Source organism: Ambystoma mexicanum, chromosome 7p, assembly GCF_040938575.1.
Source record: "Ambystoma mexicanum isolate Mex_15411 chromosome 7p, UKY_AmexF1_1, whole genome shotgun sequence".
Classification (NCBI taxonomy): domain Eukaryota; kingdom Metazoa; phylum Chordata; class Amphibia; order Caudata; family Ambystomatidae; genus Ambystoma; species Ambystoma mexicanum.
Genome location: NC_090939.1, coordinates 674,569,125 through 674,713,303, shown reverse-complemented (window position 1 = coordinate 674,713,303; position 144,179 = coordinate 674,569,125).

Below are 144,179 nucleotides of genomic sequence, written 5' to 3'. Positions count from 1 at the left end.
GAAGCAGGGATAATAATGGAAGTGCCTCCAAGCCCCATGCGTGGGATTGCTCTGAGATCTGAGCCCAGGGGTCTGAGGCTGGAACAACTGTCACTGAGATGAACAAGGACCCCAATGGGTGATTACAGGGCAGAATCGGGATATGAGGCGGCAGCCCGCCCCCACAATCCACGATCCACTAGTTCAGCCTCGCTGGAAGGCAGGTCGCATCTCCAGCGGGCTAGCAGGCAATGTGCCCAGGCAAAAGGATAGAGCCCTGGGGAACGCCACTGGTAGAGATAGAAGTGGGTGAGGAGAAAGAACCCAGGAGAACCTGAGAGGGACGGTCAGTGAGGAAAGAGGTCAGCCAGTCCAGTGCCCGCTCTAAGATGCCAAGGGTATCATGGAGCCACTTTATGAGGATGGAGTGGTTCAAAAGCAGAAGAGAGGTCGAGTAAAATGAGAACAGCGGGTGAGTTTCAGTCAAAAGATGCAAGCAATTCTTCACAGGTGTTCAAGAGAGCAGTTTCCGTGACTCTGGATGCTCCGAATCCAGATTGATGGTCGTGCAGGCAACCAACAAGCTCAGCATGCTGGGTCAGTTTGGGGGAAGACCAACTTCTCCAGAAGCTTCCCAAGGAAGGGGGTGATAGAGATGGGGTGGTATTTAGCTGGACACGAGCGGTCAGCAGAAGGCTTTTTCTGGAGGGGGCGCACAAGTAAGTGCTTGAGAGAAGAGGGGAAAAGACTGAGTGGCAAGTGTGTGATTACAAAAATCTGCAAGTGCAGGGGCAAGGGAGCCAATATTGTCCTTAATAGTTCTTGAAGAACAGGGGGAGACCTGTTTGGAAGAGACCTTCATAAAGCGGACAACTCTAGTGACCTCATCTGATGTGATAGGAGGGAAGGAGAAAAGAGTGGGAGAGAAAGGGACATAGGGTGGCAGGGGAAAGGGAGGAGGGGGGAAGGGAGAGACCTCAGGATGTCATGAGTTTTAGCAGTGAAGTGGGTGGCCAGTGCAGTGCAGAGGGCCCGGGAGGGCAGAGGCGAGGTAGAGACTGCCGCTGGATTGATTAGTTCCTTGCAGATTTGAAAGAGTTCAGCTGTGTTGTTAGAAGCTCCAGAGAGGCGGGCCTGGAAGTGAGGCCTCTTTTTGGAGCGAACGGAAAGACAATATTGCCTTTGGAGATGGCGACAGGCCAGTTTATCAGAGGATGAGCTTGAGGTCTGCACATCCGTTCAGCAGCTCTGAACTTGCATTTCAGGGCTTCAGGATCAGAATCATACCAAATGTTACTTTGGTGGCAGGTTTCTAATGGATCCTCATGACAGGGGCAAGAATATTGAGAGTGTTAGTGATAGCGAGATGGAGATTGTTGAGAGCAGAGTAAATATTTGAGTTGATAGTGGGAGGAGGGGGAGATGAAGGTGGAAGCGAATGCAACAACTGAAAATTGTTTCATCGGTCGGACTGGGGGAGGTTTGGTAAGAGGGCCCGAGAGGTCCCAGGTGGGAGGAGAGGAGGGAGTGGTCAGACTGCGAGAGAGAATGTTGTAGGGAGGGGTAGAGAGCAAAAGTATGGATGAAGGCATCAAGAGTGTGTCCAGCCGAGTGTGTAGGACCAGAGGGGAGAATAGAGAGGGAGAGAGAGGTGCAGAAGTCACGGAAGAGAGTGGATACTGTCAGTGAAGAATCAAGGTGGATGTTAAAGTTACCCAGAAGGAGGAATTTAGAGGTGGAAGTCAGAAGAGAGGAGGAGAAATTGGCCCATTCTAAAAGGAAAGAGGAGATAGGGCACAGGGGCCTATAGATAGTGGCAATGGTCAGAGAGAAGGTAAGAGAGATGCCAGGCTTTCAAAGGAGGAGAGGGCTGGGTGGGTATGAGGGAAGAAGGGACCCATTGGAAAACAAATGGTACTCCATGGGCATCGGAGGGCAAACAGCAGGGCACACTTCAGACAATATAATTGTCGATTAATTCGTATCCGGATATAAATTGTTCGAATTCCAAAACTGGAAAAACATCATAGACATTTATTTGACCTTTTTGTATGAAAATCAAGTTAAATTCATCAGAAATACAGGTCAAAATCTGTCAAACATCTTATTGTCTGAAGATAGTATCAATTACAGGCATAAGAGCTTTTTAGACATAGAAAATAAACTTCACATAAATATAAAACATGTAGTCACAATAATTGCTCTCCTCTTTCCCAATTGAGTTTGTCAATTCTTCTGGTAATCGGATGTCACAATAGGCTCAGGTCTTAACAGTTCTGAAGGAGAGCAATTCTCTCAGGCAAAACACGGCCTACGTGTTGTACTACGCGTTTCCGGACTAGTGTTCCCTTCTTCAGATATGGATACCTGAGGCAGTAGTTGAGTTTCTACAAATAAGAATGAATATGTGTAAGGATCATGTAAATAATTATCTCTTCCATATATTCAAAATTTGATTAAAACAGATCCGTTCAAAGTTCATACTGACCTCCAGGTGTATGTGACCATAGTCATTTTTGTCCTGCATACTTTTTTGCCAGTCCAATCTCAGTGTCTGCCGGTGGAAATTAAAAAAGGGACATAAGTGTTTTGTGGTATTAGGTCTATAGCGCTCTCGTGTGGGGCCAGTCGCTAGATCAGCACTGGGTCCCACATCGAGGCGTCATCAAACTCATATTTCTTACTTTTTCTCACATTCAGAAATTATCAACTCACCTATCCTGTAGAATCTTTGTTTTAATGGATGTATTGGAGAGCCCTCTTTGTTTTATGAGCATCCGATTTGCCTGCTAATTGTCCTTTTCTGGCAGCCTTCAAGCATGTCTGTAGACAAACGCATGAATAATGGTATTGATTATCATCTCTAGGATTCTTACTCTGCAATCTCTAGCTTTAGAGAATGCAGCTACTGCTGACAACATAAATTACGGATAGTTTGTGAACCGTACTCACCAATATGTGGTGGTTGTTATGGACTCTGCATCGGGCAGCTTGCAGATGAGTGCTGCTTTAGGGCATCTGACAGCATGCAATCAGAGCCAGTAATACCTAGAAATTTACCAGGTTACTCACCATAGTGACCACCTTAATCCTAGTCCATAGTCCCCTTTCCTCCATACTTATGGGACATCTCTCCGTTGTGTGGATGGGACCGGAGCACTTTGTACAAAGCATCCACATTTTTTTTCCAAAAATGTGTCCCTCCTCTCTTTCCTGCGCGGGGCCCGGCACACGGCCGTAACCCCGTCCACCTTGGCTCCGCCCCGCGCATCGCCCATTAGTCCTTTTCTATCGCAGGGTCCAAGACCCATTAGCAATAGCAGAGGAACCTTATTAGAGGGGACGGCGGGCGGGCGTATGGAGGAAAGGGGACTACGGACTAGGAGTAAGGTGGTCACTACGGTGAGTAACCTGGTAATACTCCTACGTCCCGTTCCCTTTCCTCCATACTTATGGGAGATTCCCAAGCACTCCTTACAGGAACTATGGGTGGATGGAAATACCCCTTACTGAAACAGGTTCTTCAGCACAGCCTGGCCGAACTGAGCGTCGGCCCTAGAGCTCATATTGAGGCAGTAATGCTTACAGAAAGCAGATGGGGAGGCCCAGGTAGCCGCTCTAGTGATGGACTCCCAGGGAACATACTGCTGAAAAGCAACCGCAGCTGCCTTGCCTCGCACCTGATGCGCATGAATACCCTTAGGTGTTTTCAGCTTTTGGACGGTGAAAGATTCTGTGATACAGGCAGCAATCCATCTGGAGATGGATGCCTTAGACACCGGCCTGCCCTGGGGTTTACCGAAGGTCACAAACAGTTTGGAAGTGCTCCGAAGCTCGGCAGTCCTGTCCAGGTAGAATTTAAGAGCTCTTCAGACATTCAGGCGGTGTAGAACCCTTTCCACCTCTGAGGCAGGGTTCGGAAAAAAGACCGGAAGGGAAATCGACTGATTCAGATGGAATTCGGTCACTACCTTTGGTAGGAAAACTGGGTTCGTCCGAAGGACTACCTTGTCCTTGTGAAAAACCAAGAAAGGGTGCTCCACCGACAATGCCTGGAGCTCACTCACTCTCTTCGCTGACGTAACGGCGACCAGAAAGGACACTTTCCAGGACACGTACTTGAGGTCGACCGTAGCCATTGGCTCGAAAGGTTTATGGCACAGCGCCGTCAGGACTACGTTTAAGTCCCAGTGCGGGTGCAGAGTACGAACCGGAGGGTAGATGCGTGTCAAACCAGCAAAATGTCTCTTCACCACCGGGTTAGTTAACGAATAAGAACACCGGTCTGTAGAGAGGTAGGCGGAAATCGCCGAGAGATAAGTCCTGCAGGACAAGACATGAACCCCTGACTCTGCTAGGGAGGAGACAAAGGACAGCACCGTGTCAATCGTCGCCACCCTCAGGTCCAATTCTTTCTTCAAACACCAATGACAGAACCTGAGCCATTTACTCTTGCATTAGGATCTGGTCGAGGGTTTCCTGGCTGCCTGGATAATGCGCATGTTATCCGCAGACAAACCCAAAGGCTCTAGCGCCATGAACTCAGGCACCATGCTGCCAAGTTGAGCGATTGTGGGGAGGGGTGCCATATCTGCTGGTCCCCTTGGTGAAGAAGATCGGGAGTTACTGGTAACCTGATCGGCGGACAAGCCATCAGGTGTTGAAGTTCTGAGAACCACAACCTGGCCGGCCACCACGGAGCTATCAGTAGAAGAGAACAGATGACAGAACTTTATAACTTCCAAAATGCTCAATGAACCAGAGGAAGAGGCGGGAAGGCGTAAGCTCTCATGTTATGCCATGGGATCTCGAGTGCGTCCCCCAGAGAGGAGGCTCCCAGCCCCACTCTGGAGGCGTACTGAGGAAGCTTCTTGTTCATCGCCATGGCGAAGAGGTCCACCTCCGGTGTGCCCCAACGCGAGAAAATCCATGATAGGATCTCCGCCTTCAACTCCCACTCGTAGCTGACCACTGTCCGCCGGCTGAGGGCATCCGCGGTGACATTCAGCCAGCCCGGGATGTGCACTACAAGCAGCCAGACCGCATGAAGCACGGCCCACTCCCAAATCTGAATGGCCAGATCCACGAGAGGGGGAGACTTCACTCCCCCCGGCTTGTTTATGTAGTACATTGACACCACATTGTCCGTTCTTATGCGGACCACCTTGTTGACAATGAGAGGTCTGAACGCCTTGAGCGCCAGAAAAATCGCCAGAAGCTCCAATTGATTTATGTGCAGGAGCTTGTCCTGAGGTGACCAGAGGTCCGAGACCTGAAGAAGATCTAACGTTGCACCCCACCCGAAAAGGGAGGAGTCTGTCGTGATCGTCACCATGGGGCTTGGGTCCTGGAACCCGACACCCACTGACAGGTTGCTGAGAGAAGACCACCAGTCCAGGTCCACTCTCATGGAATCCGGAATCATTATCCGTTTGGAATCCGGGTCCACAGCCTGACGCCAGGAACTCCGAAGAGCCGTCTGGGTCTGCCTCATTTTGAGACAAGCAAGAGGAAGAGCCAGCACACACGAGGCCATGAGGCCCAGAAGCCTCTGGAACCACCAAGCCGACATGCTCTCCGACTGCGTAAACATCTGACACGTGGCCAACAGATCCGCCATTCTGTCCCCGGTCAGATACATACAGCAGTCTATCGTGTTCCAACGAAAACCCAGGAAAGTCAGGTCCTGTGAGACCGTCATGGAGGGTTTCCGCTAGTTCACCGACAGCCCAAGATGGAACAGGAGCTGAAGGAGAGACTGGAGGTTGCCCGCTGCTGCCAACGGGCAAGGGCTGCATAGGAGCCAGTCGTCCAAATAGGGATACACATGGATACCCTGGAGACGAAGATGGGCCGTGATCACCGACATCATCTTCGTGGAGACATGCAGCGCCGAACTGAGGCCAAAAGGAAGCACCCGAAACTGGAAGTGCTCCTCTCCCAGAGAGAAACGGAGATATCTCCTGTGTGGGTTCCGAATCAGGATATGCATGTACGCATCCTGAAGATCCACCACGCTGAGCCAATCGCCCGCCTGCAAAGAGGAGCGAATTTGGCCGGGCGTGATCATCTTGAATTTCTCTTGGGGTAGGGAAAGAATGAACTGGGAAAGGTCTAGGATGGTGCGCAGGCCAGCCTGGTTGGGTTTGGGCACCATAAACAGTCGGGAGTAGAAGCCCTCCCCTCGCTCCCCAAGGGGAACGGGTTCCACAGCTCTGAGGAGCAGAAATTTCTGAACCTCGGCCTTGAGGGAGGGTGAGCCCGACAGCTGAAAAGGAGGGTTGAGGGGTGGGGTAAGGGGTAAAAGTAAGCGGAAGCCCGTTCGAGAGACTGACAAGACCCATCTGTCTTCTGTGATGGTCTGCCACGCCTCCCAATGAGACGCAATGCGTCCTCCCACCGGGGTCTTGTGCAAGCACGGAAAAGCCTCATTTGGCAGGTTTATCGGTGGCGGTGCCACCTGACCCTGATGAGGAGGCTGAGGAGCAGGAGAAATACTGCGTACGCTGTTGTCTACGGCGGTTATTCCCCGCAGGAGTATCCACTCTACGATTTTTGCGGTCGAGGAAGCCCCTAAAACCAGAGGAAGGTCGACCTTGCGACAACGGCCTTTGAGTCTTGAAGGGAGGTTTAACCAGAACAGACAAAGATTTAGCCGTCTGAGTGCTGTCTTTGGTTTTGGTGAGCTCTACATCAGTAGAAGAGTGAAAAAGCTCCTTAACATCAAATGGAAGGTCCAGGACCTTGTCTTGCACCTCCTTCGAGAACTTAGTGGCATGCAGCCTTGCTTGCCGAGAGGTATCAACCCCTAACATCAGACCCCGAGCCGAGGTGTCTACGTGATGAGCCGCAGCCTCCAGGAGATCCTGGCCCAAGACCCTGGCATCGGAAAGGCCTCCTCTGAAATCCTCCAGCTTCTTGACCGGGATATGCTCCTCAAACTCTGACAGACCTCTCCACATCCGCATGTTAGCTCCCGCCAAAATCAATTCTGCATTGGCCTGCCTGAGCTGCAAGGCCGAATTGGCAAAGATTTTCCTTCCTAGGGAGTCCAGGTGCTTGACCTCCTTCCCCAAGACCTGAGTCGCCGTCGCGGAGGAGGAAGCTGTAGGTCTGGATTGCAACGTGGCCGCAGCCACCACTGTGGAGGAGGGAGGCGGACAAGACGACAAGGCCACTTCTTCCGAGGAATGTAGCCTGTACCTCAGGTCAATCTTTTTATTGATAAAAAGTCCCGAGTGTGGCTTTTCCCAAACTCTTCGGACCTCGGCCAAAACGTCCTTCTGCAAGAACAGGCCGGTACGCTCCAAAGGAGACCAGGTGAACACCCCAGAAAGCACGGCCTCCTGCGGAGCAGGTGCCTCGGGCACCGGAACATCTAAGAAGCTCATCATGTCCAGTACCGAGTCATGGAAAGCTCTGGTAGAGCGGGGCAGGTCCTTGTTGTCCTGATCGCCTTGAGGGTCATCTGAAAGGTCCGGCTCCTGCTGAGCCGAGTCAGGCACTGCCTTGTCCACTGGGGACAATGGCGGCACAGGCGGAAGCACAGGGGGAGGCACCACGGGCAAGGGAGGCGCCGGCAGAACCACCGACGGAACGGTTGGAGCCGGAGGCGCGGGTGGACATATCTCCTTGAAAAGCCCCTTGAAATATTCCCTCATGGGGTCGGTGCGCATAAGCGCTTGAAACCTACCGAAAAAGGCGTCCTCAGGAGATTGTTTCGGAACCTGAGGAGGCCTCTCATGAGGTGGACAAAACCAGGGACGCAACAGGGATGGGTGCCACACCGGCCCCTCTGCCGACGTATCCACATAAATCAAGGGAGCCGCCCCCGCAGGCAACGAAACATTGTGCGGAAGAGGCATCCGGGCTTTCCAATCAAAAACTGGCCGGTAAGGATGCGCACAAGGGGCCTTAGATTCACCCGAAGGACCGAACCCTACACCAGGGGCCGATGGCGTAGTTGTAGGGGTAGTACCTAAAACGGCTGCCGTGGTTGTGGCGGGAACGGGTGCCATTTTGTCCTCATCTGAGGGGAACTGCGGCACGTGAGGAAGTGAGGCAGGGGTCCCCGTCGATGGATCAAGGGTCTTAATTTCAGCCTTAACGTAAGAAACCTCAGCAGAGCCGGTACTATGAGGCCTGGAATGTTTCTGCGACATACCAACTGCCAACTGAGCCTTCGAAGGAAGAGCCTCGGCACTGCCGGTAAAAGAAGAAACCTTCTTCTTTGCCCCCTCAACAGATCTGGTGTCACCACAAGAGCGGGAACGGTGCGCTGTCACCGACAGGGCCTGGCCCGGCCCCTCAGAACTGTTGGTAGCCTTAGCCTCTGTACGAGGAACGTCGGACCTAGGCCCGGTAGAAGCCTTATCGGCACGGGCCTCGAACATGCGTTCGGTAATCTCAAGCCCAGCCAAGGCCTCGGGGCGTACCCCAGTTTTGTTTTTGAGGGAAGCCGAAAGAATGGCCTCAGAGCAAGCTCCGGTACCCCACGACTCAGTAGAACTGGGTCTACACACAGCCCCCACAGGAGGGGCCTCGGAGTGTACTCCGGTGAACACAGGCCCCTTACGGAGACCCTCAGAGAAAACTCCGGTAGAATTATTAGGCCCGACAGGCACCTCAGGGCGAACCCCGGTAACAGAGCGATCGACGCCCCTCCCGGCTCGAGAGGAACCCGGGAAGGTATCCCCCCGCCGGGGTGCTCTGAAAATCAAAGAACTTACCGGGCGTTTTTTCTTCTCGTCGATGAACACCTGAAAATGCGAAGGAGGAGTCCGACCGAACACCTCCTCCCACCGCTCCAACCGACGTTGAAGAGCCCGGACCGAAAGGGAGTCACAGTAAAATCAGGAGTCCCAACGGTGTTCCGGACCCAAACACTCTAAAGAAAGAGGATGGGGATCCGCCCTCGCGAAGCGATGGTGACACGATGAACAGTCTGGAAAATCTAGTTTAAAAGACATGGACAGACTAGTAAACGAACGCTAGCGAGAGCCAGAGAGGGAAAAACGGAAGAAAAACTTCCGAGGATGCAAGTGCGTCCTGCCCCGATCGTGCGGAGAAAAGGACTGGTGGGCGATGCGTGGGGCGGAGCCAAGGTGGGCGGGGTTACAGCCGCGTGCCGGGCCCCACGCAGGAAAGAGAGGAGGGACACATTTTTGAAAAAAAATGTGGATGCTTTTTACAAAGTGCTCCGGTCCCATCCCACAGGACGGAGAGATGTCCCCTCTGGATAATGCGCATGTTATCCGCAGACAAACCCAAAGGCTCTAGCGCCATGAACTCAGGCACCATGCCGCCAAGTTGAGCGATTGTGGGGAGGGGTGCCACATCTGCTGGTCCCCTTGGTGAAGAAGATCGGGAGTTACTGGTAACCTGATCGGCGGACAAGCCATCAGGTGTTGAAGTTCTGAGAACCACAACCTGGCCGGCCACCACGGAGCTATCAGTAGAAGAGAACAGTTGACAGAACTTTATAACTTCCAAAATGCTCGATGAACCAGATGAAGAGGCGGGAAGGCGTAAGCTCTTATGTTATGCCATGGGATCTCGAGTGCGTCCCCCAGAGAGGAGGCTCCCAGCCCCCCTCTGGAGGCGTACTGAGGAAGCTTCTTGTTCATCGCCATGGCGAAGAGGTCCACCTCCGGTGTGCCCCAACGCGAGAAAATCCATGATAGGATCTCCGCCTTCAACTCCCACTCGTAGCTGACCACTGTCCGCCGGCTGAGGGCATCCGCGGTGACATTCAGCCGGCCCGGGATGTGCACTACAAGCAGCCAGACCGCATTAAGCATGGCCCACTCCCAAATCTGAATGGCCAGATCCACGAGAGGGGGAGACTTCGCTCCCCCCTGCTTGTTTATGTAGTACATTGACACCACATTGTCCGTTCTTATGCGGACCACCTTGTTGACAATGAGAGGTCTGAACGCCTTGAGCGCCAGAAAAATCGCCAGAAGCTCCAATTGATTTATGTGCAGGAGCTTGTCCTGAGGTGACCAGAGGTCCGAGACCTGAAGAAGATCTAACGTTGCACCCCACCCGAAAAGGGAGGAGTCTGTCGTGATCGTCACCATGGGGCTTGGGTCCTGGAACCCGACACCCACTGACAGGTTGCTGAGAGAAGACCACCAGTCCAGGTCCACTCTCATGGAATCCGGAATCATTATCTGTTTGGAATCCGGGTCCACAGCCTGACGCCAGGAACTCAGAAGAGACATCTGGGTCTGCCTCATTTTGTGACGAGCAAGAGGAAGAGCCAGCACACACGAGGCCATGAGGCCCAGAAGCCTCTGGAACCACCAAGCCGACATGCTCTCCGACTGCGTAAACATCTGACACGTGGCCAACAGATCCGCCATTCTGTCCCCAGTCAGATACATACAGCAGTCTATCGTGTTCCAACGAAAACCCAGGAAAGTCAGGTCCTGTGAGACCGTCATGGAGGATTTCCGCCAGTTCACCGACAGCCCAAGATGGAACAGGAGCTGAAGGAGAGACTGGAGGTTGCCCGCTGCTGCCAACGGGCAAGGGCTGCATAGGAGCCAGTCGTCCAAATAGGGATACACATGGATACCCTGGAAACGAAGATGGGCCGCGATCACCGACATCATCTTCGTGAAGACATGCAGCGCCGAACTGAGGCCAAAAGGAAGCACCCAAAACTGGAAGTGCTCCTCTCCCAGAGAGAAACGGAGATATCTCCTGTGTGGGTTCCAAATCAGGATATGCATGTACGCATCCTGAAGATCCACCACGCTGAGCCAATCGCCCGCCTGCAAAGAGGAGCGAATTTGACCGGGCGTGATCATCTTGAATTTCTATTGGGGTAGGGAAAGATTGAACTGGGAAAGGTCTAGGATGGTGCGCAGGCCAGCCTGGTTGGGTTTGGGCACCGTAAACAGCCGGGAGTAGAAGCCCTCCCCTCGCTCCCCAAGGGGAACGGGTTCCACAGCTCTGAGGAGCAGAAATTTCTGAACCTCTGCCTTGAGGGAGGGTGAGCCCGACAGCTGAAAAGGAGGGTTGAGGGGTGAGGTAAGGGGTAAAAGTAAGCAGAAGCCCGTTCGAGCGACTGACAAGACCCATCTGTCTTCTGTGATGGTCTGCCACGCCTCCCAATGAGACGCAATGCGTCCTCCCACCGGGGTCTTGTGCAAGCACGGAAAACCCTCATTTGGCAGGTTTATCAGTGGCAGTGCCACCTGAACCTGATGAGGAGGCTGAGGAGCAGGAGAAATACTGCGTACGCTGTTGTCTATGGCAGTTATTCCCCGCGTGAGTATCCACTCTACGATTTTTGCGGTCGAGGAAGCCCCTAAAACCAGAGGAAGGTCGAGCTTGTGACAACGACCTTTGAGTCTTGAAGGGAGGTTTAACCAGAACAGACAAAGATTTAGCCGTCTGAGTGCTGTCTTTGGTTTTGGTGAGCTCTACATCAGTAGAAGAGTGAAAAAGCTCCTTACCATCAAATGGAAGGTCCACGACCTTGTTTTGCACCTCCTTTGAGAACTTAGTGGCATGCAGCCATGCCTGCCGCGAGGTATCAACCCCTAACATCAGACCCCGAGCCGAGGTGTCTACGTGATGAGCCGCAGCCTCCAGGAGATCCTGGCCCAAGACCCTGGCATCGGAAAGGCCTCCTCTGAAATCCTCCAGCTTCTTGACCGGGATATGCTCCTCAAACTCCGACAGACCTCTCCACATCCGCATGTTAGCTCCCGCCAATATCAATTCTGCATTGGCCTGCCTGAGCTGCAAGGCCGAATTGACAAAGATTTTCCTTCCTAGGGAGTCCAGGAGCTTGACCTCCTTCCCCAAGACCTGAGTCGCCGTCGCGGAGGAGGAAGCTGCAGGTCTGGATTGCAACGTGGCCGCAGCCACCACTGTGGAGGAGGGAGGCGGACAAGACGACAAGGCCACTTCTTCCGAGGAATGTAGCCTGTACCTCACGTCAATCTTTTTATTAATAAAAAGTCCCGAGTGTGGCTTTTCCCAAACTCTTCGGACCTCGGCCAGAACGTCCTTCTGCAAGAACAGGCCGGTACACTCCAAAGGAGACAAGGTGAACACCCTAGAAAGCACGGCCTCCTGCGGAGCAGGTGCCTCGGGCACCAGAACATCTAAGAAGCTCATCATGTCCAGTACCCAGTCATGGAAAGCTCTGGTAGAGCGGGGCAGGTCCTTGTTGTCCTGATCGCCTTGAGGGTCATCTGACAGGTCCGGCTCCTGCTGAGCCGAGTCAGGCACTGCCTTGTCCACTGGGGACAATGGCGGCACAGGCGGAAGCGCATGGGGAGGCACCACGGGCAAGGGAGGCGCCGGCGGAACCACCGACGGAACGGTTGGAGCCGGAGGCGCGGGTGGACATATCTCCTTGAAAAGCCCCTTGAAATATTCCCTCATGGGGTCGGTGCGCATAAGCGCTTGAAACCTACCGAAAAAGGCGTCCTCAGGAGATTGTTTCGGAACCTGAGGAGGCCTCTCATGAGGTGGACAAAACCAGGGACGCAACGGGGATGGGTGCCACACCGGCCCCTCCGCCGACGTATCCACATAAATCAAGGGAGCCGCCCCCGCGGGCAACGAAACATTGTGCGGAAGAGGCATCCGGGCGTTCCAATCAAAAACTGGCCGGTAAGGATGCGCACAAGGGGCCTTAGGTTCACCCGAAGGACCGGACCCTACACCATGGGCCGATGGCGTAGTTGTAGGGGTAGTGCCTAAAATGGCTGCCGTGGTTGTGGCGGGAACGGGTGCCATTTTGTCCTCATCTGAGGGGAACTGCGGCACGTGAGGAAGTGAGGCAGGTGTCCCCGTCGATGGATCAGGGGTCTTAATTTCAGCCTTAACGTAAGAAACCTCGCCAGAGCCGGTACTATGAGGCCTGGAATGCTTCTGCGACATACCAACTGCCAACTGAGCCTTCGAAGGAAGAGCCTCGGCACTGCCGGTAAAAGAAGAAACCTTCTTCTTTGCCCCCTCAACAGATCTGGTGTCACCACAAGAGCGGGAACGCTGTCACCGACAGGGCCTGGCCCGGCCCCTCAGAACTGTTGGTAGCCTTACCCTCTGTACGAGGAACCTCGGACCTAGGCCCGGTAGAAGCCTTATCGGCACGGGCCTCGAATATGCGTTCGGTAACCTCAACCCCAGCCAAGACCTCGGGGTGTACCCCAGTTTTGTTTTTGAGGGAAGCCAAAAGAATGGCCTCAGAGCAAGCTCCAGTACCCCACGACTCAGTAGAACTGGGTCTACACACAGCCCCCACAGGAGGGGCCTCGGAGTGTACTCCGGTGAACACAGGCCCCTTACGGAGACACTCGGAGAAAACTCTGGTAGAATTATTAGGCCCGACAGGCACCTCAGGGTGAACCCCGGTAACAGAGTGATCAACGCCCCTCCCGGCTCGAGAGGAACCCGGGAAGGTATCCCCCGGCCGGGGTGCTCTGAAAATCAAAGAACTTACCGGGCGTTTTTTCTTCTCGTCGATGAACACCTGAAAATGCGAAGGAGGAGTCTGACCGAACACCTCCTCCCACTGCTCCAACCGACGTTGACGAGCCCGGACCGAAAGGGAGTCACAGTAAAAACAGGAGTCCCAACGGTGTTCCGGACCCAAACACTCTAAAGAAAGAGGATGGGGATCCGCCCTCGCGAAGCGACGGTGACACGATGAACAGTCTGGAAAATCTAGTTTAAAAGACATAGGGCCTCATTACGACCCAGGCGGTAAGGGGTTACAGCCTGATTCCGAGGTCCCTTAGCGCCATGGAGGATTTAACACCTGCTTTCAGCAGGTGTTAAAATCCATGGCGCTAAGGGACCTTGTTGTTAATTACGCCACCGTAATTTACGGTGGCGTAATTAACGCCTTCCCCACTCTCATTATGCCCTATGGGGCAAAAAAGGGAATGGGGAAGGGTAAATGGGGATTGGGGACTTACCGCCCCGCCAACCTCGGAATGGGGCGGTAAGTCCGCCAACCACCATGGCGTAAACATAGTTTACGCCACGGTGGTAAAGGTACGACCCAGGCGGTAACTTACCGCCTGGGTCGTAATGAGGCCCATAGACAGACTAGTAAACGAACACTAGCGAGAGCCAGAGCGGGAAAAACGGAAGAAAAACTTCGGAGGATGCAAGTGCATCCTGCCCCGATCGTGCGGAGAAAAGGACTGATGGGCGATGCGTGGGGCGGAGCCAAGGTGGGCGGGGTTACGGCCGCGTGCCGGGCCCACGCAGGAAAGAGAGGAGGGACACATTTTTGAAAAAAAATGTGGATGCTTTTTACAAAGTGCTCCCGTCCCATCCCACAGGACGGAGAGATGTCCCATAAGTATGGAGGAAAGGGGACGGGACGTAGGAGTACAAGACGTTCTTATCTCAATTCATAATCAACGTGCCAGTATGTGTATGCACGTTTCTTATAGCTCACGATCGGTCTATTTACTCTTTGTTTAATGGTTTTAACTTACCTGCATTGGCAGAGTTCCTCGCGGACTCTGACGTGCAGGAGCTCTTTCTCCTCGCTTTCCAGTGCAGCTGTCATTGCTAAGTAACACAGCTTACTGGATCTTACTTAACATGGCCGACTCAACTGGCGAGTCAGGGCGCCATCTTGAACTATGTTTGACAGTGTTAATGCACACTGGGTTAGCCCAGACAGGGTCTATAATTATCGCTACGGATGACGTTAGTTGGTCATCATTCAATAGTGATGGAGTTCCTATAATATTAAGTCTTTTCCTCCATACCAGAATGTGGTAAGGGTAACTAAAATAATTCATGTTGATGTGCCGCAGTTTTAAATATCGGTAATTGCTGATGAGATTCGGCAAGTAGTTGACCTTACATAATTAAACAATGAAGTCATAGCAAACCAACTCATGGGTTTATAAGCAATACTTGTGGTTGTTAAGTCTCTGCAATGTTGGGATGACAATATGGGAAAACACTGTGTTAATGTTCCGTAATCCAGCATTGGTAGATGTTACTGTGTCAGCAGTCATTGTGGAGATGGGGCAAGTAATTGCCTTTACAGCATTAAACAATTAAGTAATTTCCAAACCAACTTCGGAATTTCTATGTGGTTCTTTTCGCTGCATTAGCCAGTGAGTGGTGAGGCAAGTATCTGGCATTAGAGTCCAGTATAAATCTATAGAAAACAATTCAAATCCCACTCTAAATACATTTCACACGGTTGCATCGGGTCTAGTTGGTCAATCCAATGTATTTCTCTCTGTTGCATCAGTTTGGTAAGGTTACCTCCTATCCTGGGTAACACGACATACAGTAATCTGATATTTGATTTGTGAGCACAAATCAAATATCAGATTACTATCAGAGAAGTCACAGGTAGCACAACATTTTCGCCAACAAAGACACTCAGTAGCTCAGATCCAATTCATCATTTTGGAACATCCTTTTGGAACATGTCGAGCTCTGGTGGGTCTTCTTCATCCCCCTCTGTATCACTCTCCTCTTCAAACTACAGGGTATCTCGTCCAACTACCTCCTTCATAGCTCCTCCTGCTATTTCTCACATCAGTTCCCTCACAATCTCCTTATCTATCTTTTCAAACTCTCTTTTTTCTCAGCAACCATGTATCTGTTTCAAAATCCTGTCCCTCCCCCACAATCATTCTCTCGCCTTTGCTCCCCTGATCCCCACTCTCCTCCTGCCAATATTTGGTACATTTAGTGACTTCAGTCTTCCTTTGATAGCTCTATTCCACAACCCCTCAATGTCTTCTCATGCCACCTCCTTGGTTCTCTCCTCCATCTTCTCCAACAGCAACACATCTTGAATCTCCTTTGTATCTTTACCAGCAGCGTCCTGGTACACTTCCTCCTGACTCAGTCTTCCTGTTTAGGGTGTTGCTATAGGCATTGGCTGGTAGGTTCCTTGTCAGGTGTTAGCTTCCAGTTCTGAGGGGTGAGTTGGGGGGCTGGCTGGCTGACTCCCGGATTCCTCTGCCTAGCTCATGTTCCTCTGGTAGCACATTTAAGAGCAGTTTCTGAAACCAAGCGAGGGGACCTGAGCATGCATGTGCTGCCGGCTCAGCAAGATTACCGGTCCTTGATTCCCTTAAAGGGGCCAATAGGTTCTAAGGGGGCACAAGGGGAGGGCTGGAATTATTCTCATCATACCCTATCTCCAGGGCATTCCTTAAAGAGCCGATGTCAAGTCTTAGTGCCCTATCAGCCATCATTTGGCCCTCTAGGTCGGCGACTTCTGTGGTGAGCATAGTCATGGAGGGTAGTAATGGTATATTCTTCCTTATGCACAAAGGGATAATGAAGCTTGTTGTGCTATTGTGACTGCCCCTTAATCCAGTGAATGCCCCATATATCTCCCCGGTGCCACTTTTATATAGCGTAGAGGGTTCCACAGCCCCAAGGACTACCGCACTGCGCGTGTTGTGCATGTGTGTGTGCGATTTTTGTGTACGTGTGTTAAACTGGCTGAGTGCATGCTTGAGTGTGATAAGTGTGGTGATGAATGTGTTTAGCAATTGAGGGAGGCTGCACCAGCATACAATGGCATATTTTCCCTGCCCTTCATCATAAAAGAGATTAACAGAGAGAATTCTGAGATATTTTCAGGTGGTAACATTACCAAAGTGATGAACAGTGGCAATGTCTTCACAGAAAGAATACTGAAATATACTGGCATATACTGAGGGTGCAGCTTCATGCAAGTGATTTAGAGGAGAAAAGCCTCTATATATTGAGCATGCAGCATCATTAAAAAGTGAGTCACAGTGAGAAAGTTGACATATTGTGTGCACGCCATCATGGAAGTGATTGACAGTGGAAATGCTACCTGCATATTTTGTGAGCACCGCATCATGGAACTATTTGCAGTGGCAATGTAGCTACCAATTCAAATTAGACTGGCACACTCTAGCCTACACTTCAGGAAGAACCTGAAGACATTGCTCTTCAAAGAGCATTTTGCGTATCGCTGATCACTCCACACAACCCTACATGTTCCAATGCAGAGCTACCCCCGGAGCCCTAAATCTATCCCTGCGCCTCTGCTACCCTACCCCATACTTGTAACCCATTGAGTACATCCCTTATGTACAGTCTCTCCATTGCTTTCGATTAGGGTTTGCACTTCATAAATCCCATATCTACATGCATACAATACTGGCATACATTGTGGGCGGTGCATCATGAAATGGATTTACAGTGACAATGCTGGCATATAATGTGGATACAGGCATAAGGTAAATGTTATGAAATGCTCCTGTGTACTGTTCAATAGCTGCCATCAATTGGATATTTTCATGTGTAATCCTAGAGAACATTTTGTTTTATTTTAATTATGCATTACAATGTATCATTTCAGTCCGCTATTTTAAACAATTATTCAGAAGGAACCAAACCACCCTGAAAACATCAACACCCTCACCCCCCGCCCCACATTATTCAGGGATCCTTCTCTACGCTCGGTCACTGTTGGTATTGAATGCCATTGAAAAAGGTTACCAGCCATAATTGACTGTAAATCATTTATAATGCTGGTGCCCCCTCAGAAGCCACCTGTTACCTCTGACACCAAATGCTGCCTCTGCCACTGTGTGGGTAGGACACAACAGTGTACATATCTCAGAGTAGGACAACATTAAAGTTGAAAGCTACTAGCCAGCCATAAAAATCACTCGCCACCTCAATTCTATACATACAGAAAGCACTTACACACCAAGAGCCAGTGGCTACTGTCAAGTGTCCATTTTGCACCCTGGAAAGACTACTGCTAGAATGAGCAGCTGACGTGCATCCATAACCCCTCTCCCCACAAATTCAAACCTTGGATAAAGGGATTGCAGTATGCTTAAAGGCCTTCACAAATACTGTCATGCTTTTAACACGCCTGTACAAAAGTGTTTCTAGGCGTGACAAGACAAGGAAGGGTAGACATAAGCAGGACAAAACAGCAACCTTACTAGGCCTTGTGTCATTCAGATTGTGCATGTGTGAGGGGGAGTGAAGAGGAGAAGTGCTAGGGGGAGGGGGGCGTGTGCAGTGGCAAAAGGTGTTAAGTGCTGCCAGGGTGGTGGCTCAAGTAATTGCAGGGAGACAGGGGACTGTAGGGTTGCAGATACAGTCCCTAAGTGGGTGGGAGGCCTGGGGGCAGTGCAAGGAGCTACTGGTTGTGCAGGAGCCTGGTGCCCGTGAGGTTTAGTGGGTGACAAGGTAACCAGTTAGCGCAGCAGACAGGAGCATCAGCAGGGGAGAGAGACACAGTGGAAGCGAAGAGGAAGACCTTGAGTTGCTTCCGGAACCTTAGGTGGTCCTGCTCAAGTTTGAGAGAGGCAGGGAGGAGGCTGTTCCAGAAGGAGACCCCAGGCAAGGACAAATATCTACCCCCTCACTCTATGCCTGGAGAAGCGTCTGACCCTCAGAGTTGGAGATGGATGAGCGGAGGGCTCGAGAAGTAAGATGCTTAGGAAGAGAGAGATGGATGTAGTGTGGTGCCTGGCCCCAGAAACCCTTGTGGACGACGCAGAGGATCTTGAACTTGATCCTTGCAGCCACCTGGAACCAGTGGAGAGATTTCAGTGCTGGAGAGATCAGATCCCTGGGCTTGAGGCCAAGGACAAGTCTTGCAGTCCTGTTCTGGATTAGTTGCAGAGGGCGAAGAGTAGAGGCAGGCAGATTTAGAAAGAGGCTGTTGCAGTAGTCCAGCCTAGAGAGAACCAGGGCTCTGGAGATAGTGAACTTCTGGGGCAAAGTGAGAAAAGTAAGAATACCTCTGATGAGGTGCAGCTGGTAGTGTGATTTCTTAGAGACGTCTGTGATGTGAGGAGAGAAGGAGAGGGTGGAGTCGAAGATGACCCCAAGGTTCTTCGCCTCACAGGAAGGTGAGCGTAGAGGGCCCAGGGTGGGCGGCCAGAGTGAAATTGGGAAAGTGGGAGCCGGGGCCCAATGATAATGATCTCAGTCTTACTGGCATTAAGGTACAGATTGTTGGAGGCACACCATTCCTGAATCACGGATAGACAGTCAGGTATGAGCGAGAGAGCAGAGGAGGCTGAGGGGAGCCTGAAAGAGAGCTGAGTGTCATCCGCCTAACACTGAAAGTGAGAACAGAAGGTAGAGATGAGGTGGGTCAGATGTGCCAAGTAATGGTTGAAGCCAGGGTGGAGGTTAGAGCCCTGGGGAACACCACATGTAGAGATAGAGGTGGTAGAAACAAAGGAACCAAGTTGGACTTTGGAGGGTCGATCGGAGAGAGAGGAGGTCAACCAGGCTAGGGCCTGACCCGTGATGCCCAGGTTGTCACGGAGATGATTGATCAGGATGGCATGGTTGAGCATATCGAAAGCAGAGGATAGATCAAGGAGAATGAGGACAGAAGGAAGGTTAGTTACCCGTCCGTTGCCCAGTTCTGCCATTGTGTGGTCATATTGTATCTCTTTAATACTAATTGAATATGTTGCATCCTTCACTAAAAGGTCGGCACATAACTGTTGTATTAAAAATACTGGATTGTCAGCAGAGGTGGCTGGTTTCATTTTCATTGAGCCTTGTTCCTGCCAACTGGGGACTGAAGGTCCTTCTCTGGCAATATTCAGTTTTCCTCACGCTTGCCTGCCCCGGGAAGAAAATGTGAAGGTTCTGTACTGGAGCAGGTCAATCTAGTTACCTCCATAGGAGCCTGGTCCTACGTTGGGGAGGCAAAGGTTGCAGATAGAAAGGGGGAACATGGTCACATGGGCTCTTAGAGTATAGTGCAATCTGATCCAGGGTCTATCAGTTGTGCTAGAACCACATTAATCAGCCCATTGCAGTATGAATTCCTGCGTCCTTTGGAGGTAGTGCAAACCGGCATGTGAGTAACAAATATGCTCATGCTGTCCTCAAGATGATCACATTAATCATCACTATTAACAAGGGAAACACGTTTACTCTTACTGTCATGACACACTATAGCAAAGTAGCCACACTTCCTGCTGAGCGTGCAATCTTAGTCTCTGGTAGGGCCATGTTTCCTGTTGTTCATGTCAGCCTGGATTCTGCTCCTTTAACATTTCCTTGCACTTTCTTTTTTGGGACAACTTAAGTGGTGCCTGTGTCAGGACTCAGTCTTCTTTTTTTATCTGCATTTGCATTTGTCTTTACGTCGCAGGCACCACGCTTCAGCATAGACGTATCCCTTAGGGTTGGCTGTTTTGTCATCTACCATGTATTCCGGAATTGCTCAACTCCTCTTGGATTCGTGATGCATTTATCTTACATGGGGTCTCTGCTGAGCTACAGCACTTCTTGAACGTTGGTGTTTCTGAAGTGGACAATCCATTGATATATGATCAATTGGTTGCTTGTAGGAAGTTGTTAAAAATAATTTCCAATTGCGAGTGGCACAGGATGCCCACCAGGTGCAGACAGGAACAATTGCAGCAGTGCCACACCTTGCATCACAAAGCATGGTGACAAAGGCATATGGTGTTGCAGCACTCTAACACCATTTATATCATGAGTTTCAATTCTGAGTAGGTTTACTAATTATTAACGTCATTGGTTCTTCAGCACAAGCAGTGGTCCCTTTGCCCCTCCTAATGCTGCACTGGCTCCTCCCCAGTGTTCTTTCAACCCTTCCCCATAACTCCTAGACTCTTGACAGTTCCCCCATGGTGCCTTGTAGTGGCGTCTTGAGACCTCAAATTGCTCACTGGACTCAATCCTGTGGGCCAGCTACAACTCATTCTCTCCAAGTGCTCATGGGCTTCCCTTAATGCTCCTTAGTTACTCCTTATGACCCTCTGCCCAACTTAGTGTCCCACCGTCCCACTTAGAACCAGTCTTTTTATTTTATATATAATTGATTTATTCACTTGGCTAAACAGTGTTGCTTACATTTTGCATTAAAGTAACACATTTGTAACACATGTTAGTTAGCAAGGTCAGGAAGCAATTATAGATGCTGCCACATAATTGAACTCTACACATAGACATATGCCGCAATTAATCGCAATGGCACATCGCTCAAATCATATGGCAGTTATGGATTACATTTCAGCATTGAAGTTGGGTACAGTAGTTACGTGTTACGTGTTACGTGTTTGCATCAGCGGACGGCTCCTTTAGTAAGCAGTGCTTGAAATACACACATATATCCTTACGTCTGGATGTCCACCTCAGCATCATGCCAGCATGCGGTTCATCAGTGCTATTTGCCCATGTCATGACTGTAAGCTCTTTTTCCACTGTAGGGGGTGATCTTCGAGTCCAGTTTTTAAATATGCAGCAACTAGCTAATAAACACCACGGATTCACAAATCTCTGTTTCGCCAGGGGTCGTCTACTGGCTAGGCCAAATGGACATAGCTGTGGGAGCGGTTCACGGCCTTGTCTATTATTTCTGCAAGTTTGTTGCATATCTCCTCCCCGACAATTCCCTAGAAAGCCTGTAACTCGGGACAAGCCCAGACCACGTGGATGTAATCGACGAACTCAGTGTTGCATTTGGGGCAAACTACTGCGATTCTCTTCACCAAAGTGTTTCATTTTAGCTGGTGTGTAATGCAGCCTATGCAGTACTTTGAATTGGAATCTGTAGTTGAGGGATACATATGTAACTCGCCAACCGTTGGCGGAAACAGTCAATCCTAAATCAACCTCCCGTAGTTTGTCCAAGGCTGTTGGCATCACCGTTTGTATTAAGGTATGTAACGTGGCGGTATCCAAAAACACAGAAGCCGCAAACAACACATTTTTTGGTCTCAATGTATGCAGAAAAAATAGGGGGTTTGGTAAGGGTATAAGGAACAAGTTACTTACCTGTAACTGTTGTTCTCCAGCTTGGGTCTGGCATGGATTCACATGCTCATGAATATTCCCCGTCGTCAGGCTGGGAATCCTCGGTAAAGAAAAAATCAGTATCAGTTTCGTTTCTGATCTGTCTTTCGTAGTAGTAACCAATCACTGATCTCTGCGTCATACTGACCACAGCCAATGACTGCCCTCTACCTAAGCCCCGCCTCTGGTAGCCATCTTCAGATTTGGTAGCACGTGAAGTGGCAGTATGACCAAGTGAAGAGCCGCAGAGGGGAAGGCGGGAGGGTTCGCATGTGAATCCATGCCAGACCCATGCTGGAGAACAACAGTTACAGGTAAGTAACTTGTTCCTTCTCCAGCATGGGGTCTGGCATGGATTCACATGCTCATGAATAAAGAATACATAGCAGTACACACATGCACAACCACGGGAGGTGGCAAAGGCTCAACATTAAGCATTACATCAAACTCAATATTAAGCAATTCTTACCTCCTCACCAGGCTCACCTTAGGCGAACAGGTTGCGCAGCACTGCTTGGCCGACCCTGGACTCCTCCCTGGAATCCCGATCGACGCAGTAGAATTTCGTGAAGGTGTGCGTCGACCTCCACGTAGCAGCCCTGCAGATGTCCAGCAAGGGCACACCAGATAGGAACGCCGTGGTAGCTGCGATCGCTCTGGTGGAATGGGCTCTCGGACGGCCAGGCAGCGGTCGGTTTGCCAACCGATGACAGTACATGATACAGCCGGAGAGCCATCTGGAAATGGAAGCCTTCGAGAGAGCCTTCCCCTGATTGACAGGTCCAAAGTTCACAAAGAGTTGTGACGTCTTCCGAAGACACTTCGTGCGGTCCACGTAGAACTTCAGCGCTCTAGCCACATCCAGCGAGTGCAAAGTCCTTTCAGCCGGCGACGAAGGCGACGGGAAGAAAACAGGCAACACCAAGGGTTCGTTGAGGTGGAAGTCCGACGGCACCTTGGGCATGAAGGAGGGGTGCGTCCTGAGCACTACCCTCGTGTCGTGAAAAGTCAAGTACGGGGCCTTGCAGGAAAGGGCCTGGATCTCTCCCACCCGTCGTGCGGAGGTGATGGCCACAAGAAACGCTGTTTTCCACGACAAGAACTTCAACGGAGCCGAGTGCAGAGGCTCGAACGGAGGTCCCATGAGCTTGGTCAGCACCACGTTGAGCTCCCACGCCAGGGCCGGAGCCTTCACCGGCGGGAACGATCTGAACAGTCCCTTCATGAACTCTTTCACCAGACGATGAGACCACAAAGACGTCCGCCCCGTGGTTCTGGTGTATCGGGAGATCGCGGCAAGATGAATCTTGATGGACGCGTGTGCCAGTCCAGCCTTGGCCAGCGTCAGTAGGTACGGCAGTACTTGGGGAGCCGTAATCCGTAGAGGGTTAATCTTCTGTGCGTGGCACCAGACAGAGAACCTCTTCCATTTGTGTCTGTAGCATTTAAGAGTTGAGGACGCCCTGGCCTTTGCAAGAACCTCTCTGCAGTCGGCCGGTATGTCATAACCTCCAAACTCTAACGCTGCAGGAGCCAGGCCTGCAAGCTCAGCGACTTCGGGTCGTGATGGAGGATGGCACCTCCTTCCCTGGAGAGAAGATCCGCGTCCACTGGCAGCTTGATTGACGGGGACGCTGACAAGTCCAGAAGGTCCGGGAACCATATCTGCCTCGGCCACGCAGGTGCGACGAGGATCATCCTGCACCGTGACCTCTTGAGCTGGTTGATGAGCCGGATCAGCAATGACAATGGAGGGAACGCGTATAGAAACAGGCCCTCCCAGCGGAACGAGAAAGCATCGCCCATGCTCCTCGGCTGGGGAAACCTGCTGGTGAACCTCCGGCACTTGGAGTTCGTCGCCGTCGCGAACAGATCGATCTGGGGTGTGCCCCACCGTCGGAAGAGGCGGTCCACTAGATCCTGTCGTAGTTCCCACTCGTGGCACGAGCGCAGCTCTCTGCTGAGCGAGTCGGCAATGGTGTTTTTTATCCCTGCCAGATGAAACGGCACCAGAAACATCCCTTGGGCTACGGCCCAATGCCACAGATCCTGCGCCTCCTTGGACAGGGCTGGGGACCTGGTTCCGCCCTGTTTCCTGATGTAGAACATGGTGGTGGTGTTGTCGGTGAAGATCCTCACCACCTTGCCCTTGAGGGACGGAAGAAAGGACCTGAGGGCCCAAAATACTGCACGGAGCTCCAGGACGTTGATATGGAGGGACTTCTCTGTCGGAAGCCAAAGGCCTCTCGCGTGCAGATTTTGGGTGTGCGCTCCCCACCCTTCCAGGGAGGCATCCGTGGTCACTGTCTCCTGGTGGCCGGGGGTCTGGAAGTCCATGCCCGCCGTCAGATGCGCGCGGGTGCCCCACAACCGGATCGCTCGTCGGAAACTCTCGTCGAGTGTGATCCTCTCCTCGAAGCTGCCCGTTGTCTGGATCCAGCGTGCGTCCAGGAACTCCTGCAACGGGCGCATCCGGAGCCTGCACAGGCGGATGAGGTAAATGCAAGAAGACATCATTCCGAGGAGGGACTTGATGGACCTCACTCTGGCCGCGTCCGCAACCAGCATCCGCTGCACCTTGCCCAAGATGGCTCTTGTCCTTTCCTCCGACGGAGAGGCCAGAAGCGACACTGTGTCGAGCTTCGCTCCCAGAAACAGTGCGTCTTGTGCGGGCACCAGGTGGGACTTGGCGTAGTTTATGGAGAATCCCAGGTCCGTGAGTAGTTGGACGGTCCTTGCCGTGTGCTCCACGGCGAGCTCCTGTGTCTTCGCTCGGATGAGCCAGTCGTCCAGGTAGGGGTAGACGTGGATCCCCTCTCGGCGCAGCTGCGCCGCCACCGGTGCGAGGCACTTGGTGAACACCCTGGGTGCCGACCTCAATCCGAAGGGAAGGGCTCTGAACTGGTAGTGACGCCCTTGGACCACGAACCTGAGAAACTTTCGGTGTCCCTTTAGGATGGGAATATGGAAGTAGGCATCCTCCAAATCCAACGACGACAGGAAATCGCCCTCCTCCAGCTGACCAAGGACGTGTTGGAGGGTGACCATCCGGAACTTCTGTGCCTTGATGAATTTGTTCAGTCGTCGTAGGTCCAGGATGGGATGCCATCCTCCCGTCTTCTTCTTTACGAGGAAGTATCTTGAGTAAACTCCGGAGCCCCAAAGCCTCTTTGGGACGAGCTCGATGGCGCCCTTCTTGAGCATCGCCTTTACCTCCAAGAGAAGTTGAGGGACGTGATGTTCTTTCCTGGCCACAGGGGGGATGCGCGGGCACCTCTTTAGAAACTCGAGCGCGTGACCCTGAGCTAGGGCGTCCAGCACCCAACGGTCGGTGGAGATGGACTCCCACACGCTGACGAAGCTCGCCAGCCGGCCTCCCACCGGGGTGCTTCGGTGGGGGACCGATCCCACGGCCGGTTCAGTCCTGCTTCGACGAGGCTTTGCCGCCTTGTCCTCCTTGGCGACGACGGCGGAGTCCGCCTGACTTGCCTCGTCCCCTGTAAGCTTCCTGTGACGACGAACGGGCCGCTTGACGGTAGGTGGAAAATCCACCGCTGGAACCTTTGGAGGCACCCTGTTTGCCCCCGCCGCTCCGAAAGGGCGGCCGCCGTTGCTGGAGAACCCCAAGAGCCCGGGCCATCTCCGTGTCTGCCTTGATGGCTTGAAGGGAATTGTCCACTGTTTTCCCAAACAGGTTGTTTCCGTCGAACGGCATGTCCAAGACTCTGGTCTGCACGTCCTGACGGAAGTCAGTAGCCTTGAGCCATCCACGCCGCCTAAGGCACATGCCGTTGCCCAACTGGCGAAATCCAGTGTCAGCGATGTCCGTCGCAATCGTAATGGAGTGGTCCGACGCCACCTCTCCTTCCTGCAAGATCTCTAGGGCTTCTGCCCTCTTGTCGTCCGGTAGGAAGTCCAGCAGGGGGGCCAGTTTGTACCACAACTCCCTGTCGTAGCGGGCTACGATAGCCAAGGCGTTGGCCGCCTTAATCGTCGTCGCTGCAGACGAGATGACTCTGCGCCCCATCGTATCTAATTTCTTTCCCTCGCCGTCCGGCGGGGAGGTCGACGTAGAGGCCGCGCCCCCCCCCGCTTTCTTCCTGGCCGCCGCGGAGACGACCAAGTCCGGGGTCGGCTGTGCCCGAAGGCACAAGGGGGCCGCGTCTGGGACCCGGTACTTCTTCTCGTACCGATCCCTTCTAGCCGGCGTCGTGGATGGGTTCTTGAGGAGGGCGAGGCCCTCATCCCAAATATCGTCCAGTAGAGGTACAGAGAGGACCGTCTTCCTCTTGGCCTCGCGCCGTTGATAAAGGAAACCTTCCTTCTTCTTCTCTTCCGGGCAGAGCTGGAAAAGCTCGGATGCCCTGGCGATCATGGAGTGAAACGATCCAATCTCGTCGGGCGGGGAAGCCCGGGTGGGAGGTGACGACGGCAGATCCTCGTCGTAAACCTTGTCGTCTGTACCCGTCGCGGCCGTGTCAGTCCCCGTATCATCCCCACGTGTCGTGGACGGGGAGGAGGGCTGAACAGGGCGCGATGGCTGAAAAGGAGGTGGAGGATGAATCCTTCTTCTCTTAGGGGGAGGGCTCCCAGAAGGGCCTGGCTCCGGGTCCCCCGTCGGGAGCGGTTCCTCCGCTGGTGGTAACGGCAGTCTCGTCCTTATCTCCGAGCATAAGGACTGTATAGCCAACAAAATGGCCGCCGAGTTGTCTTGCGGCACTGGTTGAGGGGAGTCCGACGGGCGGTCAGGAGCCCCGTCGGCACCCTCGACGTTATCGTCGTCTCCTACGTCGGGGTCCCTCCCGACAGGCTGGTCTTCTTCCACGCCAAGGCCGTGGCTTAAGACTTCGATCAGCTCTTCCTCAGAGGTTGAGGCCGAATCCACGACGACCTCCTGCCCCCCCTTTTTCTTCTCCGTCGGAGGTTTCACGGGGGTCCTGTCGATGGGCATAAAAGAGGACTCCCTCCATGGTGGCAGGGAGACTCTGAGCCCCGAGGTCGCCACCACTGGTGTAGCCTCCACCGGCTGAGCCAGGGCCGCCGCGACTGTCTCGATAGAGGCCTTGGCCGGATGGATTAAGGCTTTCACCACCTTAGGTGCGCTCACCGCCTTCTCCTTGGGGGGAGGGTCACTACCTCGCTCCCCCTCCGATGGGGCCTTCGAGCTCGACCGGGGTCTCTCCAGGAGCTTCGCCGGGTGCTCGGCCTTCCTCTTACCCGAACCAGAGCGTTGGCTCGTGGTTGATGGCGCCGGGGAGGATGCGCCCTGCCTGGCGCCCGTAGAGCCCGACCGTTCGGCGCTCCCGGTGCCAGCGGACTCGCGGTGCTTGGCCTTGTGTTGGACCCCCGTCGCCAGGGCATCCTCAAAGGTCTTAGAAGACCGCTCGGACTTCTTCTTCTTCTTCTCGCCTGACGGGCTCTTCCCTTCCAGCCAGTTGGCAAGATGTTGATGGCGGTCCTTCATGGTCCGCTCCGACATATTGCCGCAAAACGCACAGTCCTTCTCCACGTGTGTCTTGTCCTCATGTAGGCAGTAAATACAAAGGGAGTGTTCGTCCTCCTTAAAGACATTCTGAAGCTGGCATCCAGGGCAGACCCTGAACAGCTTTCCGGGCGTCAAGCTTCCCTTCTCCTGGGCCATGTCCGAGATGGGCCTGAGAAACTTCTGGAGTCCTCCAAAAGAGTGGCTCGACGAAATCTTCACCCTTGAGGGGCGTAGACGAATCCGACACGGGTCCCCGTTGATCGGATGAAGAAACGGTGGAGCTTGAGGCTCTTTTGACCGAAAAAAAGAAATTTTTTGAGAAAAAACGTGAAAAAATAGCAGTAACGCTCGAGAGCAATAGCACGAGGATCCCAACACTTGAACGTGCGGTAAAAATCTGAAGATGGCTGCCAGAGGCGGGGCTTAGGTAGAGGGCAGTCATTGGCTGTGGTCAGTATGACACAGAGATCAGTGATTGGTTACTACTACGAAAGACAGATCAGAAACGAAACTGATACTGATTTTTTCTTTACCGAGGATTCCCAGCCTGACGACGGGGAATATTCATGAGCATGTGAATCCATGCCAGACCCCATGCTGGAGAATAAAAAAGAAGGCAGGCCGCCGGTGGAGTGGGTGGGTTGGGGGTCTCCCCCAACAATTCAAAAAGAAAAAAGATTTAAAAAAACAAAAACAATGAGGGAATTAGGCCAGAAGAAAATCGTTGTTTTGGACCTCAGTGTTTTTTTTCTCGCTATTTTAACATAGAACCAACATGGCCACTACATGTTGGCAGACTTTGGAGTTTATAATGTATGTCAGGATTGCGGCCTCTGCCGGTTCATTCGAAAATACAGGCCCTATTTCCTTGATTTCTGTTCTCATTCTGAAATAGTGCAGCCTGAATAAGGGCGCCAGAGTGCTAGTGGTTGCTGCATCCTGTGCAACAGGAATGTCCCATGTGTAGACATATCTCTCATTACCTTACATTCTGCCCCCCTCCAGCTAAATTGGGTGGATCCATCCATCCATCGTGGGTGGAATGCTAGGTGATCGCCAAAGTGGCATAAGTTTGCTGTATAGTGTTGCCGAATTTGTTAGTTTGTATACCTTGGGCCATGCCACTAAAATTGTCCCAAGTGGGTCAAATGCGCAAGAATCAGCCTATTTGTCTGCAATGAGTAGGGTGCGTACATCGCAATCGCCCACTACTCACTGCTCTATTTTTTACATGGGGTGATGGTTAAGTAGACCAAAACCACTAAGATGCATATTGTACCTGTGCCGCTGTCCAATGAAGTTCCATGTCAGGCGCTTTTAAACCTCCCTTATCATAGGTTCTCGTAAAATATTGCAATTTATTTCCACACTGCTCCCGAGTGCCAAAGAAATTGCAAACATTTTCTATGTAGGGTGCAGAAATATGTTTTAACCAACAAACAACAGTGGGAACCTCCAAAATCCGACACCTAGAGGTAAAGCAATACATATGGAACAGGTGGTGGTGCCGGAAACACGAGAGCAACTGAAGAACAAGGCAAAGGGTATTACATCAAATATTCATTTTATTTTGTTATAAATTGTAAAAAATCTTTAATTCGTTCATTTTATAAAAAACATCCTATATAGCAGACATTCATACATTCATTCAACTAATGCAACTCTAAAAATAGTACATTTACATTTTTTTATGGAAATGTGAAGCAAATGCAACAACTGTTCCATTGTTTAGATAAAAATTACACTTTCAAGAAAAACAATTAATGTGATCAAAGGAAAGCAATCAGGTAAACAGATACAATTTCTGTATAATGAGAATGTAAAAAACACTTTCAATTTTTAATAATAGTGGTTCACTCCAGACAAAAATTATCGACTATTAGTGCCCAGACTATTGATGCCAATACAAATAAGTCTTCTTAGTCAAACATGCTTCTTAGTACATAGTTTCGACTTGGAGAGTTATCTATGTCTTCATCAGGATAGGGATGAACCTAACAACATTTCTGGAAACCATACTCGAGATGGTAAAATGGTCTTTGCTTAACCTGCTTCTCATCTATGCTAGAGATGCTGGGTCAAATACAGGTTTTCATTGTTATATAGCACACTCCAGGGATATTGTGAACATAAAGGATCCCTCAATGTCAAAAGGATAAATCTCCTTGGCTTTGTGTAAATTAAGTGTCGGCACCGTCTGTCTCTTATTGTGGCCAACTTCGTAGTGATGAAAAAAGAGACAAAATCTTTCTCTAAGGAAAAGGTCTCCTCAGTCTGCCGGGACTCATCGTGGGCGACGGTTATCTGCGCGAGAAGCGGTGTCGTATGCAGAGTAGGAACTGCTACACAGAGGGGACGTCACAGCGGCCTCATTTAATCTCCTAATTGCGTGCACAGAAGACGTTTGGGAGTGTTACGCTCTATATATTGGAAGCGGTGTCGTATGCAGAGTAGGAACTGCTACACAGAGGGGACGTTACGGCGGCCTCATTTAATCTCCTAATTGCCTGCACAGGAGACGTTGGGGAGGGCTACGCTCTATATATTGGAGTTGTTCCTCAGAAGGAAAGGGCACTTAGAATTTTCCTTAGAGAAAGATTTTGTCTCTTTTTTCATCACTACGAAGTTGGCCACAATAAGAGACAGACGGTGCCGACACTTAATTTACACAAAGCCAAGGAGTGGCCAACTTCGTAGTGATGAAAAAAGAGACAAAATCTTTCTCTAAGGAAAATTCTAAGTGCCCTTTCCTTCTGAGGAACAACTCCAATATATAGAGCGTAGCCCTCCCCAACGTCTCCTGTGCAGGCAATTAGGAGATTAAATGAGGCCGCCGTAACGTCCCCTCTGTGTAGCAGTTCCTACTCTGCATACGACACCGCTTCCAATATATAGAGCGTAACACTCCCAAACGTCTTCTGTGCACGCAATTAGGAGATTAAATGAGGCCGCTGTGACGTCCCCTCTGTGTAGCAGTTCCTACTCTGCATACGACACCGCTTCTCGCGCAGATAACCGTCGCCCACGATGAGTCCCGGCAGACTGAGGAGACCTTTTCCTTAGAGAAAGATTTTGTCTCTTTTTTCATCACTACGAAGTTGGCCACAATAAGAGACAGACGGTGCCGACACTTAATTTACACAAAGCCAAGGAGATTTATCCTTTTGACATTGAGGGATCCTTTATGTTCACAATATCCCTGGAGTGTGCTATATAACAATGAAAACCTGTATTTGACCCAGCATCTCTAGCATAGATGAGAAGCAGGTTAAGCAAAGACCATTTTACCATCTCGAGTATGGTTTCCAGAAATGTTGTTAGGTTCATCCATATCCTGATGAAGACATAGATAACTATCCAAGTCGAAACTATGTACTAAGAAGCCTGTTTGACTAAGAAGACTTATTTGTATTGGCATCAATAGTCTGGGCACTAATAGTCGATAATTTTTGTCTGGAGTGAACCACTATTATTAAACATTGAAAGTGTTTTTTACATTCCCATTATACAGAAATTGTATCTGTTTACCTGATTGCTTTCCTTTGATCACATTAATTGTTTTTCTTGAAAGTGTAATTTTTATCTAAACAATGGAACAGTTGTTGCATTTGCTTCACATTTCCATAAAAAAATGTAAATGTACTATTTTTAGAGTTGCATTAGTTGAATGAATGTATGAATGTCTGCTATATAGGATGTTTTTTTATAAAATGAACTAATTAAAGATTTTTTACAATTTATAACAAAATAAAATGAATATTTGATGTAATACCCTTTGCCTTGTTCTTCAGTTGCTCTCGTGTTTCCGGCACCACCACCTGTTCCATATGTATTGCAGAAATATGTTTTGCCTGGTCAGATGGGGATGTTTTGAAATAAATGAACAAGTTACTTCTTACCTGGTAACGTTCTTTCGATGGGATGTTCCTCCGACGTATTCCTTATCTTTGATAGATCATCTCCAGCTTGCTGGCCTCGGAAAAAGTTTTCAGTAGAGGGCGCTACGCGTCGACGTCCCTCGAGCCTCTGTATTGGCGCCAACGTCATCACGCGTATAAATAGACTCGCGCAGCGTCTGTTGCTCAGTTCCGTTTTGACGTTAACAGTTGTTTTACATTAATTGGTTATTGACCTTGAAGGAGCGTAAACTGCAACCACAAGGGAAGTATTACTGCGGGGATGGATGGGAGGGGCGATAAGAAATACGTCGGAGGAACATCCCATTGAAAGAACGTTACCAGGTAAGAAGTAACTTGTTCTTCGAAGGGATTGTGTCCTCCGACGTATTCCTCATCTTTGATAGACTCCCATATCAGTGGTGTGTAATTGGAGGTGGGAGTAAAAACGTCATGTTTCTCTTTAGGAATGAACAGAATGTAATACGGCTTTGCCAAACCTAGTCTCTTGACTAGAGGAGGAATCCAGGTTGTAAAATCTTGTGAATGTATGTGCGGACGACCATGTGGCAGCCGCACATATGTCTCGAACCGGAACCCCTCTTTGGAGGGCCAAAGAGGCTGCGATACCCCTGGTTGAACGAGCCCTAAGATTTTGAGGAGGCTCTTTCCCTGCTAGTTTGTAACATTCCAGAATGGCCAAAATAATCCATCTGGAAATGGTCTGTTTTGTTATCGGTAGTCCCAATTTGTGCCCTGAGTAACCTACGAACAGTTGATCTGCTTGCCTAATCCTAGCAAGTCTGCTGATGTAAAAGCTTAAAGCCCGCCTTGGGTCCAGCCTATGTAGCCTTTCTTCCTCTTTCCCCGAATGGGGAGGCGGATAGAATGAAGGTAAGGTAATTTTCTGAGTGATGTGGAATTCAGAAACCACCTTTGGGAGGAAATCAGGCTTCACTTGTAGGACAACTTGTCTTTATGAAAAATTGTATGTGGGGGTTTACAAGATAGAGCTTGTAATTCGCTCACCCTTCTAGCAGATGTTAATGCCACTAACAAGACAGTTTTATGGGTGAGAAATCTTAGCGAACAAGAGTGGAGTGGTTCGAAAGGAGTACCCATCAGGAAATTTAAGACTAAATTTAAGTCCCATAAAGGAACCTGGAACGGTCTTGGAGGGTAGACATTAGTTAATCCCTTTAGAAATGGTATTACTAAGGGTAATTTGAAATACGATGGCTCCTCTGCAGTGCGCTTGAAGATCGATAGTGGTGCGAGATAGCCCTTGATGGTGCCAACTTGAAGGCCTGAATTTGCCAAGTAGAGTAGAAAGGATAACACCATTGGTGTACCACATGAAAAGGGGTCGATATTCTCTTCTCTACACCAGCTGCAAAATTTGTTCCAACGGCAGTGGTATAAAGACTTTGTTGCTGGCCTTCTGGCCGAAAGCATCACCTCCATGACGTCATCAGGGAGGTCCCAATCCTTGTATCTAAACCTTTCAGAAGCCAGGCGTGAAGGTTGAGGGTTCTGATGTCTGGATGGAGAACCTGACCTCCCTTCTGTGAGAGAAGATTCTCCTTGAGTGGAAGACGAATTGGAGGGCAGATGGACATGTCCAGAAGGTCCGGGTACCACGTTCTCCTCGCCCAGTCTGGGGCAATTAGGATCATGGTCCTCCGGAATCTTCTCAACCTCCTGATCATTTGAGGAATGACAGGGACTGGTGGAAACGCATACAGGAGTGGAAACTCCCAGTCCACTACGAACGCGTCCCCTAGAGCTCCTCTCGGGGGAAATTCCCTTGAACAAACAGATCGCACTTCCTGTTGGTACTGGTGGCGAACAGATCCACTTGAGGGGTTCTCCAAAGGGCGAAGATCTCCTGAAGGACTTCCTGAGCTAGTTCCCACTCGTGGGAGACTGTGCGCTGCCTGCTCAGAGCGTCCGGCATCAAGTCTTCTCTCCAGCTAGGTGAACTGCCAATAGAGAGATTCCTTCTTGAATTGCCCAAAACCAGAGCTGCATTGCCTCTCTGCACAGTGGCAGTGATCCCACGCCTCCTCTTTTGTTGAGGTAGTGCATGGCCACTGTGTTGTCCGTCATTATCAGGACATTTTTCCCCTGTACAGATGGCAGAAAAGCCTTCAGCGCTAGTCTGATTGCTCTCAGCTCTAACAGGTTGATATGTAGTCTGGACTCCGATGGAGACCAACGGCCGCTGATGGTCAAGTCGTTGGTATGGGCTCCCCACCCTGTGAGTGAGGCATCTGTGACTACTGTTATCTCCGGCCATAGTTGCCAAAAAAGTTCTCCCTTCAAGATGTTTTTCTGGCAGGCCCACCACTGAAGGTCTCGAGCCACCTTGTCCGGAACCTGAAGGAGGTCTGTCATTCTCCCTGAGAATTGCGACCACTGAGTTCTCAGTGCCTACTGAAGAGATCTCATTCTCAGGCGAGCCTCTGGCACAAGGAAGATGCAGGATGCCATGAGGCCTAGCAACCTCAAAAAGTCGAAGGCTGGGAGACGTTGGGCATTTTGAAACGTGGTGACCATCTGCAGAATATCTTGAGCCCTCACCTCTGGTGGCGAGGCTTTTCCCAGGGAAGTGTCCAGGACCGCTCCAATGAACTGGAGTCTCTGTGATTGTATCATCTGTGACTTCCTTAAATTGAGGGAGAAGCCCAGTTTGTGAAGGAAGTGTCAGGTATAATCTAGCTGAATCTGAGCTTGTTCCGGAGATACAGCTCTGATCAGCCAATCGTCCAGGTAGGCGTAGACGTGAATCCCTTCCCTCCTTAGACTTGCAGCCACTACCGACATTAGCTTGGTGAAGACCCTCGGGCGGAGGTCAGCCCAAATGGCAGAACTCGAAATTGATAATGAGAGCCGCCAATTGCGAACCTCAGGTATTTCCTGTGTTTGAGATGGATTGGCACATGGAAATAAGCATCCTGGAGGTCCAGAGATACCAGCCAGTCCTGGAGCTGGAGGGCCTGAAGGATCTGAGAGAGAGTTACCATCTTGAACATGTCCTTCCTGAGGAACATGTTCAATTCTCGTAAGTCCAAGATAGGTCTCAGTCCTCCATCTTTCTTCGGTATGAGAAGGGGGAGTACCAGCCCTTGTTCCTCTCCGCTACAGGTAATGGTTCTATGGCACCTTTCTCTAGCAGGTCTACAATTTCCTGCAAGAGGAGCGGATTTGGAACTTTCAGAGAGCTGTTCCCCGGTGGATGACTCTGTGGGATGCGTAGAAAAGGCAGGCAATAACCTTGTGGAACTGTCTCCAATGCCCAAGCATCTGACGTAATAGCCTGCCATTCCATCAGATGTTGAGTTAGCCTGCCCCCTACTGGTGTTTTGTGAGGAGAGTCCTCAGAGCGGTTTGGAGGCGGCTGATGCAGATGCCGAGGGTAAAGAGGCACCTGCTGCGGCTTTTGTATTTTTAACCCGTCCATCTCGGGTGAATTTTTTCTGACCCCTTTGAACCGGCTGTCCTCTGCCTCTTCCGAATGCAGAATAGAAGCGAAAGGACTTACCTCTCCAAGAGGTTCCTGAGGGGCGATATGGTGTCTGACGTATTGAAGCTCCCAGGGATTTTGCTGCTGCCTTTGATGTTTGAAGCTTTTCTAAACTGTCATCCGCCTTCTTACCAAACAAGGAAGAGGCGTCAAAGGGCATATTCAAGAGTCTGCTTTGCACATCTGGAGCAAAACCAGACTTCCGCAACCAAGCAAATCTCCTGGTTGTTGTACTTGCCGCCATGGCCCTGATGATGCTGTCAGGAGAATCGATGCCAGTTTGAAGGGATTTGCACATTGCGTCTTTACCATCCTTAATGATGTTTAGAAACGCTTCCCTTTCTTCTCCCTCTGGGAGGCAGTCAGCCGCTGATGAAGCACACTCCCAAAGTGTGTGGCTGAACCTTACGAGGGTACAAGTAGCATTGATGGATTTCAACACCATGCTACATGCAGAAAAGACTTTTTTGGCCATAGAGTCATATCTCTTGTCATCCCTGTCCTGTGGAACAGTAGGGAAAGCCGATTTACTACCTGATGAAGTTGCTGCCTGCACAACCAGACTCTCCGGAGTTGGGTGTCTGGATAAATATTCAGGGTCAGCAGTAGACACCCTGTACTTGGCTGATAATTTTTTGTTAACCGCCGGGATAACCTCAGGGGTTTCCCAGTTTGCCAATATTTTCCTTTGTAATGCCGCATGAAATGGCACCACAGGATCCTCCTGTGGACCTTTAACCAAAATGTCTGTGAGGTCGTCTTGCTGAAAAGCAGGTGAGGGTGTAGACCACCCCATAAACTCTATTATCCTTGCCATCAAGGTTCTATAAGGGGTTTCGGCATGTTCCCCTGGGTCTGGTTGGCAAATTCCACTTCTGGGGAAGTGTCCAACCCACTTGCTTCATGTAAGGATTCTTGGAGGTCCTTAAACCTACTTTCCTCAGAGGTAAATTCCTCTGGTACAGGAGTTGCAGATCCCTGCAACTCAAAAGGTCTCTCCTGATCCGAATTCTCCCCTTCTTCATAAATAGATGTTAAGGCTCTGGAATGATCAGATCTCAGAAATGGTATAAATCCCATTTCCAGAGCAGAAGGGGCCAAATTCGTCATAATTGGCTGAGAAAACGTCAATGTCGTCGACGCGGACGTTAAAGTCTTCGAAGCCATCGAAAAAGGCGTTGAGAAAGTTGGTAGAGGCCTCGAGGAACTCGAGAGTATCGGAATTCTACTCGAGGGTGTTGACGACATTCTCGTGATCGAGGCTCTGGGTATGGCCACTGGCTGTGGGGTGGCCGTGGGTTTGTCCTTTCTCGGCGTCGATGTCGGCGTCGAAGACGGCGTCAAATCGACAGACCTGTGCGTCGAAGAACCCTTCGATAATGGTGTCAAAGACGCAGATCTATGTGTCAAAGGGATTTTCGACGACGGTGTCAAAGGGATTTTCGACGACGGCGTCAAAGACGCGACTTTGCCTTTACTCGAGGGTTCGTGACACTCTCGAGTAGCTTCTTTCACCGGGTGCTGCGACCCGCGGCATTTTGATTTTTCGGGTCTTTCACCCAGGGTATCACCCTCAGCAGTCTTCGAGGGGGTCGAGGCCCCTTTCTCGAAGATGCTAAGCATCTTTTTCCTGAATTCCTCCCACTCAGCCTGAGAGCTATGTTTTGTGGGACAGGACACACTTTTCTGGGAAACAGAATAAGAAGAAGATGAGGAAGGGGATCTTCAACGTCTCTTTTTTGAATGCTTAGATCTCGAAGAGTGATGGGAACTACTTCGAGACCTAGAACGAGAATGTCTTTTGTGATGGCGAGGAGACGAATGTCTCGACTCCGCCGAGGAAACTTTCGAAGAAGTTTTAACTGCCTTACCTCTCTCGAGCTTCCCCTTACGCTCCTTCAAGGCTTTCGCCGTCATGGACATGCGGTCCTCGCACTTCGAACAATGATGCTCGACTCCCAGGCACCACAAACAGATCCAGTGAGGATCCGTCAACGACATTTTCTTTCCACAGTCTCGACATTTTTTGAAGCCGGACCGTGGAGTCGTCGGTTCGGATGAGGAAGCCATCGAGTACGAGTCGGTATTCTCGAGGAATAATGAAGTATATTTGACTGAAGAACTGAGCAACGATATTCCGAGGCATCACGAAGCACAGAAAAACGGAACTGAGCAATGGATGCTGCGCGAGTCTATTTATACGCGTGATGACGTCGGCGCCGATACGGAGGCTGTCGAGGGACATCGGCTCGAGGGACGTCGACGCGCAGCACCCTCTACTGAAATTGTTTTCCGAGGCCAGCAAGCTGGAGATGATCTATCAAAGATAAGGAATACGTCGGAGGACACAATCCCTTCGAAATAGCAGTTTGGTTAAGATTATCATCTTTATTAGTGCAACCCATCCAGCTATGGGTATGTGCTTCCAGCTATTTAATTTGGTGATTGTTCATTGTACAAGTCATAGTTGTTAGTAAACAGCGATTGCTGAGTTCAACTTATCCATATGCCTACAAATTTCACTCGGTCTGTCACCCATTGCAACTCACAGGCCTCGGGCATGGGGGTCATATTTGTGAGCAGAAAGATAACGGATCCGCAGCCCAGAATATGTGCCATATCTTGTTACATCATTGAGTACTAGGTTCAGATGGGGGTCTCTGACATAGAGCAGCAGGTCATTGGCATATAGGGATATTGAGTTGGGTCCCTCCTGTGATTCTTATGCCTCTGCCTGCGTTAGTCTAATCAAGTCTGCTGAATGCTCCATGACAATTCAAAGAGCAGTGGAGGCAAGGGACAGCCTAGTCGTGTACCTCTTGTTAGGTGCATGGACTCAGATAATTGTCAGTTTGTGAGCATTCTTGCGCATCAGAGGGTGTAGCGCAATTGTACACTTTCAATAAATATTGGACTAAAATCGCATTTTTTTAGTAGAACGAAAAGGAATCTCCAGTACACCATGTCAAACGATTGTTTGCGCATGTTGTGGCCCTGCCACAGCGCAAACTGAGGGCTTAATCTGTGCTTTGATGGTAAATGATCTGCGGATGTTCAGGGCTGTGGAGCGGCAGCAAATTAATTCTGCTTGGTGAGGGTGTATCATATGGCTCATATAAAGTAATAAGCGGTTGGTAAGCACTTTTGCGTAGCTCTTGATGTCTGTATTGATTAACGAAAGCGGTCGATAAGAGCCGCAGTCTGTGGGGGATTTGATAAGCTTCAGCAGTAGTATAATGATGGCCTTGCACGTCTTTGCGGGGAGATCATTAGCGGTCATGGCTTCAGTCAACATGGACTGTAAGTGTCAGGCAAGTAGGTCTTGAAAGGTTTTAGAGGATTCTACATTTAAGCCATCTGGCCACAGGATTTACCTGCGGGCGGGTCTCTGATGGCATTAACCATTTTGTCCGTAGAGATCGGTTGCGCCAAGTGATATTATGACACCCTAGATATTTCTGTGATCGGAAGTTCATCTAGAAAGGCCTCAATTTCTAGTTCAGTTTTAGTGTCTTGTGACATATATATGATATAGAAATATCTGTAAAAACACCTGGGTAATTTCTACCAGATCATGCACTGCTTTTATGTATTTATGTAAAGGTCATGTATAAATGGAATGCTCATACACTTACCTTCATTGTTGAATAATCTAGTGAGGTGCTTGCCCGGGCGGTCTCCTTTGCAGTCGTGCCAGGCTGCTGCTGGTCTCGCCATTCAGCTCCCTGTCTGCATGGTCGTGAAAACTGTTGAGTGCCTGCTTTATGCCTGCCAGTGTGTCCTTCGATGGGTTGTGTGCATGTTCTGATTCCAACCTGTGGATATCCTCTTCAGCACTCATGATGTCTTTCACAATAGTTTTTGGCACCTCGATTTCAGTGGACATAGCAATTTCTCTATTGTACACTTTCAATGCCTGCCAGATCATACTCACCGACTGGACAGTGGTTAGGTTCTTTTCAAAGTATAATTTCACATGATCTCAAGTGGAATAAAATATCAGGTTTTGCATTGCTTGGGGCTTCAATTTACAGCAACGGTGTAAGTGATCCTTGGCCGAGAGGGCCAGATTGAGAATCACTGGGGAATGAGTATGTACTCAGGGTTATACACACAATTTCGTTCCTTTACATAATATTCGTACCAAACCAATAACAAAAACACATCTACAAAGAAATAATGGCTCTCATTTATAAAATCATAATTTCCATAATTGGTTTTAATGTTTAATTACGAAGAAAATTAAGGTTTAAACCCTATAAAACATGGATAAAAGCATTTGTGTTTTAATTCCAGTCTCTCCATTTTGGGCCTGGCAACTTTCTTAGGATTTGGGCCGTTTGAAGACGGTTCAGTGTTGTACAAAGAACAGCGTTTACCAGTTTCGTGGTAATCTAGGTTGTTCTCACAAAGCTATCTGGGTTCAACACACTGCTACCCTTTTAACCTAAATGGACCACGGCAGCTCAGGGAAGTGGGTGGGATGGTGTAGCATATATGCAGAGTATTCCCAGAGGAGCCTCTAAACCATCTAAAAGGGGCTTTGTCTCCACAACACCCCAAGGAAGACTTAAAAGCTTGCTGACAGGACCAAAAGACTGGCCTAAAGCCATAGGGCTGTGTGCTCAGCAGGGATCCTGCACATTAAAAGCTACCCCTTTTTATCTAAATATAAATAACGGGTGGCAAGGGGTAAAGATGGCGGGGTACTTCTCCAGTCAGCCTGAAAGATTCTGTCTCTCCCTCAGTGCTGTGGTGTTGCCTTACTGTGGCATAAATCTTAATACAAGCAACATACTTGTCATCCCCTTATTTGGTGACAAGCATGTAACAGTCATGGAACATGTGAAGCTCCCTCTACAGGAGTCCTGAGCTGTGCAGCGATTGCACTCTCAACAGTGGTTTACAATGTATGAAACTATTTCACTATATGATCCATCACTGTGCTTTGGTGTCTGCTTCCAGTCATGCTTCCCACACTGCATCTCTCGTCTCCACCTTTTGATGGAAGGTATTCCCCAGGATTAAATGTCCCGCACAGCTGATATTCATTATAACCTCTAGTCCGCACGTTTAGTTTGCGATTTCCTTCAATCCACATAAACTCCTTCCTCCTCTTTCTCGTCTTAGTACTTAAGGCTTTGTGGGAGTCCACATAACATTAGAGATTTTAAAGTTGAGTTGTTTTGGATCTTGATTTTAATCAAAAACATTATAGACAGGAGATGTTAAATGAGAACTGTGTGCATGAAGTATGGATGGTGTTCTGTTTGGGTTGTTTTACAAGAGGTTTTTGAGTCTTACAATGAGAGAGGTTTTTCAAATTGACAGCAAACCAACATGAAGTTGGGAATTATAGGGTTTTTTGGAATTGATGAATACCCTGTCTCTCCTGATGTGGTCACCACATCTCCCCAACAGCCATCTCCACCCATGTGATCCTCCTTTGCAATACCATCCCCAGGGTCAGGATCAGGTAGCGACTGCATTCCCTTGGCCACGTAGGAGGAGATTTTAGGCTGGGGGTAAGTGATGACTCCACAGGATTCATCACATAATGCACCCACTCACATACTAATTTCATTGCTTCTTAGTAAGTAGCAAAAACTTCCAACAAAAATATAAACTTGTTTATGGGTGCATTGGGTATATGCCCATCACAAACCCAACGTCTAGCCTCCATTCCCTTTATCTGTACAAATCTTTCTTGTGCTTTTTAAACATTTGTCTGTTTGCACTTCTCCATATCTCATGCTGTTCATTTTCTTGCAGGCTAAGGTCTGGGTACCCTTGTTGGGGCACAATAAGCCACTTTCTGGATAAGCTTCGGGGCTGCAAGTCCACTACGGTGGTGACTGGCACAGTTTAAAGACTCTTAAATGAATACATACTACCTAAGCCTGGAATGGGGCTATAGCCTTAGGGGAGAATGGATCTTTACAGGGAGAGTGGTCCTATATAGAGTGGTACTAATGTATTCAATGATGTGGAGTAATGTGTTGGGGATATTGACGGTGCTCCTTCGCATGAGTAGGACTATCAAGACAGATTTGAAGGAGTATATTGTAGTGATATTATTTTCCCTGGTGGGGTAGTGATTTCCGGTGGTAGGAAGGAATTGAAGTAAGATAATGCACAGGGTGGACTGTTCAACAGCAAGATTATGGAGGTTGATAGAACAGTGGCTGTATGAAGGACAGTAGCACGTGATCGTTTCAGCCAAGTTTGCAGTGAGTGAGCTCATGAATATATTTGAAGAGATGCAGTAGAAAAGCATGGTGTGGCCTGTCTGCCCTTGATGACTAGCAGTGAGGTGTGGCCCTTCTGCTTGCTGCCTGGCAGACTGATCTAGGCCCCATAGCTCTGTCCATTCCCTGGGGGACCTGGCCTACCTTTAATCTTTCTGCCCCCATGCCATCATGGTCTAGCCAGTCTGGTGACACAGTAGCATCTGACTCCCTCCCACCTGACATGGTCAGTCTGCACTATGCCCAAGCGCCTCTTGATGTGATCCGGTCCATCATCCCTCTCTATATGCCATCTTTCAAGTCCATGAGGATCAATCTTTTTCGTTTATAAGCCATGAGTTGCGTTCAATAGTCATTGGATCTTACTGCAGTATAGCTACTGGGAGGGTAGGGTGACAAACAGCAGGGATAGGGAGAAATCTTAGAGAGGGGGTTGCAACCCTGGCAAAAATAAGTGACAGAGTTGTTTCTCTTTCCACTCTGAAGAAATAAATAATATTACGTTTTCTTCCCCTGATCTCCTACTGTGTATGCATGTGCTTGATCGTCTAAAATTCAAACTTGCGGAATCCTTGTTGCTGTTATGTATGTTTTTAAATAACAAAGGAAATCTTATTCTGTGGTGGGACAATAGGAAAGGTTCATCACTCTGACTGCAAGAAGAGCAAAGTCGGCATCCTATCGTCTTCATGCTCGGAAACCCTTCATTCCTCTATGTAAGGAACTCATGGTGGCAACAGCAAAGACAGACAAAAATGATCACAGTTCAAGGGTGTTTATTGAACTTTATAATCTAAACTTAAACCTAACATGGGAGCAAGCTACGACCATCAAATAATAAGGCAGTCCTATTGACGTTTTGTCAAAATAAAAAGGGCCTATACTAAAATATCTATTGCCAATGCTTACCACTAAGTTATAAAAAGAGTGTGGGATAATGTTGACCAGAAAAGAAAGAAAAGAAAGAAGTGTTCACAAAATAAGTCAAAATGGTATGGCTGGGTCTCTTTTCCCCACGTTTTTCGCACGGGACAAGGCGGGACTTCTGAGCCCAGCATACTCCTGGGCCTCTCCAGCATGAGGTTCACAATTCCAGTTCAACGATACCAGAACCTTCAGGGGCCAAATCTCTTTTCTACAAAGTCTCTTGCCTCAGAAGGCCTGATGGATCAAAACAACAAACAAACATAAGTTCCTTTGGTAATTTTGCACCTTGGATCTCCCTCTGCTGGGCTCGGATCCTCCTTGCAATGTGGGCCTCCCTCCGTTGTGTTCACTAAAGCCTTTCAAATGCAGCTTCCAATATTGAAGAGTCTTAATGTCTTTTTAAACCACTTTCTACTGCGGAACAACCCTCAGCCGGGTTCACTTTTGTCACACAATGTTCATGAGTGTATTACTCTTCACTCCAACTCACAGGCATCCCTCAGCCGGGTTCACTTTTGCCATTTACACAGTTCACTTTGCTTTATCAAAATGCGGGATTCATTCTTATTAGCTTTCCCCATGGCATCCCTCCGTCGGGGTCACATAGCCATTTTTAACATAATGTTCATGAGTTTCTAAAACAGTTAATGATTTGCTTCAACTCTTCAGAAAGTGTGGTTTCTGTTTAGCTTTTTCTTGGCATCCCTCCGTCGGGTTCACATTTGCCTAAGGTCACAATGTTCACTATTTTATCAGAAAGCGATGGGGTTCCCTTCCCCTAGCTTTCTTTTGGCAACGGGTCAGAGACTTTCGATTGTACAAGAGAATTTGATGTGACCCTTCTAGGGCCACTCTGACACCTCACGCTGCCCTTTCCCAGGGCCTTCTGGTTCTTGCAGTTGCAATACAGGATGGCCAGTGAGAGTCCTTCTACTGAGCACTCCTACCGCGCCTGACCACTCTGCAGCTGGCTCTTCTCTGGGCTTTCTCAAAAGTTCAAACACACAAATTCTTTGTTCTCAAGTTCTTGCGCTCATCTAATGTTGCCACTTGCAGCCTTTGACTCAACCATAGTTCAGTTTATCAGCTTCCTTTGACTCACGACTTTCTTGAGCCTGCTTGGCTTGGCTTGCTGCTGGAGTCAAGGACGGTACCACGGTAGCCGGTGTTATCAATGCAGGAGGCCCCCATGCACCGTTGACATCTGTTGCTCCACACGTCAGTTATGTTTTCAGTCTTGTAATTCCCTTTTCTGAGGCTTCGCAAGTCTGAAAAAGGGCAAGGGCAATTCCCCCTTCGTCGTCCCTCCTGGTCTTGCTGCCTTTCTCCTCTGTTTGAACTGCCAGTTCGGTGTAGCTGTTTCCTCGTGCGTTCGACCTTGCTCGTAGTGTGTTCTCCTGCTCTGCCTTTTATCCCAGAGGAGAAAGTAAAGGGCTGTCAGGTCTGCGTGGTTACTGCCAAGTGCCTGACTCTGCCTGACCCTTGTGTTGGGACATGTCAGGTGAACGGCTTAGGTGTTAGTCCATTGTCTGTCACAGTGTGAGAAAGTATTCGTTTCAGAAAGGGGAGGGTTTAGAGTTTCTAAACATCCTACGGAGTAGGGTTGATGAAACAAACAGGAATAACCAAGATTTTTAGCATAAAATGAACAGGGGGGATTGTGGGAATGGTAGTATTTCGTCAAAGCAGACTGGGTGTTCAGGAAATAATAATCAGAGGGATGTGGAGAAGAATGACTGGGAATGTTTGAATAGAAAACAAGAAAACAGGGATTCTGGGAGATGTGGTTTTCCAAATGCCAAAGGATTTGAGCTTCTAGGGGGATGTATCAGATGTGGAAGGGTCGTTGAATATAGGTAAGGGAGATTCTTTAGGTGGAAGGGAGGAAGAAGTAGAACAACCTACAAAGGCCTCAGAGTCTTCGTCCTTCTCACGTTCGTCCCTGGAATAATACCGCACCTCAACTGGGGCATTCCCCTCAGTATAACCCCGGCTCCCCTACCCAGGTGATCCTCCCTCACGCGTTCACCCCCAGGGTTGGGATCTGAGAGCACCAGCCCTTTCCTGGCCACCTGAATAAGGGATTCTCAAGGTTTACTTGTGAGAAAACCCTCAGGTGTCTCACATCTGTCTCTGCCTGTCTCACAGCTCTTCCAGAACTGGATGCACGCTCACTTTCTCCATCTAAATCCCTCCAAAATGTCGGCCCTCCTTTTTTTTTTCTTTTTTCCCTGCCTCTTCTACTGCCCCATGTCTCCTCCTGGTCTTTCTTTTCCTCCTGTAGTGTTCTAATTTCTCTCCCCAGACCCCCGTCTGCTCGTCAGCTATGATTCATATTTGTCTATTCCCTCTTTTTCGACCCACATTTCCAACACTATTCGTATTTGTCATTTTCATCTTTATAACATCTGCCGTGCTCAAGCTTTTCCCTCTTTTAGTGCTACCAAACTTCTCTGGTCTTTTCTCGCCTTGACTAATGCTCTGCTTGTTTAATTGGTCTCCCTATTTCAAACAAAAAATGAGACACCAGGGCATTTGGCAACACAGCAGGAAAGTATCCCTGGTAGTGATAACTTAGAAAGACACAAAAAACGTTACTGGACTGCCAGGGCAGGCGATTCGAAAGAGAATGCTACTATTGAAATTAAATCTCCTATTGGTTTATTTATACATACATTACAAAACTATATATCACCACCAACTTCTACTGAAATTACCTTAACATACAATGACTAAAACATCTTCACATATGACATATAGTTACAATGAATTAAAAAATCCAAGCCGTAGCTAGGACCATAAAGTTCCAGGTGAAACAGTAAAGTGTTTCTGTGCTAATATAAACCTCAGATAGTGAAACTATTCAATCTAAATGTGCAAATTAAACAAGTGTGAGTGAGATCTCTCTATAAATGCCACATCATATCATATCTCTATAAGATCTGGCGCTGTTTCATATGCTCAGCATTTTTCGTTCCTTTACGTGGGATTGAGTCCGTGGAGCTTCATCAGGGGTTTTGGAGTGCTTTCATTTGTCTGCGGTATGACGGCCAGTGGACGTGGATGTTTGTCAGGCTTTGGGAGCCTTGCAGTCTACGGCCCTCTTTGTTGGGGTCAGTGGTTTTTGCCTGCACCCGGTTGGGTTTCACGCTCTTCACCCAGGCGTTTCTTGTTTGTACTCAGTCATTCTGTTTTTGTTTTTCTTGACTTGGGCTGGCCCTTTGTATCAGCCCTGCGCTGTGAGTGGAGATCTGTCCGCTGCTGTGAATGTGGGATCGGTAGAGCTCTGTTGGATATGCATTGAACATGGTGCTGTTGTTGCATCTGTCGCTGTCTTCTCACAGCTTGCTTGGCGTGGTCGGGGATGTTCTCTTCTTGGGTTGTGGCAACCTCTTTCTTTGGGGGGTCCGGGCCTGTGGCATATGGACGTGGATGAGCCCTTACTTACTGATCTGATGTCATACTGTCTGCCGTGTGCCGTCTGGCTGATATTCTGCTCTGTGTCATTTGGAATGGAGCACGTTGTAACCGGTTACACATCTGTATGCATAGTCGTTTGATCAGCTCGTGTTTTTGAGGCGTCTCCTGTGTGTGTGTGTGGCATGCTGTCTACTCGGTGGACTTGCTTAATGTGCGGACAGCTTGGGGCGCGCTGTGAAGTGTTCACTTGGGAGGCGCTGCATGGCATTGTTGCTGCTTCGTGGGCCTCTTTTGCCTGTAAGTTTCTTGTTTCCATTTTGTCTTCAGCCCTATGTCAACCTCTTAGATTCTTTGTGTTGTTGCACAGCATTTGCCTTTCCCACATGGTGCATGTCCTTAAATGGGGTCCGTACCCCATATTGGTAAGTTGGGTTGTTTCTGCAGTTTTGGGTATATGCCATTTCTCATCACCTGATCCTTCAAATGTTTACTTCTCTTGTAAGCCATTAATGGACATGCTAGAAGTGACAACTACACTGAGGGGTAAAGCCAGCCCCCTAGCTGACCCAAAGACATTGTTTTACAGGCAACAGAGGCTTGAAAGGCAGTCGTAGTGTCGCACTGCGCCTCATGCAGTCCGCGTATGGGTGGGTCTGCCGAGTGGATGGCATGTTGTGCATGCCCAAAGGGGACTACCTGAAAATGTGAGTCGATTATGACTCTGCGTATAGGTGTGTGGTTGGTTGCAGTCTGTGTTGTTTTGGATGGCACAGAGTGGACTGTCGGCTTGACGGCATGTGGTAGACCTTGAATGCCAGCCATACTTCACACAGAACGGTGGGTGATGGCCCATCCATTTCTGTGTGTTGCAGGCTTGGACTTTGTGGGGGGGGGGGGTCGCCCTGGCTCAGGCGGAGGACATTTTTTGATTTTGCTGGGTGGGTGGTGAGAAGGCATTTTGCAGTGGCAGTGTGTTTGGTGCATGCCTAGTGGATTTCCGTCGATTTTGTGTTAACAGCGTCGGGCGGATCTCTGTTCTGCAGTGGAAGGCTGGTGCAGGGGGCCAGCTCAAGTCAGGAGGAGTAACGGTGGAATGACTGCGTATGGACGGGACGCGTTTGGGTGGGCAGTGCGGGGCCCGGCTTGGGTAGGTGCAGAGACTGGCGACTCTGGTAGAGAGGGTTGTAGACTAAGGAGCATAGAGCTGCACAAACTTGGCAGGCATTTGTGTTTGCCGGCTGTCCCACTGCGACAACAGGGGGAATTTTGGAGCCCCTGGTGGGGATCCGAGGGTTTGGTTTTGTTTGGGGGAGTGAAACATGTTGGGTATATGAAATAATGGTTGCTAAACCTCCCTGTTCTTCGTCTCGCTCATTTTCTCTACCAGCTACCAAACTTAGTAATTCTCCCCCAACGTTGATTGCTCTTTTAGTTCTTTACACATCTTTCATAAACGCTTGAAAACCCCTCCATATCTGCTCTGCTTAATAACATACTTACCTAGTTTCTCATATTGATTGTTTATAGTAGTCCATTTCAAATTATTGCACCGTTTGCAGGCAAAGGAGGCTTACGAAGCAGTAACGTGTAGCGCCTCCTAAGCGAACATTCCGCAGCGCGACTCATGCCATCCGCATATTAAGTAAGTCTACCAAGGAGACGGCATGCATGATTTCTTTGTTCAGTGCTTTGGCAACAGCGTTATATACATTTCAATAAATATAGAGCCCAAACCGCACACCACCCCCACACCACCAACATGTACAGAATGTGCAAGCTTCCATAATAGGCACAACAGATTTAGTAGGGCCAGCACTAGAACAAACTTCCCTCGCACATGTAACCAACATAGTACATACCTCAGAATGTCACATTTAAATGACACAGAACAGGTATAGCACGGCCCAATGTTGTGTGTTTGCTACTTTGATTATTAAAACAGATAACCATACAGCAACTGTGCTGCTGTGGTGTGCACTGCCCTGCACAGGAAATGTAAAGTTTTAAGAAAGGACCAGGACACAGAGCCTATAACACATTAGATTCTGCTTGGTTTCTATCCTTTGAACTTATATTATTCACACCCTTCCCACACTCTAAGATCAAGCACTGCCCTCCCCATATTGATTCCAACCTCTAACTCTATCAGGATAGGAGGATCAGCCTTCTCAACCTTGGCCCCAACTCTGTGGAACTTGCTTACCCCTTATATTCAACACACCCAAGACTATATGACTTCCGCAAAGGTCTAAACATGTGGCTCTTTCGGTAATCTCAACCACATCCTTTTGAAGCAATTGAACCATAGCAACCCGATGACTAATGCTCAATGAGATCCCGAACTTTGGCATCCCTAAATACGCTTATTAATTCGCTAAGAAGAAACTGCATACCTGAAATGCAGAATATTGATCTCCTTAGATCATAATTCCATGCAAACACTCCTTTACCATATCACTATGCCTAGTCTATTCTCTACACCACCACTCACAAAGATTGCAGCTATACCCCTCGATCAATTCGGCCTAACTGCTCACATACAAACACTACCCCATGAACACCTCATCACTCTAATAAAACGCAGCTATACCCCATGACAAACGGGCCTAGCTACATACATTAGCGTCCTACAGGCCTAACGCAGCCAGAACAGTCTTGGTGTCCACCCGCCAGACTGCACACATTCAACCAATATCAATATACCACACCTAATGCTAGGATGCAGCTTCCACTGGACAATTACATCAGCTGCACACATAACTGGTGCACCCAAGCACCCTACGACACCCTACTCTCTCAACTGACCTGAGCTACGGTCCCAGAGGGCGTTCAACCTACCAGTGCTTTGAGGTCATACTAATGATATATAGAGCACTATATAAATGCCAAATAACATAACATAACCTATCTATGGTCAGTACTTTATGTAGGGTTGAAACTGAGCCTAGGAATATGTCAATCCTGGATACCATGTTGTGTACTGTCGAGTAGTATGTATAGACATGAGTCATCGGGAGTAATGCTGTCCAAAGATCCGTGAGTTTTAAATTGTGCATGCCTGTATTTATAGCGTGGGCTGCCTTAGACAATACTCTGCCAGCTGTGCCCGTGCGGTCCAGCTCAATATCAAGGATTGTATTAATGGCACCAACCCAAATAATCAAAGCATCTGGGCATGCATGGCATACATTGACAATGTCACTGTAAAAGCTGAGGTCATCAATATTGGGACCGTATGGGTTTATCAACAGTACCTACATGTTTAGGAGCATTGCATGCAATGTCACAAAGCAGCCCATTGGGTCTACTTTGGAGTCAATCAGCGTAAACTGCAAGGATTTCAGTACACCTCTTGACTGTGAAAAGTATGATCTGAAGAACCTATAGCCCCTCCATAGTTTAGCAAAGGATAGATTAACGGGTGTCATTGTGTGTGTTTCTTGCAGAAAAATGACATTCGCTCTGTGGTGCTCTATGTGTGCAAGGATCTTTCTGTCCTTTATCGAGTTACTCAAGCCCCTCACATTCCAGTTTAACACTGCAAGGTCAGGATGTCTCCCTGTGTGTTTGGAACAATTTTTTCTTCGGTATGAAATCGTGTGTGATGGGGAAACGTAGCGACCATTCCCCTGCAATGAGAACAAATGTATTAATCAGCCAATCGTTTTTACAGGTTCACCCCCACCTTCCTCCCAACCAGCCCACCCTGATCACCACCCCAACCTCAGTAGTGTCTGCCCATAACATGCCCAATAAGAATAACAAACTATAAGCAAACTGGCAAGCTTGCATGTGGGTAGCTCTGATTGCTCCAGCCAGGTGTCACCTCCTGCAACATAAGTAGAAGTTGTTACAAATTTCATATCCACTTTGGTGCCCTGAGCAGTGCATTGCTAAGGTATGGTCATTGTGGAAGAGGTATCAGGTTCTTTATAAGCGTGATTAAAACCCACCGCCCCTTATCCCTGCTCAATGGCGTCAGCGATCATGCTGATGCAGCCGTTGTATCCACTGCGAGGCAGGGCGATGTTGCTTTCAATGACGTTAGTTGCTTCTTTCGGGAGCGTGAAGAAATCTTTTTTTCCTTTATGTTGGAATCTTGATTTTGCCAGAAAAAGCATTGCATGTGTGAGTGGTAGGGGCTTCACAGTATTGATTTTATGGAGGTATGATAACCTCCTTGCCAAATGACGTTATATCATGGTTATCGCAGTATAGCAGGCAGAGTTAACTGTAACCTTAAATGATATTATTTTCTTTAGCAAGGTCATAACTTATAGATACTTGCATCACAAACAAAAATGGGCACCCCGGTCTGGAATAGGGGCTTTTCACCATATTTTCCAATGAAAGGCCACCTCCTGCTTCCACCCAACACACAAGTTTGGGGGGGGGGGCACTGCTGCGACTAGCAAAGTAACCTTAATTGGTTTTCTTAAGTTGACATTTCAACTTTTCCTCGCCCCACAGATGAAGACAAACATGTTTCTAATTGATAATCTGCACACCACCGAGCAATGGAAGCTGATGGTAGCATGCACATACACACACTCTCTCTCTTGGTTTATGTTCCTATCTTTACGTAACAGAGCTTTTAGTTTACTTGCTGGCCAAATAAACACTTTGCTAAAAGGTGTTAAGTAATCATGGACATTTTATACCCTCTGGTATGGGAGCAGAGCATACCCTCCTGGATTATTGAATTTCGCAATGTCGCTTATTATATGTAAATTCAATGATTGAACCAGGGAAATCACTCATTGTCATAAGCTTAGGAAACATCTATTATAATATATAAACCCCAAAGCTGCCTGCTCCAAAGTAAATCCTTTTCCTTTGCTGCACTGAATTAATTATTCCTATTGCTAACGTATTCATTGTGTGTCAGGCATGTGTGGTTTGGGGAATGGACATTTAAAACTGCTCCAACTGAAACTACTTATACCCAAAAAAGACTTAAGTTTTAATATTAAGAATTCCAAATGCAAAAAGGTAAACTATGCCAAAAAGTCAATGCGTTTTCATTAACTTACGAATACTCCGGCAGACTTTTCCAGATGCAGCATGGTAACATTTTGAAACTGGCCTCCTCACATATTTAACCAACCCTCCAGGAATCTAAGGTGGTTACAGAATTGGCCTTTCATGGCAATCACTCGTTGATCGCCTCGAGTGAAAGAGTGAGTGCTACAAATTCACAACATTTTGAGCAATGACCTTGCTGCTAAAATATTTCGGAACCACGGGACATACTCCTCATGTCCCCTCGCCACGATCAGACAAAGGGCCTCATTACACGGTAGGCGGTAAGGGTTTACCGGTACCGGTATTTTACCGGTACCGGTAAATCCTTACCGCCTTACTACGAGGTCCCTTTGCGGGTTGGGGAATTTAACGCCTGCTTTTTGCAGGCGTTAAAAACCAACCGCAAAGGGACCCAGGGAGCTAATTATGGTACCGCAATTTGCGGTGCCGTAATTAGCGCCTTCTCCATTCCCATTATCCCCTATGGGGCAAAAATGCGAATGGGGAAGGGCAATGGTGGAAGGGGGAATTACCACCCCGCCAACCTTGGAATGGGGCGGTAATTCCCCTTTCCACCAAGGCGGTGCCGGTATTTTACCGGCATGAACCATGGCGCTAATAGCGCCATGGTTCTCTGCCTACCGTGTAATGAGGCCCAAAGTTTTTTTGGTATGCTTCATTCCATTAATGGGAGGAAGTCACTCAGAGGAGCTGTGAGCCCACGTAATTGTTTTTCTTTTTTAGAAAAATGTTAAAACCAACACAAACTATTCGAAATATGTTGCATAGTCATCAAAACGCTGTGGCTTGTTTACTATCTGTCTGGTGTATTAGGAAGATCTGGCGCCTGTTACGGAGCGTAATGTTGTTGTGCGCATGCGCGAGCCTCGTTCCGGCTCGTGCATGCGAAGTTAAATAAACGAGGACCGAGACGGCATTCGCCGCCGGGCCCCCATACTGAGCAGACATGTCGGTGCAAATTTACACTGTGTGCATGTGTGCTGTGTGGGGCGGCCTGGGGCCGTGATGCGCCTACAACAGCGCCTCAGGGTCCCGACTGACAATGTAATCCTAAAGCGACAGCATTCAGTGGGAGCTGCCGATTTCTTTCTTGATTCTTGCAATAAATGTTCATTTATCCGCTTAGGATGTTGGCACAAAAGAATAACATTTGTAATGGCAAAGGTAAAATTCATAAGATCAGAGATATGCCCTAGAGCACAACCTCACCCCAACCACATCATGACCATATTCCACAGGTCTGAGCCCATTGGGACCCTTGTGATGTGAGCGGAGGAGGACTAGATGTTTCTCATATAAAATTCTGTATGCTTTCATGGGTGCTGTCACAAACTGAGAATAGACCCACACAAACTCTGTCACCCCCATTGCTTCAGATAATTCATATTGAGTTCAGAATCTGTCCTGCCCACTTGAGTACCGCGCCATATGCAAAGGATAGAGGGAAGCAACAACACCTCTCGTGCCAGTGTGCAAATCTGCATGAAGGACAGTTTGAAGAGGGGGGAGAGGGGATTTTGCTTCAATTACTAGTAGGCAGCACCGACTGGCCCAGTAACCATACCACACTCTACAGAGTACTCATGTTTTCCATGGCCATGCATGATATGGCTATGTAGTTCCCCCGCTACCCCTCTTTGCACTCTGCGGCTTGTAGTTCCCAGTCTTTAAATGGTAAAACACTACAAATCCCAGAATTCCAAACAGAACTGTATGGCCATACCATGCATGACCATGGGAAATTGAATCTGACACTTGGGGGCAGCTAGACGAAAAGCATGACTGCACTGGTCGTCTTTCACCACTTTTATAAAACATTTTTTATTGATATAGTTGAATTAAATCAACTTTTCAATACAAAACTTTACAATTTAAAATTGTCGAATTTAAAACAGAAGAGAAACAATACAGTATAATTGTTATATAACAGGGCAGTGCAATTCAAATGACAAGATTGTTAGAACAGAACAAGATATAAACTTATTCAATCAGTTAGATTCACTGCATATAAAAAATTGACCATTGCGATTTGTAGGGAAACATTCGTAGTGCACAACAGTGTGGACCATCTTTGTACCGGGTCCAGTATTCCTAAATGACTACAGTGAGTAGAAAATAATTTTAGCAGTTCACAAATTAGAGCTGGGCACAGAGACAGTGGGCCTCATTACGAGGTATGCCGGTAGCCATGCCGCTATTGGCGGCATGGCTGCTGGCAAAACCGCATCCGTGTCCGTGTCAGGGATAGCTGTTTTGTATTGCAGGCCTTTGGATCGCGTATTAATCCAATCATAACGATAAATTAGATTTTTAACTTTATCAGGGTTGGTAAGTAACATCTCAATAGTTACTTCCGCTTGGGCCGAGATGGTGTATGTGGCACGTAGCCAGCATTTGATAAAGGTATGATTGGTTTTAAATATGTAGTTAGAGAGAAATTTCAAGATGTTATTCTCACTAGTTGACAACAAACATTTGCGGAGTAGTGCACAAACCTTCCAAGAATATTGCGCATATAAGGAGGTTAAACCCAATTCATAGCGCAACCAAACCACTGGAATGCATTGGGGAAGATGGAGAATCGCTTTCCAAAACTTGCCTTCAAGATTATCTAAGACTTTTGATGACCAAGGTGGGTGGGATTCAAGACCATACAAGATGCATGGAATAGCTTTTTGCTTCCAATAGAGGACAGCTGGCTTCATGGTGAACGCACCATAATGATGTATAATAACCTTGGCCTGCGAGATAGTTGTATCCAGTTTTTGCTTTACAACATCTAAATGGCCAGAAGCTGAGGCACTCCCATCAAATATCATTCCCAGGTAAACATAGTTCGGGACTGTTGCCAGAGGAATTTGATTGATTGTCCATGATAGTTTGTATCTTGATAGATGAATTGGTCTATAAATGACAATTTGGGTTTTAGAGGTGTCTATTCGCAGTTCTTTTTTCTCAATGTAACTGTTAAATGCATCAAGTAGATTTTGTAGGCCTGGGGTTTTTGAAATTAGTACCAAATCGTCAGCATACATGAGGGTCTGGATTTTGACATTGGGCCTCATTACACGGACAGCGGTAAGGGTTAACGGTCACTGTTAATGGTACCGGTGACCGTTAACCCATACTGCCTTACTACGAGGTCCCTTTGCGGGTTGGAGACTTTAACGCCTGCTTTTTGCAGGCGTTAAAAACCAACCCGCAAAGGGACCAGGGAGCTAATTACGGTACCGCAATTTGCGGTGCCGTAATTAACACCTTCCCCATTCCCATTATGCCCTATGGGGCAAAAATGGGAATGGGGAAGGGCAATGGGGGAAGGGGGAATTACCGCCCCACCAACCTTGGAATAGGGCGGTAATTCCCCTTTCCTCCAAGGCGGTGCCGGTATTTTACCGGCATGGACCAAAGTGCTAATAGCACCTTGGTCCACCGCCGTCCGTGTAATGAGGCCCATTGTTTAGTTTGGGTGATTCTGATGGTATTGCCTCAAAGACCTGGCGTACGTCATGCATGAAGTAATTGAAGACCGCCGAGGCAAGTAGACAGCCTTGTTTGAGGCCACAGGCAGTTGGAATAGCCATGGACAACAGCCCTTCTAAAGTTAGTCTAATACGGATCGATGTGTCACAGTGTAAGGATTGAATGATATGTTGCAATGTGTAAGGGCAATTGTCTCGTGTGAGTTTAGAAAACGACAGGGGGCGAGAGATGGCGTCAAAGGCCGTATGAAGATCTGCAAAGGCAAAATAAATTGCCTGTTTTGATGCCTGTGCTTGGAGTTTGATAGCATTGAGGCAGAGCAAATTGATGTTTGTGCCCATACCTGCTAGAAAGCCCGTCTGAAAAGGATCTCTTGCATTGGTGGATTTTGTCCAACTATCAAAGTCACGAAGAATACGTTAAGCGCAATAGGCCTATAATTGCAAGGAAGGGTCTGGTCACCTTTTTTGTGGATCGGCACTATTATGGAGCTTTTCCATGAAATGGGAATACAACGTGATGCAATGATCTGCTGGAAAAGATCATTTAGGATTTTTGCCCACATGGGGGGATTGGATCTAAACATAAAGTTGCTAAAACCGTCAGGACCCATGGCTCTTGAGGGACTGATGTGCTTAATGTATCCCTCAAGGATGGACGGGGAGCATTATAGAAACCATTTGTCCTGTCCTTCTTGTCTATAGGCAGAGTTGGAAAAACTGGAATCCGCATATAGGTTGGTGTAATGTAGGACCCACTGTGCCTCAGAGACACTAAGAATCAGCATGTAGGATTGAGTCTGATGAACGCACTGATTGAATACGGCCCATGTTTCTGCAGTGTTTTTATTTGCTATCAGTCGAAACATGTGTTCACCATCATGCTGCAGAATATGGGCTTGATGTTGCTGCATCCAATTACGATATTTACATTTGGCAATTTCAGTTGTTGATTGCGAGAGGGCTGATTTAGTTTGCAAATTAGTCTTTTTTCACTTTGATATTCAGTCTTCCTGGCTTTAACCAGGGGATTAAATGAATGTTTATGTATAGGCCCTCGAAGACTAGAGGTTTTTGCTGAATTTTTGAAGGTGAACAGAAGGTTTGTATACTGAGTTGGGTTAAAAGATTTATTATTGGAAATAACCAACTTGGAAAGGGCTAGAAGGTTGGAATCAGACCAAAGAAAGTGGGATTTGGCGCTGTTTACAATAAGATTCTGCTGCAGAAATTATTTATTTAATGGTGCACAATCCCGGCTTATTGTTAGTGCTAGCAGGTGATGGTCGCTATGCACCTTTGGAATAACTTCAAAAGATTGTATATGGCCATTCAAATTGGTGTGGGTATACATGTAGTCGATGGTACTACATATACTTTCCCTTTGCCACGTCGGGTGTGCTGGAATGTCACCTCGTATAGAGCCATTGGTCATATGAAAATTTCGTTCTAGCATGAATGAGGACCAACGCTTAACCTTGGCAACAATATTTTTGCCTTTAGGATGTAAACAATTGAGATTGAGGTCTCCCACAACGATGGTATCTGTGATGCCCGGAGTGACAATTACAAGATCAAGCAGTCTGGACAAACCAGCATAGAAAGCTTCATCTGTTAGCCCAAATGGGTTACGGTAGATGTTAATCAAAGCTAAGGTATGAGTTGGACATGAGATTTTCACAAGTTGTATGTAGACAGACACCGAATCCCAGGACTGGACAGAAAATCCCTTTGACATGTTAACCCCCACTAAAAGGCCCGAGAAGGGGCGACCCTTGGTGCCTGCGATGGCTGGTAATAATGTAATCTCGTAATTATTCCATGCTGGTGAATGTAAAAGCCAGGTTTCCTGCAATGCTATGATATCATATGTCATGAACCATCGAACTCGCCCCTTCTGGGCCTCCTGGTCCCTGACACGTCGGGCCTTACACTCCATAATACTACCAACATGGCGGCAAGCTCAGAACGCTGCTCGCCAGTCTTCATGTTCTATGCAGCGTCCTCTATAAAGTAGCCACACCCCCGCGGCCACGCGCGTCTCAACGCTGCTATTAGCTGTGATCGGACGTGTGCTCCGAACCTTCTCTAGTGCTACTTGCTATCCCCTGGCCCTTGGATTCCCTTCTCCCGACTTCTTCCCTCTTTCCTAACTTCCCGGAATCCCTGTGCCGCTTCCGCGTGCCCCCAACTCCTTCTTGAATACTCCTGGAGTTTCCCGTGATCCTGGACATCGAAGCTGAACGTAATCTGGAAGCCGAGGACGGCCGAGCGGGCTTATTTAAGTCCCGAACCATTCGAAAGAAGACTCAACCTAAAGAGGACATCAGGCAACATAGACAGGTGAGAAGGGGGGAAACCTGTGACATCATACACCATAGGAAAGCTGGAAACGGAGGCTTGCAGGTGAGAATGGCCTCTTGTGTTCCAGCTTGCAAAGGTAACAAGGCGTTCTGTAGGAGTTAGTGGTGGTTATGACATGTGGGGATGATCTGGATAGGAACTTCTCGCTGCGATTGCATGGTTCGGCATATTTGATAATGACTGTCCTGCATCATTTCCTGCATGCATACGCGCTGGGTGTTGAGCTAGAAGAAATCCCACATTGAACAGCTGCATTTTTGATTTCCAAACAGTATTCAACACAATCCCCGAGGGGATCCACAAACGCACTACCGAGCAAGTTGACTCAGAGATAAACTCAATTTGTTCAATGTCACTAGAACAAATATCTTCTAGCTCAATTAGTTCTGAGAGGATGTTCAACACACTGCGTCTATTTAGATCATAAGTGCCGAAACTGCCTCCTCAACATTTTAAAATGAGAGAGTGGCATTTTCGGGTATCGGAAACTCGCTGTTGACACAGCAACGCAGGGTCATCTTGTTGGTTAAGAGTAGCAATGGGCTCGGCAGATTTTCGTGGGAGTGAAGAAACTTCCGTGTGCCGAGAAGGCAGGGGATAGTCAATGCTACTGGGTGGAGGGAGATGACATAAATCACCTGCATTCGGGAGAAAAGCACTCGGAAGGAGCCATTGGCGCAAGTTAAAATTCGCTTCTCGAGGCTTTTGGGAGGGTGTCAGTGGAAGGGGCTGGGTGCGTGACGCTAAATAAGAATCTACAGCCTTGATTATTTGAACAGTGGTGAGATCACAGGCTTCATTTGGGCTTGTTTTGGCAGGGGGGACCATGATATTCTGATGGGGTATCAGCCTAAATGTATTTTTAACGGGCTCTGGTGCTCTCTGTGGGTTTGCAAGCTCCAGTTCTCGAATTAGGGCATCTAGTGGAGGATAAGACGTAGGTAGAGGGGATACTGACACTGGAGGCATTGCTGGGTTTTGCAGCACGGAAGCAGGATTTTGGGGAGCATGACTAAGAGGCAGAGTGGCCAAGATTTCCTTAACTGGAACCACAAGAATAGCTGCCGGCGGTACCGCTAGGTCATGTGGCAGAGAAGTGGGCTCTGTGGGCCAGGTCCAGAGGTCGGGGTGGACAAAGGTTCATTATTCGATACTGACGGTGTACCAGCTGCTGACTCAGCAGGTTTACTTTTGTCTGCATTCGGGTTCAATGTGTGAAAAAAGGACTTCATTGTTTGTTTTGGAAGTCTCAATGTAATATGATTTGGATTATTCCTGGGGGGTGGGCGAGAAGCCTTGGAGATTGTTTTTTTTTAAAGGAGCCGGTGGCATAGAAAGTAAGGCCTCTTCTTCAGTAGGCTCCATGGTCGACAAGGGAGCTACAAATGGAGGAGGGGCGTTGGCGGCCGGCGTGCAAGGAAGGCTAATCCAAGACTCATGCGACAGTGGAACACCGGCGGCCACTCCAATCTCTACCTCTGGGGTGATGATGTCTGTAAAAACTGGTAGTGCCGGGACATGTAGAGGGTGTAAAGACCCTGCAGAGCCAACAGTGATAATTGAAATGTCATCTGCCAGGGTATTATCCAAGTTTTAAGCGTCTTGTGGACTCAACTTGGAGTGCCGCACCAACTTGTCAAGTAAAGATAATACTTGTTGGGTTTGAATGGATTGCTCAGAGATTTTTGCATCTAGTCCATCATACAGCTTAGATAGACTATGTAGATTCAGTTGCATAGCAGCCAGAATGACATCAAGCATGGGAGGAAGGGAAGGGGTGAGGGGTGAGGGGGGCTGAAAAGATGGAGAGATGGAGACATGTGGAGCTGGGACACAGGCCCTCCGCGGCGTGGGATATACAAAGGATACTGTTGGGGAATTTGCTGAGGACGCTGAGCCTGAGGTAAATTCCACACCACCATGTGAGCCAATGAGCATGGAAGTTGGAGACTCACATTGGCTCGCTAATAGGGACAGGTCAGGATCAGTGCAGGGGGAGGAGGTTGGCGGCACTGCAGCATTCGTAGACCCTTGCCTCAGGCGAGAGAAGCGGGGAAGAGGGGTATGAAGCATAGTATTATCTGAAAGAGGCAGGGCTGAAAAAATAGGCTGGTGCCCAAGTGGAAGGAAGGTTGTTGGGGCACATGGAAGAAGCACCCTAGGTGTGTTTATGGAGCTGGCATTTAGATGTAACAGAGCTGGCGTAGTCATTCTGTTCGTGAAGGGCGCCATGTTCGCAGGGGACAGAGTGATAGACTTATGAGAGGAGCATAAAGCACGTGCAAGCGGAGTAGCCATGCCATTTGGCAGTAGGGTTGCAGGCATGCCAGTTTTTAAAGAATATGACATAAAGACGTATTTAAAAGTACCTAAAAGACAAACAAAACTTAATACTTAGAACAGAACAGCCAAATAATGATAATGGTGATGCAAAAGCCACGGCACAGCGCGATAACTTAGAGACTCACTGCCCCTGCCCCTGCCCCGTCGAACAGTCAAACAGTCCGTGCACTTTCGAATGCACTTCCGGGATACCCATGCAGGATGCGCGTGAACCAGGATTATGTGCACGGCGGGGGCTTGGCAGTGGGCGTGGTCTATTGATTCGACCAATAGAAAATACCTAGGACCAAAAAAGGGTGTGTCAGTCAAACAGTGGGACCACAAAACACCATGGCCACAACTCAGCACAACCCGTGGCCGCAACCCAACACAACCCAACCCAGGAGCAAGCCAAGGCAAAAGAAACACAAGTCCCGGTCAATTAATTGAATAGTCTTTTTGTATTCTCCTGGGCAATAGCGTCCGCATTTCCGGGAACCAGAAACTTCCTCTTGCCGATGGACAGGTCCCTCAATAGGCAATCAGCACAGTCAGCAGGCAATCCAACGGGAGAAAGAGCAGGGGCAGTCAAACAGTCCGTGCACTTTCAAATGCACTTCCGGGATGCGCGTCTTTCACCGCATGCACAGCCCAAACAAGAGCTGTTGCAAAGTGTGTTTGCTCAGTGCAGAAGGACCTTGACTAGCTGAACTAACAGCACATGCTGCTGTGCTGGGCTGAATCCATACATTTCTGCTCATTCTGGCTGAGTGGTTGGTAAGCGACGGGTTCTTGGCTCCACCGTTTCTCAACCACTGAAAGTTCTATAACACTTGTTCCCTACACACAAAGAAAAGGAAAAATAAAGTGCTCACTTTTAGATCAGGCCCTCGTTATGTGATGTTCAGGCCGATGATCATACGAGATGTGATCTGCAGCACAGACGCATGTGTGTGAAAACATGTTTAAAATCTGTATGCTAACTCTCGGCAGCTTGTTATCAGCTTTTTCTTTGTTTGCACTCGGAGGGGGACTAAATCAAAGGCACAGGCACTGGGCAGCTCTGAGCACAATTTGGGCAGAGCCGGCTGGTCTTTGTCCAGACTACTGAGCGCAGAGAAAGAAAGGCCACAGCAGCGAAGCTGCGCTTGCTAATGTGGCTTGGCACCCTTTCTCTATGCTCGTGTCTACCAAACAAGGCACCTGGACAGACTCCACATCCCACAGTGCGAGAGCACGACTGCGCAGCATTTGCTTACAGCAGCCTCTCCAAATTAAATTGAAAAGCTCATTTAACAGCCGCAACCCTTAATAGGGTAAACCGGTATAAAGGAGGTGATAGTGATTATGGTTCAATGCAGTTGCTCACGCTATTTTTAGATCCTACTAGATTCATATCTCTGCTCGCCTTTCTCTCTGGCATGTCTCAGTATCTTGTCGAAGTCCTGTAGTTAAAGATTCAGGCCACTATCGGTCTCGACAGGCAAGCTGGATTTATGATTAGGTGCGAGCGCTCTGTGCGCTTGTTCAACTGCAATATATGGTGAGAGGGTCGTGCCTTCCAGCCCATCCAAGAGAAGCTTGTCGACAAAGTCTTCCATTGTCCATTATGGTATTTGCAATATTTTCGGGAAGGTCAATTATGCGGATGTTGTTGCGGCATGATCGTGACTCCAAATCACTGCATTTAGCTGCAGTGTGCTTTAGCTCTGTAGACATTTTGGCGAGTTCTGATGATTATGTCATCTTCAGCATTGCTGATCCTGCCCTCCGCCTCTGCGATCCTTGTTGTTTATTTATCTAATTTAGTGCACAGTGTATTAATGTTTGCTGTAATATCATCCAGTTTGTTGTTCACGGATGCAAAGCCGATCTGCAGACTATCTAAGAAGGCTTGCACGTTGTGTATGTCTTGCTCTGTGCGGTGTTCTACAACATCAGCAGTATTGTTGTTTTGGGACCAGGCTTTAGGGGTCTGTCTGGTGAAGGTGTCCATGTTCCCTTGTTTATTGGTATTGGGATTTTCCTTTGTCACTGCACGTAGGTGAGAATTAGGAGTGATCCAGTCAGAGCACACCAAATGTTTGGAGTGTGTGGTGGTAAATCCTATCCTTATTAGTATTATGTATAATGGCTGCAGCAAATGATTCAATGCTTACGTGCGATGTGCACTCGTGATCCAAAATGTCACCAGATGGCCTACAACGAGGAACGCCAAGGGCGAGGGGCCCTCAGGCAGACGGCAGGTGTCAAGTCCATGGGGTTTCAGCAGCAGCAGCCACCCCAAGGGTTCGTGTTTCATGGCTCACCGATTCGGAAGGAGGCGTCGGACACCCGTGTGCACATCGCAGTACGCGGGCCCGATAGGTCGGCCTGTGTCGCAGAGTTGCCGCCGGATGATGCGGCCCACAGAAGTCTGACATGTGGTGCCGGGCCCAGGCTAATTTTGTTGGTTTATCATGTGATTTGTGCACTTTCCGAACCAGATCTCCAAATGGTATTATTTTAGCTCATGAAAGTTAAACATTCACAGAAATGTGCATCTTATTGTTTGACAAGAACTGGGAAACAATGTGGTCAAGTGCTGCAATAGCAGATTCGGCTCAAATCCCAGAATCGCTGCTTTATTTATTTGTATTTAGATACAGGAGGAACAATGCTCATTTGATCACAAAAGAACGTACAATAGATACGAAATCAGATCTGACGGGAAGCAGTGAGCTTCTTACAATGGGGTGAGTTTGAGGGACATTCTGACCAGGTTAGAGGGAACTAAATGGAACAGTCACTGGGCTTAAGACACAAATGGACGTACAAAGATTAAGGGCAACCAACGTTGGACATTTTTAAGTGCAGGTAGGTGGTACGCCCATCTGTGCTTGGGATGTGATCATGATGGTTGAAGTGCTAGAGTGGAGGCAGAGGAAGCGAGGGATGGATGCAGGTTAGAGGGGAGAGAAAAATGTTAGCTAGAAGGCAGATGAGAGGTAGGTTAAGAGGGTAAATCAGAGGCGAATAGGTAGGCTTTCGGTTTGGTTTTGAAAAAATCCATGTGGACTGTTTCACCTTCATCAAATGGTTTCATCCTGGGCAACTCATTCAATCCCATAATGCCTAACCTGTGAATATTGCAAGTCCCAAAATATTTCTACATTTTCAGCCCCTTAAAGTGATTTAGAAGTCAGGGTACACTTTTCAAAAGGGCCTCACTCATGTTTTAACTGGTTAGGATGTTGTTTCCAATATAATTTATATATGATATGTTACATGACTGTGCTATTGTACTGTGCCGATTCACCACCCTATAGTTTCAAAGCTCCAAATCCTTATGCCAGGCATATTGTGCCCTGGCCCTGTTTAAGTAGTCCTTAGTCTACTGTGAAGAATACCATGAGGAAGGGCAAAGTAATAGGTAGAGGAAGTGAAAAAGAAGTTTTCAGATGCAGGGATGGAGTTAGGCAGGTCTGAATGTTTGTTTTAGTATGAATGTGTGTTAGTTCATTATATATCAACTACCTTCTAGAGCGGCAACAGAAAGTAGTATGTGTTGTGTTAAGAAAATATACCCATAGGATTCCAAGTCAGTTTTGGAATATTATGAGGCAAGGCGTATACATTATAGGGCCTGGATAGGCAAGGTTCCACACAAAATCTGTAAATACCCACTCAGCAACGCTATGTTGCCATATACAGATGTCACTGTGCAGGCTGTGCAGCAGATTTCACTCTCCAGCTCTTTCGCACACGTCAGGAACCAAGAAGATTGACCTGCTTCCTGTTTCCTGCCTGCACCTGTAGTGGAGCATGGGAACCAGAGGCCTGCAGAGCGAGGAGCAGCTGAGGAGGCGGTGTCATGCACGGTAAGGAAAAAAATAATTTTGTGTGTGTGTATGTGTGTTGCAAGGGTTTTATATATGTATGAATGTATTTGTGCATGCAGAAGGGGTGTGTAAGTGCATTTATCATGTATGTATGCCGGGAGGGTGTCTATAAGTGCACACATATGAATTAATGCAGCATGAAAGGTGTACATGGGAATGAGAATGCAATGTGAAAGTTCTGGGTGCTTGTGTAAATTATAGAGAAGCTGTATGGGCGTGTGGCTGGTAAGTTAATGTGCATCAATGCGTGTATAAATGTGTGTCTGCATGTGTCTTTGAATGCAAGGCTGGGGCCCAGGGAAGGCATTGGAGCATGAACACTTTTTGGTAGGGGCATGACATGTTTTACTGGCATCGTTGGGCAATGCAAAGCCCACTTGAGTGTTATTACGTGAAGGGGGGGTTGGGTTATGAGTGTACTACAATGGTGCTTGCTGGGTACTACCCTGGCATGGAACTTTGTACCCACATCAAGTGCAAAGGAACAAGATAAATGTTCTTACATAGGGTAGTGGAGGGCATGCTTGGCTACCATGGAATGGCATTTCTTTTACTGGTCAAAGGCAATATGAGTGTTCTTAGATGGGTAGGAGAGGGCATGTTTCCTTACTTTGGGGTGGCACTTTGTACTTGTGTCATTTCCAAAAGCAACATGAGTGTTCATGCTAGGGGTTGGCAGCATTTATGCAGCTCTAAAGGCTACGTTTTCTTTCTGTGGCATTACTTTGTTTTACTGGTGTTTGGGGGGCAAATACAACATGAGTGATCTTATATGGGGATGCGGGAATTTGTGTAACCAGCAAGGACATGTTTTCTTAATGTGGCATAGCTTTTTTTTTACTAGCAGTAAGGCAAAGCCAACAAGAGTGTGTTCCTATGTGAGGATACTGGAATATATTGGCACAGCCAGCATGAACAAGTTTTGTTATAGTATCATTATTGGCATTATGGGCAAAGAAAACATTAGTATGTTCTTATGTGGGAATACTGGCATTATTGGCATATACTAGTACCCAGTTAGGTGGGTGTGGAAGCCTCCCAGCTAGTGAGGAGGCTCGGAACAGGGACATTATCAGATGGTAATCCTGCTGCTCTGAGCCTCCTCAAGGCTGTAAGCTGCCATCTTCCTGCCGGGGAAAAGTTAAGTGCCCTGCTCTCCCCCCTCCACCTTTTCCACAGATTTCCCTCCCGCCCCACTTACTTACACTAGCACTTACACTGCTTTTTGTTCCTTTTCGGGAGCAGACACGCCAGGTACACTTCTGTCCCCGGCACGTCTGCTCCCGATCTGTGACACGCCGGCATGGAAAGAGAGAAGGGACTATCTGTAGTCCCTTCTCTCTTTTCCATGTCGGCCATTTTATTTGTATATTTTTTTTTTCATTCTTGTTTTAATGGCCACCATGTAACGGGAGAAGGGACTACATGTAGTCCCTTCTACCTTTCCATGGTGGCCATCTTATTTGAGTCAGACCCACAGTGGTCCCTGATTGGGCCACCGCTGGTGTGCATGTGTGGGGCAGATCCTCCTATTGGAGGTCTGAGTTTGATCACTCACCTGAATTTAGAATAAGAAGAGGAATCCGGCAGTCATTCCAGCAGATCAGAAGAGGAGCTAAGTATCCTGTGTAGCTGTGTAGAAAACAGAAGGCCCGAGCACGGATCCTGAAGAGGCCTGGTGGACATTCTAGCTGCTCTCCCGGTGAAGCCCTGCTGGACTATCTGATCTCAGAACACCCTTGCTGGTGTTTTGACCCTTTGGACTGGTGGGACCAACCAGTCTCGCTGCCTTCTTACGATCCTGCAGCATGGAGCCTTCGGAAGTGTCCCTGGACCACTCAGTGGCTTGACCAGTTCCATTTTGGGTAACCGTGCTAGAAGCGTCGCCGTTCGATCGATGTGTTGGCCCGGAACTTCAGTGGTCTCCAGCTAGTCCTACAAGTCGCCTTCCTGCCCCAGCATTAACAGGTCCTGTTCTGGGAGGCTTCCTTTGTTCACGACAAGTGAGGTGCCTGCTGTCGCCCATATGCGGTGACTGTCGCTGGAACCGGCCATCCCCTGTCTGGTAGTGTCCTGAAGAGTCCTGGATCAGTGCCTCCTGCATTTCTCCACTGTAAAGGGTTGCACTCAACTCCTGGATCTGACCGGAACCTTGCTTGCACTCGCAGCTCATGGGCATCTCCTCCTGGATCCAATGGCGGAAAAACCTACCTCCAATGACCCCCATTCTACTGCCAAGTCCTTTGGGACAATCAGAGTAAGGGTGGTGAGTTGTTGCAATACTTGCTGGTGCCCCTATATCCGTCATTATAAAGTGTGCGAAGAACTTTGATTTATATTCCATTCCATTGCTTTTCAAATGTTTATTGAGAAAAGTGCTCTAGTAGCTAGGAAAAGTAATGCACTTACCTGTAAATCCCTTTGAAAGACTTCTGGACATTTATTCTTACCCACAGGAACATTTCCTAACTTTGTCCCATCTTCTAAAGCTACTTTGTGAACTTTTGGGCACAAGACCTCATTTTTCCCAGGGTTGGACTTACCTTAAATCTAACTAGGCCATAGTTTAGAAATCCATCTCAACAGGCACTCTTCTCTTCCTCGCCATCTTCAATACAGTATTCCTCAAGTTTACAGCAGCAGTCAAAAGCTGCGTGCACGGTGATGGGAGAGGCTTCATCTGGGCTGGGGTAGTGTCCCAACAAGGGGTTAACTATCAATAACCAAAATAAATGGGAAATGTGTGTTGTGGCCACTGTCAACACAAGCTGCAAATGATGGCTGATTAGGAAGGGATGCACAAATCTGCAGGCCATATGAAAAAATCTGGAGCTGTGATCGTTTCAGTCTCACTGTATTTCTTAAGATCTATTGCAATTAGCATTTTTTTGCATGCTGGGAATTGTAAGCTTAAGGTCAGAATGGGGAAAATAAAGCTACAGCTATAGTTGATTTTTGCTCAGTGTGTGTGTGTCTGTGCCTGTGCCTGTGTGTGGAGAAAAAAAGACAATCTGTGAGTCCAGCTTGCAAGAAAAAAGGTACATCTATTGGTACTAGTGGTATGTCTTGCTGTTCATGGTAAAAATTTTAATTTTTAATTTTACTGAGTTTTAGGCTTTAAGGCAGTAGTACCCCAATTGCATTAAGGTTAAGAGGGAATTTGCTGCAATATGGGCAAGCCCACCTCTATACGTGTCCCAATACAGGAATTTAAGTGGTAACAACAATTTTACATTTATGTAAATGTGCAAAACTACTAGCTGCACTGCATTCTGGTGCTTGTCCACATCTTTTTATAAAACTAAAGAGGAATGTAAAATGACATGTTCTATCAATGCCAGCCCTTAAAAATCATAATTTGAGAGTTCTTCTTCAGCATTTTGTCATGACCTACAGAACGCGCCCCTTTTGGACTTCCTGGTCCTTCTCTCAACGGGGCTTGCACTCCCTGGTACTCCCAACATGGCCGTCCAGCGTGAAACACCATCCTCGCTCTACACGTTGGACGTAGCGTGTTCTATTAATAGACCACGCCCCCCCGCAGCTCCGCGTGTCTCAATGCTATTGCGAAGTAGCGACCAGACGTGTGCTCCGTAGCTTGCGGTATTGCTTCCCTGATTCTGTCCCTATTAACTTCATTCCTAGTCCCTCTCCTTTCTTCCTTACTTCCTGGGCTCGTGTGCTGAGTAGTGCACTTTCTTAATTTCCCGGATTCCTGGATCGTTGCATCCCGGAACTTTGAACGCACGCTGGAGTCGGAAGAGACTCGTGCAGCCTTATTCAAGACCCGATCCGTCCGCAAGAAGGCATCGACCAAGAAATCCAGCAAAGATCGGGCTCAGGTGAGAAGGGGGGGGGGCTCCTTGACAGTTTGAGACGCCACCCGACCGAACTCGATATGGACATGGAAGCGGCCGTTCAGGACCTAATGCGTTGCATGCAAGAACTATCAACCGAGGTACAGAATATAAAGGCGGAAAACGCTGCTCTCAAACAATTAGTTCTATCCCGTAATTCTGCCACAAATTAAAGTGTGTTGCTGGGCGGCATAGTTGACAAATACGATGGGTCGGCAAAAACCCTTCATGGATTCCTGGATTCATGTTTGGTCCACTTTTCTTTTAAGCCCTACTACTTTTCGACTCCCAGGGCTAAGGTGGGTTTCATAATTTCTCACCTTTCAGGAAATGCCTTAACCTGGGCTACGCCCCTCGTTAATTCTGGCGATGCTCTCCTAGATGGCTATGATGGGTTCATACAGGCCCTTAAAACTATGTTTGACCGCCCAGAGTAGGTCTATAGTGCCCAGGAACGCCTGTTAGACTTTCAGCAGGGATCCCAGGATATGCTCACCTGTGTAACCCGATTCAAGCAATTAGCCAACGAAGCTGATTGGTCCCCTGAGGTGAGTTTTACCCTTTTCAGGAGAGGACTGAATGAGGAGATTAAGGATGAGTTGGCCAGAGTGGCTCGCCCAAACTCATTCAAGGCACTAATGGACCTTGCCATGCAAATAGACTTTCGTATCCAGGAAAGGAAGGCAGAGAAGAAGAAATCCAGAGGAAATCCTCCCAAAGTGTCCTTTGAGAGCACCACCAAGACGGACACAAACCCAGGCTCAGTCACTGAACCAGAACCCATGCAGATAGGAGCCTTCCGTGGACCTATATCCCCGCAAGAAAGGATGATAAGGATTCATACGGGGTTGTGCATGTATTGTGCCTCAGATAAACACTTGGGTAGGGAATGTCCTCTAGCCCCTCCTCGGCGTTCGGGAAACGCCAGCTCCCGATCCTAGATGGAGCAGAGCTTCTGGAGAGCGATGTTTGCTCCACATCAATTCCATCCTTGAACTCTCCTGGACAAAATAATTTGGTGATACTGCAGGCCTTCCTATCGCCCTCCAAGAATAAGACCTATTCCAGTTTGGCCTTGGTAGACTACGGAGCTATGGGAATATTCATTGATCAAGATTGGGTTGTTATTCATCACATTCCATACGAGACACGAAGCACTATGCAGCCGGTGGAAGCAATCGACGGAAGACCCCTCACTTTAGGGCCCATAAGCATGCAGACTAAAGAGATCCAGCTTTCTATAAACCATCACCAAGAGTGGATTAGATTTGACATCATTAAGTCAGCTCATTACCCCATGGTATTGGGTATGCCCTGGTTACAGAAGCACAATCGGTATATCAATTGGACAGCAGGATCACTATTCCTAGGCTCAGAGTTTTCTATGTCTCACTGTCTATTCCTGGATCCCTCCTTGACACCCCCTAAAGAACCACCAAGAGACCAGCAAACACCACTCATGGTTTCCAATATCATACAAGTCCCTGAGGCTTATCAGGGATATGCTGATGTATTTTCAACTGCCATAGTCCAGGCCTTACCCCCTCACAGACCTGAAGACTGCGCCATAGATACAGATCCCTCAGCAGTGATTCCCTTCAGCAGAATTTTCATCCTTTCCGAACCTGAGAAAAAGGCCCTCTGAGAATACCTGGATACCAACCTTGAAAACGGCACCATAAGGCCTTCAAAATCTCCAGCGGGTGCTTCGTTGTTCTTTGTTCCCAAGAAGGACACCAAGGAACTCAGACCTTGCCTCGACTATCGTGGCTTAAATCAATGCACCCTCAAAGACCGGTACCCATTGCCCTTGATCTCGGATATCCTGGAAGCTGTGAGAGGTGCCGAAATATTCACGAAGTTGGATCTCCGGGGTGCCTACCATTTGATCCGTGTCCGGGAAGGAGACGAATGGAAAACCGCCTTTAGAACACCCTTTGGTCACTATGAATATCTAGTCATGCCCTTTGGACTAGCTAATGCCCCCGCAGTTTTTCAATGTTTCATGGATAGGGTGTTCTCTGACATGTTATTCCTCTTCGTCATTGTCTATCTGGACGACATATTGATCTTTTCCAAAGACCTTCTAAAGCATGAAGAACATGTAAAGGAAGTATTACAACGACTCCGTGAACACAATCTTTTAGCCAAACCTGAAAAATGCTTGTTTCACGTTACTTCTGTTCACTACCTAGGATTCATCCTTAGCCCAGAAGAAATTGGTATGGACCCTTCAAAGGTAAAGGCCATACTGGCATGGCCCGCTCCCACGTCTGTGAAACAAGTTCAATCCTTCCTGGGGCTTGCCAACTTCTACCGGAAGTTCATATCCACCTTTTCCGAGATCGTTCAGCTGATCATTGCTCTCTTGAAGAAAGACACCCCCTTTATCTGGTCTACACCACAAGATAAGGCATTCCATCATTTAAAGGCAGAGTTCACACAAGCCCCCATCTTAGCCCAATCGACCATTCCTAGTGGAAACGGATGCCTCTAACTACGCCATAGGAGCGGTGTTGAAGCAGGAATTTGAGGATAAACTGTAACACCCCATTGCTTACCTTTCACGAACCCTGACTCCCAGTGAGACACACTACTCCGTCCTGGAAAACGAACTGTTAGCCATCCGCCAAGCCTTCACTGAATGGCAACATCTATTTCTGGGTGCTAGACATCTAGTTCAGGTCCGCACGGACCATCGAATCTTCAAATTATACAGTCATTGGAGTGTAGAAACAGTCGTCAGACGCGTTGGGCCTACTACTTTGCCCAGTACCAGTTCCACATCACTCATGTTCCCGGATAACAAAACCTCATTGCTGACGCCTTATCTCGACGTCCTGACTATGTAACTACTGAAGATAAGGCCTATCCTAAGATGTTTGCCCACACGATTTTTATAGATAAAGCAGTCAATCTCCTGGAAGAAATTCGAGTGCAAACCCAATCCTCTGATCTGTGGAAGGATATTTCAAGGAAAAATCAATGGAATATAAGAGTCAAGGAAGGATATTTATTCAAGGACAATGTACTGGTCATTCCCACACAGAAATTACAACAAAGAATAATAAACCTCTGTCATGATACCCTTCACTCCGGACATTGTGGCATAACTAACACCCTACGCCTCATACAAAGATAGTTTTGGTGGCCTGGAATGAAGACTGACGTACAGCAGTACATCCAAGCTTGTGCTATCTGTAGTCAAAATAAACATGATAACAAGAGACCGGCGGGGCTTCTACTGCAACCTACACTGCCAACAAGGCCATGGGAATTCATTGCTACAGACTTCATTGTGGAATTACCACCTTCCCGAGGATACACGACCATCATGGTTACCATTGACTTGTTCACTCATATGGCTCATTTTACACCCCTGTGTAAGCTACCATCCTCGTCCGAACTTGCTGGAATCTTTCTGGTACACATATTCTGTCTGCATGGACTTCCTTCCAAGATCATATCTGATCAAGGACCTCAATACGTCTCACAATTCTGGAAACATCTCTGTCGCATTTTGGGAATCCAACGCGCCCTCTCATCAGGTTATCATCCCTAAACCAACGGGGCCACACAACGTGCTAATCAGACCCTGGAACAGTATCTTCGATGTTTCGCCACCAAGGTTCAGGATGACTGGTCGCTCCTGATACCCGTGGCTGAATGCGCCTACAACAATTCCGATCATTCAGCACTTAAGAACAGTCCCTTTTATTGTAGCCAAGGTTTCCATCCATCGGTTCTACCCTCTGTTCTCCCTCATCCCACACCAGTACCTACTGTCGACTCCTGGATCGAAACCCTCATCAACGTACACCAGGAGGCCAAAGAAAACTTAGAGAAGGCCAGAACACAGACTAAGAGGTATGCGGATTCCAAAAGAAGACAAGGGCCTTCTTATGCAATTGGTGATCAAGTCTGGTTGTCCTCGAAAATTACTACCCCGACATCTACGGCCCAAAAAATTGGCCCCTCGGTACTATGGTCCATTTCCCATCAAGGAAATTATAAATCCAGTCTCATACCGGATCAAACTACCAGACTACTGGAAGAAAATTCACCCAGTTTTTCACACATCCTTATTAAAACCCTACATCCAATCCTCCCGGAAATCCTGCAGACCCCCTCCTCTGCTGGTCGACAACCAACTGGAATATAAAGTGTCCCGAATATGCGACTCCAGGTATAAACGGGGTCAGCTTCAATACCTGGTTGAATGGAAGGGATATCCTCCTAGTGAAAGAACCTGGGAACCACTTTCTAATCTCAAGGCCCCTCGACTGCTCAGAAAATGTCACCTCATACACCCGAGCAAACCTGGAGGAACGGGTCTTCGAAGGAGGCATGCTGTCATGACCTACAGAACGCGCCCCTTTTGGACTTCCTGGTCCTTGTCTAAACGGGGCTTGCACTCCCTGGTACTCCCAACATGGCCGTCCAGCATGAAACACCATCCTCGCTCTACACATTGGATGTAGCGTGTTCTATTAATAGACCACGCCCCCCGCAGCTCTGCGCGTCTCAATGCTATTGCGAAGTAGCGACCAGACGTGTGCTCCGTAGCTCGCAGTATTGCTTCCCTGATTCTGTCCCTACTAACTCCATTCCTAGTCTCTCTTTCTTCCTTACTTCCTGGACTCGTGTGCTGAGTAGTGCACTTTAATTTCCCGGATTCCTGGATCGTTGCATCCCGGAACTTTGAACGCCTGCTGGAGTCGGAAGAGACTCGTGCAACCTTATTCAAGACCTGATCCATCCGCAAGAAGGCATCGACCAAGAAATCCAGCAAAGATCGGACTCAGGTGAGAAGGGGGGGAACTCCTTGACACATATGTTTTACAAAACAAGAGTAAGAATGAAGTAATTAGGTGAGTGCTTCAGTCAAGTGCTGTTAGCTGACTGTCCTACCCGGTGGAGCTATTGGAGCTGCTGGAATTCGATTTGATTTGACTTTGGACTTGGACATTAGTAAGGAGTTTGCAATACAGTGTACAACTGAATAACCTCACTGTGAATTTGACAGCCCTAAATCTTGTTTTCTGTTCATTTCAGAGTTTGCGATAAGCCACAGACCCTCAACCCATAAATGGAATTTAAACAGCAGCCACGCGCATCTGCGCGCACGCATCGAGCTGGGTACTTCAGTTGAGTGCCGTTAGCTGTTTGTGGGTTTAGGGGGAGTGGAAATTGAGTTTAGGAGCTGTCTGTTACACCCACCATGATGAAGGGTGGCATTGCTGGGGGAAGCATCCGACCATTGGAAATCTCTGGTGAAACAACGAATGTAGAAAATGTTGCAGGAAGCGGTCTGCCGGATGAGACCAACAGCTGCAGTTACCCTCTGAGACATCGGAAGACCTACACCCAAAGGTGATATCAACTACTATGTCATCTAATGTTACTAAAAATTAATCTAAAATGACTAAATAATATCCTAAAAAAACAGGACCAAATGTGCATCTGGAACAAGTCTCAAAGGAGATTTTGCTACATCTGAATCAGTCTTTGCAATGCATTGGCACTGAGTTATTAGAAAGGGTTATGAGCCCCAATGTTTACTGTGATTTAATCGACCTCTCTTGGACGCAGGAGTTATCAACTGTCTACACGAATGACAAAGACACAATAGATAAGGGGCACACTTTGGGAGAACAAGCTATCGGTGGCGATATAGAAATTAGAAGTGACAAAAGGACAAAAAAGATAGTCACAGTAGGCTTACAATCCATTGAAATGCATGCTGTGTTGCCACATAAGACGTCTCCTGTAGCCTCCTCTGCACTGCTGATGGATACACAGGAAATGGCTGTTCCAGAGCTACTTGATGCTAGTATGATGCAGTGTACAATACAGTGTGTAGAAAATTGTGACACCTGTCTAAACACGTGTGATAGAGTTACGCCCGAAGCTTGTGGAATGGAATGTGAGATAGAGAGTGTGAGGATGTATATACGCACACTTTGCCCTCAACCTCTGTCCCAGGTCAGATTCAGTCTAAATTACCCACTGATACTGTTACCATACCTGAACAGACACATAGTCCTGACCAGACTACACCTTTTGTTCCAGACAATTTACCAGATAATGGCCCTCATTACGACCCTGGCGGTAAGTATCAGCCATTACTGGCATGGCGCAAATAACGTGTCCGTGCTGGCCAGAGACCGCTAAAAGCAGCACATTACGAGTTCTCGGGCACGAGCATTGCGCCATGCCAGTAATGGAATCACCGCCATGCCGCTAAAGGGCGTAAAATCCCACTTACCGGCATCGTATGCCGTGCAAATAGCACCTCCGCCACCCTAGCCATCGACATTAGCGGTCACCACTAATAGCGGTAACTGCAATTAGCGGGAACCGCTATTAGCGTTGACCGTAAATAAGAGGATCCGGAAGTAGCGTCACCACACAGGAACGGGAAAAAAGCACAGCGGCCATCTTTAAAAACACAATCCATTGCCATCCTCTGTTACCAGTAGACACCTGACCCCCACAACTTCCACAAACCTCCTACACCACTCCTTTGACATCACGATGCCTAAAGTTCTGAAAAAGAGCGGAGATCGGCTGCGCCAGGAGCACTTTTCAAGGGAGGAGCTAACAATGTTAGCCAAAACACTCCAAGAGCATGCTGATGTTGTGTTCTCCACGGAGATGACCAGACCGGCGCTGCAGAGAAAAAAGGCAATATGGGCTATGGTCGCCCAGAGGGTCAGTGCCGTTGGCACAACACCCCGCACTTGCAAACAATGCCGCAAGCGGTGGGACGATCTACGTCTCCGCGTCAGAAGCATACTGGCGGCAAATCGGAATCTCGGCATGGCGACTGGTGGAGGTGCTGAGTCGCCCCTTAAACTACAGCTATGGGAGGAGATATGTGCCGCCACCATAGGCACGGAGAGCATTGAGGGAGTTGGGGACATGGAGAGAGGAGCCCCGACATCAGGCGATGCAGGTAGGTGCCTCAAGTCCAACTATGCCAATCTCACCACGATGATGTCCAGATGATTGGGAAGTGCAATGATGCATACCAGGGTCCACTGGACACATTAGCACAAGACTGCCTACAGGCAGTGCTGACCCCCACCTTGTACACATGCATAATGCTCCCCGTTTCTGTAGCTACCCACCTGCCTCCATGCATCAACCACCTAAGAGTGAGACTACCTGTATGTCACTGCCTCCAATGTGAGCCATCCAGCAATCAAAATGAATGCAGCCATCACAATGCCTGCTCAATGCCCGTAGACCCATCACTAACCCTCTCCCTGCTTTGGTCCACCACAGGCTCACATTCGGACAGCGCCGAGGATGACACAGGTGCAACCACTGCCAAGAGAGCCAGGGCCAAAGAGACACAACACCGTCCCTCCACCTCAGGGGGAACAAGGAAACCCCAACAACAGGAAAAGTCCTACAGCACAGCACAGGGCACGGCATCATGGGCTACCAAGTCCACCACTTCGGTGCCACCGGCATCCACCATCTGCCCAGTGTTGTCCACCGAAGGCACTGGATCCGCAGAAAGCAGCACCATCGGTGAAACTGCTGCCACCGCAGCGATCTCCGACAACGAGGAAGGGGATGTTGATAATGTTGTGAGTCCCCCCACTGGGCCCCTGCATTCCCCCTACCTGTCCCAGTGCAGCCAGCATGACGACATCATACAGGGGCTATCTCCTGGAAACTCTTTGCCGGTTACTCCCAGCCCAACCGCACATGTGCAGGAGGGCAGCAGTATAATGGACACGCCACAACCATCAGCCACAGGCCACAACACCCAAGAGGCAATGCAGGAAATCATTACACGCCAACAGCAACTTACAGCCCTGTTGACACTGCATGTCACAGAATGCACCAGCACTAGGGATGAAATGTGTGATTGTGCTGCTACTCTTAGGTCTCCTATCGAGTCCAGTTCTAAGGACATTTGTGCTGAACTGGCCGCGGTGCGGCACATACTTTCTGAGTTAGTACAAACAATGTGGGACATGCGTCCAAATGAGCAACCCAGTTCTTCCTCGGCTGCCAGTTCAACCAGAACCAGCCCTGTGCGCAGATCGGGCAGGAACCTGCGGCGTTCCGACAGGGGTGCACCGGGTGCTGGGAGTGGGGGATGCCAATAGGCGCAGTCTTGTGAACTGGTGCCACATGATGCACTTCTGCAAAGTCATCCACACCATGTTTTGGGGAGTAGAGGGGGAAGGGGGGAGTGGGTGTGTTAGGGAGTAGCGGGGGGAGTGGGTGTGTTGGGGAGCAGAGGGGGGAGGGAGGAGTGGGTGTGTGGTGTGGTGGGTGTGTTCACTTAGATTTACCTTTTCAATACACTTTTTGGTTATGCAGAAATCACATGTGTGGACATTGCTTATTGGGTATGTGTGTTTTATTGGTGAACAGTCTACAGTGTCCATGTCCCTGACACACCCAGTGCCCCAAGTGCCATCTCCATGTGACACCCCCATCCATGTGTGCTAGAAGATTTGGTTGATCAGAGTCTGACGCATGTCACGTCCCTCCTGTGCATCGCTTCCTCCCTGAGGTGCTGCCCCATCCCCACCCTCGTCATCCTCTTCGTCAGGTGGTTGCTGTTCTGCATCAGGGGCACATTCCGTCTAATGCACATATTGTGTAGCATGACACATGCCATGACGATCTTTGCCACCTTCTCATGGCGGTACAGGAGTCCCCCACCAGACCTGCTGAGGCAGCGAAACCATGCCTTCAAGATGCCAAATGTCTGCTCAATCACCACAAGGGTTTGTGCATTGGCATGATTATAGTCCTCCTCATGCCTGTTCTGTGGGTTCCGGACTGGGGTAAGGAGCCACCGCTTTAAGGGATAGCCTGCATCACCTGCATGTGGGCAACAATGTATGTGTAAGTCAACTCATCATGTTTGACCTCATTAAGTGACACCATGGCATGCATTTATTTCTTCATCTCAACCCCATTTCCATGCATGAATGGAGTCACACGATGTGACTGCTATGTGTGTATTCCTCTAATGGACTGTTTTGCATGTCATTGATTAGTGTGCGCTGGGGGGTCCAGTGGCTTGTGAGTGCACATGCACTGTGTCAGTCCACCACCGTTGTTTCTGTGATCTTGCAGATGTCCAGTTATTTGTATGCTTTCATCCTAGCAACGTTGATGTCAGCCTCATGATGCACTCACTACGCACAACAAAAGGTGTCATGCATTGTTTCGTTGGGCCTCTGTGTCAGTTTGGTGGTGTATTGATGTATTTGACCCTCATGTGACTCCTTTGTACGCAGTAATGGGGGACTGGCCTTTCTGTTCATGGTGTTTTGTGCTGTGTATTGGCTATAGTCGTTGCTTGTAGCTTCATTTTGTTGTGGGGAATGCGGTCTGATTTGGTACAGTACACATACAGATGTCTGTGGGATGGTTGGGACACTGCTTCATTCGCATGGTAGGGCTGCTTACATCTTGCATTATGTGATCAGGTGTCAGGTCCAGTCTGGGCAGCTTTTTGGGTATGAGCTTGCTCCATTCCCTCTGGCACTCGCAGCTAGGTTATGTATGCATCTCTCCCCCCCATCTCAGCCAGGTGAAGTATGCATCTCCCCCCCCATCTCAGCCAGGTGAAGTATGCATCTCTCCCCCCCAATCTCAGCCAGGTGAAGGATGCATTCCCCCCCCATCTCAGCCAGGTGAAGTATACATCTCTCCCCCCACCCCCACCCCATCTCAGCCAGGTGAAGTATGCATCTCTCCCCCCCATCTCAGCCAGGTGAAGTATGCATCTCTCCCCCCACCCCATCTCAGCCAGGTGAAGTATGCATCTATGCCTCAATCACCTACCCACATCACATTTCCATGAGCCTAACATGCGACTCACCGAGAAGCCAGGATCTCTACCCTGCATGTCGCTCCATGTAGCGTGGAATCGTGGAGTTCCGTTGGACCATTGAATCATGGGTTGATCCGGGGTATCGAGCACAACAATGTGTGATGATCTTGTTTGAGTCACATACCATTTGCACGTTGATTGAGTGGTATATCTTACGGTTGCGGTACGCTACCTCCATGGCATGTGGGACCACCAATTCCACATGGGTGCAGTCGATGGCACCAATGCAACCAGGTATGCCGGCTAGTGAATAGAAACCCACTTTGGTGTTTGAGATCTCCTGGGCAGCCCGTGGTAAGGAAATGTGTTCATCCGTGTACTTGAGGAGGGCATCAAGCACTTGGTTCAACGTACGTGAGAATAATGGTTGTGAAATGCCATGCAGTTGCCCCACTGTGTGTTGGTAGGTGCCTGTGGCCAGGAAGTGGAGCACAGACACTACCTTCAGTAGGGGTGGGATGGCGGTGCGTGTTTCAATGAGGCTGACAATGTCGTCATGTATCATGTCCACAATGGTGGTTATGGTGTTCCGGTCCAGGCGGTACAGGGTGTGGATCTGCTCAGCAGTTAGGTTGAATGGACTGGCTCTGATGCGTGGGATTGGGGGCTGCCTGTGTGGTGGCACTGTCTGTGCTGGGGGGGCATGCTGGCCCTGCCTTGCCCTCCTTCTCCTCCTGGGTCTCCTCTGTGATGCCTGTTGTTGTTCTTCTTGTAGTTGTTGTTGTAGCACTTCCACTGCAATCAGGTCCTCCAGCCCCAGCATTGCTAGTAGTATTGCATTCATTGTGGAGTGTGACTGGGTGTGGGAAGGGGTGGGGTGTGCTCATTTTGTGCTTGCCCAGTCTGTATTGCCTCCACCTGTGCTGATTGAGAGCACCTGTGGCAGCTGGGAACACTGCACATGGCCATTTACGGTTGGTTCGTGATGGCGGTATTAGCACCATGGCGGTAAGGTACTTTACAGCCTTCACAAAGGCGTTATTTGCATGTCCGCGTGACTTCTAATGTTCCCCACTTAGCGCCATGGCGGTATTTACGGCATGGGGGTCGCGTGCCCGCGCCCTTGGCGCTTTTACCGGCACCGTTGATTACGGTGCCACTATTAGCGCTATCTCAGGTCATAATCGGCCGTAGTGGTAAGCGATGCCTGTAATCCTTTACTGGCATCGTTTTTCACTTACCGCCAGGGTTGTAATGAGGGCCAATAACAGTATGTTGAAAAATTTGTATCACTAATACATCGAACTCTCAGTGAAAATATGCTAGATGCATCGGCCGAACAAGAAAAAACGTTGAATAATAGTAATGTTTGTTCGATAAGCCTCACTTCAAATGCGATGTTAGAAGTTTTTAAACCCTTCTTACTAACTACAGTAGTGGACTGATGTATAAAAGTAGAAAATAAATTAGACGTACAATCTGTACTTTTTCATAAAAGCATAAACCATCATAGAAAAATCCTAAAAGACCAAAGCTGAAAACACATATAGCACTGAAAGTATGTTTCATGCTCAGGAAGCTACTGATGAAGGTGCTGGTTGTGCAAATAGTTGAAAAACAATAGGAGGTAATATTAACATAGAGCAAAAATCTCCCTCCACCTTACAAAAATGCATCGTGAACGTGAATATGATAACCACTGATAGTACACTAACCATACAAAAGAATGGAATATCAGAAACAAAAAATAAAAACAAAAAGAAGCGAAAGAAACTAGCTCAGACTATCATGTATGGATAATCAATTAAAAGGCGTACTAAGAACCCCAGTGTGATAGAGCATGATTTTAGACAACTAGAAATAGCTGAAACAGCTCAGTCTCCTGGTATACTCGTACCAAAAAAAAAAAAAAAAAAAACGGACAAAAATAAAATAAAAAACGCTGCCTCACAACACAGTTCAGAAGCTGAGTATAGGTAATACGATCTCCACACCCACAGACGCCTTCAAAAGTGTGAAAAAGATGCATCTTGTACGCAATATCCATAGTTATATGCTTGACGACACTGCAAACACCAATATAGTGGGGTTAAAGGGCAGTATACCTGGCAACACTAGCTTGCGTAGAACACAGAAGCAAGGGAAAAAACAAGCAGCCAGTGTGGTAGAAGACTGTGTTGAATGACGTCCAGTGCCTGTTTATGGGTGTCACTGACCTGATGAATGAACCAGCAAATAGAAAGATGAACCAAGAGACCACTGCTACACAAACCAGTGACCCCTGCCATGCTGCAGCAAATGTGGAAATTTACCACTAATATCAGCAGGCAGAGTAAGCAATTCAATGATGAGCATAGGAAGTGTGCAACTATAAATCGAGCACTACAACTGCGATACATATTCACAGGTGCCCTACACCCACCATTGAACCGTTCATCTCTTCTGCAAATACTCCACCGAGTGGTCCCATTATGCAGTATAACAACTGAGGACATATAAATTGTAGATCAGGAGGAACACACTACTACAGACTCCTCTAATGTATGGTTCACCTTAGACAGCATCCTTGACTATATTACCCAATATGAAAGCGATCTTTATAGACTTGGCTATAGTTGTACGATTGTTTCCATCATGCTTACTAAAAGTAGACCTTTAGTGCAACATCCCAAGACAACACGGGATAACCATACTAAAGACAGTGTAAGTGTATGCTCTGATACTGGGAATTGTAGTGAAGAGATGGGCGAGTTAAATCAATGTAAAAATGTAAGCAAAGTGATTAATAGTGTGAATGAACATACTGCTAATTCTGTGGGCTATTGGCAATGGTTCCCAAATGCCTTCAAACCACATTTTGTGAACTTATCTTGCTGACGACACATGCTAATGTCATGGAATATTATGGGTTTTAATCACTTGACCGCAGATAATGGTCTCCTAACGCACATAGAACATTATGATGTGGTCATCCTTCAAGAAACCTGGGTGACAGAAACATGTGAATTTGATGGTAGAAGTACTACACAGATACTAGTCATAAAGGGTCCAATTGGACGTCCAAAGGACGGGCTCTTGATATCGACCCGATATCCGTGGCACATAATAGAAACTTTGATTGCGACGCCAGCAATTCAAGCGGTCAAAATAACCCAGGACACGTTGGAAAACAAAGATATGGTTGTCATAAATATCGATAATCCACCTAACATTGATTTGTATATGCAAAACATTGCGATAGTAGAAAACACTACTGAAGCCCTTGCTTGCAATATACCGATCTAGATAGCAGGGGATTTCAATGCTAGAATTGGTAACCATGTGATAGATACCTCTGCTCTCAATGAGTCTGCCCCAGCCACCTCCTTTCAACAAAAAAGGCACGGAAAAGCTTGTGGGGCACTGTTAAACCGCCACCATTTCGGTATGCTGAATGGCAACTGCCCTGTTGATGCTGGCAGAGCATATATGTGGGTAGGTGGATTGAGTATGTCCACAATTGACTATGTGTTTGTAAATCAGGCTGCTCTTGAACTAGTGGTTGACATGTCAATCTTAATTCGAGAGGAGAACGATATCCTACCATTGTGTGTGTTGTGAACTCCAATAAAAGTAGCTGTGACCTTGATATGAATGGCAACATCTATGTAAATGCTCGAGTCAACCGTATCCAGTGGAATCCTACTAATCTGGCCAATGCGAAAGCCTTGGCAGAAAGTGTAGTTGGCTCATACAGTGCCTGTTATCTGAATTGTACCATGAGTGATGGCCTCTCATCTATTGATTGTCATGAACCGCAGAGCACGCCCCTTTTGTACTTCCTGGTCCCTGTCTCAACGGGCCTTGCACACCATAGTACTCCCAACATGGCCGTCCAGCGTAAACACCTCTTTCCGCTCCATGCGCTGGACGTAGCCTATTCTATTTATAGACCACACCTTCCGCGGCTCTGCACGTCTCAATGCTATCTCAAGTGGCTACCAGACATGTCCACCTAGTTCGCAGCTTTGTTTCCTTGTCCTCGTTCCTTTCCTCTTTCTAGCCCTTTCCTTTTTCCCTGTTTCCTGGATTCCCGTGCAAGTCGGTCTATACAAGACTCCTGGGTTCCACGATCCCGGAAGTGAACGCAACCTGGAGTCGGAGGAGACTCGAGCAGCCCTAGTAAAAGCCAGGTCCATCCGCAAGAAGACAGCGACCAAGGACCCAAACAAGGAACGGACCCAGGTGAGAAGGGGGGGGACTCCTTGACATTGATACATTTTCAGCGCTTACCCAAAGTATAAAGGAAATGATTCTCAAGAAACTGACCCATAAGAGCGTATCTGAGCGTTGAAATTTGGCTGCTAAAAAACGCAATCAATATGACCATAAAATACAAGTAGAAAAAAGAGGCGGAAAAGAAATTCGGACATCATATCAGGCAAAAATGGTGTTCGAACTGTTATAGAAATCTCGAACCAGATAAAACTCTGAAAATAGGCTACTGCCTTTGGTTACAGGTCCATCAGGCACACTGTGAAACTGAGCTTTGGCAACAGATTGCGTTTTACACTAGATCAGGCAATAAATCTGGTATTTGGAGGGAGGTTGCGAGTGTGAGGAAGAAAGATCTACCAATATTCAGTGTGCCTGCAGGGACCTGGTCTACTCATATTTCAACCACATTGGGGGCTCTTGTACCTGCTGATCCTGAGGGAAACATATCATCCAATAAGTGGTTATGCAAAGCTTCAATCAGCAATGGAGTAAGGATTATCGAGTGATTGAACACTTCTCTCCTGTGATTTGGGCCAATGCATTGCACATCCTTTTTGTAAATATAAGAAAGTACGGCAAACTACCTATAACTTGGACGGAGAGCAATATATTACCCGGCTACAAAAAAAGGATGCTGGAAAGATCCGGCTAACTATCGCATGTTAGCCATGCTTGATATTCCAGCCAAAATCTTTGCAAGGGTACTGCTTGATGAATTGAACGAATGGATCACAACTAATAACATCTTATCACCAAACCAAACTGACTTCAGGAAAAAAGCTGCCACTGTACATAATATCCTCCCTCACACTGATCTCAGCAGTAGAGTATGCATGGCAGAGGTTTCATCGACCTGTTTATGCTGCATATATTGATTTCATTGCAGGGTTTGATACAGTAATGCAGAACCTTTTATGGAGAAAATTGGCAGATTGGACTATCCCTGCTGAAAACAGAGCAAACAAGTGCTAGAATGCTTTTATATGGTCAGGGTAGCCTGTCCAACGCATTCAACACTCAGAGGGGAGTCAAGCAGGGATGTATCATAACTGCCACACTTTTTAATCTGTACCTAGCTGATCTTTGCTAAACATTTTTGTATTCCGGAAGCCTGCCCTGTAAAGTTTGGAGCATTAATGGTAGGTTGGTGAGGATATGCTGATGATTTGCTTCTATTAGATCATACACCACGGGGACTCCAGTGTATGCTTGATACATTAGGAAGTTACGCAAGTATGAATGGGATGCGCATAAACATCAGCAAAACAAAAATAAGGGTATTTTGCAAAGCCAAGCGTGTTTACCCTAAGTGTATATGGAAGCTCGATCAGGAACCCATTGAAATTGTAAGCCGCTACAAATATCTATTATTCTATGTATATATATATATATTTTTTTTTTTTTTCTTTTTGCAGGGGTCTGGGGGGTTGTCCCCCGCAGCCCCCGCTCACTGTAGTGAGCGGGGTGTTGCGGGGGACAACCCCTCAGACCCAAGTCCGACCCCACTGACACACCTAAACTCACACCATGAAAAGTTCGGACTTTTGGTAGTTCCAACTTTTCGTGGTGTTTGTTTTAGGTCTTTTGGTGGGGTCGGACTTTTTTATACAGTAAAACTTACAATACCAGTAAATACAGGCAGAGAACATGTAGGAGATCCATGGGATGGGAGAAATATTAATAGGGCTGATCTCCTTTGGCTATGCACACAAACTGGCCGATGTACAGAGATCTGTGGGGAACCTGTATGCAAATGTACATATTCTGGCAGAGGATTTTCAGCCTTTCAATACTGGGTTGAAATGGTGCAATTTATTAGCATTGTTTGTGCAAAGAATTCAGCAAAACACCATACAGTTTACAGGTAATTCTCTAACACATGTGGAATTACAATAAATGCCTGGTCACCAAAAGTATGCGTGGAATGCCAGCACTGCCAATGCAAACCACATGTTGATGCCATTGCAAACAAAATGTCATAATTTTCATTGTAAACCATTGTTGTGGTGCTGCAGCCCTCAATATGACAGAGCTGTATGTGCAAGCCAGTATGTGCAAGCTGTATGTGCAAGCCAGTATGTGCAAGCTGTATGTGCAAGCCAGGCAATGCAAAATTGTCATGCACCGGAATAACCTGAATGATTCCTGCAGTGATACTGCCTCCTTCATAAAGGCCAAAGTGATGGCAGGTCGCCACCCATTATGAAAAAGTCTCCCGATACGACCATACTCTTTTTGCTCAAAATGTTGATATAACAAATCATATTGTCTGGCTGGTTTGTTACATGATGTGTGCACATTTCAAGTCATCGCTATGAAACTCAATGGTATTTTAGCACTGTCATTTATACTTTTTTTTGCATATAACTGGATCACATGATTTCCACATTTTCATTTTTTTCAATCTTGCCAATTATTTTTACATAAAAACTTTTAAGTGTAGTCAACAAAGTAGGTTTTGGCTTACTTTTCCTTGGCTGAATTCTGTGGCCTTACATGTAGGCAATGTTCATGAATTGGGACTATGCTAACCTGGCAGTGGATGTTTTTTTCTGACAAGGCAAAAGGATTTAGCACTGGTGAACAAAATGTACAGTATCGTTCAGGCATGGATGGTAACCCATGGCTTATGCCTAAACGATGATAAAACTGAGCTTCTTATCCTAGGTACTGCTCCCCTCATTAATAAACTAAGTACAAACTACTCCTCCTTTATCATCGATGAGAACTGTATACAAGTAGCCAAAGAAGTAAAAACGTTAGGTATGTACCTTGACTCTACCTTGTCATTCTCCAAACAGGTAAATTCCCTAGCCTCATCAACAGCTTATTCATGTAAATTAATTAGAGCAGGAAAACAATTCTTATCTCAGCACAGTTGTATAACATTAGCCAGAGCCCTAATCATCTCCAAACTAGACTACTGTAACGCATTGGACATAGGAGCCACTAAATCCACCATTAACAAAATTCAGATACAGCAAAACAATGCCCTCCGAGCTGCTTTGAACATTCCCAAGAGAGAACACATCTCAGAGACAAGAAGGAAACACAAATAGCTCTCCACCTACGAGAAAATCAGACTCAAAACGGCATCCCTTACACACAAATCACTTTATAATAAAACCCCACAATACTTGAAGGACAGATTCACCAGAACTCACTCCACAAGACAAACAAGACTAGCCAACACCAATCATCTCCAAGTACCCCAATTTAAACTTGCCACCATAGGCAGAACTAGCTTCCCAGTCAAAGCCGCTCAAATGTGGAATGAACTACCCATCACTATGAGACTAGAACAATCTTTTACCAAATTCAGGCAAAATGTGATCAACTGGTTGACGACAACAAATTAAGTTAAATGAATGCATGAACTTGTTCCCACTGCCTGTTACCTGTCACATGTATCACATCCCTGTAACCGATGACCTTGCAACTTGTAACCTGTAACTGTGCTCTAAGCTGTACACTTTCTTACCTATTGCGCCCTTATACTCCAGGGTCCGGTGCGCATAATAAATACTAAACAAACAAACAAACAAACAAAAGGTGGTATATGCTGATTTTTTAAAAATTGCATAACACATTTATTGACATACTCCTCAGATTGTTTTTGCACATGTAGCCCCGAAAAAAAAACAAATAAACTATCCTTCTTGAAATCCTGGCTACAGATCCAGACACACCATCCAACAAAACGCAAAAGATGTAGGATTTCATCCAGAGTGGGAAACCGTTTATTTTTTCTTCCAGCGTAAAAAGAAAATGTGTATCTTCAGTCTACGGTGCCCAAGTTACAGTGGCCAAAAGAGTAACGTAGAGAAACTTGTTGCAATAATACAAACACATTTTGAAAATAACTTTGCCAAAGGAAGCTACCTGCGATCCTAAAAAGTAGGTAAACTAAACGTGCGAATGCAAATTGTGTTACAGAGGAATCCTTCAAAGTTTCTAATTATTTGATGAAAAACATACGTACATTTACAGACAGTGTAATTGTTAAGGACACAATGATGCCCGTGACCGAGTCTGGCGCAGGAGATTTTAAAAACTTCCTGACTGTCAGTCTTCACATTGAATGTCTCGATTGGTTTCCTACATTCTGATATGCAGGGCAATTTTTAGGAGACAGCTACTAATAAACAAATTATGAAATAAAGATGTTTTTGCTATCATGGTAAATGCATATGTTAAGAGCAAATAAACCGACCAAAATAATGTTGGTACAAATTCTCATACTCATGGACTTTGCCACCCCAGTAGCTCCTGCCTACTGGCCGTTATCTACAAGTAGCTCTTGCTAACGTAAAGGTTACTAACCTTTCCTCTCACTTTTATGCCGATGATACACAAATCTTCCTTTCCTATTCAACACTCTTGGAATCTCTTCTTTGCTCTGTCTCATCCTGTCTTTCGGCTGTCCAATCTTGGATGCGGTATCATTTCATCCACTTTTACCCTTCAAAAACAGAAATTCTCTTTTTCCCCTATGTCGCGCCCACTCCTTCTCTACCCCCTCCTGGTATCTACTTGCCCCGTCTCGCCTACATTTCTCAGCTTCTTCCCACAACCTTGGAGTTACCTTCGAATCATCACTCATTTTTCCGCACATATCTTCAACTACCAATACTTGCCACGTTCCTCTCCTTCCATGCTGCCAAACTTCTCCTTACTTCCTCTATTTTCTCCCAACTGGACTATTGTTCTGCTTTACTCTTTGGTCTTCCTTCCTCTCACCTTACTCCTCTATGTTCAGTCTTTAATTCTGCTGTTTGTATTCTCTTTTTGCTTTTGCCTAGATCCTCTATCAGATCTTCTCTTAGCTATGCTTTTCAACTTCCCTACGACTCTCGTCTACTGTTTCTTTCAATTGTCTTCAAGTGTTATCATGGCCTTGCTCCCCCCTATCTTGCTTCTTTTATCTCACCTTACATCCCATCACGGCCTCTTTGTTCCCAACAACTTCATTTTCTGACCACTCCCAAGCCTCCTTGTGCTTCCTCACACTTTTAATTCTCTCTCTTTGCTCCTAAAGCTTGGAATGCTCTATACTCTGATATCCGTGCTTCCGCCTCCCTCCACATATTTTGTTCCCGCCTAAAAGCCCATGTTCTCTCTTCAATATCTTCCTCTTAATCCCCTCTTAATCCCTTTTACTTAATTGTTCTCATCATTGCTTAATTGACTGTACCCTACTTGATTTGTATGTACAGCAACTTGGCGAATGCGCTTCATAAATTCAAATAAAATACCAAATACATCCCTGGACTGAAGTTTCCTCGTTTGGTTAACAGGTAGTAGAAGGGAGGAGCCCATCTAGCTTTGGGAAGACCGCTCATTTTACTAGACACCCTGCTTGTTCTAGAACACCGAGCAATCCTAAAGGCCAAAGTCCCAGGACAGTATTGAGTACCAGAATGGGCATGAAACACACATGAACTACATTGTGTGAGGCTGCTAATCTGAGTTATGTGGCTACCACGGGGGTATGTGTGCCTTTTTCATGCAGCTACTGATCTGTATCCTGCATCTATGCTGCAGCCCATATCAATTATCTGTCACTGCTATTGTTAAAATGTGTCCTGTATCTGCACCTGAACACTAGTACAATTATTGCACACTGTCCATATTGTTCTTTGAATACCACGTGTGTTTTTCTGGCTTCAGCTAATTGCAGTAAGAGCTATCTATCAGGCTACGGGGTTATGACTGTAATGAATGGGGCCATTTCTTTGCTTTGAGTTGGGGCCCCAAATCGGTCTGTGCCCCAGGCCTCAAAATCCATTAAAATGGCCCTGCACTCAGTGCCTCCTCTGCGCCTCTCAGTGCCCTCACGACCTATTTAGACCCATGGACGCCCTACCAAGTGCCCTTGGACTACTCCCACAGTTGACCAGCCGCTCTGAGCGCCCACTGGATATCCCTGTGTGTCCCCTTTGGCCCCTCCCACCCAGATGTGCCCCTGCCAGTGCCTCCTAAATCACACTCTGTACCGCCTCAATGTCCATTTCTCCTAACCTCTATGCTTCCTCCCTCAGCCCGCTGTGCCCTCCAGTACTACTGAGAGGCTCCAAAACAGTTAACGGGGTCGCCTGGACTCCTACCAGTGCCCTCAGCCCTCCCTTCCAGAGCATCAGTGGGTCCCTTCGGCCATCCAAAGGCCGGCTCGGGAATGCCCTGTCCTCTGTGCCCACTCTTCGCCTTCTTAATGTCCCATGGCCTCTTCAACAATAGCTCCTGTGAACTCTGGTGCTCCTTTTCCCGCCTAACGTTTTCATTGGCCCAAACCTTGGTTCATTAACTCCCTCCTTTATTCCTTCCAAGGTCCCTGTGGCTCTCACCATGCGTTTTATGAAAAAATGGTGTTAAAGTAAATTGTTATTTCTTTCTAATAATTTTTCCTGACAAAAAAATCGATATTCCTCGTTGGTTTTATTTTCTAGCATCAGTCAATGAATATTTCATCGCTCAAATGCTTAGAATTTAATGAAATGGGCATCACTGCGAAAACATAAGTGAATTCTAAGGCAAAAAACTCCTGAAATCTACAAGAACAACGTATTGTAAATTAGTTGACGGGTGTAATAATTATTTACCATCTACACGCTAGATGGCAGCCTACACCCGTGTAAACCAATGCATGATGCATTAGCTCTATTTACATAGCATTCCAACAACAAAGCACTTTTCTCGCTATTATTTTTCCTAACATTGTATTGTATTGCAGCAAGACTTGTAGAGCGCACACTAAGGCATTGATGACTGATGCCTGGGTTATCCCCTTTTGTGTTTTCTTCTCTGCCCCCCCCCCCCCCAAGCTAAAGCAAATCATCCACAATTCACTGCCGGCCCACGCGCATACGCTCTGCAATTCATCTGTAAGCACACAATTCAAGTCTCAAAGTATGATTTCTTAACACATCCCTCGACTTGCTAAATTCTATTTAATGTGCTTTAATGCCTTGCTGAGTCACACAAATAGAATTATGAATTCTGCTGAGCTTCTACAATAAATGTTACTGATCCATCAAAACCCCATAGCATTTAATTCAGCTATACGAACCATAACTGTTGATAAATGCATTGCCGGCCTTAGCGGCGGCAGCGCCCAAGGCTTTTTTCAAGAAAAATGTGTCGAGGGGGTTCTTTTTTAACTCGCCGCTCTGGCACCTGAGCAAAGGGTTCATCACTAGAATGGGGCGCTCATACTAAAGCATGAGGTAATCTTCTTAATAGGGTGCTGATGCAGCACCAGCACCCTATTGTTATTGAATGCTCCCCGCCGCTGCAGACCGCATTTAATAACAAAAGGGTGCCTGTTCCGCCTTCTCTCATTACGCCTCCTCGGGGGAGCCCTTGAAAGACTCCCAGTGCTGGTGTGGGGTGCGGGGGGTGTGGCTAATGGCGCCCCTGGAAGTCGCCCGACCCGCCCTGCCCTAAGCCTGGCCCTGGATAAATGTACAGGTTTACTGACACTAACCAGAGCTTTTTGAATGTGCCTGGCCCATGTAGCCCCCAGAGTGGAATGTGTCTATGATTGTGTCTGCCCTCTCTTCCGTGGAATACTGATTGGGGCACAATTTAAAAGCTACAGTGCCGTAAAATCAGTGTTAAAACGAGGCAAAAAAGGTGTATGCCAGTCTTTACACTAGTCTTCCTGCTCCGCCGCATTTTAAAAATCTTTTGCAGGTGGAGTGGGAGATAGGAGCCTCCCCCCTGTTTCCGCACCTTCTGCAAAAGCACAAAATAATAATGCATAAAACCATTGGATTCCGATGGAATCCGCCTACACTGCTGACGAAATGCTGCCTGTAAAGTGTAATTTGCTGGCAGCTTTTTCACAACGCAGAGTAAAATGAAGGAGAAAAGGTGATTTGCCTGTTTTTACAGCCTTTGCACCCCCCACCCTCCTATAAACACGTCATGCAGCTCGTCATACTTCATTTGCCTTTTCTTGGACCATTTACAGCCCAAATTAGACCACACTCACCAGTGACAAAGAAGAAAGGGAGAGAAAGAAAGGTCAAGCATGAGAGAAAAAGAAACCAAGAGAGGAGCAAGGAGGTACACAATGGGTGGGGAAAGCAGAATACAAAGATGAAGTGAATAGAGGGGAGTGAGAAAAAGACTTGAGAGAGGGAATTTGAGGAAGAAGGAGAGTCTGACGGAGAGACAGACAGACTGAGGGATGAAGAGAGACCATGACAGGGAAAGTGACAGACACAGAGAATGAGACCTACAGACTGCTACTGAGATACTGGGGGTCATTCCGAGGTTGGAGGTAAGGGAAAAAACAATGCCGGTAAAGGATTACCGGCATTGCTTACCGCTCTGGGCTATTCCGACCTGCCAACCCGATATTAGCAGCACCGTAAATAACGGTGCCTCTAATAGCTGCCTGAGCGCGGGCATGCGGCCCATCATACCGGCAATAGCGGCATGCCGCTAAAGGGAGTAAATCACAAGTCAGGCGAACAAGCAAATACCGGCATCATGAAGGCGCAAATAGTGGGTACCGGCATGCCGTAAATACCGGCATTGAGAACCAACCGTAAAATGCTATGTGCAGTGTTCCCAACTGCCACAGGTGCACATTATCAGCACAGGTGGAGGCAATTGAGTCTGGATCTGTACAAAAGGAGCACACCCACACACCACACCCCTTCCCACACCAAGATGATTCCAATAGTAGTAGCAATACTGATGCTGGAGGACATGCTTGCATTGCAACACCAGCAACAACAGCAACAGCAGACACCACAGAGATGACACAACAGGAGAAGGAGGGTGAGACAGCCCCAGCATGCCCCACCAGTGCAGCCAGCGTAACCACGCAGGCAGCCCCCGATCCCTCGCATCAGACCCAGTCCTTTCAACCTAACCCCAGAGCAGATCCACACCCTGTACCGTCTGGACTGGGACACCATCACATGACATGATACACGACGACATAGTCAGCCTCATTGAAATACGCACCGCCATCCCCCTCTCTGTGCTCCACTTCCTTTCCACAGGCACCTACCAGCACACAGTGGGGCACATGCATGGCATATCACAAACCTTATTTTCACGCATTCTGAAGCAAGTACTGGATGCCCTCTTCAAGCACACAAGGGACTACATATCCCTACCACGGACTCCCCAGGAGAATTTTGAAACAAAATTTGGCTTCCATGCACTGGCAGGCATGCCAAATTGTATAGGTGCCCTCGACTGCACCCACATGGAGTTTGTGGTCCTGCATGCCATGGAGGTGGTGTACCGCAAACGCAAGCTATACCACTCCATCAAAGTGCAGATGGTATGCAATGCCAGCAAAATCATCACACATTGTTGTGCCCGATATCCCGGATCAACTCATGACTCAATGGTCCTGCGGAACGCCACACTACCACACTTCTCAGAGCGACATGCTGTACGATGTCCCTGGCTGCTTGGTAAATTGCATAATAGGCACATGGCAGTGAAATGGGCGGAGAGATGCACACACCACCATGGTGTCAATGTTTATGTGACAACACGATGTGCACATTGCTAAACACTGTGCCCCAGCATCCCAAACACAACTTGACACCCAAATCCCATAGGAATGAAGTGAGGTCGACACCTATCACAACATGACCAACAGTAAACCCCCCACATCCCACTACACGTGCACCACTCATCAGCAGACCTCACCCTCCGTAACACCATCCAGCAACATGCAGTGCATATGCACTATATGTTGCTGTCTCCAGCGAATCACCACACAGGACAAGCATCCATGGGAGAGCATTGGACTGAACCTCCAAGGGAATCCACTGTCTGTCATGTCACCATGGAAAAATCAGCACAGAATGCCTAATATTGCAGAGCCTACTGCCAACACTCCCAATCATAAAATCCTACAGAACAGAACACATCACTAAATAGACACAGACACAGCTGTATGCGTACACAATGCACGAGCCACAAGACGGAAGAGCGCACCGTATATCATTTTGAAGATGCAACCCACACCATTATTCCATGGCACAGGACACATTGAGGGCCTAAACATGGTGTGCATAACAACCAGGGATATGTGCATGTGACCAACGATAATCTGCTAGCATGTGAGACTAGTACAGCTGTCCATCATCAATCGACTGACTTATACCTTTTTTTGCCTCCAATGCAGGTGACAGTAGCTATCCCTTGATTCCGTGGCTCCTTACCCCTGTCTGATAACCCACAGAACAGGCACGAGGAGGACTACTATCAATCCCACATCCGTACCCGTGTGGGTTGAGCAGAACATTGGCCTGTTGAAGGCATGGTTTCGCTGCCTTAGCCGGTCGGGTGGGGCACTCCTCTACAGGCATGAGAAGGTGGCCAAGATCATCATGGCATGTGTCAAGCTGCACAGCATGTGTATCCGACGCAATGTGCCCCTGACATTGAACTGCAACCACCTGGTGATGATGAAGGGGATGAAGAAGAAGTGGCTGCACATGATTGCGGTGCCGATGCACAGGAGGGACGTGCTGTGCGTCAGTCAGTGATTGCACAATATTTCTGACACATGGCTGCAGAAGGTGCCATGATAGTTGCACAGAGGGCACTGGGTGTGGGGGTACATGTAGACTATGCACTGTATATGAATAAATGACACATGCGCAATGATGAATGTCCACTCAAGTTTTTCTTCTAACACAACGAGTGTATTGAAATAAACAATGTAAACGAAAGTGCACTAACCCTCAACCACCCTCACCCCCCTCCCACTCACCCAACTCCCCCACACACCCTCCCCCCTCCGCCTCCCCCCACAACTCCCCCACACACCCTCACCCCCTCTGGCTCCCCTCACAACTCCCCCACACACACTCACCCCCTCGTCCTCCCCCCACAACTCCCCCACACATGTCCCAACAAGTGTCTAATGCCTTCATCAGGCTGGCCAGTCTACTTTTTTGCACTCCCTGGACCTGGTGGCAGCGTGTCTGGCCGGCGCAGGGTGCGCTGGTCTGGGTTGAGCTGGAGAACGATGTGTGGCCGCCTGCTCCATCTGGGGTGGCGGACGTTCTGCCTCCCTAGCATCAGCGATGCGGCTGAGGACCTGCTGCAGGGCGCATACCTCCTCACACAGTCGGCTTGTATTATCTGCAAAAATCTTGCCCTGGGAGGTGGTGTTATCAGCAATTGTCTTGCCCAGAGAGGCGATGTTCTCACGCCACTCCTGCCTTGCCTGGGCATTGTCATTCACAAACTGACGCACAAGGGCAGTCAGCTCCTCATGAAGCTGCTGTCCCGCCGGTACACCAGTGGGGGTGGAGGGTTCTTGGATGTCATGTTGGACTTGGATGGACTCCACTATGGGACTCATGGCCCCTTGGTAATACTCCCCCCAGACTGCTCCAGGGTGGTGGCGTGGCCTGACTCCAATGATGTGATCTGGGGGGATGGTGCTGGACTCCATCTCGACTGCCCTTGGTGGCACCAGTGGTGGTGCCAGGCGGGCCTTGGGTTGGGCCTTTGAGGTGGAAGGCCTGTTGGTCTCATCCCGGGCCCTCTTCCGGGATGTGGTTGGCTGTGGGGGTGAGTCCCGCGCCTCTCTGTCATGTTCTGAGACTGCAGGGGTCGAAGAGAGGGACGGCATGAGTGATGGTTTGAGAAGCATCATGCATACATTTGTATAATTGCTCATCTACACATTAGATGGTAATAGACTGTTGAGTTTGGACGATCAGGTTGCTTGCTTCATGGGTGGGTAATGCAGGAATCCGTCAGTGGTCACTCATGTTGGGGCAGACGTATGGTATGTGACATGCATATTTCTTGGGGCCTGCATGCAGTGTGACTCATGCCATTGACATCTTAGTGTGGTTTGTGTACGGAATGGCATTGTCTTGCTGCAGGCATCTGCATATGTCTGTGCTGCGTACCACAACTTTGCTGGGAATGTGTGTGTATTGGGCCATGGTTTGCCTCTTTAGACAGACTTATTGGTGACTATCATCAGACTCTGCATTACAGTGCTTTCTTAGGACACTCACCTCCGTCCGCCAATGACGTGGTGCCACACTCCATGTCTCCAACACCTTCTATTGACTCCATGCCAGTCAGGCTAGCACGTATGTCCTCCCACCGGGACAGCTTTATGGGGGTGCTTGCTCCTCTGCCAGTTGACATTGCCTGGCTCCTGTTGGCAGAGAGTATGTTGCAGACTCGCAGCCGCAAGTCGTCCCACCGCTTCCTGCAGTCCTTGATGGTGCGGGGGATGTTACCGACTGTGCTTACTTTCTGCGTCACAAGTACCCAGATCGCCGTTTTGCGTATTATGGCCTCCCTCTTCATGCTCTGGGCAAACACGACATCAGCATGTTCTTGCAGGGTCTCAGCTAGCATGGCCAGTTCATCTTCATTGAAGCGCTCCTTGCGCTGGTGGGAGGCGCCCTTCTTCACAGTCTTAGGCATTGTGGTATGGTAGAGAATGAGATTTTACAAACAGCCGTATCATACAGGTCCTGCCTGCTGAGGTTGGCAATGGATTGTGTTTTTAAAGATGGCCGCCATGCTCCTTCACGTTCCTGTGCGGTGACGCTACTTCCGGTTCCACTTATTTACGGTGACCGCTAATGCCGCATTGGTTCATGCCGGTAGTGCAATCTGCGCTTTACATGATGCCGCTAAGGGCCTTTTTCGGGCCTTTTACGGCATGCCGGTGATGCCATTACCGACATGGCGCAAAGCTCGTGCCCGCGAAATCATAATAGCCCTCTATTAGCGGGCTCTTAACTACACAGACATGGTATTTGCTCCATGCCGTTAAGGACAGTTACTTACCTCCAAACTCAGAATCATGTCTACTAAAACATTGAGATTGACAGATTACAACAGAGATTGTGAGACTGAGATTGACGCACTGACCATAGGGACTGAGACTCAGACTGAGGATCAGACAGACTGAGAGTAGGACTCAGACTTCATTATTTGCAGGCATGTGTTTGGGTCTTGCCCAGCTCTGGCGACAATCAATCTGCAGGGAGTGGGACACAGGCTCACCAAGGAATGTCCTCGAATCACCTTCCCCTTGGGCCCTCTACTTCAAGAAGCAGCATATGAAGAGGGACTTTACCAGGTAGCAAGTTCAACCCCCTGGGTCTGTAGAGCAGGGAGATTGCACAGCCTGCACTGCAGCTTTCATTCCTTTACTCATGCGGGGGTATGCCCTATGACATGCTAGCAAAATAAGGAAATCAGCATACAAACAACAGTATAATTCCAACATCCTAATTTCTAATTGGCACTCATTTAGTAACATATCCCCTCAGTGCTGAATCTGGAATAGAACACATAAAATAAAAAGAGGTGTCCCAGCCAATATATGCCATGCATATTGCCAGCTACCATGCCATGTTCTCCTTCCCTTTTGCATTGTTTTGTCAAAAGGATAGCACTGAAGTCGTACCAAATATGCAACAACCAAAGAAGGTCTTACTTCATTGATTTGTATGGATTCCTATGGGTCACTGCCTAATCCAATTAGTAGCACTGATTACTGATAACCCGGACTTCCTGATGGCTGCCCCATCCTCTGTCACTGGAAGTGGGGTTACAACAGCAACCATTTCAGGAAAAAAGAACAGGCAATTCACGGGCATGCATACCTTACAGAGGCCAACAAGTGTGTGTAAAGAGTGGGCCTGTACAACTCTTCCGGAAGCAGTAGGTCAGAATTCCTGCTATCAGGGGGACACAGAGAGGTCAGATGACCTGCTTAAGACTCTCGCACCAAGGCGGGTAGTATAATAAAGTACACATATCCCCCACTGGCAAGGATGAGGGTGGCTTATATTTTATTTATTGTAATGTGATACAGTTTTAAAGAAATTAAAACTTTACACATTTAACACAAATTTACAAAAAGACACAAGAAATTAGTTATTTACTTAATAATTAATACATCAGTACATCAAATGTCAATCAATTCATTGGACTTTCTCGTATAAATACATATACTTAATATGTATATTGACAGAAGAAAACCTTAGTAACACACTTAATAAGCAAATTTCCCAGAAGGGGGTGTTCAAATTAATCAGATCTTAGGTCAGGTCATTAAGATCAGAGCGAAGAATGATACCTCTTACTGATCACAACTACTCATTTGTTTTTCGCCGATTAACCAGATGTTAAATAGTGCGATATGGAGCCTAGAGTTTAGAGTGTTAATACATTAATTCCAGAACTCATGAGATCCCAGATGATCCATTTTGTGTACATAAATTCTGAAATACTGGGAATAATGGTGACTCATCGATGGGCACTGTGTTAACACATGCCTTGCTGTTTCAGAGTTGGATGAGATACCACAAACTCTGCAATTTTTTATAGATTGTCGAGACACATGAACCCAAGGTCTATTTACTAATGTGGGTAGATAATTGATGCGCAGGAGCAAGATGAAACGTCTCAACGCCGGGGAAGGGCAGAGATTGAGATATAATTGACTCTTCTTGAAAGTATAGAGGACATAAGTCACAAAACTATAACTTTTCAAGGTAGCCAAATGCACACAATTCTCCTGCCAGTCCCAAAGTGCGATGAACTTCTGCAGACAGTAAAACATCTTTTGGTTATCTTGGCCCCTACACGGGGACCAGCCGCTTGCCTCACTCAGCACCAACATATCTTGCTCCAATTTAGACTGTTTACAGCCTCCCAAAAGATCTTTTACACATTTCAATAAGGGGTTAGTTGGATTGTTCTTAATCTTAATGTAAAGCTCAGCTCTCTTACGCAATACAACAGATTTAAGGGAAAGAAGCCCTAGTTCTAAATGTAATATTGCCACCGGGATGCATTGGGGGAGACCAAGTATACGTCTCCAGAATTTCCCCTCCAAGAGCTGAAGCCAGTCTAGATTCATGTTAGTCAATGATTCTAGCCCGTAGGTGCCCATAGGTATGAAACACTGCACATAAAGTTGTCTTGCACCCCAGATTGAATAGCCACTCTGATCCTGGGTAAACCTACATATTAAAGCTGTAAGTTGAGCTGCTTTTATCTTTCTTGTCTGGATACAGAGTGTATAGTTACCTCTATTATCAAACTCCACTCCTAGATATTTATAGGAGTTTGTGTAATTAATTTCAAGCCTGCCAACATACATTGTGGAGCGTGCAACTTTACCTGCAGTATATAGAAGTACTTCGGTTTTATTCTGATTGATGGTCAATTCGTTCACCTCTGCGTATTGCCACAGCCTAACCGCTGATCTCTGAAGTCCACTGAATGTGTGATCAAAAATCACAACATCGTCGGCGTAGGCCAAGATAGTACACTGGGTCTTACCCACTTTTGGGGGACAATTCCGTATGCCCCGAAGGTATTCAGGTATGTCTGAGACAAAGAGGTTGTAAAGCAGGGGAGCAGTAACACAGCCCTGCTTAACACCCCTTAACTGTGTAACTGGGCGTGTTAAATTACCTGTATTATCTAAGCGTAGCTGTACCAAGGTGTTTGTGTGAAGTAACTCTAAATAGTAAATGAGAGCTGGAGGACAAGACCAACTTTTAAGTTTGTGCCAGAGTAGAGCTCTATTGACTGTGTCGAAAGCTGCCCTAAAGTCGACATAAAGAGCATATAAAGGTGGACTATTGGGCTGTAATGCCTTGTTCCTAAATGAATCCATGACTAACAAATTGTGTGACGTTGAGTAACCAGGTCTAAAGCCGCTCTGAAAATGGTCTAAGATCCCCGTTTTTTCCACCCATGCTTGTAGCTTTTTTAGTAGGAACGAAGCAAATAATTTTCCAGTGCTATCTAGCATTGAGAGGAGTCGATAATTAGAAGGGTCCAGTCTGTTACCCTTTTTAAAAACTGGTATCAGAATGGCCCTTTGCCATGTGGTCGGCACTGTACCGTCAGCTATTACTTTCTCGAACAGTAACTTCATTAAGTGTGCCCAAAATAAGACTGCGTTGGAAAGTCCATTGGGTCCCGGGGCACGAGAAGCTTTTAAGTTCTTGATGTTACTTAATAGATCATTAATAGTGACTGTAAAGGGGGAAGGTATTAGGGAGATATAACCAGATGGCTCTTCGAACCCAGCGCCACTTCCATTAAGCATTTCAAGAAAGGAAACCCATTCCTGGGCACCTATTGGGTTCAGCATTGGGATTCTCCCTTTACTTTTTGCTCCCCCTAGGATTGCCCAAATATTACGGGAATTTCTGGAGCAAAGCACACTTACTGTTTTACACCAGTTGCCCAATTTCAGATTTTTTTTATAGTGTTTAAGCACGTATGGTATTTATTTTTTAATTTTCGAGTATTGAGGGCAATTAGATTTAAAGAATGGTTAGTGGTTCTGAGTTTCCTTATATATCCCCTAAGTTTACGTTTTGCATTACGAATTATCTTATCAAATGGGGGATTCGAGGACATTTCCTTCAGTGCCAATGGGTGTCTGCATATCGCATGTTCCCCCGAGAAACTGGTTGTCCAGTTTTCAATTTCATCGGGCGACATGGCACCTAGTTTTGTTGCATAATCTAAGTTCCACTGGTCAGTAACCCTAGAGGCCTTAATAATATTATTGTCAGACCAGATAATTCGGTTTGCTGGATAGTTTACAATTAATTCACCGCTATGGATATTCTGAGGAATGGAAAGAATAGTATCTATGGTCAAATTAAGGGGATTTTGATCACTCCAAGGGCTCTGGGTTACTGACATATCGAGGACCTTAGTTGCCACTTCGGTACTGGTGTAAATATAGTCGATTGTACTCTGGTACAATCCCTGATGCCAGGTACTCTTTCCTGTTCTATCACTCTGGGTTCGACCATTCATTATCTCCAAGTCCCAACATTTGAAGAATAGACGCCAGCATTCACCCTCAGTATCCTCTAATGCAGACTCCATTCTGCTGTCTTGGTGTAGGCCATTAGTGTGAACAGATCCCCGGTCCCCAATAATATGACAATTCAAGTCGCCGGCAAAAATAATGTGGTTAGACCCGGTGTTTATTCTCCATTTGCCAATTAAATCGTGGAGTGCTTCTTGTATTAGTTCTTGATGCTTAGCACCCGGGGGGTTGTAGACATTGATTATGAGCACTTTTATCGCTGTGACATCCATCCCTAGTACTGCTTCAATTGCACAGATATAGTCCTCATAGGTTGTGGTTAGCCTGATACTAGGGATGGTATTCTTCACTCCAATCAATAATACACAAAATGGGCGACCCCTATGTCCTTTTTTAGCTGGACAGTAGTGTATAGCATAACCGTCCATGAGAAGTGGTGACATGAGCCAAGTCTCCTGGAGTAGGAAAAAATCTTGAGTACCAATAAGCGGAAGAGAATCCTGAGAGGTAAGAAGATGAGTGAAGCCTCGAGTATTCCAAGACAAAAGAGAACAAGTTCATTGCTTTTGGAGGACCATAGGGAGTGAGTCAGCCAGCCATTTCAAGGTGTTTTGAATATCCCTTAGTTGTACCTTCTTGTTAGTAGGGAGGTTAGGCATTATGGCCTGACTGGTCTTCCTGGTACTATCTCAACTTGGTATTAATGGGTCCTCTTCTTCTTTGTTTACATCAACCCCCAATCCCACCTGTGCTAGACTAGATTTATGAGCACGAATTAGTTCGATCGTTTCATGTACTTCACAGTGTAGCGCAGTTACATTGGGGTTGGGTACTTTCAAAGGTTGCACAAAGGAGAAATCTTCAGACCATATAACCCGCAGTTGTGGGATTAGATGAAGTTTGGCCAGCACTTGTGATCTGTTCAGCCATTTATTTGCATTCCTTTGATTCAAATTTTTAATGTAGCATATTTTCAATAGAGTATTGTTAGGTTGATCGTTTTGTTTCACGGCTGATGAAGATTTCTGTGGATATTTATCTTTCCTGCGTGGAGTAGAATATACATTGGATTCTTCCTCTGAATAGATTGGTGATCCTGGCTCCTGATCATTGCTACTGACATACGAGATCTCATTAGGTTTATCAGGCAGTAACCAGCTAGTTAGTTTGCCGGCTTGTGCACTCAGGCGCTTCTTTGATCTGCGTGCTCTTTTCCGTGCTTTCCTAGATTTTATTGGCACGGGTGCTGTTGCTGGGAGTGGGGAGGCTATAATCACAGGAAACTTTTGGTTCTTTAACCGTCTGGTCAGTCTCCGTTGCTTCTTGGATATAGAAGCCACCTCCCCTTCCATTAAAGCAGATGCCCTTTCTTCATTAATAGAAGGAGCCTCAGTTGTAAAGATTTCTTTGAGACTCGCAAGTTCCAGATGGGGGGTGTCTTGCAAGATTCGAGGGTCGGGTAGACCTAGATGGAGGAATGTATTAACATGAATTCTGCCACAAAGTTTCAGTAGAATTTTTAGGGCAAATTGCATGGTGCCCATCGAAGTTTGGAGTTCAGCAATTGATGTTGCTTGGGAATGGGAGTTATCGTTTCCCCTGATCTCATCGGCCCCGGCTGACCCTTCCAGGTCGATATACAGATTAGGTGAGGCCGATAGGCGGTCCCTATCCGAGGTAGATGATGGGATATCGGAGAGAGGTGATTGAAGGTCTTCAACTCTGCTAGGGATAGTGCCACCAGTTGGTATCAGGTCTTGAGGCTCAGTAAATGATGCTGCCAATGCGTCTGTCGCACGCAAAACCTGTGCTTCAACTGTCTGGCCACCATTGGTGGCAGGATTTCCACCTCCTGGGAGAGGGGTCATAGATTTTTGTATGGACAGACAGAGATTCAACAGCGAGTTGTTATCAATATCCTCATAGTTAGAAACATCCAATGGTTGACTCCCATTGTGATTAGATTCATGGGAATCACCTAAAAGGTCAGAGCCCAATTTTCTTTTTTAGGGATGACTTTTTGGAATAACGCAGGTATAGTGCCTTTATCGGGCTTCTCCCCCTCATGCACAATCTTATTGTCTTTAACAGTAGATGTATGATCGTCCTTGGCACCGTTACCCCTCCTCAAGTTGTAGCGGGTTTTGGAAGTTTTAGGTTTAACCATTTTGAGCAATTTGAACGATTAGAAGGTAACCAGGATCAAAGAGGTTGTTAACACCTCTGCAGTCTCCTGATCACACGTATGTTTGCTTACTTAGCAATATTTCATGGAATAGTAAAGTTCAGCTTCACAGCCCTTACCTCCACAGAAGTTCGTAGTTTTTCGGTTCGACTGTATAGGGCCCAGTGTAGCTAGGTTATATGGCACCCCAGCACCAAACAGCCATAAAACAGTCAGCGCCCTTGACACCGTCGGGCTTAACGCCGCAAGGGTGGCTGGCTAAAAGCCCAGTTGGAATCACGTGATGAGTCACGTGACGGCGATAGACTGCGCCTTCTCCAGGAAGCGGTCTGGGCACAGCAAGAGCTTCCCTTAGCTCGCAGTGCTGTGGCAGAAGCTGAGAGCAGGTAAAAGTTCCTTTTGTTAAAACGAGGCTTCCAGGAGCAAGTGAACACCCCGCTTGGGCGGCTGGGGGCTGGCTAAAAGCCCAGTTGGAATCACGTGACGAGTCATGTGACGGCGATAGACTCTGCCTCCTCCAGGAAGCGGTCTGGGCACAGCAAGAGCTTCCCTTAGCTCGCAGTGCTGTGGCAGAAGCTGAGAGCCGGTAAAAGTTCCTTTTGTTAAAACGAGGCTTCCAGGAGCAAGTGAACACCCCGCTCGGGCGGCTGGGGGCTGGCTAAAAGCCCAGTTGGAATCACGTGACGAGTCACGTGACGGCGATAGACTCCGCCTCCTCCAGGAAGCGGTCTGGGCACAGCAAGAGCTTCCCTTAGCTCGCAGTGCTGTGGCAGAAGCTGAGAGCAGGTAAAAGTTCCTTTTGTTAAAACGAGGCTTCCAGGAGCAAGTGAACACCCCGCTCGGGCGGCTGGGGCCTGGCTAAAAGCCCAGTTGGAATCACGTGACGAGTCACGTGACGGCGATAGACTCCGCCTCCTCCAGGAAGCGGTCTGGGCACAGCAAGAGCTTCCCTTAGCTCGCAGTGCTGTGGCAGAAGCTGAGAGCCGGTAAAAGTTCCTTTTGTTAAAACGAGGCTTCCAGGAGCAAGTGAACACCCCGCTCGGGAGGCTGGGGGCTGGCTAAAAGCCCAGTTGGAATCACGTGACGAGTCACATGACGGCGATAGACTCCGCCTCCTCCGGGAAGCGGTCTGGGCACAGCAAGAGCTTCCCTTAGCTTGCAGTGCTGTGGCAGAAGCTGAGAGCAGGTAAAAGTTCCATTTGTTAAAACGAGGCTTCCAGGAGCAAGTGAACACCCCGCTCGTGCGGCTGGGGGCTGGCTAAAAGCCCAGTTGGAATCACGTGACGAGTCACGTGACGGCGATAGACTCCGCCTCCTCCAGGAAGCGGTCTGGGCACAGCAAGAGCTTCCCTTAGCTCGCAGTGCTGTGGCAGAAGCTGAGAGCAGGTAAAAGTTCCTTTTGTTAAAACGAGGCTTCCAGGAGCAAGTGAACACTTGCAAGTGGTGGCTTATATGGCTCTGGGAAGGTTGGCGGCTTACAGGGAGCCAGACACGTACATTAATGAGCCCCAAGAAAGAGTATAGGTTGAAGTAAGGCAGAGTCCCACGTGGTCTGATCAATCCAGGGGGGAACTGGGTGGTCCAGTGGACCCAGACAATGGTTAAAGGATAGAATGTGTAGTTTAAATGCTAGAAAGGGGACTAATCGTAAGCCCTAACTGATTATTAGTGTCATTATGTATAATTTGCCTTACTGTGAAGTCATCCGCAAGCAGCAGGGCACTTCCTGAGGTACTATCCATGTGTATTGGTAAGAAGTATTTAAACACTTTTCTGATCTTGTCAGTCATCAGGTAAAAGGGAACAAGAGGCATTGTGTTCCTTTCCAGAGGACAGCCTGCACTGGCAGCTTTGTAAGGTACTACTACAACAGGCAGCTCATCAACCGCAATCAAAACCGTGCCGCTGATGGACTTGCTGTACATAGGTATCAGCTTTGGTAACCTTCCCTTCTTTGCCGGTGCAGCCCCACAAGTGTTTGTTTCGTTTGTATGTCCCCTTTACTTACTGTCACAGTAGTTTTTATTTACGTTTCCAGCACTATAGGTCAGGAGCCCAGATGTGTCTTTCCCCTTGCAGATGCAATGGAAGGTTTCATTCCCCTTCGCACCGTGCAGTTTGGGTGGCAGGGATCTCTGCACAAAACCACAAGTGATGAGACCGTCTAATCAGGCACTATTTTTCTCCGCGGAATGTTTGACATCTAACCATCTGTGGATCCACCACCCCAAGAGAGGGTGCTGAGGCCCGGGGCACCTAGTTACACTTAAACATTGATAGGGATACAGCCATCTAATGATTAATTTATTTGAGAAGCTTTTTAAACTATGTGCGGGCAGAAATACTGTTTCCACATTGCCAACCGGAACGGTGCAACCGCTGCAAAACTCATTCCCTTCTGTCATTCTACCCGCGGCACAGAATTCAGAGTTTAGACCATCAAACTGGGTAGGGTTCCACTCAATACGAGAGCCAGAAAAAATTTACATTTCTGACAATTTTGAGGCCAGGAATTTTGCGCGCTTTGGCTGTCTGATATGCCTGCAATTACAGCCAATCAAAGCATTTAAAATAGGGAACGGCGCTCAGGCAATCAGGTAGCTGGAAATGTGGCGTGAATTGCCAGTGTTGCCCTTGTGTTTCATCTGCCACCTAAGCACCTTCATAGGACACTGACATGTTTGTTTCCTCGCCACCCTGAGTCCCTCCATGTTCCTTCCTCCACCAACACCCTCTCCCACCAGACACCCCAGACATCCTGCAACCCCACCCCCACTCTCTCTACCTCCCTTCCCTGCCCCTACCTGCTGGATTGAACATTCTTCTCTGGTCGTGGTGCTCCATCCTGGCCTCAGGACCTGCCATGGAAAAAGAAAAGGGACTCATCCCTTAACTCCCTTTTCTATTTATTATGGTAGCAACCATCTTATTGTTATTATTTTTTCAATGGAGAATGGGCTTGGGCAATACTTGCAGGGCCAGTCTTCCATGGAGAAAATAAATAAAACTATTCGCACCCCAGATGGAGCCCGATACAGATGACATCATACAAGCTTGGATGGCCCAACATGAGCTCTGTCTCAATGATGAGTAGACAGAGCTACTCATCCTCGGATCACAACACCGGCTTAACAAACTACCTGGCGTTTAAAGCCTTTAACATTGATGGTAACACCATCCAAGTATCCAACAATACCAAACTCCTAGGATTCTACCGTGACTCCACACTTTCGCTCAATAGACAAACTAACGCTGTCATCTCAGCTTCCGCATACACCTGTAAACTGATTTCAGCCGGTCGCCCTTTCCTCACCACTTCCAACTGCACCATACTTGCCAGGACATTGGTTATGTCCAAACTGGATTACTTTAATGCACTATATCTGGGGACTAGCCAACGCAACCTAAACAAACTCCAGGTTACTCAAAACAATGCCAGCAGGGCTGCCCTTAACTTCCCTGATCTTCACACATCTCGGACACTAGGCGTAGCCTTCATTGGCTATCAGTCACCCAAAGAATATAACTGAAAACGCTTGCGCTCACACATAAATGTGTAAACAATCAGGCCCCCACTTATCTGGCTAACCGTTTTGTCCAACATTCTTCGACACGTCCACAGAGATCCGCCCAAACTTAGTCTCATCGTACCCAGATACAAACTTCAAAAAGTTGGCAGGGTGAGTTTCCCTGTCCTCGCAGCTAAATTATGGAAAGCCTTGCCCATCCATATCAGGAATGAACCATCTTTCCATTCATTTAAACACAAAGCCAAGACATGGCTGGCGACCCAAGATGTCTAAGCCGGCACACTCTACAATAACTCTGCTTGTACATTACTGATCATACTTTGGCCATCACGGTCTGTACTCATTTTTTACGTGTTTGCCTCCCCTATGTACAGTCTTTTATACTTTGCTTACTGCTTATTTTAACTACTTACCCGTCGCTCATGTTTCCTGTAAATATGTATTTTTGTACACTGATGTCCTTGTAATTGTAACAGAAGATATGCGCCCAGATGCCCTTGGGCCAGGCGCGCTCTACAAATAAAACAAATACAAATACATGTAGTAGTGTGTTTCTGGAGCACAAGAAAAAATAAGAAAGTACCTAACAGGGGACAGTGCCAAAACCAAAGTAAACACAAAGGGGTACTATCCACCAAGAGCATCTCTCTGCACTTTTAGAAGTGGCTCAGGGCAGCATGAGTGGCTGCCAGCACTGACAGCTTGAGCATGAATGTGCATTTTCATACTCAAGACATGTCAGTGAACTGATCTAATTGTATAAAGGGTGCACGCTACAAGAAAACAACTGAAGGCAGAGATGCAACATAGGAATAATTAATATTACCAAGCAATAAGCAACTAAGGATAATATTGTGGTCCATCCAGGAATCATTTGCCATTCAAGGAGAAGAGGAAACAAGCCAATGGTGAAGTATAGGAGAGAGGATAACAGCATATGAGGCTGTGTGATCGGGAGGTGTGTGAACAAGAACTGGTACAAAGAGAACCTCTTGTTAGATTTTGAATACAATTAACAAAGGTGGCATTGCAATTTGTGTTTTGCTGGACGTCAATCAGTAGCAGTTGTTTACATTAATTCGGACAGTAATCATTTGAGCAAACCAAAAAATCTGTCGGTATATAGGTATATAAGAAATGTTATAATTTGATTTTGAGATCACATCATTAAGGGCCCGATTCATAGAATTCTGTGCAGAAAAGGCACAATCGCCTCTCGCTGAGAAGTAGGGTGCGCCAGCCGTGGTGCAGAGAAACAATTGTGCGGCATGCGTATTCGTGGATTTCCCGAGGCATCAGTAGCCGTGGCACAAGGAACACCAAGCTGCGCCAGTAACGCCCCCAACACACCCCCACGAGCAATAAAAAGCAAGTGAAATGCCTAACACAGCGCAAGCCCCAGCGCCATCCCTGGACCAGCATACAGCCCCCCAGCATTGCGTGAAAACTCAGCGCGTACCCTGTCTGCACCCCAGCCAAATCGTGTAAAAACTCAGCGCATGCCCCGTCCGCACCTCAGACAAATCAGGTGAAAACTCAGCGCATACCCTGACTGCACCCCAGACAAATCGCATGAAAACTCAGCACGTACCCCGTCCGCACAACAGAAAAATTGCGTGAAAACTAAGCTCATACCCCGTCCACACCCCAGTCAAATCACTTGAAAACTCAGCATGTTCCCTGTCCGCACCCTATTCGCTCCAAAACAACCCGTGATACCCACACAAATCCACAGGAAGCAAACCCCTCCTGACGGGATACCCACACCCCAGCCCCCATCACCCCAACATGCAGGCAGCCCCCACTACATGGGACCCCCCAGCCCCCATCACCCCAGGCTGCAGGCAGGCCCCACTACATGGGACCCCCCCCAGCCCCCATCACCCCAGCCTGCAGGCAGCCCCCACTACATGGGAACCACAGCCCCAAACACCCCAGCCTGCAGGCAGCCCCCACTACAAAGGACCCCCCAGCCCCCATCACCCCAGCCTGCAGGCAGCCCCCACTACATGGGACACCCCAGCCCCCATCACCCCAGCCTGCAGGCATCCCCCACTACACTGGACCCCCCAGCCCCCATCACTGTGACGCCACCATGCAGGCAGCCCACAGCACCTGTGACACCCCAGACCCCATCACCCCAGCCTGCAGGCAGCCCCCACTACATGCCCCCTCCAGCCCCCATGACCTGTGACGCCACCCTGCAGGCAGCCCACAACACCTGTGACACCCCAGCCCCCATCACCCCAGCCTGCAGGCAGCCCACACTACATGGGACCCCCAGCCCTAATCACCTGTGACGCCACCCTGCAGGCAGCCCACAACACCTGTAACACCCCAGCCTACAGCCAGGCCCCCACTACATGGGGCCCCCCAGCCCCATCACCTGTGATGCCACCGTGCAGGCAGCTCACAACACCCGTGACACCCCAGACCCCACCACCCCAGACCCCACCACCCCAGCCTGCAGGTAGCCCCCACTACATGGGACCCCTCAGCCCCCATCACCCCAGCCTGCAGGCAGCCCCCACTATATGGGACCCCCCAGCCCCCACCACCCCAGCATGCAGGCAGCCCCCACTACATGGGACCCTCCAGCCGCCATCACCCCAGCCTGCAGGCAGCCCCCACTACATGGGACACCCCAGCCCCCCCCCCCAGCCTGCAGGCAGCCTCCACTACATGGGACCCTCCAGCCCCCATCACCCCAGCCTGCAGGCAGCCTCCACTACATGGGACACCCCAGCCCCCAGCCTGCAGGCAGCCTCCACTACATGGGACCCCCCAGCCCCACCACCCCAGCCTGCAGGCAGCCCCCACTACATGGGACCCTCCAGCCCCCATCACCCCAGCCTGCAGGCAGCCCCCACTACAGGGGACACCCCAGCCTGCAGGCAGCCTCCACTACATGGGACCCTCCAGCCCCCATCACCCCAGCCTGCAGGCAGCCCCCACTACATGGGACAACTCAGCCCCAGCCTGCAGGCAGCCTCCACTACATGGGACACCCCAGCCCCCATCACCCCAGCCTCCAGGCAGCCCCCACTACATGGGACACCCCAGCCCCCATCACCCCAGCCTGCAGGCAGCCCCCACTACATGGGCCACCCAGCCCCCATCCCCTGTGACACTACCCTGCAGGCAGCCCACAATACCTGTGACACCCCAGCATGCAGGCAGCCCCCACTGCCCGGGACCCCCAGGCCCTATCACCTGTGATGCCACCCTGCAGGCAGCCCAAAACCCCTGTGACACCCCAGCCCTCATCACCCCAGCCTGCAGGCAGCCCCCACTACATGGGACCCCCCCAGCCCCCATCAACCCAGCCTGCAGGTAGCCCCCACTACATGGGACCCCCCCAGCCCCCATCACCTCAGCCTGCAGGCACCCCCCAGAATATGGGACCCCCCCAACCCCCATCACCTCTGATGCCACCCTGCAGCCAGCCCTCTCCAGACCGGACATCACCTACATGCTGTATGCTGACATCGTGACACATGTACACTCCATCGATGGCGTGTCGAGCACCTTGACTGCCTTGTAGTGACACCACCCAGAACCTCCTATCAAAAAAATATCCTGCAATGCATACATCTGGGCCGCATCCTTGAGTGAGGCAGCTGCTCAAACACAATTGCTGTCTGCAACCATCTCCCAACATACACACCTGACAAGTGAATGGTAAAGTGAGGCCCTGCAGTCCATGTGACAAAGTCATGTCAATAATTGCCATGTAGAAATAGTCACACAGTGACAGATTGCAAAGCACCCTCAATGTGTGGCACATGAACAGACACTGCCCAGGCGTGTCATGGCCTGACCATCAATGAGCTGACATCACCAGAGCAGAGAACCCAATAAAACACATCACTGTTCCTCCCATGTGTGAAGGACATGACATGACATCCTATCAAATGACATGTCATTAATAATGCGCATATACCCAAGTGTAAGAAGCCACTAAGAGTCTGGGGAGGGGGAAGACAGTGACGAGAAACACTGAACTTGGTAGGGCAAGTGACAGAGATGGCACCAGTGCATGGGAAGTGGGGAGGGAGAAAAGGGGGTTTGATTAGGGTGCAGTGCAGTATTTGTGAAGGACATCATAACAAAAAAAGAAAATTCAAGAAAATAAAGAAACTGTGCCCAGCTGGTGGCAAGTCCAAGACTAAGTGCAGACAGCAGGTGTGAAGTGCAGGTAGTTGGCTGTTGGCATACATTAAAACAGTCCAATTTTGGGGGATGCCATGGAGGCAGTGCGGGTGTTCAAGTGCCGTGCGAGGGGACTTTTCCCCAAGTCCATAGGGTAGCCAGTTGACCAATGCAGATTCAGACAGTTCATCAGGGCAGAGTAGTACCAAACCACAAGCAAAGAGGAAGGAATGACTCAAGTTCTGAATGAGTACATGGCAATCAGACAGTGCGCTAGCCACCAAGACTGCCGCATTGGTCTGTCAATGTGTACAAACAGATAAATTGCCAAATAGATTGCCAGTGCAAGATGCCCAACAACACCAGATACAATGAAAACAGCACAAACACTTGCCGGTGAAGGGCAAAGCACGACATATGCTTTACACTGCATCAAGCAAATCCTGCAGAAAAAACGTGACCATTTTACATTCCCATCAGTCACCCCACCCACCACCCACACAAACACAGTGATGACCAATACACAGTGATGCTGCACATCTGAAAGCCAATGACACCTGACTGTGCACACCCAAACTCACCATTCACACACATCCACTGTTCAACCACATGTGCATATGCCCCACACAAATGAATAGCAAACATGACACATGCATGCAAGTAAGCAACACATGAACAACAATGGTCATTACCACGGACACCAAACCGAGTAACAAAGCCGCAAACTGGATTAAAAAATGTCAGAGAAACAATTACTGTGAGTAAACAAAATAAAATATATTCTTCAGTTGTATTATGTTCAAACACACGACAAATAATAAAGCAAAATATGTACAATAAGAAACAAAAATAATGTTAAAATGTCCAAAACAAATGACACAATATGTACATGGAAAGCTAAAAAGAAAGAAAAAAAAGTCCATGTCCATAAAAGTCTTCTTCAAATATAATGAAAATGAGAAACAAATACCATTCCCGCATGGTGAGCACAAAGTTTTTTAAAAAAAGTAAACTATGTACAAATAAACATGGAGCAAAGTCCAAAATGCAGTGCAAAGACTGCCTCATTGGTCTGCCAATGGGTGCTAACAGATAAATTGCAAAATATATTGCCAGTGCAAGATGCCCGACAACACCAGAGACAACGACACATGCTGGTGAAGGGCAAACCAAGCACGACATATGCGTTACACTGCATCAAGGAAATCCTGCAGAAAAAACGTGACCATTTTACATTCCCTTCAGTCACCCCGCCCACCACCCACACAAACACAGTGATGACCAATACACAGTGATGCTGCACATCTGAAAGCCAATGACACCTGACTGTGCACACCCAAACTCACCATTCACACACATCCACTGGTCAACCACAAGTGCATATGCCCCACGCAAATGAATAGCAAACATGACACATGCATGCAAGTAAGCAACATATGAACAACAATGGTCATTACCACAGACACCAAACCAAGTAAAGCCGCAAACTGGATAAAATAAAGTCAGAGAAACAATTACTGTGAGTAAACAAAATAAAATATATTCTTCAGATGTATTATGTTCATACATACAACAAATAATAAAGCAAAATATGTACAAAAAGAAACAAAAATAATGTTAAAATGTCCAAAATAAACTTCACAATATGTACATGGAAACCTAAAAAGAAAGAAAAAAAGTCCATGTCCATAAAAGTCTTCTTCAAATATAATGAAAAAGAGAAACAAATAACATTCCCGCATGGTGAGCACAAAGTTTAAAAAAACAAGTAAACTATGTACAAATAAACATGGAGCAAAGTCCAAAATGCACTCCAAATCAAGAACACAAATGAAACCTAATTCAAACTAGAACAACTATGTACAAAAAATTGAAATAAAGTCAGAAAACTCCAAATAAAATAATAAAAAGGAAACTTATGACTAAAGAACTATTCACAAAGGCAGCGGGCTAATCATTCTCCTCACCATGCTTCCTCAATGTCTCAGCCACGGCATCATCGAACACTGCGTCCACTTCCCCTAGGCGGGCCTTTGCTCTCACCTCGAGGGCTTGCAGGGACTCCAACATGGTCCTCTCCATCCCCTCCCATTTGCTGCAAGTCTCCTCGAGGACCTCAGCCCCCCTCTCTGCCCGACACAGTGAAATCTCTGCCATGGCCATGGTGGGTCTTGCCTTCGCGCCCGTTGCCACTCTGCCCAGATTTGCCGCCCCAACCGCTCCAACACGGAAGACGGCGAAGGTCCATGCTAAGGATGATATTCAATATGTGCTAATTTCCCTAAGTTTTTGAGACCCCCAGCAACTTTGCTGGATTTCTAGGATTTGATTTTTCTACCTGGGAAGAGTGTGAGCCTTTTTTCCCACTCTTCCGTGTATTTTGTGTGTGTTTTACTTTTGTGTTCTTTGGTTATTGAGTTTTAAAACAACTCCAGTGGCATCATCTTTTTCTGTGTATCACACAGCACCTTCAGTGCAGTGGCACAGGGATGTCTTTCAGACTTCCCAAGGTTTAAATACCTTCTCTGGGACTGACTACTGTCTCCCAGAGCATGTAAAGTTAAATTGACTTTACTAGTCTCTTTAAATTTACTGACCCAGCCCACCCTATCTTCCTATAGAGTGCTGGAGGTAAATGTAACAGTAAAATGTTACCCTTTCCTACTTTAAATGGCTGGTGGCAGTGGTTTAGATCAAACTACCATGATTTTTCCCGACCGCTAACAACGGTAGCTAAAAATCGGGTCAGCCATGTTTTTCAATATGGCGCCCAAGACATATCTGTAAAAACAGACTCCGGTCATCTTCTTTCGCCATTTCTTTCAGGAAAGGTCCTTCTTGTGTTTGTCTCTGCGCGCCAAACCAGGTTTGGTCCCTTTGTTTGTTGGCCTTTGGCGGGCTTCAGTACTGAAGCCCTCCTCTGGTGCCAGTGTGTCTGGGGTGGACAGGATGTAAGGGAGGTGCCTGAAACTCCCTGTGCTTAGTCTCCTAGGAGACCTGAATGCACTCTGGCATGATTGGCTGGTTGGCTGTCCAGCAGGACAGCCACCGTGCTGTGTGAGTGACAGCCAGGCTGGAACGAATGGGGGAAAACTGTTTAAAAGCAGGTCTCTGGGACTTGGAAAGCAGAGTCGACCACTAGAACAAAAGAACCGAAGACGAGCTGAAGGAAGAGGACTGCTGCAACTGCTGGACGACCGGTGAAGCCTTGCTGCAGGTCCGAATTGCCTGAAACTCCATCGACAGAGAAGCCTTCAAGGTTAACTTCTTCCCTTGAGTTTGGTGGGAACAACCAACTCGCAAGCCGTCCTGGACACCATCCCCATCTGGTCGAATTTTCATCAGAGTGCTGTTGAAAACCGGATAGCCAGAGGGAAGGAAACCAGCTTGTGGACTTTAAAGCACTCACACCTTAAACCGATGTCTTGCTACAGCTTTTGGCCTCATCCCTGGGCAGTGCAGGAACCTCCTGACGTCCTCCTTCTTGTCCCATCGACTGAAGCTCAGGAACAGCGAGATCTGCTCGAACTGCCAGGAACAACTGCCTCAGCTACAACTTTCTTCATTGACAAGGTACTGTGCAAACGCAGTCCGGAAATATTTTCGGCCATTGAGAAAGTGCGTGAAACTTTCCTTAACTACGAAGACTTGTCCTTCCCTTAACATTCGTCAAACTTTTCGCCTAGCCAAATTCTTCTAATCTCTGTGGCAAAGACTTAACCGTTACTTACCAGAACTGTGCTATCCTATACAAAAGACTCTGAACCATTGACTTTGGGCCAGGCCTATTGAGAAGAATTGCTGGTTGTATTTAACTGAAACCCTTTGCCCTGCCTATGAATGTATTTGGGCTGCCTATTCATATAACCTTGTCTTTTTACCCCTTTTTTAAGTCTCTGAAGTGCCATTTTGCTCCCACTTCATTTGGAGCTAAACTTGTACATTTACTAACCGGTTGGATTTTTGTGGTTTATTAGTGTGTGATATTGAGCTGCTTGTGCTAATGTAATGTTTTCTAACTAACTGAGGAAATACATGTATATTCTTTACCAAGAAACCTTGAGTAAGTGTTTACTTGAATCACTGTATTAGTTGGTCCTTTGTGTAACTTGTTCTACTGCTCACTTAAACTCTTGAGATAAGTCTGACTGCTCAGCCATCGCTACCACTTTACTCTGTAGAACAGGCTTGTACCAAAGGTGAAATTGTGCTTACACTGGTAGTCCTAATTGCCTGTAGTGTTCCCAAAGGGTACTGCAGGTTATTCTGCCTAACACTGCTGTACAGCGGTGAGGATAAAGTATACTTGTTACATTTAGAGTGCTACTTTTACTTTTGTTCAAATAATCCTCCCAAGGCAAAGCAACACTAGTAAAGCAATTGTTTTATCATGGCCGATATGGAAAGCTTCTGACAGGAGACCCTAGTGACTTCAACTGTTGATCAATTGAGAGATATGTGTAAAGCTAGGAATCTCCCTGTAAAAGACAAAAAGGTTGAATTGATAGAAAAGTTGTTAGAATACCAAAGTCTGAGGAGTGGGTCTGAAACCCGCACACCTGCAGCAAATGTGGAAAATGTTGATGAGGATGATAATATGTCAGAGCCCAGCTCTAATATTGTGGATGAGTTAAATGAGGCAGAAGAGTCTCAGAATGTAGGCCCTGTCTTACCTCTACCTGCCCACAGGCTTCAACCTTTGACCAGAGACCCCATCAGGTCGAAATCTATTTCCTGAATTTGTCATTTTAGAAAAATTGAGACTTGAGTTAGAATTTAAAAGAATCCAAGCTCAAACTGAAAGCAAGCATCAAGAGCTTAGACTCAGAGAAATGGAATTGAATCATGCACTTGAAATGAAAAAGTTGTTCTCTTGAAACTGGTTCTCTCCCAGAGTCCTCTAGGTCTTCCAGTCCTAAGAGGCCTCGCATGCCCAAAGATGCAGTAAGTATGTATGAGGTTAAGCTTGATATTTTGGATTGGTTGGCTGCTTATGAATATAACCATGGGATTCAAGACATTACAGGCATCAGTTGATTCCTTGGCTTTTTTCTAGGCTACCCCCTGTGGCAACTGATGTGGTAATGGAGTTGGGGGGTATAGACAGAAAGGAGTATGAAACTGTGAAGCTAGCTTTGATAGCTAGATTTGGGAAGACCCCTTCACAGTATCTTAAGAGGTTTAGAACCCTCAAAAAGCACAATGGTACCCCTTGGGCTACCTGGGTGACTGAATGTTTGAAAAACTTAGATGGATGGGTTAAGGGTTACAGAGTGAACACTTATGAAGTAATGAGAAATCTGTTTATGTTGGAATCTATTTGTAATGCCTGCTCTCCTGAGCTGAGACAGCACTTGGCTGACTCTAAGGATATTGATCCCAAGACGTTAGCAAGGGCTGCTGACTTGTGGGTTGCCAACAGGCCTATTCACAAGGATTCTGGGGTAACTCGGAAGAAGGATGAGGGGAAGCAGCACAAGAAAGATACCAAAGAGAATTATAATACTTCCAATCCAAAAGAGGGCCACAAACATAACAAGGGTAAGCCCCAAGGGAAACCGAATCATGCTAGTGTACCTCCTGGTGACAAACCAGAAGAAGGTCCGAAAAAAAACCCATTCATAAAGACATTTGGTAAATGTTATGCTTGTGGGTCAACTGACCATGTGAAAGGGGATCCCAGATGTAAGGGTAAACCTTCAGGGGTCCACACCGTCTCCTTAGCCTTCTCCCCAGTGGATGAAGTACCAATGGCAAGTGGAAACTTTCACTTACTGACTGAGGAACCCATGAAAGTCTCATCCAGTGTTTCTTTAGTATCCGTGGGTCTGTGGGAACAACAGAACTTAGATGTGTATAACTCTATGCCAGACAATACTAAAGAGTATTACAAAGACAGTGTTCTTGTGAATGGTCAGGAGACCCCTGCCATCAGAGACACTGGGGCCAGCATAACTGTAGTTGATTAATCATTTTTCAAGGAAGAGGATGTTGCTAAGGCACCCAAATTCCTAACTAAGCTTGCTGGAGGCCTTGTCCAAATGCTTCCACAGTTACCAGCTCTCATCCATTACATGACTGTCAAGATACCTGTAAGTGTGCAGAGTGAAGTACCTGGGCGAGTCCTGTCGGGGAATGATTTAAAAACGCTTGGAGTTGTACCAAGCACCCTCAGCCTCCCAGCAAAAGGAAACAGGAGCAGAATAGGAAGGCCAGAGAGAGTACCTTAAGGGGCTCTCCAGAGGAGATTATAGAGGAAACTATAACTCCCAGTCCACAGGACTTACTGACTGCAATTTCTAAGAAGGAGGAGGAAAAGGGCAACCTAAAACCTCCAGGAAGAAACCAGCCAGCACTCCTGTGCTACCAACAAGGACAACCCCAAGAGGACTGTCCAAAGTCACACCTGTGACTCCACCACCAGCTGAGGCTGAGTGTGTGGAACAACCTTGTGTGGTTGAGTCAGCTGCTGAGGAATCAGAGCTGGAAGAGGACCTTGCTCCTGTTCGAGATCTGGATCCTGCAGACCATCCTGAGCTGCAGTCTTTACTGGCAGAAGCAGGATCCTGTAGGGCAGACTTTAGCAGAGGTCAAAGAGAGTGTCCTACTCTTGAAGGTCTTCACCAACAGGCAGCTTCCCAACTGGATGGGCAAGAGCCAGGGAAGCATAGGTTGTACTGTGAAGATGGCCTCTTCTACAGTGAACCGACTGAGTCTATCGCAGGGGACTAAATAAGACTTGTAGTGCCTCTTGAAAGCAGACTCCAGTTCCTACAGTTAGCCCATGAGATACCTTTGGCTGGTCACTTAAGTTTTAAGAAAACCAAGCAAAGGCTCTCTCTATATTTCCACTGGCCTAAATTGGGGTCTGATGTAGATACGTTCTGTAGGAGCTGTCACACTTGCCAAACCTCTGGCAAGAGTGGAGCCAAGAATGTGGCACCCTTGGTGCCTCTCCCAGAGGTGGGAGTTCCTTTTGAGAGGGTAGGAATTGACACTGTTGGTCCCTTAGACCCTCCGACATCTTCAGGAAACAGGTTTATCCTGGTTGTAGGAGACCATGTTACTAGGTATCCTGAAGCAATACCTATGAGAACTGTTACAGCTCAGGCTGTTGCTAAGGCCCTACTTAGTATTTCTACCAGGGTAGATTTTCCTACGGAGGTTATCTCTTACAGGGGATCCAATTTTATGTTCCACTACATGCAGGCCATGTGGAAAAACTGTGGAGTAACTTACAAGTTCTCAACTGCCTGCCATCCTCAGACACATGGATGGTAGAGAGGTTCAACCGTACAATGAAGAGCATGATAGGTGCTTTAGAGGAACCCCTTAGAAGAAAGTGGGACCTTCTACTGCCATGCCTTCTCTTTGCTCATAGAGAAACCCCTCAGGAGGGAGTTGGATTTAGTCCCTTTGAACTTCTTTATGGCCATCCAGTTAGAGGCCCCTTGGCCCTAATTAAAGAGGGGTCGGAGAGTGCTCCTTCCCCCAAGCCAGTGAGAGTCATTGACTATGTGATAGGTCTCCGAAAGAGAATGTCACACATGATGGCAGAAGCATAAGACAACTTGAAAGCAGGTGAGGCTCTGGTGAAGCATTGGCATGACCAGAAGGCCAAAATGGTTGAGTTTACTCAAGACCAGCTAGTTCTAGTTATGGTGCCTACAATGCAGAGGGCCTTACAGGACAAATGGATAGGATCCTTCAAGGTTGTGGGTCAACTTGGAGAGGTCAACTATATGGTGGACTTAGGCAATCCTAAGGAGGCTCCCAGAGTCTTTCACACCAACCGTTTAAAAGCTTATGTCTGAAGACCAGAAGTGGGAGCTTTGCTTCTAGCTTCAGCTCAAGAGGAGGAGGAGGAGGAGGAGAGTGAACCTCTACCTGACCTACTCAGAGGCCAGCCTTTAGATGAGAAAATAGAAGGTGTTAATCTCTCTTCTAATGTGCCACCTGAACAACAGAAGGAGTGCAAGTTTCTGTTAAATCAGTTTGCCTCCCTGTGTTCACTATCACCAGGCTTGACCCCTGGAGGCCAGCATGATATTCAAACTGGTGACTGTTTACCTGTCAAAAACAGAGGTTACAGGATGTCAGATCATGTATGATCCCACATAAAGGAGGAGGTCAACAAGATGCTTGATCTCGGTGTAATAGAGCCCTCTACCAGTCCATGGTCTAGTCCAGTTGTTCTAGTACCAAAGGCAGGATCCAAGGAGTTGAGATTCTGTGTGGACTATAGAGCTCTTAATGCAGTCACCAAGACTGATGCCCACCCTTTTCCAAGGACAGATGAACTGGTGGATAAACTTGGTTCAGCCAAGTACCTCAGTACATTTGATCTCACTTCATGCTATTGGCAAATAACACTGACAAACCCAGCAAAGGAGAAGACTGCATTCTCCACCCCAGCATGCCTCTACCAGTTTAAGGTATTGCCTTTTGGACTAAAGAATGCACCTGCTACATTCCAAAGGATGGTTAATCAAGTTCTGAATGCGATGGAGGACTTCTGCATGGCATACTTGGATTACATTGCAGTGTTCAGCCCTACTTGGAAAGAATATGTTGACCACTTACTATATGTTTTGCAGGCTCTTGAGCAGGCCCATCTGACCATAAAGGCTAGTAAATGTCAAAATGGTCAGAGTAAAGTGGTCTACCTTGGACATGAGGTAGGAGGAGGTGAAATCAGGCTATTGCCTAGCAAAGTACAAGCTGTACAAAACGGGGCCACCCCTACTACTCAGACCCAAGTGAGAGCCTTCCTAGGCCTCAATGGTTACTATAGGAACTTCATAGAGAACTATGGGACCTAAAAAGGTCAGGTGGAATGAGGAGTGCACTAAAGCATTTGAAGGCCTAAAGAAAGCCCTTTGTCAAGCTCCAGTCCTAAGAGCTCCTGACTAGAACCAAATCTTCTTTGTGCAGACAGATGCTTCAAATACAGGTATAGGTGCAGTCCTTACTCAACTGAATGAGAAAGGTAGGGAGCACTCCATTTGCTTCATCAGCAGGAAGCTGAAGGAACCAGAAACAAGGTAGGCAACCATTGAGCGTGAGTGATTTGCTATTGTGTGATCACTGAAGAAGTTTAGGATATACTTGTATGGATCTACTTTTGTGATTCAGACTGACCACCAACCCTTGAGATGGTTGATGCAAATGGAAGGGGAAAACCCAAAACTACTGAGATGGTCAATCAGCCTGTAAGGGTTTGATTTTAACATTGAACACAGGTCTGGGTGTCACCACCAAAATGCTGATCGTCTCTCCAGGATGTTTGACCGACTGGAGTAAGGAGATTCATCCAAGAGTGGATTAAATCCTCCTGTCCCTTAGTCTGGGGGGACGTGTGTTAGGGAGAATTCTCAATATGTGCTAATTTCCCTTACATTTTGAGACTCCCAGCAACTTTGCTGGATTTCTAAGATTTGACCTTTCTACCTGGGAAGAGTGTGAGCCTTTTTTTTCCCACTCTTCCATGTATTGTGTGTGTGTTTTACTTTTGTGTTCTTTGGTTATGGAGTTTTAAAACAACTCCAGTGGCATCATCTTTTTCTGTGTGTCACACAGCACCTTTAGTGCAGTGGCACAGGGATGTCTTTCAGACTTCCCAAGGTTTAAATACCTTCTCTGGGACTGACTACTGTCTCCCAGAGCATGTAAAGTTAAATTGACTTTACTAGTCTCTTTAAATTTACTGACCCAGCCCACCCTATCTTCCTATAGAGTGCTGGAGGGGTTGCTTAGCTTCCTCTGAGTCAAAACACTTGTGTAACAGTAAAGTGTTACCCTTTCCTACTTTAAATGGCTGGTGGCAGTGGTTTAGATCAAACTACCATGATTTTTCCCGACCGCTAACAACGGTAGCTAAAAATCAGAAATGTAGGAAAGGTCCTTCTTGTGTTTGTCTCTGCGCGCCAAACCAGGTTTGGTCCCTTTGTTCGTTAGCCTTTGGCAGGCTTCAGTGCTGAAACCCTCCTCTTGTGCCAGTGTGTCTGGGGTGGACAGGATGTGAGGGAGGTGCCCGAAACTCCCTGTGCTTAGTCCTAGGAGACCTGAATGCACTCTGGCGTGATTGGCCGGCTGTATGAGTGACAGCCAGGCTGGAATGAATGGGGGAAAACTGTTTAAAAGTAGGTCTCTGGGACTTGGAAAGCAGAGTCGACCACTGGAACGAAAGAACCGAAGACGAGCTTAAGGAAGAGGACTGCTGGAACTCCTGGACGACTGGTGAAGCCCTGCTGCAGGTCCGAATTGCCTGAAACTCCATCGACAGAGAAGCCCTTCAAGGTTAACTTCTTCCCTTGAGTTTGGTGGGAATAACCAACTCGCAAGCCACCTGGACACCGTCCCCATCTGGTCGAATTTTCATTAGAGTGTTGTTGAAAACCGGATAGCCAGAGGGTACGACACCAGCTTGTGGACTTTAAGGCACTCACACCTTAAACCGACGTCTTGCTATAGCTTTTGGCCGCATCCCTGGCAGTGCAGGAACCTCCCGACGTCGTCCTTGTCCCCATGACTGAAGCTCAGGAACAGCGAGATCTGCTCGAACTGCCAGGAACAACTGCCTCAGCTACAGCTTTCTTCATTGACAAGGTACTGTGCAAACACGGTCCGGAAATCTTTTCGGCCATCGAGAAAGTGTGTGAAACTTTCCTCAACTACGAAGGCTTGTCCTTCTCTTAACATTCCTCAAACTTTTCGCCTAGCCAAATTCTTCTAATCTCCATGGCAAAGACTCAACCATTACTTACCAGAACTATGCTATCCTATACAAAAGACTCTGAACCACTGACTTTGGCCCAGGCTTATTGAGAAGAATTGCTGGTTGTATTTAAGTGAAACCCTTTGCCCTGCCTATGAATGTATTTGGGTTGTCTATTCATATAACCTTGTCTTTTTACCCCTTTTTAAGTATCTGAAGTGCCATTTTGCTGCAACTTCATTTGGAGCTAAACTTGTTCATTTACTTACCAGTTGGATTTTTGTGGTTTATTAGTGTGTGATATTGAGCTGCTTATGCTAGTGCAATGTTTTCTAACTGACTGAGTAAATAAATGTATATTCTTTTACCAAGAAACCATGAGTGTTTACTTGAATCACTGTATTAGTTGGTCTTTTGTGTAACTTGTTCTACTGCTCACTTAAACTGTTGAGATAAGTCTGGCTGCTGAGCCATAGTTACCACTTTACTGTGTAGTACAGGCTTGTTCCAAAGGTGAAATTGTGCTTACACTTGTAGTCTTAATTGCCTGTAGTGTTCCCAAAGAGTACTGCAGGTGATTCTGCTTAACAGTCCACGTTTGCAGAAGATTAGCAAGCCATTGGAGAAAGAAACAAGATTCCGTCTTAAGTCAGAGTGCCCCAGACCAGAGCTTAGCAGGAAGGTCTCGGATACTCCGGAGCTGGACCCTAAAATGCTCACCTTTGTCACTAAGGCAGGCAAAGATGCCAGGAAGGGTATGGACTGCACATGGAGATCTTGCCAGGACAAGATACTGGACTTAACAGGGCCCATAGCAAAGATCATGGACCTGGCGGAAAGAGCCAAGGACACAGGAGAACCCGTGGATCCATTCATCCTAGCTGGCTGCAGCGATCCGTATGCTTACTAAGGAATGCAAACTCTGCCATCTCAGCAGAACGGAGGAGATCTATGCTGCTGAAGATAGACAGTAAGCTAGGCGACTTGGCCTCATATGAAGCTGGAGAAGGCGCTCAGGGTCTGCTCTTCAGAGACACATTCGTCAAGGAAATGAGCAGGTTTGTGGGAACCTATACAGTCCTTGAGAAGGCACAAGCTTCGATACGGAAAGTTTTCCCTGGATGGGTTTTTGCAAGGGCCGGTCGATATAGAGGCCGCTCGACCAGCCGCTTTAACTCAAACAGAAGGCCCGCAGGTCTGAGAGCCCAATACAGGGAATCGCGTCAACAAGACGCCTTCTTTCCAAATAGAAGCAGAGGCTTCAGAGGGCGAAGAAGCAGAGGATACTTCAGACACCAGAATAACAACTCAGGTGAGAGGGTGCAATATGGCATTTCCGCCTGTGGGAGGCAGAACCTGGCTCTTTATGCACAATTGGCGCAAGCTTTCGGAAGACACATGGGTACTCCAGACATCACAGGGCTATCAGCTAGATTTCCTACACCCTCCCATACAGCAAAGTCCCCCGCCGCGCATGCACAGTTCAGAAGCGGAGGTGGAGTTATTAGACATAGAGATACAAGCGCTATCGCGAAAATAGTCTATAGAAAGAGCTCAACCCCACTCATCAATTTTCTTGAGCAACATGTTTTTAGTGCACAGAAAAGGCAAGGTACGGCCTGTTATCAATCTGAAGGAACTGAACAGTTGGCTAGTTTACAGGCATTTCAAGATGAAGGAATCTATCTACTAGCACATTGTCTCATGAAGGAAGATTGGCTAGCACGTTTAGACCTGAAGGACGCATATCTGACAGTACCCATTGCACCTCAGTACCGGCACTTCCTACAATTTATGTGGAAGGAGCAATGATGGCAGTTCAAGACCCTGCCGTTCGGCCTCGCATCCGCACTTTAGGTTTTCACCAAGCTTCTGAGACCCCTCACGTCTGCTCTACGAGACGAGGGGATTCGCATGATTATCTATCTAGACGACATTCTTTTTATGGCCGAAGACAAGGAGAGGTTGCAGAAGCAAGTTCAATGGGCAATTTCCCTGATCTCAAGGCTGGGATTTCTAATCAATACGGAGAAGTCGGCATTAGTGCCGTGCAAAAGAATACAATTTCTAGGTTTCATGATAGACACGAGGAAACCCATGCTAGAGCTCCCAGCGCCCAAGATCAGAGCGATAAAGAGAGATCTAAGGTGAGCTCTGAAGAGACCGGTTATATCGCTCTGGAATCTAGCCAGGATAGTTGGACATCTTGCAGCCTCTATCCAGGCGATATTTCTGGGACCTTTACATTATCGAGCACTGCAGAGGCTCAAAATAAAATACTTGCAGAAAGGGTGGAGATATCATCACCTAGACCCTCTAGACAAGGACAGCAAGACAGAGCTCCACTGGTGGCTTAGCAACTTTGAGGCCTGGAATGGTCGAGCCATATTCGGAGATCTACCAGAGATCATCATAGAACCAGATGCCAGCAGGTCGGGCTGGGCAGCAAAATGCGGCCTCATAGAGACAGTGGGAAAATGGTCACAAGAAGAGCTAGAGCTACACATCAACTGCCTAGAGCTTCTAGCAGGATCGTTCGCAGTCAAAGCATTTACCAGAGACCAGGCGCAATGCTGCATCCTATTAAGGATGGACAATATCTCAGCGGTAAGATATATCAACAAGCTGGGGGGCACGAGGTCCAAGATGTTAGCAGAACTAGCCAAGGATTTCTGGCATTCTTTCCTAGAGAGGGAGATAGCAGTCAAAGCTGAATATCTTCCGGGGGCAAAGAACAGAGTAGCAGACTGGAACTCCAGGTACTTAACAGACTCAAGCGACTGGAGAATGCACAAATCAGTCTTCGAGAAGTTACAGTGAAAGTGGGGCCCTTTCAATACAGATCTCTTTGCCTTAAGACTGAATACCCAACTGCCAAGATACTTCAGCTGGATGCTGGACCCAGGAGCGACAGGGACAGATGCGTTCCTGCACAGCTGGAAGGATCACACCCATTATGCCTTTCCCCCTTCGCGATGCTGGCGAGGGCACTAGCAAAGGTCCGCAGAGACAAGGCGGATCTAGTCATAGTGACACCAGAGTGGAAATCGCAAGCCTGGTTTCCAGTTCTGATGGAGCTTTCCATGGATTTCCCGCAGAAGATTGCCCAAAGGATGGATTTCCTGGTCGATCCGACAGGCACTCCTCATCCTCTGATACAGAACAACACTATGAACCTAATAGCCTGCAGAATTTCAGGCGCAGATGGTGTTTGCCAGGGCTTTCAGAAGAAGCTACAGAGCTTATCAAGGTATCATGGGCCCCATCCACAATTCGGAGCTATAGTTAGGCTTGGCAAAACTGGGAGATATGGTGCAGGGGGAGGAGTATTTCTCCCTTTTCAGCTCCTATAGAGCAGATTTTGAATTTCCTGGCGTCTCTAACTTCTAAGTTCAAGTTTATTTGTATACATATAGCAAAACAAATGCTTTGTATAACACAATTAATACAATTTACATCGCCAATATTAAAACCAAGTTAAATATATCAAATTTATATCATTGCCGCTCATAAAATGCAACCATAATGCCTCTATTTCACCAGGCTCAAATTGATTGTTGGAAGACTTCATGTGCTTATAACGCAATGCGTACAAGCTATTACACACAATCAATGAATGGTACAGCGTCTCAGTGGTTTAATTGCCACACAAAAGCATCACATTCGTTTATCACGTGGTATCCCTAACTGGGCACCTTTTGTTTCAAGTGCCTCTGATAAGTTACATTTCAGCAACAAATATAACCGGACATTGTACAGACTTGGATAAGCATTAATATAGCCCGGAGGGGAACATCTGTTTGTGCGTTCTTGGCAGTAAATACCACTTTATCTCTGGTCGCTTCACTTGGCAAATGCACAATTTCAGTGTTCCCCATACAGACTACATTACTCATTTTAGGCATTGAGCGAACTGAGCCACCCAACACATCACTTGGGAATTTAGAGCTTACACAACCCAAGTCTGTTGTCAGTTCAGTGACAAGAGCTTCCTTTACAGCCTCTAAGGCGGTAGTATACCTCAGTGCTAATGGCATTTTACTATAGTATTCAGTTATTTGTTTTCACTTAGGCAGCACTATCTTTGGGTTAGAAATAATTTTCAGAATACCTATCCGTCTATTGCGAAGATTTTTATGAAGGGCAATTTCACTCGCATACTCCTCCATGCTACTCACAGGATCACGTGCCAGCATAGAAAGCGCAAACGTGAGGTATGTGATGGAGATATGAGTGTAAGAGGCCAATGGCAACTCACTAAATTTCGAAACCAATTCCGCGTTAGCACCAAAGTATACCAAAGCAACTGCACACTATTACAATTGATCGGATTGATCAGAGAATGATTTGACAACACACGGCTAATATAATAAACTATTAACCATCACACAGTATTCGCACAGGTATAATATTAGTAGAAAAAATAGCTAAACTAGGAAATAGAAAGACCAATAGATAGATCAACCATCTTAGTACTTTAAATATTATAAATAGTATGCTATCAGAAACTTCTTATATGAGACAAGTAATCACTATGTACTACTAAGCAGATGCTGGGCAAATACACAATAATGCTAGGATCCTAACCACATCAGATGTTAACGATTTTGACAAAAGGAATTCACATAGTCATAGTCATAGTCATATACTCACAACTCGTAGATCTTACCGCCAATACAGTCTGATCACTTAACTCTTTATCGCGTTATCGCCCAGCCGCCGCACCGTGGCACCAAACGGCGTGTCAGCATGTCAATCGTGCTGGTCGTGCTGGGCGGCGTACAAATGATAGCAAGTATGCACTAATTCAAAACCGAGTACCGTCTGATAGCTACAAAAGGGAGGCAACTGTAAAACGAGCTGGGCAGAGAGTCACGGTTGTAATACTCAGCTATATACACAGAGATATACAAGGATTGGACAGGGTCAAGGTCAGGGCATAACGACCATTAGAGATTAGGTAGCATAAAATGTAAGCTATGACCTAAACTAAACTAAAAGGACCTGGTGCACAACGCGCGACATACGGCACACGGACACAGACACACTTCAACATGCACTTCCGCAGTGCGCACGCACGCTCGCCTCCTCTTAAGGAAGCTCATAGAAAAGTGGGCGGAGCCTAATTATAAAATGAGAAAATAAACTAAAATGCAGCCAATTAAACACTCATTAAATGGGAGTTGCTTCAGATGTCCATCAAAGTCCGTAGAGAAGCATACCCAATGGATTCACAGTAAATATCCAATTCAGTGTTCCAGGACCATATGGGATCGCAGACTGCAGACACACTTCAACGTGCACTTCCGCAGTGCACGCGCTCACCTCCTCTAAAGGAAGCGTGTAGAAAAGTGGGCGGAGCCAAATGGATTCACAGTAAATATCCAATCGAGTGTTCCAGGACCATAGGGGATCGCAGACCGCAGATACACTTCAATGTGCACTTCAGCAACTTCTAACGGAAAGGCTTTCAGGACAGTGGGGGTGTATAGATCAGCTATTTCAGCAGGTCATGATCTGGTCGATAGAGCACCAGTTGGAGAGCACCGGGCAGTAGCACGGCTTCTTAAGGGAGTTAAAGTGAGCAAACCCCCATTACCCAAATATTCGCTTCTTTGGGATGTCAACAAAGTGTTGCAGTTGTTTGAGCAATGGCCAAGGAACAACCTCTTGTCAGGGAGACAGCTATCCGGAAAGCTGGCCACTTTACTTTGTTTAGTCTCATGCAGAGGAGTATCGGATGTTAAGGCACTAGAGATTGACAGGAACTTTTTCTATCCGGAAGGCGTAGCTTTTAACCTAGCGCAGCGCACTAAAACTATTTCTAAGGTCATCACTTATCCCTATTTCCCTGATAACAGCAAGGTCTGCGTAGCACAGTGCATTAAATGTTATGAAGCAGCGACCGCAGCAGTAAGGCCGCATGATGTGACCCAGCTTCTAATAGCATGCGCGTAACCTTTCAAAGCAGTGGCTCTAGCTACTATAACGAGATGGGTGAAAAAAGTTATGGAACCGGCGGGCATAGACATTTCTGTTTTTGGAGCTCATTCAGCCAGAGGATCTATGGCTTCTGGAGCTTTTTCAGCTGGTGTTCAGCTGCAGGAGATCTTGAAAGCAGCAGACTGGTCCAGTGACTCAGTATTCAAAACCTTCTATTTTAAGCCTGTATCGAATATTGCACTGGCTGTAGTGCAGAGCTTTGAACAAGCATAATGCTTGCCTCCGGTCTCGTCATAGAATGAAGATTGCCAAAGCGCACATCGTAGGAAGTCTTGATTCTATTAAAGACCCAGAGGCGAGCATTATCCCCCCCTGGAGGAATGTCGCTGTTGATGTGAGTTTTATCATATTGTTGTGTATAGATATGTTAAGGAAGACAGTGAATTTCCCTCCCTAACGATCTCGCTCTCTTTTTATTTAAGGGGAAGAGCAGATACATTTGCGAGAGTGATTATGTAGCAGGGCCATGGAATGTTAATAAGCCTTTGCAGAATAACAAAGACAGAGAGGGATCATCTACACTTTTGGCCTAGACTATGACTGGAGGAGAGTCAGTTCATCAAAAAAGAAGAGGAAGGCACCTTGAGCTGGAGTGATTTATACTACCAGGGGAGTCCTCATTGGAGGACGGGACTGAGGCTAGGACTACTGGCCAGCTGAGGCCTCATTGGAGTTGTAGTGGGACCACTACCTTGGCTTTACTTATAAATCCATTTATGATGGAAGTTTGTTTTTTATGTCAGTTGTATATTTTTTCAACAAAAAAAAATGAAATAGTTTAAATTTGAAAAGCTGTGGTTAAGCAGTATTAAAGGAGAATAAGCATAATGCTCGCCTCTGTGTCTTTAATAGAATCAAGACTTCCTGCACTGTGCGCGTTGGCAATCTTCATTAATACTAAAACATTAAAAAGGACAAGTCATACAAATGGTTCGACTCCATAATATCTATTATTTTTCATATATATTAATTATTCTAAGGACATTTCTCTTACATATGAGCCAGCGCAATTATTGACTAGGACGGTTTTCTCTGTTATCACTCTAATAAATTAATCTTATGCAAAAAACCTAAAAGAACATATATTAGGGGTAAGGAATTTCCCTGGACAATCCAAATCCATAAGCACTACTTTAAAATAAACGAGGCATTGTGTATAAATTACTAAAACACAGTATGCACAGGTTTATTAAAGCGCTACATTGCACTACTAAATGTTTAAGATTTTCATGTTCTAAACCGTAAAACCTACATAGGGCTGCCTCTTAATCTAAATTATTTCTAATACATAGCAATTCTCTTGTGCTTGGCAAATTAAACCAAAATCTCATGACCGTCTTCCTCAAGTACAATGAGGGTGATTGAACCAAGTACACATTTCTTTACCCCCCCACACATAGGCACATTTCTCTATATCAGACCTTGAAATCTAGAGAGGTTATAATCGTCTAAAAGGTGATGGGTTCCTAAACCTTACATCAATGCCAGTGTAACCTTTCCTTCATAACATTTGATCAGGGAATTCAAGGAAAACTTACAATATCGATTCTAAAAAAAAACAATGTGTGCTCTTAATTGGGTAGCCTTCTTTTCTAAAATGTTTAAAAAAATCCCATTTGGGCTTGCAGTGACAGTGAACCCCAAAAGTATGAATTAATTCATGACATCTAATTTTGGATTATTCAGCCAATGTAATACCTGAACAGCTTGTTGCTTGTTATGCAGCCATGGTATGAGGAAAACGGACAATTTGATTCAAACAGCATCAAAGACCGAAGACTCTGGAAGGCACACAAATTAGAGGAAAAGGCAGTGTTGCAACTGCCTACTCCTTCCAGGCTACCTTGAACAGATAAGCAAAACCATTGAGGGGCACTATATCAAGGTGCCCCTCAATGGGGCCTTAAATTGTGGGGGATTACACATTTTTGACATATTAAACTATTATTGATCAAATGGACACCAGAATGAAGTTGAAAAGAAATGGGAGGCAAAATGACACCTTATTTCCATGCTTTGAGTTGAAAAGACATATGAAGGTAAGGATAGTACATGGTCCAGCAGTAATTCCACTAATGTGTTATATAATACCACAACTGTAAATATTAAAGGAATACACTTGGGATAACACATCTCCAATAAAGCTGATGTGCAAAATGATAACCATTAACCAGCATGGTTCATAATCAACATCAAGTATATGGAGCCAGGGACAGATTCCCAAAGAATCTGTGCACACAAATTTCATGATGCATCTGTGTGTTTTGCATGAAACCATTGCCATTTGGAAGCCCGCCATTATTTTAAGGAATTGAAAGTTGCTGCGTTTGACAGACTATGGTGCAAGACATCAACAGCCAGTTACCTTCTGAATATATTAGTGATGAGAAGGCTCCCTTCACTGATGAATTATTTGGTAGGGGTCACCCAAGTAAATGGAGGACTAGGCTCAACCCTGCAATCATGTCACAGCCCCAACAACATGTACACTGATGGGCCTTAAAGGGCCCAGGACTGCAAACACATGTTTTGCAATTTCATTGGAAACTCCTTCTTTGGGTGCTTGGACGGAAAAAATAATAATAGAAACACTTGTTTCTATTCGCTGACGGGGTATGCAGTCAGGGGTAGGTCCAGGGGCCTGACAGCATTAGGCTTTGTCCTGCTCCTGTGATCTGACAAGGTATCATAAGCATATACAAGCAGGATGGCAGGTGCACTTGAGGCACATCCACTTTAAAATCAGAAAGAGCTTTGGTAGGTGCCTGTAGCACCCTGTCTCCTCAGAGGAACCCAGAAACATTAGACTCTGATTCGCTAAACTGCATCTACGACATTCATATAAAATTTCAAGCACCAGATGAAGTTTTGAGATTCTGCGCAACACAGTTTGCAAATGTTGCTGCACCTGTGTGCATAACACACAAACAATATTTGCGAATCAAGCCAACAGTGTGCACATTCTAAAACTGAATTACAGTAGATCAAGTAAGTGAAACCACAGATTATTTTTAATGTGTGAGCAAACTGATAAATTCAGTGGATATGACGGAAATATGAATATCGGTTAGAACTCTTCCAAGAATCCCAACTTAAATTAAACAATGATTTATTTTCATAGTGCTTGTGGTAGCCCCTGTGGTAACATGTATCACTCCTTTATACATACTTCAATCTCCCATTCCAGTGATCATTTTCTTTTCCTTCCAGTTAAGTGTAATCACAGACTGCATTGCCGACAAGGTGAGAACAAATAATCTCAAGCAGGTTCCCACCGCATCCGGCCACCTTTTATATCTGGAAGACACAGTGCACTCTTTAAATGTGTATTCAGGTTGGCTGTTCGAGTGCTCTGGAATAGTTGTCCATATGTTGAGGCTGTCCCACTTCAGACTTGAAATGCATTATAAAAAGTCCCACTTTTATGGTGATTTTTAAGGAAAATTGTCTGGAAACCAGAAAATGTCTTTTCAAACACCAGGCCCATGACCATTATAGAAGTACTATCCCTTGTGTTTGCGAGGGAGTCCAAAAAATCTGGAAAGCAGAGGATTGTTTGACAATTAGCAAAGCAATGAAGTCCAAGATGCTTGAGGAATTTGTGACTGTATGCCCAAGTATGGAACAAGTTAGAAAATACATTCAAGCAAACCTTAAATCTTTCACCTAACATAGAAACAAGGGGGCTGTGCCTGCCTACTGAGTCCTGACACCCAAATGTGCCAGCCAACAACCAAATGTACCAGCCAACTTTGTGCGTGGACAGTGATATTATGCACAGTAATGATACCATAAGAAAACGTTCACGCTGGTTCCGCAAATATATGCCATTGTCCCCCATGTACGAAAATTCAATTGTTGGCTTTGCGCTCAATGCCAGTAAAATTCTACCACCACAGCGAGAAAACATGTTATTGCTGCTGCGCACATTTTTGCCAAACTACCAACACCTCAACGACAGTAAAACATGCAATGCTACAATAAGGAACCATTTCCTTGTTTATATGCCAAATGCCTCCACTCACGACCTTTCAAGTAAGAACACTCATCATGTGCCCAGGAAAAAGTCTTGCATGCACACATGATCATATCGTGATTATGTGTGCGTGTGAGGCACAGGGAGCCCAAGAGAGCAGCCATGGCAGTTTTACTGGGCATCTATCATAGATGCCTAGTAGCAAATGTCATGCCTGCCCCAATGGCCAGACATAGCATTTATTTTTTATTTTTTACTGGGTATCTATGACAGATGCCCAGTATAAAAGGCATACCTGCCCTCTGTGCCCCCAGGACCTTGTACACACATTTAATCAATGAGGTTCACGTGTAAGGTGCTGAGGGGGCCAGGCGGCAGCATGGCATTACTTGGGAGCCCCTTGGGGATGCAAGGGACTGGCGTAGCATTATTCATAGGATTTTATGGCTGTGTTCATTCTAGCTAGAGGGGCTCCCAGACCTTTTTCGTAGATGTTTTAGGAGGTTTTCACCCTAAATTACACGGGGTAATCCAGACATGGATCCTTTGCTCACTGTCCTTAGAGAGGCACAGCTTCACCTCACTGATGAGGACCGACTAGGCTGAAACATGTGTTTGGGGTTGCAGTTGGTACTCTTGTTCAGAGAAGGATTCCCTAGCATTTTGGTGCTGGAATGCCCAATTGGGCGGGACCAGACAGATATTTAAATGGTTATTTTTCCTGTATGAAAGGTACAGTGAGCTGAAACGTGGTTGTAGACCCTCCCGAGTGGGAACCTACCGAGAGAACAGGTTATTTGGCCGTGTTTGTTTTCGATATAGGGGCTCGCAGACCTTTTGCATAATTATTTACATGGTATACCTATTTTAAAATGCCATTCTTGCCCTCTGAGTCCCCCAGCGCATCTCATGCACACAATCAATGTGATTGTGTGTGCATGCAAGGGACTAAGATCGCCAAGGGGGCGGGCGTGGTATTTATTAGTCGGCATTTATCGTAGATGCATAATAAAAAATGTCATGCCTGTCCCCTGGGCCCACCAGCGCCTCGCACAGGGAGGTCATTTTTGCCAGGTGGGGGGAAGGAGTTGTGCAACAATGGCATTTATAGGGTTCCATGTAATAATGTCGCCACCAAAATCTCGCCATGCAAAAATATTGCAGAAAAATGGTTGTTTTTTGTGGCGACATTATTGCATGGAACATGCAGGGGACACCGCGATATTATTTACGGCAACCATATATATGGCGATATTATTACCTGATACTATTTATAGATGCTGAGTAAAAATTGCTGTACAACAGCAAGTCCCATGCCTCCCTCACTCCACCAAAAAAAGCTCCCCGGCAGCTAAGCACAAACACACATGCCACATATTCACTCACTCATTCACACACGCACCCAGGCTAAGCCAACCATACATCATACACTCACTCATTCACACACAGATTACACACCCTTGCATGCACGTACAAATACATACAAACATGCATCATAAACATCCAACACCCAGGCACTCACGTGCAGACACTTACAAAACCGTATTTTTTTCTTATCTCCAGCCGGGATCCATCCATCTCCGAGGGACACCATGACCTCAGCTCCCATGCTGCACCCTGCAGACAGGAAGCAGGAAGCAGGGACAGCGTCCTGCCTCCTGACTTGGCAGTGGAGGCTCCTCCGGAGTGCCTCTATGCCGTGCCGAAACCACAGCATTTCTTTTTTAACTCAGACTTCAGAAATAAATAATTTCTTTACGAAGTAAATGTGTACACACTCCGACGTCAAAAAGAAATGCTCTGGACTTCATAAAGATAATTTCTTTCAGAAGTCGGAGCGCATGGCGCACTCCGACTTCAGAAAGATATTATTTCTTTCCAACGGTGGGTGGTGCTGGGCATCCACTCTCATTCCCTCAATCCCTCCCCCGCAGGTCATGGTGCAGTGGGGGTTGCCTGCACAAGGGGGCTGCAGGAGCCCCCGTTACGCCAGCACCCCCTCACAGTGAGCTGAATCTGGCAGCATGCATAGTGACATCATGATTCCTTCATTATGCAATAAGTGTAGCATTGCCATTTTCTTATGTTATTTATTTTATTATGTATTTATATAGCGCGCCAAACCCTCGGGTATCTGGGCACATTGCGTAGGTTACAACATTATTTACATAACATACAAATAAAATACAGCACTAAGAGAAATCTATAGGTACAACACATATATATACAAGTTCAAGAGAATGGCCAGGACAATTAGGGTACGTCCTGTGAAAGCAGCCAAGGTTTTAAATTTTTCCTGAAGGAGTAGTACGAAGGTTCTGCTCTTAGGGCTACGGGCAGCCAGTTCCATGATTTATCTGCTAGTAAAGGGAAGCTGCTACCCCCCTGCTTTTTCTAATTTAAACCTGGGAACATGGGAACATTGAGACAGTGTGCTTTTGAGGACCTTAAAGGTCAGTCAGATGCATTTCTAGTAAATTTTCAGGCCAGATATTTTGGGGCTGAGTTGGCAAGACATTTGTGTGTGAGAGCTAAGGTTTTGAATTTTATTCTATCTTTGACTGAAAGCCAGTGGGCGTTTCGTCTCGCCGCTGAAATGTGATGGGGTTTTGAGATGTTAAGCGCAGATCTTAATGCATTATTTTGGAGTATTTGCAGTTTGTTTTGGTTTTTGTTTGTCCCTAAGTACAAGGCATTGCAATAATTTAATTTCGATAGTATAAACGCCCTTGCCAGGGACTTGCAGCTGGCTGTTGAAAAGAAAGGTCTGCAAGCATTGATAAGCTTGCAGGTATAGGCTGTGGCGGAGACTGTCGCATTAACTTGCCTAGTCAAGGTGAGTGAGGAGTCAAGATATATTCCGAGTGTTCTCACTTCCTTGAAAACATTTATACTGATGCCATCTATATTAAAAGCTTTGAAATGAGTGTCTAGTTTGTTCAGTGTAGACTGAGATCCATTGAGTTGTAACTCAGCCTTATCATTAAGACATAAGCCGTGTGTAACCATCCATTCTTGAATGATTAAATACATTTTGTTGAGCAGTTTCGTGTCAGTGGCATAGTCACCAGTAATGGGGATAAGGATTTGGGTGTCATCTGCATAGTGTAGGTGACACCCAAATAGTCAAGGTTATCGGAAAGGGGCTTTGTAAATATGCTGTAAAGCGTAGGGGATACGCATGAGCCCTGGGGTACTCCACACGTGACCGGGGCAGGTTTGGCCACTTCAGTCAGTGCAAAAACCTTCATGGTTCTGTTGACCAGGAAGGATTGAATCCAAGCAATGGCTTTGGTAGAAAAGTTGGCTGCTGTTGAGAGGTGTTTGCATAAGACTTTATGATTAACTAAATCAAATGCAGCTGATAAGTCTAGTAAGAGAAGGAGGGCTATATTGCCTTTGTCTCTTGTATCGTCCATCTGGGTTTTTAAGTCTAAAAAGACTGTTTCAGTGCCATATCTCAGTATGAAATCAGATTATCGCAAGCCGAGAAGATTGTTAGTTTCAAGATGTTTCTGTATCTGTAAGTATGCTGCCCTGTTAAGGATTTTTAAGAGAAATGGTACTGTTGTTATCGGTCTGTAATTTGTGGGAATATTAGGGTCAAGGCAGGGTTTCTTTAATAGTGGGAGGACCCAGGCATCTTTTAGATTAGTTGGGACTGTACTAGATTCCAAGGATGATTCCACCAATGTGGTGTTGAAGGGCGCGAGAACCCTTGCTGCCTCTTTTATAATAGATGCAGGGCAGATGTCCCCCTGGCATCTGGATGGTTTAAGACTGGTTATTATATCCTCTTCTTCTTTAATAGTGAAAGTGGAAAACTTGAATAAGTTGCAAGGTATTGAGGTAGGATTATGGTTTTCGTATATATGTCAGATGCAAGTTTATTTGTTTCAATTTTGGCTTGAAGAAGCGTTATTTTATCCATTAACATTTTTTGAATATTGGTGCACCAGGCCAGGTCTTTACTGCAGGTTTCTGGTGGTGGTATGGGAGATTCCAATCCTCTAAGTATAATGAATAGTTCTCGGGTGGATGAATTAGCTTTGTTGATTCTATCATTATACGTTTCATCTGGTGGATGGCAGTTTTGTAGCTAATGGAGGCTTTTGTGAATAATTCTTTATTAGGAGTTGAGGGGTGTTTTTTGAAGCTAATGTCAGCCCTTCTTTTAGTCTGACGTAAGGTTTTGAGGTTAGGGGTGAACCAATAATTTAAATGTGCACGTGGTTTAGCTTTACGCATTTTCAGTGGTAGTACTGTGTCAATGGCTTGAAGTATAGTTTGATTGTATGGCTATACTAGAAGCGATGGGTCTGTGTTGGTGTTGGGATGGTTGATAATAGGTTGAAGTGTAGTTTGGTATTGGCAGTAAGGAGGTGTGTGATATCTTCCTCGAAGGTGGTTATTGGGCCTGAAGGTCTATACATAACAAGGATAGTAACTGTACACAAAGGTGTAAGTGGAAGCGTTATACTGAGGAGCTCAGCTGAGGGGAAGGGGTGCAGAGATAGCGCTCTTAGGCCAAGCTGTGTCTCGGCAATAAATGCGACTCCGCCACCTTTGGAGGATTCTCTGTCAAGTGTAATGATGGTATAGGTGTCTGGTATTGCTAGCGAGAGTGCTGGGTCTGCTGCAGTGTGTAGCCAAGTCTCACTTAAAGCTAAGAAGTCAAGTTCATTCAGGGTTATGAGGTCAGCAATGTCAAGGGCTTGAGCTATTAGTGATGTGGTGTTTATGAGTGCTTCCTTAATGAGTGGTGTCTTGCTGTCATGAGTGCTTGATAGTATGGTTGTATTAGCTGGTGGGTTAGGATCATTATTATTTTTACTATTTGGTTTGGTGGTTTTTCTCTGCATGGGTGCGGTTTTGGTGTTGATTTTTCTTTTACCACTACTAGGTGGAAGGTTTACTTTCTTAAGTCTAGAGCCTAATCTTAGGTGCCTGGTTTCGGTCGGACAGGATTGACTAGGTGTGAGTCGTGCAGCAAATAGCTGGATACATTGGAGAGGTGTGAGCGAGTAGGTATTGTCTGCTAAAGTTTTTGCGCTATTGTTACATTCGGTCAAGTCTGATTGAAGAGGTGGCAGGAATTTAGTAGGTGTTATTGTGTACGAAGGAGGCAATGTCCTAGGCATGATGCTAGGTTTACTAGGCTGAGAGGAAGTGCCATTGGCAATCAACTGGGTGTCAGAATTTACAGTGTTGGCTAAGGTTGTTAGGGAGTGTGGTGACATTGCAGGTAATGAAAATACACTAGATGCTAGTAATATGCAATAGGTTAAAATAGTATGAAGGTGCATGTCTTGGCAGGCCTAGATAAGGCTGAAGGTGTTGGTTGCTAGTTATAGTATTTGCAGTTAACTAGGCTGTAGGAATTACTAGGAGATTTGTGCAAATAAGGAGTGTCTAATGTTAGGCGCCAGTATCCTGGTTGGAATCGACTTGGACATACAGGAGGTTGGATCCCTTTAACATTAGACTATTGGAAGTGCATGTCCAATTGACAGCGCTGTATGGGAAAGGTTCTGCCCTGGCACAGTGCTAATATCATAGTAGGGACTGAACTGTAAGGATTAGTACAGTCAAGATCTAATAAAAAGCCATGCGGTAAATACCTAGAAGCGGTGGTACACAACAAATGTTATGTATCCCGAGATCAGGTACAAGCAGAGTACAGTGATACATTAGTCAAGGTGTGGCAAATAGAGGTCAATGTAGTGTAATTGGAACAAAACTAATCAAGGAGCAGTTTCCCAATTGTGCATTATGGTGATGAACAGACGAAAATTTAGCGGAAAGCATAGTTAGTGGCAGGCTGTATAACATTATAGACAGGTGCACATTGATGCACAACTTAACAATCGATAATCGTTGATAGGACGGAAGGCAACTAACAGTAGGGGTAAGGCAGTTGTAGCGAAGTAGTGTTTAGGGAGAGATTTACAATAGTATGTATGCAGCAGATCTGTAAAAGTTGTAAGTAAGTTGGATGGGGCTCAGTTAATGATTGTGGTCTTTGGGGCAGCACTAATCACATCATTTGGGGCTGTCGAGGGTAATTGATTACCGCGTTAGCCTTGGCGGCACTGGACTGCATCTGCTTAGCGTCTTAGTGATGGTCTCGTTGAGGGATGTAGTTATGGCAGTGCACCAGTAGGAGTATAGCCAAGAGGCTGGATATTTGTGTAGCACGAGAGGCAGAGTTCCCAGCTCAGTGGCTCTGCCGGGCAGGACAGGCACAGACAGGGGGCCTTTGAACTGGGCCTTAGAATGAGGGCCGGCTTCTGCCTACCGGCAGAGCTAGATTGGCTGAAAAAAGGGCCTTGTGATCCGTTGCCAGGCAACGTGTATACCAGGAAGCACTGCCAGGTCAGGATGATGCCGATGCGCCGGCCATTTGTAATTATTAAAATAATTGCGCTTTCGCAGGTTAGCACAGCTAAGTGGCAACAACTGCAGCTCCACATGTTTTTATGGGAGCAAGATACAGCTAATCGAGTTCCAGGATAGTTTCTCTGTTCTGATTCTCATTTAAAATATGCTGTCTGCATATTTTTCGGCATCCTTGGATTTCTTGCAGCGGCACGCAGGCTGATTGTTGTTTTCTCTAGGTGTTGTTTGATGGTGTTCTGCTGCTCCTGCCCTGGTCAATGGAGATGGGACAATGGGCACAGACAGGGTGCCTTTACAGTATTACATTACAGTTGACCTGTGATATATGTGATAGTAACCAGTACCATATGTTTTATAAATATTGCAAGTTGAAGAATTCCGTGACCAAAAAGAGGAACGAGGCCAGAGGCAGAGTTCTTTTAAAAGGTCACTGATCTCCAAGGTAACTCACACTATCCTTTTTACATGTGATAGGTGGCAATGTATTCCTTATACTACATGGCCACACACTGGTTGTTATTACGATTTGGGCGGTGCGGGTGAAATGCGGCAGTATGACCGTATACCGACGCATTACTGCACTGCCCAAATAAGAGTTGGACAGAAAGTTGGAGGATGCACCTCCAGTTATGAGCTGAAGGTAAATCTTCCAACTTTCTGCCTGATTTCAGCGGAATTACTGATGTGTTAATTCCACCGAAATGCCCCATTGAGACCTATGGACTCAAAATAAATAGGGACTAAAACCACCACTTATAATCTGGCAGTAATACCAGGGACCAAGTGGAAGTAACAGTAATTCTGTTTGGTGGTATCTTGGCAGATTTACCGCCAAGATACCACCAAACTTACAATGAGGTCCACTGTTCTCACCTTTAGAATCTTAATGTAAAATAAGAGGTCCTCCAGAAGCAGATGCATATGCATATAATCAATGGAGAAGCTGTTTGGAATAAAATGAATGTTCACTTCTAATGTGTTGCACAAACATGTTTATGCAGTTTTTAAAAATGCCATTAAAAAGTTTTGTGCTTTAAAATAAGTAATAATGTGCAGATAGATTCTTCCTCCAGTATGTTGAACTCCAGCCGTGCACAACATAAACGTAATGCCATAAACAGTTCCTTATCATTTGATGACTGTTAAGTGTCACAGAAAGCTATATTTCAAGAAAGGAATTTGAAAAAAATGTCATGGCTTTAAAAATGTGCTGCAGTGGCAGCTGGAATTCTGCTCTGCCCTGGCTCAAGCAGCAAGCACTGTGATGTCACCATCTGCTGTAATATCTGATTACAGAGCGCCAGTGGTGCCATTTCCCTATTAAAGTTCAGTAGTGATGTCACAGCTAGCCTGTAATATATGGGATAAAGTACCCTCTACCTCAGCCGTACTTTATAAGGATATTGTAAGTCACTGATGAGTTCTGTGACTACGAAGTGACTCGCAATATCCTATTTAGTTTAGTTTAGTTTACTATTTACAGACGAAAGGGGATATTTTATTTGTTACAATACATGTTTATATACACTCATTACCTTCAATACCTGGCATCTTGCTTAATGTATTGTAAGAGATTTTCCAATTGCTGAAACATGTTATTGAGATTAAATAAAAACAAATAATATGCATCTTCAAATGTGTTGCAGAAAAATAGTCTAAGCAGTTTTATAAAATGCATCTTTAAAATAAGCAGATTCATGTTATGATGTATAATAGTTGTATTATTGTAAATAGTTCTATGTTCTGATGCACATGCGCCTGTGTATGATTCTGGAATGCCCATTCCAGAATCGTACACGAAGCGTAGTTGGAGTGAGAAGTCCGCCCCTCCTGGGGACTCCTTTGTTACAATAAACCAGAGTTATATAGCATAATCTACTGAGTCGGCGAACCTATAATTTTATTACAAATTGGCGACGAGGAGCTGTTCGCTTTTACAAGGGAGTACCTGACCGTGACCAAGTGCCTCTGCATCAATGAAACAACCGCAAGTGAAAAGGGGCCAACTACGGAAGTTTGAGCATCACGTCGGACAAGATAAATCAAGCAAGGCAACACTGTAAGTGCGACAGCGGGAAAAGTAGAGGAAACGGATGAAAATACCTTGACAAACAGACATTTGGTGGCGCAGCATTTTATGAACGATGCGCAAGCTACGAGTGGCCAACGGTGATCAGTGCTTAGAGTAAAGCACCTTAAGAAATGTACAGTCTGTGCTGCCATCTTAAAACTGCAGGCCCAATTTACCATGCCAACCGCATAAACATTACACATACGGAAATTACTATTGAGTGCCAGTGCAATTAAGCGGCAAACAAACATTAAAGGCTGCATCCTATGTTATGTCACTGACGTTAACTGGATAAAGACATTTGCCAATCAAAATCCCACATAAATAGGGTTTTGTTGAACGATCAAACTGAAATCTGCAGAACATTGTAGCACCAATAATATGAATGCATCTGTGTAATGATATCTATGAAGAAGTGATTAAGCATAAACATCTCGAACTGCTTAAGTAACCACTTCATAAGAAGTTTATACAAGTACAACATGCAGAACATTGCGGCCCCAGTGCAATTTTTGGCACATCCTGGCAATCCAATATGCACCTGGGAACGGTGGCAGGACAGTTTTCAAGTATATCTAAGGGCAATTGGAGGGGCCAAATTCAATGATGATTTGAAGGAAGCCACGTTGTTAAATTGTGTGGTTGCAGAAGCTTTGAGGATTTTTAGGACATTGCCTGATCTAGCGGATACAGAGGAAGGTTCTGGTGACTCCGCCGGCAGTATTAGGAAATATGAGACAGCAATGACAAAATTAACAAAACATTTTGGAAATAAGACCGACATTGTTTTGGAGCGAGAAAGATTTTTCTCAAGGAAACAATGTAAAGGGGAAAGTGTTGACACATATATAGCTGCATTGAGAGGCCTCATATCGACGTGCAATTCCACTGGGGTGGCAGATGAATATTTAAGAGACCAATTGGTTTTACATGTGGCATATCCCCGCATTCAGCAATGTTTCTGGCAGGCGAAGGACCCGATGCTGGAACAAGCCATTGAGATAGCGAGATCAATGGAACTGGGAGAGAAATGCTTGTGGGAAATACAGAACAAGTCAAAAAGTTGTGAAGTGAAGTCTGTCCAAGATATACATGAAGGAGAACATGATAAAGATGAGGAGGCATTAATTGCCATTGTAAAAAAATGTCCAAAAATGACTTTGGTGTGGGTGCCAGGAAAGATAGAGAAACCACAAACAGGATGCAAGGCAGGTGCTACAAATGTGGTTGGTATAGACACGTCAATACAGAAAAGGATTGTCCTGCGGTTTATGCAGAATGCTACAGATGTGGTCAAGTTGGACATTTTGGTAAAGTATGCCGAAAAACCAGAGGAAGAGGCAGATGCAATTCACATTACATGAGCAGAGTGCAGAGGAATGGTGGTCGTTTTGGAAGGAGTAATATGACAAGTATAAAGGCATTAGAAGAGATAGGTGGAATAAGTAGTCTGTTAGCAGTTACAAATGGATTTGAAGAGGAGGTGCACATTTTAGCTTTCACACCAACTGAAGGCATTGTGGGCCATGGGTTCCTATGTTTATCAATGGTATATTGTTGCAAGTTATGGTTCATACTGGGTGTCGCTGAGGATCAGGATACATCCAGGTGAAAGTGTATCCATTTTAAGTATTACAGAAAACAGTTGTGACACCTCTGAAAATTTAGCTAGAAGCTTTCCGAGAGTGTTCAATGATAACATTGGGACTTTAAAAGGATTTAAGCATTGCATTGTACTCAAAAGAGGTGCTAAGCCAGTAGTTCACAAAGTAAGAAACATACCGATCGGCACCAGGGAGGCATTACAGGAGGAGTTAATGAGACTATGTGAGCAAGATATAATAGAACCGATTGAGAGTTCTGAATGGTTATCACCAATTGTAATTGTACAAAAACCAGATGGGTCGATCAGGATGTGTGTCGATTTGGGAGACCTTAACAGCAGTATCTGGGTATAACGACACCCACTGCCAAATATTGGAGAAATGCTCACCACAATGAAACCGGAAAAACATTTTACAACACTAGATCTATCTTCAGCCTCTCATCAAGTGGTACTGGAGGAGGAATCCAGGCATCTTACATCTTTTATTATACCACTAGGAGCATTTAGGTATAAGAGGATGCCGTTCGGGCTAACATCAGCAGCAGCCGTTTTTCAGAGGTTGATGCATCATCTGTTTAATGGACTTCAAGGAGTGTACTACTTCCAAGACGATATACTTATATCTGCGATGTCGGAGGATGAACATGATTCAAAGTTATTGGGTGTATTACAAGTTATCCAACAAAAAGGCCTCATGCTCAGGAATGAGAAATGTAAAGTTAAAAAAAATGAAGTATTTTACCTGGGTCATTGTATAAATGCTGATGGCATAAAACCCAAGGAAGCTTTGGTGGACACAATTCTGAAGATTCCAGGTCCAATCATTAAAGATCAGCTTCTGAGTTTTTTGGGTCTGGCGGAGTACTATTCGAAATTTGTAGATCATTACTCAGACAACACAAAACAGATGAGGGACTTGATGTGCAAAGGCACAAGGTTCTCATGGTCTGAAGAATGCAGGAAGGAGTTTAATGAAATCAAAATGTTAATCAATAAGGCACCAACCCTCAAAATGTTTGACTATAGTGCCAAGACTATGATCTCTGTGGATGCCAGCAACGTTGGTTTGGGGGGCTGTTTGGAGCAGGTGCAGGGAGGAGTAGTGGTTCCGATTGCTTTTGTTTCCAGAATTTTGAGAGGGGCAGAGAAAAACTACTCAACTATCGAGAGAGAAGCATTAGGAGTCAAATGGATTTTGGGACATTTTAGAGGACTCATTTGGCGTATTCCTGTAGATCTTAAGACTGATCATAAACCATTCATTCATGTGTTAAATTCAAAGAACCCACATTTGACATCTCCACGAATAAGGATGTGGACATTAGTCATCATGCAATACAATGTGAAAGTGAAATATACCCCAGGAAGGACCAATGTTGTGGCTGACTGTTTTTCTCAGCTACCGTGTAAGTCAGAGAATGATGATCACATTAATACCGATGATTTAACAGAAGAACAAGGTGTGGAATGTATTATAGCACACATACATCCCAGTTTCTCAAAGGAAGATTGGATCAAGGCGGTGAAGGAAGATGTGGAACAAGGGCATCTGAGGAGAGCAATTGAGAATGGTTGGAAAGATGTGGATGAGTGCATCAAATCGTGGTAAAATATAAAGGACGAGATTTCCAGTGATAATACGTGTATTTACTGAGGTTATCGCATAATCCCACCGATAACGCTGAGAGAGAGAATAATGGAGATCGCCCACGAGGGTCATGTGGGAAGAAGTCTTACTAAGAGAAGGGTAAGAGACGCTTACTGGTGGCCTAATATGTGGAGTGAGTTAGATCTGGTCAAAGAATGCACTGCATGTGCGGTAAGTGAAAAATGGAAAATGACTCAAACCACGCTGTTGCAACCTGTGGAAATACCGAGCTCGGTATGGACTAAGTTGGCTATTGACATAACTGGCACTTATGAAATGTTGGGATTCCCAAAAATATATTTCATTGTGTTAGTAGATTATACGTCTAAGTGGGTGGAGTGCGGAGTGGCTGAAGGCACTGTTAGGGCTCCTAAAGTGATGACATTTTTGGAAAACAAATTCAACAGAGAAGGTGACCCACAAGAATTTATATCAGATAATGGAGTCCAATTCCTATCATTAGAAATACAGAACTTCTTAAAAGAGCGAGCTATCAAACATAGAACAATGGCGTTGTACCATCCAATGGGAAATGGATTAGTAGAAAGGATGAACCGGTTTATAAGAGGGATAATTCAACTGGCGATTGCTAACTGTCTACCATGGAAGGAGACGCTCAAAGAAGCGCTTAACACATATAGGGTCACTCCACATTCTGCAACAAAGGAAGAACCTTTCACTCTTATAAGAGGAAGATTAGCCACAAATACCTGCTTGGTTGGTGTTAAAAAAGAATAGAGAAATGCATTTGAAGGAAATCGTAAGGAAGGTAAAAAAAAAGACAAGTGAGTACAAGAAATATTATGACAGGCAAAAACATGTGGTAGAAAGCAAGATTCAGAAAGAAGATTGGATTAGAATAAAGGAACCCAAGAAAGTATTGAAAGGGGAGTCAAAATATCGGGAACCCTAAAAAGTGGTGGAGTGTTCAGGGAAGTCAGTACTTCTAGAGGATGGCAAGAAGTGGTCTTGCGATGATGGCATAAGTGCAAAAAATGCTGATACTGTGGAGAATTCAGATGGAATTCAAAGGCCTACTGGAGAGATGTTTGGGAACAATCATTTGTCTTCAAGAGATGATATCATAAATGCAAAAGATGGTGATTCTGTGGTAAATTATACAATTCGAAGGCCTACTGCAGAGATGTTTGGGAACAATCATTTGTCCTCAAGGAACAGAAGAATTGTGCGGAACTGCATGCAGGATTTTGTTTATTACTGATTTGGTGGTGTGGCAAACTGAAAACCATCTTTATTCCGTGAGAGTGTTGCTGCAGTTGATCATATCCTTTACAAAATATAAAGCTTCTTTCAGTTTGTTTATTAGCTTTATGCCAATGTTCCCTGCAATATATATAGCCTGCCCTGCATTACTATTTAGGTAATACTAGTATTCTGTTATATTTCATATCATTCCAGTTTCCCTTCATTTTGTTTCTTTATTCAATGTTTTTGTTGCAGCCATGTTGTTACTTTATCTTTGCTATCTATATAAAGAAAGTGGAAGGGGAGATGTTATGATGTATTATAGTTGTATCATTGTAAATAGTTCTATGTTCTGATGCACATGCGCCTGTGTACGATTCTGGAATGCCCATTCCAGAATCATACACGAAGTGTAGTTGGAGTGAGAAGTCTGCCCCACCTGGGGACTTCTTTGCAACAATAAACCAGAGTTACATACCATAATCTACTGAGTCAGCGAACCTATCATTTTCTTACAATTCATAAACAGTTCCTTATCAGTAAATGACTGTAAAGTGTCGCAGAAAGCGATTTCACTGCTTTAATTAAGAACTGCATGGACAGCTGGAACTCTGCTCTGTGTTCACTCAAGCAGCAGTCATTATGATGTGAGAACCGAGGCGTAATAACTGATTACAGAGAGATGCCACTTTCTTATCTTTCAACTAGCCTGTAATATATGGGATAAAGTATCCCCTACCGTACGTAGTACAGAATTTGCACGTCACTGAAGAGTTATGTGACCAAATAGAGAAACAAAACTGAGTTCTTTTATGAGGTCGCAGAACTCTTAGGTGACTTGCAATATCCTTTTTATATATGGTAGAAGATATTTTACTTCTTATAATACATGGCCATGCACTATCGCCAGCTTAAATACCTGGCCTCTTGCTTGATGCATGTACAAGACCCTTCAGTTGTTGTTACAGATAAGCAATGTAGTATATGAAACTAACCTACAGCTTTTTATGTGCTGAAGAAAAATAGTATAAGGAGTTTAAAAAAATGCATCTTAAAAATGTTTTCGTTTTCTGCATTAAATAAGGAATTACTTGCACATTCCTGCTCTGGTAAAGCCAGGCTTAAAGTTCTTGATGTCTTGGTTCACAGCTCTGGTTCATTTTGATTATGTTTTTTCATGTGTAGTGGGAGAGAGGGCAAGAAATCAATGTCCTCCTCATCCTTCAGGTCTGCCTCTAAAACCTCTTCGTTGTACACCTGCGTGAGATTTTTATGCAGGCTGTAACAAATGGATAGCAATAGAATCTGTTGGCATTTACCAGCGACTAAAAGCAGGCTAAGCCCATAGGAATTTAATGAAATTGCTTTTAATGTATGTTTAATTGATTGACATTATTATTCTTTTGTTAAAAGCTGTATATCGGCTGAAACACAATCAATAAAAAATAAAACAAAAATAAAAATCCGATCAGCAAAGCATTAGTTGCAGGCGGCCTATACATCTTTTACAAAACGGAATGCAAAAGTAAAGAATAAAGGCAATTTTGCCTGTTTTTAGTCTTTACTTTTGCACTCCGCATTGCAAAAATTGAAAACTGCATGCAGGGGATCCAACAGCACGAAAGTGCTAACGTTGGTAGTCCCCTGCATGCAACTGAAGTAAAATGACCCCCAGTTAGTGTTTCTGCACAAGTGGCGTTTATGTGCTCTAGAACTATGCCCTGTGTTTCTATCTACCCTTGTTTGTGCCTGCTCAGACATCACCCATTGTACATAAAAAGAAAATGGAAATACATTTCCTTTGATAACGCAACTGGACTTCTTACACAATATTGGACCTCATTACGAGGTTGGAGGTAGCCTTTACCGGCAAGGCTACCTCCATACCGGCATGAAAATCCGGCACCCGCGAATGGGCAATTACTGGGGTATTCCGGGCTCGCTGGACCTGGTAATTGCCCTTTCGAGGGTGTCGGTGCTAGTATATCCCCATTTCCATTTCAGCCCCATAACGGTGCCGGTGCTACAGGCTTGCTGTGCTTGCGGGTGCCTTTCATTCCGCCAAGGCAGACCTGGCGGAATGAAAGGCACCCGCTAGCACAACTCAGTTTGCCGGTCCTGTAACAACGGTGCAGGCAAGCATTCTGGTATCGTTGTTACTGGACCGGCAACCTCGTAATGATGGCCAATGTCTGACTCCCACCGGGTTGACTCAGAAAATTGTTTATTAAATTGAGCCAATTGGCTTTTGACAGGATTAAACATGCTTATACCTGTAACGGAATCAAAGCATTAAACTAATTCAATGTATTTTATTTTGTATTTATTCGGCATGTATTAAACGCTTTACTCCAAAGCGCTATACATAAAGGAGTAAGTGCAATAAAATGAAGATTGATTCAGTTAAAAAATATTTTCAGGGAAACAATTAGGACTGAAGAAGATAGATCCTTAGAGAAGTACAGAAAGAAGGGTAAGAAGTAGTAGAACAGAGGGAAAAGGGAGAGAGTTCCAGCGACAAGGAGCAAGAAGAGAAAACAAACGGAATCGGGATTGGGCACAAGGAGGACAAGGAACAGATTGTAAAAACTGGGATTGAGAATGAAGGGAACGAGTCGGGGCATATAAGGAGACCAAAGTTGACAAATAATTGGGAGCAAGACCATACAGGGACTTAAACACAATGCAAAGAAAATTCAATTTGAGCTGGGAAGGGAAAGACAGCCAACCAAGCGAGGACAGAGATTGCTAAATGGAATTACAGGGAGATAACTGGTAGAGAAGGCAAATGGAAGCATTAAAAATGGACGAAAGAGGGCCAAGCGAGAAAGAGGAAGACCAAAGAGAACAGTGGAACAGTAAAAAAGATGAGAGAAAATAAGAGATGATATCAGGAGTTTGGCAGCACCAAAGGTCAGAAAAAAGTGATCTTTACGAATACTAAAGAGATAGAAGCAACAAGAATGGGAGATAGTAGAAATGTGAAGGGAAAAGGATAATTCTGTGTCAAGGTAAAGACCGAGATTACAAGCAGTGCTGGAAAGAGACAGAGAGGAAGGAGGGAAAGAGACAGAGCAGGGAGGGGAAGGGGGAGAATAGTGGTTGCAGGGAAGAAGGTAACTTCAGTTTTCGATGAGTTTAGAACAAGAACATGGTCTGACATCCAAGATTTGACAGCTAGCAAACAGGAAGATATGTTATCATGGGTAACTAGAGAAAATTAAGAAAAAGATAGAAAAATGAGTGTGTCATCGGCTTGAAAGTGGTGGGAAGTCCCAAAAAACAAGATAATTGCAGCAAGAGGAGAAGTATAAAGGGAGACGAGAAAGGGGCCAGGAACAGAGCCTTAGGGGACGCTATGAAGAAAGGGAAAGGTTTGATAGGAGGAACCAGCCCAGGAAACAGACTACGTACGTTTAGAAAGATACGAATGAAACCAAGCAAGAACAGAGTCAGCGATCCCAAAAGAAGTCGAAGAAGCCAAGAGCAGAGTGTAATCAACCGTGTCAAAAGCTGCAGACAG